Source organism: Chanos chanos, chromosome 2 (genome assembly GCF_902362185.1).
Source record: "Chanos chanos chromosome 2, fChaCha1.1, whole genome shotgun sequence".
Taxonomy (NCBI): domain Eukaryota; kingdom Metazoa; phylum Chordata; class Actinopteri; order Gonorynchiformes; family Chanidae; genus Chanos; species Chanos chanos.
In genome coordinates this window covers 35,596,091-35,718,771 of record NC_044496.1, presented here as the reverse complement: position 1 = coordinate 35,718,771, position 122,681 = coordinate 35,596,091, and the positions used below count along the sequence as shown (strand labels likewise).

The 122,681-nt window shown below is 42.0% G+C and overlaps 8 protein-coding genes across 10 annotated transcripts in view; 7 read left to right on the top strand and 1 right to left on the bottom strand.

The window, feature by feature from the left end:
* Positions 1-3,285, top strand: part of tdrd12 (tudor domain containing 12) — a 19,965-nt gene extending 16,680 nt beyond the window's left edge. The window contains exons 24-31 of the mRNA XM_030765285.1: positions 122-214; positions 326-498; positions 898-1,047; positions 1,938-2,087; positions 2,199-2,336; positions 2,709-2,862; positions 3,056-3,116; positions 3,206-3,285. Of these exons, the coding sequence (XP_030621145.1) occupies positions 122-214; positions 326-498; positions 898-1,047; positions 1,938-2,087; positions 2,199-2,336; positions 2,709-2,862; positions 3,056-3,116; positions 3,206-3,285 (999 nt within the window). The remainder of the gene's footprint in view (positions 1-121; positions 215-325; positions 499-897; positions 1,048-1,937; positions 2,088-2,198; positions 2,337-2,708; positions 2,863-3,055; positions 3,117-3,205) is intronic.
* Positions 3,286-8,560: 5,275 nt separating this feature from the next.
* ankrd27 (ankyrin repeat domain 27 (VPS9 domain)) lies at positions 8,561-27,912 on the top strand. 2 transcript variants are annotated; one of them, XM_030764662.1, is made up of 28 exons: positions 8,561-8,665; positions 10,109-10,219; positions 10,989-11,145; positions 11,822-11,976; positions 12,147-12,206; positions 12,900-12,953; positions 13,410-13,475; positions 13,614-13,690; positions 14,178-14,299; positions 16,475-16,553; positions 16,886-17,018; positions 17,342-17,422; positions 17,997-18,121; positions 18,735-18,817; positions 18,936-19,051; positions 19,228-19,320; positions 19,627-19,824; positions 20,371-20,427; positions 20,985-21,101; positions 21,476-21,520; positions 22,371-22,496; positions 22,924-23,121; positions 23,659-23,778; positions 24,301-24,474; positions 25,511-25,595; positions 25,898-25,961; positions 26,743-26,812; positions 27,160-27,912. In XM_030764662.1, the coding sequence occupies exons 1-28, from the start codon at positions 8,564-8,566 to the stop codon at positions 27,580-27,582; spliced, it is 3,291 nt and encodes a 1,096-aa protein (XP_030620522.1). In that variant the 5' UTR covers positions 8,561-8,563; the 3' UTR covers positions 27,583-27,912. The 2 variants fall into 2 exon arrangements, with proteins under 2 accessions (XP_030620522.1, XP_030620523.1); XM_030764663.1 differs by lacking the exons at positions 8,561-8,665; positions 10,109-10,219; positions 10,989-11,145; ... (1 more) ...; positions 12,147-12,206; positions 12,900-12,953 and having other exon boundaries at positions 13,393-13,475; positions 17,336-17,422.
* A 2,650-nt stretch (positions 27,913-30,562) lies between these two features.
* LOC115805715 (palmitoyltransferase ZDHHC7-like) lies at positions 30,563-34,694 on the top strand. Of its 2 annotated transcripts, XM_030766385.1 has the most exons (7): positions 30,563-30,577; positions 31,510-31,794; positions 32,287-32,411; positions 32,893-32,989; positions 33,291-33,372; positions 33,590-33,720; positions 34,515-34,694. In XM_030766385.1, exons 1-7 carry the CDS (start codon positions 30,563-30,565, stop codon positions 34,692-34,694), a joined length of 915 nt encoding a protein of 304 aa, XP_030622245.1. The 2 variants fall into 2 exon arrangements, with proteins under 2 accessions (XP_030622245.1, XP_030622246.1); XM_030766386.1 differs by lacking the exon at positions 30,563-30,577 and having other exon boundaries at positions 31,504-31,794.
* Positions 34,695-37,687: 2,993 nt separating this feature from the next.
* tmed6 (transmembrane p24 trafficking protein 6) lies at positions 37,688-40,367 on the top strand. Its single transcript, XM_030766855.1, has 4 exons — positions 37,688-37,900; positions 38,999-39,125; positions 39,648-39,823; positions 40,134-40,367. The coding sequence occupies exons 1-4, from the start codon at positions 37,688-37,690 to the stop codon at positions 40,365-40,367; spliced, it is 750 nt and encodes a 249-aa protein (XP_030622715.1).
* A 6,079-nt stretch (positions 40,368-46,446) lies between these two features.
* On the top strand, positions 46,447-54,957 carry LOC115805897 (mixed lineage kinase domain-like protein). Its single transcript, XM_030766596.1, has 11 exons — positions 46,447-46,482; positions 50,380-50,829; positions 51,163-51,270; positions 52,169-52,346; positions 52,640-52,740; positions 52,991-53,126; positions 53,246-53,330; positions 53,525-53,661; positions 53,792-53,841; positions 54,081-54,221; positions 54,823-54,957. Exons 2-11 carry the CDS (start codon positions 50,382-50,384, stop codon positions 54,870-54,872), a joined length of 1,434 nt encoding a protein of 477 aa, XP_030622456.1. The 5' UTR covers positions 46,447-46,482; positions 50,380-50,381; the 3' UTR covers positions 54,873-54,957.
* A 1,214-nt stretch (positions 54,958-56,171) lies between these two features.
* On the top strand, positions 56,172-64,649 carry rfwd3 (ring finger and WD repeat domain 3). Its single transcript, XM_030766489.1, has 13 exons — positions 56,172-56,232; positions 57,101-57,375; positions 58,246-58,502; positions 58,624-58,685; positions 58,866-59,090; positions 59,456-59,547; positions 59,932-60,046; positions 60,218-60,434; positions 60,647-60,797; positions 61,125-61,301; positions 62,975-63,189; positions 63,559-63,776; positions 64,367-64,649. The coding sequence occupies exons 2-13, from the start codon at positions 57,101-57,103 to the stop codon at positions 64,508-64,510; spliced, it is 2,148 nt and encodes a 715-aa protein (XP_030622349.1). The 5' UTR covers positions 56,172-56,232; the 3' UTR covers positions 64,511-64,649.
* Positions 64,650-65,651: 1,002 nt separating this feature from the next.
* glg1a (golgi glycoprotein 1a) lies at positions 65,652-92,238 on the top strand. Its single transcript, XM_030765284.1, has 27 exons — positions 65,652-65,957; positions 75,845-75,874; positions 76,767-76,853; positions 76,980-77,195; positions 77,563-77,766; positions 78,005-78,076; positions 78,332-78,518; positions 80,793-81,007; positions 81,879-82,000; positions 82,267-82,368; positions 83,736-83,889; positions 84,327-84,356; positions 84,917-85,054; positions 85,285-85,371; positions 85,507-85,569; positions 85,720-85,833; positions 85,988-86,076; positions 86,379-86,496; positions 86,810-86,902; positions 87,302-87,439; positions 87,824-87,947; positions 88,116-88,258; positions 88,835-88,936; positions 89,098-89,205; positions 89,470-89,590; positions 90,653-90,759; positions 91,109-92,238. The coding sequence occupies exons 1-27, from the start codon at positions 65,652-65,654 to the stop codon at positions 91,274-91,276; spliced, it is 3,438 nt and encodes a 1,145-aa protein (XP_030621144.1). The 3' UTR covers positions 91,277-92,238.
* Positions 92,239-96,740: 4,502 nt separating this feature from the next.
* On the bottom strand, positions 96,741-101,611 carry LOC115830076 (fibulin-7). The gene is made up of 7 exons (XM_030794114.1): positions 101,543-101,611; positions 100,497-100,662; positions 99,928-100,095; positions 99,083-99,280; positions 97,866-98,003; positions 97,340-97,475; positions 96,741-97,101 (listed from the first exon to the last, which is right to left on the bottom strand). The coding sequence occupies exons 1-7, from the start codon at positions 101,609-101,611 to the stop codon at positions 96,741-96,743; spliced, it is 1,236 nt and encodes a 411-aa protein (XP_030649974.1).
* Positions 101,612-122,681: the final 21,070 nt, after the last annotated feature.

Below are 122,681 nucleotides of genomic sequence, written 5' to 3'. Positions count from 1 at the left end.
GCTCCCTCCACATTCCGTTGTAATACAAAACAAAAAAAACATATGTATGTTGTTGTTAGTATGGATACCTGTTTTTACATACACCATCAACAGTACGCTAAATATGTTTTCCTTTTTTCAGGTTACCAGAGCAATCAGTCAAAAGATTCAAGGAACGTTACATCAAGCTAAGGTGGTCTTGAGTCTAGGAAACACCATTTGGGTTGATCCTATGGTAAAATTGGCTTTGTTCTCACTGAAAATTCAGTCATTCTAAATCGCATTAGCATAAATAGTGTTTTCTGATGTTGTTTTTGACTCCTCATCTATGTCTTGTGTTTAACAGGTGCGAGTGACTCGGCTACCTGGTCTGAAAACCTTCATTAATGAATATAACATCAGTGATGAGATCCTGGCCACAGGGATGGGCACAACCAATCCACAGCATGTGGACCTGCTGAAGGAACTGATCCAGCACCAGGCAGACTCCAGCACCGCAGAGACCAGCCACGCCCATCTGTTAGTGTGGAAAGGGAAAACACAGAGAGAAGCTTTACCACTGTCTTGCAAACCTAACATTAATTTTTGTGGCATTTGTTTTAGTTCAATAATTGGGCTTCACTAATAATAATTACTAGTTTCCTTTCCTGCCACCAACATTATCGCCTTCACATTCACTTTGCCTTTGACGTGCTACGTCTATGGACACTAAGTTATAAAATCATGCATAAACAGCATGATGGAGATGATGATAATAATAATAATAATAATAATAATGAAAAGTAAAAGCATGAAGGGAAACAGTATACAGCCTGTCTGTGCCTGTACAGCCTGTTGTGGTTTTTAATATTCAGACAACAACAACACAATAATATCGGCCTGTTCAGAGCCTAGGTGTGGTGTGGTATCGTTTCTCAGGTTTGAGAGTTCTCCTGTGACTCTGAAGCTGAAGGTTCAGGCTGAAGAAGAGGATCTGTCCAGTAAGGTCAACGCTTCAGAGGAAAACCTGAGTACTGGACCAGAGCTCGGGGTGGAACCTCCAAAAACCGGGCTTAATGATCCACAGAGGTAATTTTGGACATCTCCGGGACATACAGCGTCAGGATGTTACACACAGCTTGACTGATGTTGAAGATCACAATGAAGCATTCAAAACAACATGAAATCATAAAGTCCCCATGTCCATGCATGACATTTTAAAATGGATTTTTAACCCTGTCATCCACGTGAAGGACATCTGTTTAGTTTGAGATCAGTTACAAGATTTTAAAAGAGCAGTGACTTGAAAGGGACTATATTTCCCACTGTTCCTGCAAAAGTCGCGTATATCCCATAATCTTGTCTTTGGGATGATGCTGTTAAATGCAGATGTAAGTATGACTGACATGATGTTGTTAAACAGATGTGAAAACGTGTGCATCGTCAGAAATAGTTACCTCTCACAGCCGAAAAGAACCAGATGGATGAATAAACTCACTGGTGTTGACATTGGTAAAGTTAAGCAGAATGATCAACATGCCTGTAGCGTAAATGTTGTACTGAACCAACATGCACAAATGTGGAATAAACAAGCAGGAATAAAAAAATAGGACTCGTCCATAGTAAACTCAGCTCATTTTGGCTGTCTGCGACAGTAAGGCCTAAGGCCCTGCCTCTGTATCCATGCTTTCCCTGCACTGCTGTCCAGGCGAGATGGACAGTGATATTTGTGTGGAAAAACTGGTTCTTTGTCGCATCTACCGACTTAACCACACTTCACATTGGCCTTCATCTCAAAGCTTTGCCCATAACACACCACATCTACAGACACAGAGTAATAGGATCACTAATAGACAGCATGATGGAAACAGACGTTATACACCCTTTCCTTGATGTAGTTGTTGTTTATATGCAGACAACAACAACACAATAATATCGGCCTGTTCAGAGCCTAGGTGTGGTGTGGTATCGTTTGTCAGGTTTGAGAGTTCTCCTGTGACTCTGGAGCTGAAGGTCCAAGTTGAAGAAGAGCCTCTGTCCAGTACGGTCAACGCTTCAGAGGAAAACCTGAGTACTGGACCAGAGCTCTGGGTGGAACCTTCAAAAACCGGGCTTAATGATCCACAGAGGTAATTTTGAACATTTCTTACACGTACAGCGTCAGGATGTTACACACAGACATCACACAGCTTGATTAATATTAAAGGTTATTTTTAGAATTTTGGACAGTTTTGTAATAGTTTCTCTCCCTGTCCCCCGTCCAGTTTTCACCCGCAGGTAAAGTGGTATGAGAAGAAGAATACAGTCATTGTTCACATAAAGCTCACCTGCCCTGATAAGCAGAGGTGTGAGTTTTACTCCGACAGGGTGATATACAGGTCAGTTCATGGGTCAAATCTGTGTTACACACCTGTGTGTGTGTGTGTGTGTGTGTGTTATCCTCAGCATGAGCGTGGGAAGGGAGGGGCTGAGACTGGCAATGTGTTGATACTGGAAATAAAAAGCAGTATGTTTGAACTAAACTTCAGCAGTGACGTACACAGCAGTAGCAAATGTTCATGTATCAGGACAAATATGACTGACCTTACTGTGGGATGACAGGCTGCTCCTGTGGGTGATTTTGACTGAGCTAAATCACATCTGTCATTGTTTATGTCACATAGACATAGCTGTCATTTCTTACATAACAGTGTAATGTGCACTTAGTAGTTTATTATTATTATTATCGTTGGTTTGCGTTTTGTCCTCAGTGCCTATGTGAATGAACGGCATTACCTTGCCAATCTGGAGCTGCAGGGTAATGTCATTCCCGAGCACTGTTCTTGGTCAGTGAAGGGTAATGAACCAGAGATCAGACTGGTGAAACTGGAAGAGAGAAACTGGAAGACACTACTCAAACACAAGGCAGATATTTCCCCTCTCTTTCTGTTTCTCCCTATTTCTCTCTGCAGCATATTAGAAAGTATTGAGTTTGATTTCAACACAATGTTCTCCACACATAGCAGTTGCATGTATTACCTATGCAGACCGTCGAAAAAATAAGACAGTTCAGTTTTGTAACTGTTAACATGATAAATGTGTATTGTCTCCACAACAGAGTCCATTTGTCTGCTATAACTTTGACTACATTGGGGAGGAAGAAATGACAACGCTGAATGGTGAGAACTGTGCATTTAAACATCAGATACAGATGTTGATAAAGCTGTCAAAGGCTCTTTACGTGCCATGTTTTCTTTTTTGTTTCCAGGTCCCTGGTTTGTGGCGGATGCAGAAGATGAGGGATGCTACGTCATTTTGGACAGTGAGCTTGAAAGTGACAGCGACTAAATTCATGGTTATCTGACTGCAAGTCATGTGAACTTTGCTGTTTTTGTTGAAGGATGATTTTGTACAACTTATTGTTCAGTTTAATGTGTTTTCAACTAAGTACTAGTTAAACATGAAATTGTGGTACAGTTCCTTTAATAATTCATCCAAGTTAAACCGCGTGATGTTGAGTCCATCTATGCTTTCAAGAGAGTTTCCTTTTTATTTATTTTGCGCTTTTAACGAGTTGTTCAAGCATTTAAATGTTTTTGCACTTAACGCTCAACTGTTAGTTGTGTTCTGATAGAAAAGTTTCACCAGAAGTGATAACTTTAACAGTAAAGAAGGGGATAAGACTATGAAGAAAGTGGCAACCGGGGGGGGGGGGGGGCAAATATTTGTCATGTGTTGCTGGTGTGTGTGGCCAAAAACTTAAACTTTACTCTCGACTAAAATCGGATTCAGTCGAGGTTCCACTGTCACATAGAGCTTTTGTTGTTGATTGTTCAGAGTAGATGTGAATAATTATGGAGGGTCCAGTGATCAGTTTATTATTTTTTAACATGATGTCCTTCAGTTCAGAATATCTTCAAGTACACCTGCCAGGTTAAACAGTCTCAAGTTTTGACCCATTTCAGATAGATAGATAGATCTTAATGCTCTTTATAGCTTTAATGCTGAGAAAAGAAAGTGAATGTGGTTGTGTGGAAGTTTATTTTTACTGTGTTTTGCAGATAATAAAAGTACATTTGACTGAATGTAAACTGAATATAGATTTTTGAGTTTTTTTTCACGTAGGGGCTGGGTAGTAAGAAAAGGTTAGGTTGACTGTAGAGTAGAATAGGTGAAATGAAGGTGTAGTGTGTGTGTGTGATCAATAAAGTACTTCTTCTTCTAGGATTTTGTAGGGTAGGATATGTCATTTGTATTCCTTGGGATTCCCAGCTGACTATAAGACAAGAGTCCTTGTTGTGGATTGCACCTCCACATTGCTTGACAGGGCATTATATAAATTGACATTATTTTTTATTTTTTCTCAATGCACTTCTGCTGCACCACAGCAATGTTCGTAGTTATCGGTAAAGATGTTACTTCTTAGGTGGCTGTTTTGTGTTTATATTTTCGACTGACCTTGTTCCAAAGCAGCTTTACAGAATGCCAGACATTAAACCCCAAGTGTTTAATTCATAGCTGCCACAACAGATCCAGGAACTATTCTAACAAACCTTTAAGTGTAAACTCAGTGTTTCCATCCTTCTCTGGCTAGTATAGAGTAACTTTAGTCAGGTCAGACCATTCTCTCTGAACTGACTAGTTTGACAAGTGATGGATACTGGGCTTGGTGAATTTACAGCTGTGCCACACGGACTCACTGTAGTCCAGGGAATGTTCACAGTTGAATAGAACTGGCATTTTGTCATCTGTTGTTTTTTTTTCTCTTTCTTTCTTTCAAACAAAGAAACGTTTAAGTCTTCGCTGTATTTTGAGTTGTATTTACGAATAAATCTTGCTTAATATATACTGACTAACTTGAAACTAAATTTCTTGTTACGATGTCCTTGAGTGTTTTTGTTTATACATGAATAAAATACTGCATATCAAAATGAATTGACTGTGTGTGGTTCTGGGGAGAGGCTGTATAGTAGTGTTTTTCCATGTCTACAAGTTTCATTTTTCCGATTGAATCTGGCAAGGAGTTCAAGTCAAGTTGAAAAGGACCAGGCTTTATAGGGAAAATGCTGTATTATCGAAAGTGAGCGTGAGTTCTTTTCTCAGGAGCTTTCAACATCTACGATTCTGCGGAACTTGGATCGAAATCTTGGCTACATTTCAGAAGACGCGTTCGTATCAGAAGCTGCTACAGCTGACGTTTCGAAGGTGCGTCGGATTGGTCGGATTTCGCACTCTTTTGCGTCCGTGTTGAATGTGATTGGTTGGGAGTACTTCCGTCAAATCTCCCTTTCTGTTCCAGCAAGTTAGAGCGTCCCGTATTGCTGACGGTGGCTCTTGGGCGGTAGATGTTTACGGTTATTCTGCATCAAGAAGAGTTCAATTGACAATGCGCACCCACTGTATATGACGTACAGGTAAGCCTTTCGACGCATTTTGGTTTTGGGTAAAGTACGTGTGTATGTAACACAGCTGTTATTCCCTGCTAAAATTGCTAGTATGGGTCAGGTTAGCTTCAGGACGTGAAAAGCAGTTGCAGATGTAAGGTTAGCTTTAATGAACGGTTTGTCACATCATAGATTGATGCACTCAGTGTACGTGCTGGCATAGCACGATTTTTTAAATTCACTCCTGAATTATTTCAAAGCAATAAAGTTGTCGCCTGCACCATAGAAATAAGTTTGCTTTATGTTTCAGCGAACACTGCTGAAGCACATAAAGCCAGCTGTATCACGCTAGCTAGCAACAGCAACGTCTATGTCTGTATCCACTTTGTAACGCAGGTTACTTCTCAGATGGTATCTTTGCCAAGTCAGTACCATGACACATTTCAGAATTAACTGTTTATTTCCCTGTGACTCAGTGTCTGCTAATTCACAGGTCCTACTGTATGGCCACGAGTTTCCAATGGGTTGTCTGAAATGTATCGATTAAAGCAAGATAATCAATTCTATCGCTGTTCTTGCCGTTGCAACATATCATGATACACCGTGATACATTTTACGATAGCGTTTGTTAATTTCTTATGCCGCCTGTAAAGCCCCGTGCATTCGAAATGTATTCTTGCTCATGAACGTTACGAAATCAGTTGTAGTTGCAGCTATGGTAAACTTTTACGTGACAGGACCATGTTTTCAGGCCACTTTACAATGACGCAGAGACGTATTTTACCGCTCTGTGACTCCTTCCCTGGTGACCTCAATTCATATCAATCTTGCTTGTTTTCTCCCTCAGAGCAATGATTTGTCATGTGATTAGGCTGTATCAAAATGACCGTACCCAGTAGCATTAGAGTTTATGCCTTTATTCTCTCAACTCGCTGTGTAGGAGCTCTGTAGTAACAGGCCCATTTGTTGCTATTTTTTTCCTTCAGATTTTAAAACCTTATCCATTATCACTAAGAGGAGTGGATGGAGAAAGTGCAACTATTTTTAAATCAATCAGGCTGTAGCTAACCTTGGGTTGACTCTTGACATAAGGGATTAGGTCAAGTATTACCATAGCACTAACATCTCAGTTAAAACTTTCTTTTGCCTTTACTGATGAGTGCAGGGCTGCAGTGCACAGGGCACTGTCGCCTGCAGTCTTCTCTTTATTTGACGTGACGTCTCCCTCATCACGAGTGAGCAGCACCCCACCCCTGGCCCGGGCTCCTCTGGCTGAGCGGAACAGATCACATGGCGAATTTTCACATTCTTTAGGGATTCAGACGGGAATGCATCCGATTCCCACATCCCATGAAGGTTAAGGGGCCCCTCTATCTTAGGGCTTTGGTCCCACCTCTCCACATTGTAAAACCCATCACATCAAGTCACTAAGGTCATGTACCAGTATGTGAACGCTTTTCTCTGACTCCTCGCTGAAGAAACTGTAATGGCTCTCCTTCTCCTTATACGTGGTTTGAGTCTTCTGAAGAAGAGGTTAATCTCTGTGTCGCAAGCTCTCTTTTATCGATGTAGACGAGTGAGTAAAGCTTTTTCAAAGGCGCTTATGGATTTGGTAGAAAATGGGGGTTGTTTCTGGTTGGGGTTGGGGAGGCAGCGGGATGGTAATGATGCAGGGAGTGTGGGGTTTGTTTGCCAGTGGCAACCATCAGCCAGTGCGTGTAATTTAACAGCTCCCTCTCTGTCCGTACCAGTTTGTCCAGCTCACTATGTAAACTCTAATTTTACACAGTCAGACTTCTTGATTTACTTAAACATATTAAAATTTTTTTAAGGTTATAGATGCGCCTCCCAACTGCTTGTGGCTTGTTAGTTCAGCTCTTGTTTTTATATTAATGTAATTAAGCACATAGTTTTAAAAATAGCTCAGTCCAGTGACAGCAGCTGGGTCAGAACTGATTCCAGGTCCAGAGGTTTGCTCCTTGTCTAGTACAGGAACCACAAACACTTCACTGCCCAAAAAGTTTTTCAGTTTTTTTGCCTTTAAGAGTCACTTTGAAGTTTAACTCTCTATAGTACTGTCCTCTTAGCAGCAGGTTCTACTTAGTTTATCATTTTGTAGATCAACAGGGATCTCACAAAATACACTAATCAACATGAGCTGTTAGAAACATTTTATATACAGTTCACTAAACAAAAGACTGATGAAACTAAACTAAGTAGGCCTGTAAAACATGATGTTGAAGAGGAACCTGTTATGCTGTGTTTATTCACCAACACTATATTCACAGATCATTTTAAGTTGACCTTTTTGGTTTTATTGTAGCTGAAATAAGGATATAGCTGATGGTACCTGTGTAATGAAACTGCTAGATAAACAAATCACAAAGCATTTGCTTTCCAAAAGGGAAGATGTGTGTAACAGGTGTGTCTCGTGACTTTTCTTCTTCTTCTTCTTCTTCTTCTTCTTCAACTCAAGCAGATGATTTTAATGTCCCTCCCACCTCTGTCCTCTGAACATCTGTGTTAGTCAGTGCTTCACAGTCAGAGAGGGCGCTCACTAAAGACCATATTGAATCTTCTCTTTTAACACAAGACAAACACCACTGACTAGTATGTTTCCTGCTCCCTCTCTACACACTTGGGCAACTGTGGTTTGCCATGCCTGATGTGGTTGTTTTTACTACACACTGGGGCGGTACACAAAGCTAATTTCATTTCCATAGGGTGAGTATTGAGCTCAGCTGAGGAGCAGCTGGCTGAGGAGCAAGACCAGAAGAGACCGAAACAAGATCCCCGTTGTTTTTCGGCAAGAGTATTTTGCTGGGTTTTTTTTGTTGTTTTGTTTTTTTAATGGTTCAAACAAGCAGAGGAGTCTGTAATCCAGAATCTTCTGTCCTTATTTAAGGATGTTTGAATCGAAGTACATTTTACTGTCAGACATGTATTTGTGAGTAGTTTAACCTTAGAAAGGACTTTTGGGAGGAAAAATTTGGTGTTGGAAAAATATTTCTGTTCACAGTTGGAGAGAAACCAGAGAGCCCATGAACCTGTCATCTGGAACTACTGTCATGAAGTGGTTCTAAAGTGATTATGTGCAACTTTTTTCCTCTTGCTCTCTTACATTCCTCTTTTCCTTCATTTCTCCCTCTGCCTCATGACCTTCTTTCTCTCTCTCTCTCTCTCTCTCTCCCCCCCACTCTCTCTCTGTCCCTCTCTCTCAGGAGGTGGAGTGTGGTCTCCCTATGGCTGTGTATGATGAAAACGTCCTGAAAAACCCTTTTTACCTCGCTTTGGAGAAACAGAGACCAGACCTATGCAGCAAAGTGGCAGAGCTGCATGGCATTGTGGGTAATCAACACAACAGAAGTGACCATTCTGATATACATTGGCATTCACTAATGTAAACACTGCATTTGAGCTGTTAGCAAAGACACGAATCCTGCTCTGTATCTGTTTCACTGGATAAATATTTTTCCTCCTCTAAAATGTGTCAGACAGAGCCTTTTTTGCCTGTGTGGTATCATACTGAAGGGCACAGCATAGGTTTATTTGATATGGCTGGAGGATATTTTATATTGATGTCTTTAAAAAGGCAGAGTTAGGGAGGAGAGGGCTACAGTAAGCGACTGAGTGATGTGGCAGAGTGGCCTGAGGTATAGTGCACAGGGATTGTTGGCTGGGTAAACTGTTATTGGTGTGTCATGGTGTCTGACTCCTCTTGGCCCTGAGGACAACTGAGCTGAGTGATAAGAACAGGGAATGGGTTCTGACTGAGTCACCATATTCCTCATGTGATTCCAACTGCAACAGCACATTATCAATGAACGCTTCTGTGATAGGCGTTCATTGATAATGAACACCTTGAAAGGGTAGAGGATGAAAGGACGAAGGAAGGGAAAAAATGAAGTGATTTTTTTTTTCTTCCTCTCGTTCTTCCACACAGAGAAATGTATATGAAGTTGAAATATTCCAGAGTTAGTTTGTTGGTCTGTTAAGAATCTTTGCTTTGCTTGTGGTTGTGGTGTGTGGTAGACTAGCATCTGATACTGAAAGATTTGATTGTTTCTGTCAGCATTTTCCCAGCTTTGCCCAGACATTGAACAGAAACGCTTTGAGTGTGTAAGGTATGCTCGAGTCAGCTCCTTTAGTTCACTTTGGTGGTTCATTTCTTATGTAATCAGCGTGTGGTATTATGACACAGGCTGTGACTGTCTAGTCTGAGAAAAAGTAAAAGCACAGTAACAGTTATACTGTCCCACAGAACTTCTGCTGCCTGACCATCCTTACAGTAAACCTTCTTTCCCTCAACGTAAGGGCTTTTTCTCCAACCCTAATCCAGCACATCTGACTGTCCCGTTCAGACCCTCATCGGGGCTTTGATTGGCTGAAATCACATGTGTTTTTCGTGGAGTTGAAGCAGAAGCCTACGTACACTGAGGCTTCAGTGGCGGAGTGCTGATTTCTCTCGCCACAAATTGAGTTTGACATGTTGCTACAGATGTCCGTCCCCTGGATGGTTGTTAAAGTGTCTGTCCACCCAGTGTACAGCAGTTCTCAGCGGGCATTTAACACAGTTACACTACTTCACCTGCAGCTGACCTGAACCAGTGCATTAAAGGCTTGGTGAATATTGAGCTGAAAGGAATGTGGGGTAGTTCTGGAAGCCCAGGGGCTGAGATGAGGAGGAACCACTGTTTTTTTAAGATAAGAAGATACCAGGGGACATTTTGTCACTGTTTCTCTGTATCTTTGACTGTGTTTATCTTTTCTCTCTGTGTCTGTCACAGGTCCTGGTGCCATGTTACGGAAGCTTGCCTGCCGGAACATGCACTGCATCCCAGTTCGAAGGTTACGTTCTCCTGCCAGCAGAACAGGGCTACCAGACCGTGGATGGGAAGGTATGAGTACTCGGGAGTGGGCTAGCCTCGTTCTGAGGGGCCATGGTGCATGTTAGATTTCAGATTAAGGCCTCAGTCCAAATCCCGCAGTAGTGCCAGTATGTATGAAGACATTGCCTTTCCCTGGCCTAGATTAGGGCAAGGCCCACTCATTCTTGGACTTTTTAACATTTGTACTGGTTGCGTCTAAGCTGTGAACTAAGCAGTATCAGAGTTCCCTCCACTAATTTGATTAGTGGTTTCTTAACGCCACTGACGCAGAGAGAATGCATCCCTTTGATTCAGTCACTCGATCCTGTCTGTTATTAATGATCAGTTTTGAATCCAAAGCCATCATATTCTCTGATAATGGTTTCTGTCATAGAGAACAGTACAGGAGTAATGTTATGGGGCAGATTCAGTGTTTGTTTTAAGTGCTTTGAGTTTAAATTCCACTGTAGCTAGATTTCACAGTTTTGAAGATGCCTCCTCTCCCTTGGCCATGGTTCATCAGTTTAATCTGATAAGAGCAAACAGTGAGAAGCCTCAACAGACTGATCAGTAGTTAGGTTTAGAGTTATGAAATCAGCTGTCAGTCTTGCCTCCCTGAGAGCCAATGTAATGATGAGACACACACACACACGCAGAGTTTCTGGTCGAATTGTGAGGAGTTGAATTGTGCTCTGTTCGGTTCTTTTTTTTTATATTTATTTATTTATTTTTAACTTTTTCTTTATTGGTATGCTCTGTTCAGTTCTGAATCAAATGTGCGTTGTTTCCTGTCGAACAGGAAGTGTCTGTTCAGGACAACCAAGTGAAACTGGGAGCTGGGTTCCAGTGTGTGGGCTCAGTGCCCATCCTGTTTGAGGAGACATTTTATAATGAGAAGGAACAGGCTTATAGCATCCTCTGTATCTCCCGCCCCCTCGACTCCACTGCCGACCAGAGCCCAGGTACAACTCTCTCTCTATGTCACATCTGTGCTTTATAGTTTGGTTTGTTTGTTCGTCTGTTTTAATGATTAATATGTGGAGTGCTACTTTAGTGCTACTTTACTTTAGTAGAGTGATCTGTAATTTGGGCCCCCCACATATATGCTATAGTGACAGGTGAGGAGGGAAAAAAAGCCTGTACTGACAAGATTTTCCATTACACAAAGACTGGCATTGCATGAGGCTGTCAGCTGGGCTTGTCTGAGCCGACAGAGCTTCACTGTCAGCTGGGCTTGTCTGAGCCAACAGAGCTTCACTGTCAGCTGGGCTTGTCTGAGCCAACAGAGCTTCACTGTCAGCTGGGCTTGTCTGAGCCGACAGAGCTTCACTGTCAGCTGGGCTTGTCTGAGCCGACAGAGCTTCACTGTCAGCTGGGCTTGTCTGAGCTGACAGAGCTTCACTGTCAGCTGGGCTTGTCTGAGCCGACAGAGCTTCACTGTCAGCTGGGCTTGAGAGCAGTGTTTGGAGCTCTTCTACACTGCTCTCACCTGAATTAAAGAAATACCTTTTTTAAGACAACCCAGAGAATTGTATTCCTCAGTCACAGCAGTTCAGGACAGATAAGAGACCGTAAAGATTACGCCCTGTAGATGCACAGAGTTACTGACTGTCATTTGTTTGTGTTTGTCAGTGGAGTTGAGTGCAGTCACTGCTCCGTACTGTCTGAAGAACGTGGAGGATGCCAAAGAGTTCCTGGGCCGTCATACCGAAAAACTCGATCGGTCTGTCTCCACCTTCTGCCACGCCTTCAGAGAGCAGCAAAGGAAGGGGCTTCGACATCACATTGTGAGCCCCTGGCTTCGTTCTTAACCCATGACTATCTCCTCATACCTGATGAAACCAAATGTCTCATCTTACGTCATTAATTAGGCTTGTGTTGGCCTTCTAATCTACAAAACTGAGGCTTTAAACCCATGCATGGTGTTAATTTGAGTGTATGTTGCTCATGTCCGTAGGACTCTGTCAATGCCCTGTACACAAAATGCCTTCAGTGTTTGTTGAGAGATTCTCGTCTGGTGAGTGCCAGCTCCACCTTTCCATCCTCTGTGTGTCCTTGTGTATGTCCCTGTGTGTGTGTGTGTGTGTGTGTGTATGTCCTTGTGTGTGTGTGTGTGTGTGTGTGTGTGTGTGTGACACACACAACAGCATCTGGGAAGATTAGCAGCAGGCTGACAAATGTACATGGACAGCTCTTCCAGTGGAGAAACTTGAAGAAGACAAAGCTGGCTGGACGTTTGTTGATGACAGTACCTGTAGCTCATGGAGTGTGGGGAAAGGTTCAGAGAGTGCTGTGGCGAGTTCAGGGTATACATCTCTCCCCGGGCCCCCAGGCTTTGACTATTCTGCTGCAGGAAGTGACTGCCGCTAGCCGAGTGGAACAGAGGAGAGAATCTTGCCAGTAAAACAAGAGAAGTGAGTTTGGTTCCCAGACCAAACATCCGGAAGTTGGGAACATTACCCGCTCCTTCCTGAGATGGCGACCAACATGTGGCCGTGGTCTGTCACCAGTCCGACCCTGCACCGTGTAGTTCTACTTCAACACAAGACTTGTTTGTCACTCAGTTAATACAATAAAACAATACTGCAAGGGCTGAGACAGCTACTCGAGTCCTGTGTGTGTCTGTGTGTGTGTGTGTCTGTCTGTGTGTGTGTGTCTGTGTCTGTGTGTATTGTGTTGAAATAATCAAGCTTGCCGTGGTTGCTTTCAGAAAGTGCTAGCCAAGCAGGAACTCCAGATGACTCTTCTCAAACAAGCAGTGGAGGTGAGAGGAAGGACCTTGGGAGGAAACAGGACTTCTCAGCTATGTAACATTAACCCAAATGACGAGACTGTCCAGTAGCGGTGTTTCTGCCTCCTCTTTTGTTGGCCAGTCTTGATTTTTGACTTAATTTGATCCATTTAAATAAGAAACCCTGTTTGGTGATATACTGCCCAGCCTGTGCTCTCTGCCTGATCTATTGTAATGGAAACATCGATATATATATATATATATATATATATATATTTATCTTTTTTGTAACCTAATGGAATTAAACTAGCTTAGTGGCTTGACTGTTAAATGTGTGCCTTAGTAATATGGGTGACTTGCTCTTGTTTGTCTTTTGATACCAAAAGACTAGATCACAGATTTAGAGCTGAAATGGTTGAAGTGGCCTAGTGTGGAGAACATTCACTGACTTCACTTTACCTGTGTGTGTGCGTCTTTTTATCTCTGTAGATGTATGTACATCATGGTATCCATGATATCATCTTTAGTTATGTGGGGACCCTTGAAGCAAGTCAGGTACTTAAAACTTTTTAAAACAGTTTGTTTGTTGTGTTATGTGAAGAGGTACAAAGCTTGTCATGGTTGAGTAATCTTGAGGAACTCTCCCAAGTTGTGTTCATTGTAACATTAAAACCATGTTCCCTTTTTTGACAGGATGCTGCGTTTAATAAGACAGCCAGGAGTCTACAAGATCTGCAACAGAAAGACCTCGGGGTCAAGTCTGAATTCAGGTGGATTTCCCCCTCTGTGCTTTTTTTCTCCCCAGTATCTGCAGATCTGTATTCACTTCCCTTTTTTCCCCTCGTTACAGTCTGTTTTCAGCCAGCCAAATATTTTAAGAGTACCTGTCACAGATAACTTTGAATATCTACATACTAATAGTAATGTAGCTGTTCTTCCTGTACAATATGTGTGTCCTTGATAAGTGTTTTTTTTACTGCTTAACCTTAGACTGTGAGCAAACAAAGGGACCTTAACCTTAACCCTCAGCTCACATTTCACATAATAGTCGATCTGACTGAAAGTTTTTTTTCTGTGAAATGCCATTGGGAAGTGAATATTTCCTGTTTAGAGCTATGCTTACAGTGCAAGTCACTGTGTTTCAGGAATTTGTCTGGGCGCTAAGAGGTGTGTGTGTGTGTGTGTGTTTGCCTATCTCTCTGCCTTGCTCTCTCTTTATCGTCTCTTTTTTGTGTGTTTGTCTCCGTCTCTCTTTAGTATAAATATCCCTCGAGCAAAGAGAGAGCTGAGTCAGCTGAATCGCTGCAAGTCCCCGCAACACAAACTGCTCTGTTTGAGAAAGGTCGTTCTCACAATTATGCAGTCTCCCAGCCGCAGAGGTGGGTGCCCTCCGTACGTGTGCGCGCGCTCATGCACGTGCACATGTAATTGACCCTTCGCTAAGTCCCGCCCCCTTGATTACTGTTGCCACGCCTGTCAAGCTTTCACACCCAGCATGTCAGTCTATTGTGATTTCAACCATATCAGTGAGAGATATTCCAAAGGAGATAATATCAAATTTCTGGAATTATAGTTCTGAAATTTTAGAGAGAAGTAGCTAGAAAGGACTACAATATGCATTTGAGAGCTACATTCAAAATATAGTTTGTCGGCTGAGTATTGTGAATGAAGAGGACATTAAAATCGAGGGAAAAGCTGGTTTGGCCTAGGATGAGCTATTGATCGAAGCACATGCACAAATGCAAAATAAAACAAGATATATAAAACTAACCCGGTGAAGGATGTTTAGTAGTAGAATCTGTCAGAGCCAACTTTTTAAAGTAGCACTGCATACATCACTAAAACCTACAAGCCTTGTGGTCACTGTTAATACCTGAGTAGCTAACGTCAAGTACAACTACCTCTTCATTACAAACATAGTGCGTAAACAAAGCAAAAACAAAGCACCAGCATGTTATCAATAACATTGAGTCAGTTAGCAAATACATTTGACATGGCAGTATGGCCTCGTTTAGTGTATCACTCACAATAAAGGCTACACAGATTTCTTTGCCAATGTGAAGTGTTATCCTAGCCGTGGCAGTCGTTAATCACCACAGAGACAGAGTTTAGTTGCTAAATGTTGTCACTGTTGACATCTCTCCTCTAATGTTTTTGGCTTTGGAAAAGTGAAAAATACGACACCCCCTGTAAACTTTGAGGATATCTGTTGTCGGATTTGCAGGTTCCATATGCACACTGTTTTGGCATTTCCGCTCATTCTGAAAGCTTGACAGGCCTCCTGTGTCTAGCTATGGTTGCTAACGGTTGGACAGTGGCTGTTCTAGGGAGGGGCTTAGCGAAGGGTCAATTATGACACCAGTATAGTAATTATTGCACAATGATTTATTTAAAACAAAATTAATCTTACAGTAGAGGTGAGTGTAGCTTGCAGGCCAAAGGCCATGGAAAAGACACACCCCTACAGAGAAGCCCTCTCTTCACTGTGCTGTGTTGTTTGGCTGCTAACTACTCTATAAGTGAATTATCCTCACTCTGTATACAGGGAACAGTCTCTTTACTGTCTGAGTTAAAACCTCTGAAGCTTGCTGGCAGGCTAACAGCTCCTTCCAGTCTGTGGAAAGTAAAGGAATCCTCTCTTAATGTCTGTTTGCCAAACAGTCAGTTTAGCAATTTGAGTCAACAAGGCTGTACAGAGAGGCCAGGGTAGACAAGCCTTTGAGAGGCCTGGGACAGTGGTCTTGACACGTTGTGGAGGGTGTGAAATCGGTCCTTAATGCTCTGAATTTACAAGAGTGACACTGTTTAGCTCCTGCTTTTGTACATTCACACTTAAAATCTATTCCTGAAATATTCCTTTGGCGTATATTGCTTGAGACTTTGACAAAAAGGTTGGTGTTTTTTCAAAAGGTGTTCTTACTTACTGAAGACAAGCTGCAGTGAGAATGCAGCCTTCAAGGTTTAGTGAGAGGAAAGATGCCATTTAGTTCTGCAGTGACGTGTCATTGTTTTGATGCCATGGATTAACAAAAAAAGGTGTATATTTTCTGTCAGACATACAGAGAGAGAGAGAGAAAAAAAGAGAGAGAGAGACAGACAGAGAGAAAACATTGTTTCAGCCACAAACATAAATTTGGCACTCTGAGCTGATCTGAGATTTTCTATCAGGCAGCCTAAATGAGAATCATTTTTATAATCCTTCCCAGTGCAGTGTTATGATACAGGGGCAGTACAAGTGTATGTCCTTTTGCTGTTTCAGATGTCATGAACTAAACGTAGAGGCACTGGAGAGTGAACTGCCTTAGACATCCCTCTTATTCCGACCTCATTTTGCTTTTCCTCTGAAACTTGATTTTAGCATGATTCCTGGAAATAGCCCTGAAACACTTTAATGAATACAAATCCTGGACTCAGTATGGACAGAAACACACTTGTTGTGTGTTAAGTATATTTTACCAATGCTGTGATAATCACAAATAGCTCATTCTCTCTCTCTCTCTCTCTCTCTCTCTCTCTCTCTCTCTCTCTCTCTCTCTCTCTCTCTCTCTCTGTAGTTAGCATTGAGGCCATGTGTGCTGATGATCTCCTCTCTGTGATTCTTTATCTTCTGGTGAAAACCGAAATACCAAACTGGTGAGTTGTGTATCCGCTAATGAAACTCTGGTGAGTTTTAAGCTCGTGAGTTGTGTATCCGCTAATGAAACTCTGGTGAGTTTTAAACTGGTGAGTTCTGTATCCGCTAATGGAACTCTAGTGAGTTTTAAACTGGTGAGTTTTCTGTCTGCTAATGAAACTCTGCATCCTGTTTACAAGCAGCATTGGAGGCATCCGTGCTCTTTATGTTACAAGCTGTTTTTGGAGGAACAAAGCCCAAACACAAACCCAGACAGATACATGCTTACCTGTCGTTGTTGATGATGAGACCACAGATATTGATCTTGATCTTTGTGTGTTCTCTTCCTCAGGATGGCCAATCTAAGTTATATAAAGAACTTTCGTTTCTGTAACTCTGCCAAGGATGAGCTCAGTTACTGCCTGACGTCCTTCGAGGCTGCAGTGGAATACATCAGCCAGGGCAACCTCAGCCAGGGCTCTATGGTCAGTTTTATCAGTGAGACAGAGCCATGTGTGTGTGTGTGTGTGTGTGTGTGTGTGTGAGAAAGGGAGAGAGAGCTCTGAGCTGTGTGACGTGAAGTGTGTTTGCTCCAGTTAATCAGTGTATGTTAAATGTAGCTGTGAGTGATGCCAGGTCTTTGTCACATTAGGATTCGTTTTCTGGCTGTCTGGTTCCTCAGGTGTAAACAGTGAAAAACGGGTTAATTGTTGTGTGTTTGACAGGGTGGACTGACTGACTGACTGAGTGGTCCCTGTGTTACAAACAGTGAAAAACAGGTTAATTGTTGTGTGTTTGACAGGGTGAGCTGAATGACAAGCTCTTCCTCAGGCAGAGAATGAACCTGCTGTCCCAGAATGCCGCTACACCTATAGAGTCTCTGTTTGAGGTAAACCAAGCCGTCTCGACACAGGCTCTCTTCTTCTTCTCTCTGATTATCTGTGATATCACACACATAGGGGTTCAGCTTGTACCGGAAGCTTTCACATTTTAATCAGTCAGAGACCAAGGGCGAAAAAAAACAATCAAACAAATGAACGATTTCTGAAACATTGCAGCTAAAGATGGGCCAAGTTAAAACAGTGCTTTTATACATGTGGTCTGGACTCACATTCTTCCTGCTGGATTATATTTTTTCCGGATTATGAGATTATTGCTGCAGCAGTCGCAGAGCCACTCTAGTGCATTGGTATTTGGGATTGTGTTCGTGTTCACTGATGCTGCTCACTGCACATACTGCATCCTTCTGTGTCCATTAAACCGTATAGAAAATAAATTAGAACACCAGATTAACAGCTACTTGGACAGTTTAACTTTGGTTTATAGCATTAAGATGTACTGTCTCTAATATGGTAGTTAAAAAGAATAAAGTTATGCATTTTGTGTGTGCGTGTGCGTGTGCGCATGTGTGTTTGTGCACGCGTGTGTGTGTGTGTTTGCGTGTGTGTGTGTGTCAACCCCAGCACATAGTTAACGGAAATGAGGTGGAGGTGCAGCGTTTGCTCAGTGAGAGTGAGGCAGAGGAAGATGAGATGAAGATGTGTCATCCTCTCTGTTCTTGTGATAACTGTGAGCAACGCCTGTCTGGGTGAGTGAGCCACACTGAACACTCCACTGAACGTCGGAATGTTAATATCAGTTAACACATTCGTCAGAAGGTTAGTTTTTCCTCCTTCATGCACAGTCCTGATCTCAAACAAGAGGTCCTTCAAATTGATCTGATTTTCAGTAACACTCACAGCTCACGTTCATTAAAACCTGCAGTATGACCGACTCTGATAGCCTTCAGTTGGTTTTCTGTAGTCTGATGTTTCTGCTGGTTTGAGTCAGATGAACTAACAGTAGAGACTACAGTCAGATTGTGCCACTGTTGCATGGTAAACTCAATAGGTGACGAGTAGCAGAAAGGCGTGAGGATGGGTTTTATATCGTCAACATCGACTCTAGTGTGGACTGTTTTTTTTTTTTTTTTTTTCTTTTCAGACCATGTCACTCTCCCACATAGGCCAGTATATATGCTAAACTACCCAGCTGGCCTGATTAGATGAATTTGTATGTAATTTGTGTATATTGTGTCAATTTATGTATAAACAAAACACATCGCCAGAAGTAGTGATGACCTGCAGTATTTGATTTAAAGTTTATTGCTTGGTTTTCTTTTTTTTTTTTTACTTCCATGATGATGCGTGTTGTTTTTTCAGGAGGTTGAATGATCCGTCCATAGTCACGCCGTTCTCTCGTGACGACCGAGGCTATACCCCTCTTCATGTTGCTGCTCTGTGTGGTAATGTGTCACTTGACCAATGTCACACATCGGCCAACTGACTTCATGCTATGTTTACTGGTTATGTATCGTAATAGACGTGTTGCATGAAGTCATTGTATGTGGTTGTTGCTGATAGGTCGGTCTGGGTTGATTGACCTGTTGGTGTCAAAGGGAGCACTGGTCAACGCCACAGATTACCACGCCCTCACGCCCCTGCACCTCTCCTGTCAGAAAGGTTACCAAGGGGTCACGGTGAGAGAGCTGTTTCATGTGTTCCGTTCTCACGCACATAGTCATTTGCTCTGGAGTTAGACGTTATTTTTTTCATGATTATTGTCAGGTGGTATCAGCAGATTATGGAATTCCAGAATACCAATACTCTCTCTCTCGTATTCTCTCTGTGTGTTTCATTCTCTCTCTGTCTGCAGCTGCTGTTGTTGCACTATAAAGCAAACATGGATGCTCAGGACAATAATGGAAACACTCCTCTGCACTTGGCCTGCATGTACGGACATGAGGATGTGAGTCCCAACCAACAGCACCACCATTGAATCTCACAGCAGTGTTAAAGGAACAATCCAACAAACTATGCACACAGGCACACACACACAATCGCACACATATACACACACACACGCACGCATGCACACAGTGCCGTCGGTCACCCAGTATTGTTTTGCGTCCATTTTAGTGTTTGGTTACCATAGCAACCTCATTTACCTTTATGTCTACAGTTTCACAGCTGAGCCTAGAGATTTGTGATCTCTCAGATCAACATGTGTCTTCCTATGTGTGTGTGTGTATGTGTGTGTGTGTGTGTGTGACAGTGTGTGAAGGCCCTGGTGTACTACGACCTGCACAGGTGTCGACTGAACATACAGAACGACAAAGGGGACACAGCGTTACACATAGCGGCACGCTGGGGCTATGAGGGAATCATTGAGGTTCTTCTGGAAAACGGTGCTAACACTCAGATCCATAACAAAGCCAAGGACACTCCTCTGCAGTGTGCACTCAACTCCAGGGTACGTCTGCTCCTCTCAGCCCCATACACTGCTGTCTACAACATGCATCACTGCATCTGTTCTTTATTTGAATTAACTAAGCTTGTGTGCTTGTGTTTCTGTTTGTGTGTGCGTGTGTGTGCGTGTGTGTGTGTGTGTGCATGCTCATGTGTGCATGTAGAAAGTATTCTATGTAATCTAATGCATTTAAAAAAAGTATTTTTAGTTTGTGCTGTCACAGTGTTATCTTGTTCCTGCAGATTAGACAAAATATTCAAAATATTTGTATTTGTAATATGCTTTTTTGTATTTGCAAGAAGTGGATTTGCTAAACCCTGAAGAGGGTTTGACTTAATACAGCTTAGGTTTCAGTCATACTTAAAACATGCATAAGGAATGCACATACTGTATTCCCCTCTGTCCGCTAACAAACTCTTTATTCAGCCAAGACAAACTCCATAAATAAACCATTGAGGGATTTAACATGATGTAAGAGATCTTTACAGACTGGACTTAATGGGAGCAGGGTCATGTGGGGACACAGTAAAGTTATGGTTCATTGTGCAGGTTTTGTCCCTGATGGAGAGAACACACAGTGGCTCTAAGAAAGAGAACAGCACTGAGGTAGGACTGTCCGTCTGGTCTTGGAATGTTCATTTAAATCCAATAACATGCTCATTTCTCAGGACAAAAAATGACTCTTTGATTTTCTTGAGATGAAAAAAAAAAAGATCTAATCTAATCATAATGATCGTTCTTCTGAAATTATCATTTATATCTCTATATCTCTCTTTTTTAAGGAATTTAAATCCCTTATTTATCTCATTTTTTATTCTTCTGTATTTAGAATGTTATTAGTATATGCTTTGGAGAGGAAAATGATCCATAGCGTACGCTCAGCAGACAGCTGACTGGACAATTTATGTGGAAGACTTTTAGTCATTTGTTTATTTACCTTTAACTTCGCCCTCCAGTTTATTTTGCTGGTTTAATATAAGGTCATTGAAGCTGGCAGTTATTGACAAACTGATGGTATAGCCTGTCTCTTCCCTGACACATTTCTCATACTCCCCTTCCCTCTGTTCTTGTTCTTTCTCTCTGTCTCTCTCCCTCTTTCTCTCTCTCTCTCTCTCTCTCTCTCTCTCTCTCTTTCTCTCTCTGTCTGTCTGTCTCTCTCTCAGTCTCCCAGCCATTCTCCTCTGACGTCTGACTGCAGCAGTCAGCGCTCCTCTGTGTCCAGTACCTCCTCCCTCACTGTGGAGACCCACTCAGAGAGTGAACGGATTCGTCATAAAGAGGTAAGGCCATGACCCCTTGCACCATATTCTCACTCTGTCTGTAACTCTGTCTGTAACTCAACTCTGTCTGTAACTCTGTCTGTAAATCTGTCTGTAACTCTGTCTGTCACATGTATGGAAGTCTACCAGTGTTGCAGGATAAGTTAATCCGGCAGTGCGCTGGAGCATATGTGTGAAACTCACAGTACACTGTCAGACTCTCACTTTCACCCTCATGTCTCACCGTGTAATATCAATCAGATTCATAACAATCACCTGTGTCTTGTTGTCACTGATCAGCCAAATAAACAGGAAGAAAAGAAAGATGCTCAACACTCAACACTCTTTCTCTTCCTGTTGTCTTTTTTCATTCCTCCTTTCTCTGTGATTGACAGGTAGAGAAGTTACTGAGAGCAGTAGCAGATGGAGATGTGGAGATGGTGAGACGTCTCTTCTTCTTAATCAGATTTTAGATCCTCTTACAATAGCTTTATCATTTAAAGACTAAAAACTTCAATACTGTGCTTGAATTCAAACTGTTATAAAACTCTTTTAGTTCTGGGTCAGAGCAGCGAGTTTTAATTGAACAGTGTTTTATGAATCTAATCAAGTGTCACCCCATCCTGTACTGTTCCTTAGTTTGGTTTACATCTTTCTCAATCTGCATGGACATCTAGCAGCTGGTTTACTTTCCTTTACCCTGTGTATAAACCCAGTTTATGACATTAGCAATTACCGGTTTCTCTGAGGTGAATTTGCAAGTTGAGGCAGTGGGTGTATCTGCCTTGTGATTGGCCAGTGATGGGTCAGATGATAGCATTGTGATGTCATATTTAACGGGTCTCCAAGCGCCATTTAAAACAAGCTGTATTTTCTACATCAGTGGATTTTGTGTGAGGTCTTAAGGTGGAGAATTCCCAGGAATGTGCTTTGTGTGTAGACTATTTATACCAAGTGATTAGTGCATTGAAACTCAGTAAATTCTCTGGTCTGTCTTTAGTGGGAATGAGGTCATTGAAGACCCGCTGAAAAGCATTTGTATCTGTCTCTACCAGTGTGTCTTTGCCAAATCTATATTATCACCCACATGTGACCTAGTAAAGCGGCAGTGTATTATAAAGACATTTCTGACGGGATTTTAATCTGTGTCTGTGTGTGTTTGTGTGTATACGTGTGCATGTATGTGTATGTTTGTGTGTGTGTGTGTGTGTGGTGTGTGGTGTGTGGTGTGTGTTTATGTTTGCATGTCTTGGTTTGTGTGTGTGTGTGTGTGTGTGTGTACTGGGACAGGTGCGTTACCTGTTGGAGTGGGTAGATGAAGATCCTGATGAAGAAGGGGAGAGAGCTGAGATGCCCACTCAGACTGAACTGTGCCACCCTCTGTGTCAGTGCCCACGCTGTGAACCTACACAAAAGGTCTGCATCACACACACACACACACACACATGCACACACACACACATACACACACACATACACACACATACAAACACTGATCGGCTTTCATTCCTGAATTCTTCATCTTTATTTTATCGCATTGTCCACAGTCAGGGCAGGGATCATATGGGCACAGTAAAACAATATCACTGTTCATGTCAATTAACATATGAATGATAATAACATTTTCAATGAAGTATTACAGATGACCCTGAAAATACAAAAAATGTACAGGCACGTCACTAATGTTTTCATGTGAAAATATAGCCACTAAATTCTCTCTCTCTCTCTCTCTCTCCCCCCTCTCCCTCTCTCTCTCTCCTTTTCTCTCTCTCTCTCTCTTCCTCTCACCCCCCCCCCCCCCCCCCCCCCCCCCCCCCCCATCTGTTGGTCTGTCTCTGTGCAGAGGCTGGCGAGTCTGCAGACAGACGGCCTGGGTGTGAACAGCTGTAGTGTAGATGGTTTCACTCCTCTTCACGTGGCAGCGCTGCACGGCCACACTGAGCTGGTGTCTCTACTTACCCGCCACGGCGCCAACATCAATGCCCGCAACAGCCAGAGTGCAACCCCACTGCACCTGGCTTGCCAAAACTCCCATCTTCAGGTAGGTGCTCAACACCACCCAGCCAATGACAACACATCAAATTATAGCTGTCCACCAGTCACAGCTTAGCTGTCACTAACGTTCATATTGCCCTTCAAAGTCTGTTATCCACCCAGGCATGTCAGATCATTCAAAAGTACATCTGAGCTCTGAAAATGTACTTTGGTTTTTATTTTGTGTCTCCTTTACTCTGTCAGGAATGTTTGAAGAGTTACTGTAAAATAATGACTACAGCTATTCCTTCTGCCGCTCTGATGAAAGGCATGTAACTACTGCAAAGGTATTTAGTTCATCTTTGTGTGTGTGCGTTCGTGTGCGTGCGTGTGTATGCATGTGTGTGTGTGTCTTTGTGTGTGTGTGTCTGTGTCACTGTGTGTGTGTGTGTGTGTGTGTGTCTGTGTCACTGTGCGTGTGTATGTCTGGGTGTGCACGTGTGTATGTCTGTGTGTGCGCGTGTGTGTGTCTGTGCGTGTGTGTTTGTGTGTATGTCTGTATGTCTGTGTGCGCATGTGTTTGTCTCTGTGTGTGTGTGTGTAGGTGGTGAAGTCTCTGTTGGAGTATAATGCCAAGCTGAACAAGAAGGACCAGTATGGGAACACAGCTCTGATTCACACCTGTTTAAAGGGACATGTGGAGACCGCCACAGCTCTGGTACAGGTACAGACCCTCAGAAACAATACTCCAACCCTGAGCAAACTTCCACTGTTTTATTACAGCACCAATCACCTGATAAGGTTATCAGACTAAATATTGCACTCTCTATGTAAATTCACATGTTAGTGCTGGGCATATAACCCCTAGGACCGGAGATAAACAAAGTACCCCAAACAGATGCAGCAGCCATGACTGCTCTTTGTCTTGGGTTGTATGAAAATGCCATAGCGCACCACAGCGACAGGTATTTCATCAGCTGATTTGTAGGCGAGTCTTTCATTACGAGCACCTTTTGTTGAGTCTGTAATCTTGTTTGGCCGGTCATATGAACACAAGGCATAACAATCTTATCAGACAGACGAGACAGAGCATTAGACCTGACAATTGGTTTGTAGGAATAAATTCATCCGTTTGATACATCACAGGAAGGGGAATCATTTTCAAACATTAAATGCCCATAAAATGACAACATTAAAACACTGATCAGTAAATCTTTGACTGAAATGACGACTGGTTTCTGTTCAGGGCGGAGCCTTGGTAAACATGGCCAATAACCACGGTAACACGGCCCTCCATGAAGCAGTGAAGGGGGGGCATCAAGCGCTGGTGGAGCTGCTGCTGCGGGGAGGGGCACTGCTGCACCTCAGGAACAAGAGACAGAGGACCCCGCTCGACTGTGCCCAGGAGATAGGAGGAAAGGTGTGTGTGTGTGTCAAAGCCAGTTTATACTTCTGCATTGAATCTACGCTGTGGTTACACCGTACGCTCTACGTAGCTGTGTACCCTACACCGTAGCCTGACACGCACCTCCCCAGAAATGTAACTATGCGACGCGCATCGACGCAGACTGCAACAACTGTCATTGGTCCGCGTGGTAGCATCGCCCTTCTTCTGCCTCAATCGGTTCGGTGGTCGCACACACCATCTCCTCCAACGTCTTCTGTCTTTTCTGCGCTGCCGTAATTTCAGTAAAAGTAACTGTTGTTCAACATTTATTAGCTCCATCTCCAACATGATCCGCTCAGTTTCAGGCGCCACTGAAAAATTTCCAGCAAAATGGCGAAATGAGCGCACGTTATTTTGAGAGCTCTGTTGTTTGCTCCCCAATGTTTCGAAGCAAGTCCTTCTTTTTAATGCAAAGCTTGTTTTATAGATATTGCTGTGCAAAGACAGAATTCCGACTTTTTATTTACCATTGTTCTTACCACCGATTGTAATGCATGAAGAAATTCAACACAGTGGTATAGAAATCCCACTGCAAGCTAGCGTTTTGGCGATGTAATTATGGCGACGCAAGGTACACCAAAACAGGGGTAGGCTCCGCGTAGAACCTATGCAGAAGTATAAATCTGCCTTCAGTCTGTGTGTCCATGTGTGTGCTTGTGTTTGTATGTATGTATGTGACTTTGTGTGTGTGTGTCTGTTGTGTCCATGTGTGTGTTTCTGTGTGTCTATGTGTTTCCATGTGTGTGTTTCTGTGTGTCTGTGTCTTTGTGTGTGTCCGTGTGTGCTAGAGGGAACTTTGCTGTCTCAGCTTTCACTACTGCTTTCAGTACTCATGACCTTGAGCGCTTTGACTAATCAATGAACCAGTCTAAAGAAATTATATACTGTTGAAATGAAGTTGGTTCTCGCCCTCTGTGGAAAAACAGCCGTGTGGATTTGTCCTTTACCATGAGACATGGGTATTGCGAGGGATATGTTGAAATACATGTGATTTCATTTTGTCCTCTAGAACACAGAGATTGTGAAGATGCTGCAGAAAGCCTCCAGTCAAACTGACACAGGCAGAATGCTCAGTAAAGGGAGTCAGAGTGGGGGTAAGAATTCATTACAATGACCTATCCATTTACCAATGTACATAGAAGATACCAGTGCTGTTCTCAACAAGGACACACAAAAGTAGCTCTGAAAATCATTTCTCATTTAACTCATGGCTGTTACATTCCTCTGTACTGTGGGACCAGCAGAATGGTACAGTTTTCTTTACCACAAACACAGATCCTCTGGAGATAAGGCTGAAAATATGATCTGAGGTTTATTGATGGGTGTGGCTGTGTTCAGGAGAGTTCCTGCATATGAAGCGTGAAGTGATTTTTCTCTGATGTCTCTCTCTCTGTAGGGAACTCGCTTGAGCAGAGGCAGAAGCAGCAGGAGTCCAGCGTTAGAAAAGGACACACACACAGGTACACAAACCTACAGCACTCAGTACTCCAGTGTTAGAACAGGATACACACACACAGGTACATAAACCTACAACACTCAGTACTCCAGTGTTAGAAAAGGATACACACACACAGGTACACAAACCTACAACACTCAGTACTCCAGTGTTAGAACAGGACACACACACAGGTACACAAACCTACAACACTCAGTACTCCAGTGTTAGAACAGGATACACACACACAGGTACATAAACCTACAGCACTCAGTACTCCAGTGTTAGAACAGGATACACACACACAGGTACACAAACCTACAACACTCAGTACTCCAGTGTTAGAACAGGATACACACACACAGGTACATAAACCTACAGCACTCAGTACTCCAGTGTTAGAACAGGATACACACACACAGGTACACAAACCTACAACACTCAGTACTCCAGTGTTAGAACAGGATACACACACACAGGTACATAAACCTACAGCACTCAGTACTCCAGTGTTAGAACAGGATACACACACACAGGTACACAAACCTACAACACTCAGTACTCCAGTGAGCCAGAGACTGTGAGTTGTAATAACTTGATATCTCTGTATCAGTCACAGATTGGTTTGACCACATCTGATCTGTCACATCATTTTTTTCTGGGATTTTATTGGATCCATTGGTTTGGTTACTGTCACTGCAGTATCAACCGCGAGAGCAGCATGCAGTCACATGAATATTGTAAATATGAGGTGGTAATCCAGGTTACGTGCCCACAGCATCCTAATGTAATCTGACTTTTCACAGGGTAACAACAAGGGGCGCCACGATAAAAGGCAGAACTGTGGAAACCACAAACTCCACAAGTCCCCACCAGGTATTCCTCTATTCTAGCCCTCACTTGGAGAGCAGACAGACAGGATTGGTGAACAGGAGCTAGTGAACCTGTGTGATTTCTGTTTCACAGTATTTAATGGTAGTAGATACCGCATAGCCTCAGTAATATTAGCCCAGATGTGAGCCCATGTCACAGTGGCAGTAATTCATCTGAAGATGGAAGACGTTCTGTGTTTAGGACCTTGTTGTAAAAAATTGATCTGAGTCACATCCTGCTCTCAGCAGCGGTTTTTTCGATTCTGTGGTTGAGTTTAGAAAAGGAAATAGTTTGAGTAAATTCAGTGCCCACCTCTCTGCTGTTGGATTAATGGGGGTTTGGTTTTCCAGACTGTGGATGGCCGACCGGACAGACGGAGGCTGAGGAGAGGAGAGACTTTGGAGAGCTGCAACCCCTCCAGCCACGGGACTGAGTCTCAGAACCCCGCGGCAGAACCGAACAGCCCACGGGGACGCAACAGAACCTTAACCCGTTGCCACACCATCCACCAGAACCTGACACCAGAATCACATTGGACAGCTGCTGACTCAGACCCCAGCTCTGCAGGAGAGTCAGATAAGACAGGTGCAAATGGGCCGCACGACTCCACCGACCTCAGACGCTTGACTAATGCCTCAACCGTGGCGAGCCAGGTCAACGGAGACACGGAACAGAGTCCCCAACCCTCTACGGACGACGAAGCAGAAGGTGCTAGAACCGGAGCAGAGGCATCGTCCACAGAGATGGATGACGTTGTCTCCAAGACGCTCTGAGGGCAAGATTGGCTCCAGCCCAGAAAAGGAGGCCAACAACAACCCCCCACCACCACCACTCGTGCGGGGAAACACAGCCTGTTCAACTTCTGCTTCCTCTATAGGCTTGGAAACCTTGCCTCTTCCACCTCCATTTGTCACGTTTAACATGCAGAAGTGAGATTCATATGAGTTTAACGTGCAGATCTGAGACTCATAAGAGTTGAGTCATTTGAAAGGGATCAGGGGAGAGTCTGGAGTGTGTACTGAGTGTTAGCAGGTCTGCTGTGGAAAATCACCTGACCACACAAGACAGAACGGACAAGCGCTTGAATGTCTGGACAGCACTGTTACAATGGCACACAAAGGACCTTTTAATACTCTTCTCTTTTTTTTCTTTTTCTTTTTTTCTTTTAGCACTTTTAATTTCCTTTTCTTTTTCTTTTTCATCATAAAAAAAGGGATGGTTAGAGATGTTTTTCTGACAAAGTTTTATTTCGTTTTCATCATCTGCACAGTGTGAGACTGCACCTAAAGTTTCATTAATGAAGATTAGTTTTTGACTTTGGTCTGGTATATTGGTTACTTCTGCTCATATTAAACATTTGGTAGCATCTGAAAAAAAAGGTTGATATGAAACAAATACCTCATCCAGTTACAACTACCAGTCAGCTATAGTAATGAGATTTTTATAATCAATCTCTATAGATAAAAGCTTGTTATAATCGGTCTCTATCGATAAAGCTTTTTATAATCGGTCTCTATCGATAAAAGCATTTGTGATAGCAGGCCCTGAGGACTCTTACACATTTTAACAGCTATGTTTTTTTTTTTTTTAATGATTTGAAGTCTTAAAACCATCCCTACAATTTTTCCCACTTTTTTTTTATGATTTAGATTGAAATCATTTTTGCAGTGGAATGGGTAGCACTTCGGTCACAGATTTGAAGATCATCGTTCTCTAAATATTTATGGAATCTTTAGGAGCACTTTCAGCAACACAACATATGGATCTGTGTTTTGACACCATGGTATGGTTCATCTGTGCTCTGTGTCCAGGTCTTGGTTTGTAAAGACTACATCATCTACATCTATTTAGACATATATATGTAAAAGGAAATCACAATAACTTGCATACATACTGTAAAATCCCAGATCTTGTTTGAAGTGCCAGTTGTTCACAGACTAATGCAAAAAAAAGAGAGAGAGAATTGGTTAGGATAATCAGGTTTATCTTAGAATCCAGTTTAATGTAATTCTGGGGATGTACTTGTTTTCTCCCCATGCTTTGCATTGAATTTGCTCCTGAACGTACTGAATTCAGAAATGTGGCTCCATTTGAAGACTAACGTCACCCTGTTCCGATGCAACTTATGTTGTTGTTGTTCTTGTTGTGATCTGATTCCCTGTGACCTTTCTGTGTGTCTAATTTGTCTAATGTTTGTTTTGCTGGTTGGGAGAAGAATAAGATTGTGTGAAAAAGTGGACCTGCTGTGAGAAACCGTGTTAATAGCCATGCACACTGCTTTCGGGGGGTAGTATTGTCTACCACTGCTTCTTTATATTAGCAAAGCACTTTACCTACGCCAGGATTATCTTTTGTCCCAACTGACTGCAGCTTACTGCTGTTTAGAAATGTCGCTACTCCTCCCCTCTAAATCTCCTTAAATACTGATAGTGTTACAATAAACCAGACAAAAAAAGAGATGTGTTTAAGAGTTTGAATGTAATTTGATTTGAATCAGTTGGTTGTTTTTAGTAAACTAATACTACACAACCGGTCAGAAAAAAAGGTAGAAAAGCAATTATTTTTGTATAGTGGTATTTCAATTTTATTTTTGTGTGAGAATGCAGTGAACGTGCCTTATTTTATTTGTGCCAAAATAATGTTGAATAAATTCAAAGGAAGTATCGAATGGTTTGTCACTTGCATCTGTAAATTTGAAGAGGGGGTTTTCAAATGTGATGCAACTAAGAAAAATGGTCTTCTGTATTTGGTATGCACCTGCAAGAAAAAGAATCCCAAAATATTTGTATAGCTGGCCTTAAATTGGTTTGAAGTACCTAATTTAATTTGAATTCTCTGGGTTCGTTATATTGGTTGGAATTTTGAAGTCTGTTTTTTTGTTTGTTTGTTTGTTTTGGTTTTTATTTAAGTTGGACTCTTATTTTGAAAAAAAATCCGACTTGACTGCTTCATAGCTCAGCACTCGTTTTGGTCCACAGCTACCGCTGTGTGCGTGTTTATGGATGTGACGGTCCGTGTTACGTGAAAGCATCCTCTAATGAAGTGCGTAAATTAGACTCCTGGAACGTGTCGTTTTGGTAAGCAGTCATTCAGTAATAGTTAAAGAATATGTGAATAAGTCATTGTACATTAACATTTAGTGGCGATTCATATTTCTTAAGCTTGTTCGCCATGCTGAAGTCAATGAAAACTGATAATAGGACGTATAACATCACCTTAGCTTTTGGCTTGTTTAGCATCCTGCTACTACATATTTTGCAAGTATCGGCAAATTACTATTTTCTTCTCTAGATAAGTGCGCCAGAAAATGTCATGGCATGAAAGATAAAAATACTTTTATTTGGATTTTCGGGTTTAAATGTCGGGGATCTAAAAATAAACAGGCATTTCCTGGGATTGCACAATATAAGAAGAGAGAAACTATATGCACCACTGCATATGGGCACTTCCGTTAAATGACGCGTAAACCTTGACTCCGTCCTCAAATACAGATATTATCATAGCAGAACTTTTGCATGTGAATACGTTCTCCCTTGATACTGCATTTAACAATAGCGCTGGCTACTGTGTCTTGTGATACCTGCTTAAACTGTCAAAGTACGACAGCATATTCGTTTGGTGTTTTACAAAGTCAGTGGTGAACGTGAATGTCTTTACAATAATCATCAGTCCACACTGGCAGTAACTACAACAAAACGCAGATCAAGATTTATACAAACATTACGCAGACAGCCTCAGTGATTTCAGGTGTTCATGCGGTCAGCCTCTGTTACCTGAGATTGTTTTTTGGGGGGTTTTTTTTTTGGTTCATAAACATCTCCAAGATCTATCAGCTACATTAAAGGAACCTTTGTGCTTTATAGTTAAAATCCTTGTTTTTAACTAAAATCTAACCTGCGTGCACGCTTATGTTGGTGAGGGTTAAATAGTTCTTGAATTTTTCTCGTTCGGTACAGTGTGTATTTATTTTATATTTAGTGAATTGTTTTGATTCTTTCTTTTCACTATGCAGTTATTCAGAACTAAAGACCCTTAGTTTTCACTACATGATGACTTGTTCATCATCAGTTAATATGGGGGAGCCCTTGGATATTACACACCCACAGGAGCTAGTTTAATGCCACATGACAACCTGTGCTATTGTCTTGTCCTCTGCTTTTGTCTTGCACAGTTGAACTAATTGGACTTGTCTACATGTTACATGGGCATGGCATAGAATTTGAATCACATTGTCAGACATGGTCTATTTGATCTCCTCTCTTCCCAGAGTAGTTAAGAACCAAGTTTTAAGAATGATTCTCGTGGTATCACAGCTTCCAGATTACTCACTGCTGGTCTTATGAAGTCACTGAATGGCATTGTGAAGAAAGGTGCCTGAGGTGAGTTGATGAGTGTGTGTGTGTGTGTATCAATCTTGGATTCTGGATATGTTTAAACTGGAGGTTGTAATCACATGTGACTGTATTTGACTATTTTGACGAGTTACAACAATAGTGACCTTCCCTGTAGTGGACCCAGTACTAGCCCGGAGGAAAACGCAGGGCCTTTTCATGTCTATTTCTGAAAAAGTCAATAGGCTATTTTTGTCCTCAGTGAATGTTATGTGGTATTACTCAGATATCATGTATCTATCCTCCCATTTATTCCCCAGCTCTTTTTTTTTTGTCCTCCACCTCTCCTCAGAGCAGTGTGAGATGCAGGCTCACCGGTTGCGTGACATGGAACAGCAGCACCCCCTGCTGGAGGGCAGGGGTGGTGGAGGCCTGCCTGGTGAAGCCACTCGTGTGTGGTTTATTCAGGACGGCTGTGGGATGATTTGTGCCTCTGTGACCTGGTTCCTGGTGCTATACGCTGACTTTGTGGTCACTTTCGTCATGCTGCTGCCCTCTAAAAGCTCATTCTTTTCTGTTAGCAACGGAGTGATGTTTAATACCCTCGCTGTCCTGGCACTGGCCTCTCATCTGCGCACCATGCTAACTGATCCGGTAATTTAAGACCTGTCTCCCAATGTAAACACCAGTGCGACATTTCCACTAATGAATCTCAGATGTGGCCTGTTTGTATGAGCTGTTTGCTGTCTGCATCATAAAATGCATCTCATAAAATTATGCTTTGGAAAGTCATTGTTATTAAATAATCTCTTAAGTGTGTATTGGATTATAAAATTGCTCTTTAACATTTATATCATCTACATCCATCAGAGTAAGTGCCATTATGGAAGCTGTTAAAAAAGAGTGCACTTTCTGTGTAACTGTAACAGTGTGAGTTACAGTGTCACAGTGTAACACAAGTTACACTCAAATTCATTCCAGTAACATGCTATAACAGAATATGTAAAGGTTATAAAAGGATTCAAAACTATTGTGCACTGCTGTGAGTCACAATGAAAGAGACTCTAAAGCTCATACTCTTTTCTTGAAGATGTGCAGATAGTTGAAGCAGATTTGAACATTCTCTGACTCATCTGTGCTTTTCAGGGGGCGGTTCCCAAGGGCAACGCGACCAAAGAGTACATGGACAGGCTGCAGCTGAAGCCAGGGGAGGTCATTTACAAATGCTCCAAATGCTGCAGCATCAAACCAGACCGAGCACACCACTGCAGGTCAGAACAAGCCCCCACACACACCAGCACAGACGGACTGACTGACTGACTGACTGACGGAGGAACACTCTGTAACAGTTTACAGTCCAGAAAAGCCCTCTCTGCTCACAGTCAGTGTTTTAACCATTCGTTTGAAATATGTCTGTTTGGCTTTGTCACCAGAACATTACACACAGTCACAGTCTTGGTCTGGGCCACATTAGACAGTGTCTTTAACCTTCTGCTACAATCCCATGTATTAGCGTTCATCAGCGCTAATCAAAAAATCTAGATTTGTCAAGAATTGTCAGAATACAGGAACTTAAAACTCATAATGATAAGGACAGTCTTCATGCAGAGATAATATCATAATTCATAATGAATACGCACAGTCTTCATGCAGAGATAATATTTTACTGTCTTATCGCTCAGAGGAGTTTTTCATTTGGTCTATGCGTTTCTGTGAAGAGCAGAGTGAGCTGTGTCTTGTTCCCCGTATCAGTATCTGCAGGCGCTGTATCCGAAAGATGGACCATCACTGTCCCTGGGTGAACAACTGTGTGGGCGAGAACAACCAGCGCTATTTTGTCCTTTTCACAGTGAGTTTGCTCTCAGTTTTGTTCAAGGCTAGTTTGATGTCTCATCCAAACAAGAGCTTACTTAGACCTGCATTTGTGTTGTACCAGTTTTTTGTGTAGCAACTTTAATCAATCAATTCATTTCAGAAACTCAAGTCTACTCCAATACCACGCTTTATTACTTTTGGACAGATTATATTTACTTGGTGTGCAAACAGTGCATCTTATATAACTTCTCTCTCTCTCTCTCTCTCTCTCTCTCTCTCTCTCCCTTCTCTGTCTATAACTCTCTCTCTGTCTGTATCTCTCTCTTCGTATGCAGATGTATGTAGCTATGATCTCAGCCCATGCTCTGGTATTGTGTGGAATTCAGTTCTTCACATGCGTCAGGGTCCAGTGGAGTGGTAAGCAGCACACACCGTGACAGCCGCATGTGTAATCACTCTGACATGACGGAGGTGGAAACTTCACAGACCCTCCGAGTCTGAACACCATAAAACAGTTAGTCTTTAGTCCTGAGGGATGGGACACGTGATGAGGCTCTGTGCATGCAGTGTGTGTTAGTGTAAAGCTGTGTTAAGCTATTGGTGTGTTGTTGGGTTTTTTTTGCACCTTTCGCAGAGTGCAGTGACTTTTCCCCACCCGTCACCATTATACTCATGATCTTCCTCTGCATGGAAGCCATCCTCTTCCTCACCTTCACCGCAGTCATGTTTGGCACACAGATTCACTCCATCTGTGATGATGAAACTGTGAGTTTGACACTATTTAGTGTTTCAGTCTTAACTTTTAGAAAGTATGGGGGAAGGTTGAAAAGGTATCAGCTTTTCTCAATGTTGCATGTTGTCCTTACTACAAATGTCCACACACATCTCGGTAAAATAATACATATTGTTAGAATATAAAGGAATTCACTCAATATAAATGAAAAGAAAACAGTGGGATAGTGTTAACAGTCAATATTGTGTGTCCGTGCCTGTCTATATGATTCATAACTTCTCTTTTTTGTAGAATGTCGTGTAAAGCCAAATCAGAGAGGTGCTTTTTGGATCATTCTTTTAAACGGAGATCTAAACTAAAAAAAACCAAAACATTCAATAAATGTATTAAGAATAGACTGGAATTATTTAATGAATATTCACAAATATGAATATATAATGAATGAATCTGATAAATCCAGTCCATTCTTAATGTTAGCATCAACACATTAGAATCATTCAAATATTACTGGTCAAACTGTTAGCAGCGGTGTTCTTCAGAATTCTGTCTTTGTCTCTGTCCATCACAGATTATTGACGGTGGGCAGATAAACTTTGGTAAACATGCTAATAAACGCGTGGCTCTGTCATTCAGCGCTGGTCTTTGTCACTGCTGTTGATTTTGTTGCCATGCTGATTCTGTGGTGGTGTGTGTGTGTGTGTGTGTGTGTGTGTGTGTTGTGGTTAGGAGACTGAGCGTCTGTGGTTACCTGAGTGTGTGCACATGTGTGTGTTACTTAGGAGACTGAGCGTTTATGGTGATGTGTGTGTGTGTGTGTCTTGGTTAGGAGATTGAGCGTCTGAAGGCAGAGCGGCCGACATGGGAACGGCGTGTGCGGTGGGAGGGGATGAAGAGTGTGTTTGGGGGGCAGCCCTCCCTGCTGTGGATCAACCCCTTCGCTGGTCTCAGACTCAGGAGATTCCTCAGCACTCGTATTCACCGAACAGGACCTGAACTCTCCGTCTGAGCCCTTACCGGACCCTACAGCTGAATGACTGTCTGTCTTTAACTAACACTCACACACAAACACACACACACACACAGAGTCCTCAGAGGAGATTCCAGTGCTTTCTCTGATGTGATTGGAGCTGCATTCACAAATAGCAGGAGATGACTGTGTATTGATAGAACATGCACACTGTGTAACCTGCACAGTTAGGGATTTCAGAACTCACTCACTCACTCATTATCTAAGCCGCTTATCCTAATTAGGGTCATTCTGGAGCCTATTCCAGCATTCATTGGGCAAAAGGCGGGGAAACACCCTATACAGGTTGCCAGTCCATCGCAGGGATTTCAGCACGATTTCCATTATTAATCATATAACATTGCTTTGAAGGGGCTATCAGGGGTGTAACAGAACCACCAGAACCCATCCTTTGGTACAATCCATGACTTTTGATCCATTGTTCACTCTTCCTGGTAGAGAAGAAAAAGTCGGTGTTTGGATTTGAGTTTTGCCTAGTTGGCAAATGCCGGTCTGCCGCTCTGAATGAAAACTTGGGTTTTCGCTGGAAAAATGAAAAAGTGAATGTACACTTTTAGTTTCAGTGATGACAGACACAGGCTATTCTCCATTTTGCAAATCTGGGATCTTGTTCATAAACCTGCAATGGACCTTGTACTGTACAAAAATTAACCACATCACCTATTAAACTGATATCAGAAAGAAAGTTCTGAAACTGACCATTGTTCAAGGAAGAAGTAGGCTGCTAGCTGTCACAAAAAAAACCCTTCTCACCTCTAGCTGACATCCTCCTTTCAGTGTGGTTACTGTGTGTTTGTCATAGCAGTACAGATTAACAACAGCGTTCCCCAAAGAGTACACAGATGTACACTGCCTGGCCAAAAAAAAAAAAATCACACACTCTGATATTTTGTTGGACTGCCTTTAGCTTTGATTATGGCTCGCATTTTCCACGGCATTGTTTCGACAACCTTCTGCAACATCACAACATTAATGTCCATCCAGAGTTAGATTAATTTTTGGTCGAGATTTTGTTTACGACAGGAGAGTCAAACCGCTCTGTAAAGTCCTCTCCAGCACATCCCAAAGACTTTCAATGGGGTTAAGGTCAGGACTCTGTGGTGGCCAATTCCTATGTAAAAATGATTCCTCACGCTCCCTGAACCACTCTTTCACAATTTGAGCCTGATGAATCTTGGCATTATCAAGCTACAATATGCCTGTGCTATTAGGGAAGAGAAAATTGATTGATGGGATAACCTGGTCATTCAATACATTTAGGTACCCAGCTGACTTGATTTTGTTGCCACGTAACGTTGCTGAGCCTAGACCTGACCAACTGAAGCAACCCCAGATCATAACACTGCCTCCACAGGCTCCAAATCCAAACAGTGGCTTTTTTTGGGGCCAGGCAGTGTACTCTACAGAATCTCACTGTGAAGTAATGAATGACGCTACAAGACCTTATGACAGTTTGTGTTCCCTGGCAACACTGCCATCCTCAGACACTTCTACTGCGGGCATGGTGGTATGGACGTCCTTGTGTAGCATTGATCCCCTCCCCAATATGCATTACAGATACTTCTCCAGCAAGTTTGAAACCCAAAAGATCCAGAAACCTATGAATCACTGTCCTGTTGGGGTCCATTCACAGGACATTGGCATAACACAACATTTGCACTTTTGACTGAAGTGACAGTATATTAATTCAGTGACAGTATATTAGTTCATTGAGACCTACTTGAAATCAGTCTGTTCCTTTTAAGATAATTATAAACCATTGCTCTGATATTTTGTAACCAAACATAGGTGATAGCTTTATATTATACTATATTATACATAGGTCATAGCTTTATATAATATATTACATTAGAGTAGATGAGAACTATTCATGCCCTCAGCTGAATGTAACCTAGGACTGAAGGTGTATGAATGATTGTTTGTGTTTGAGGTACTTTTACTTTTTTACATTGTAACACATTTATAGGCAATTCTTTATGCATTTATATGTTTGTTGTGTTGTATTAAGGGCATCTCATATACATTGACTGGGATGTGAGGTCCATATCCAGTGAAACTTGACATTTCATTAACATATCAGTGTGTATGTATCTGGACTTGTCTTCTCCTGGCATGCTTCAGTCCAACTTTGGTCAGGGCCTGTTCTGTGTGTTAGGGGAAATCCTCGCTCCATAAAAACCTGCTGTACCACTTAAACAAGTCACTGGCTACCTAAATCCACGTGTCTTGGTTACCTACAGTGTTCTGTCACTGGAAACCTCTGATGAATAATGAATACACAGAATGGTCACTGTTCCTACCGAGACTGGAAATAGCATGTCATGCCTCAGATTGATTGCAGTACCTCTTTTGTGAGTGTTGGTTTGTTGTAGGACAACACACCGACTCATTTTTCCATGGTGGGATTGTTATGGAAGCAGTAGAATCTGACAATAGAGTGTTGAAAGTTGATTGGAATCAGTGGAAGCGTGTTCACTCAGTGATGTCCTTTAAGGATGGTTTTTTTATTCTCCTGTCCTTCAGTTATGGCCTTTGTAGAATATCATGTTCTTTTATCCATCTTCTGACCACTGACATTCTGTTCTTACCTGTCTTTCTCCATGGTTGTGTTGCAGATAATTTTGTTTGTTCATGCTGTAATTGTGTTTTTCTACCAATGTACATTTACAAAATACAAATGATTACTTCTCAACAATGAGCATGTTATTATTTTTGAAATTCCAAAAAGAATTTCAGGAAATTGAACACATAAAACCAAATAATGGTGAACTGTGACGTATTGATGGCGACATCCACCTGTGCGTTACGATAGTTTTCCCACCCACAGACCTGCTCAGAGCTACACGTCAGGGGTAGAGTTAACCACCTGTTGGCTTCCCAAACCCCAGGATCATTCTCACACTTGTCTCTAGTCTCACTCCAGTGAAGGCAGTTATTCCAGGGAAGTATGTAAGTGCAGTCTCAGCTTGGTAATGTCAGGAAAAGTGTTCAGCCTGGCTCTGCTGCTCTTCATGCTACAGCTGGAGAGAGGAGATCATCTGAGAAGCCCTCATCCCGACATCCCCGATAAAGACCTGTTCTGGGGTGCGGACCAATATGACTTTGCTGTGGTGTTGCCGGCCACTGCGCTGGAGTGTTTCTGGCACTTTGCGCACCATGGCGAGCACTTCTACCTCAACTTCATGGTAAGATGTTCGGGTTGGCCATGCGTGTTGTGTAAAAGGGAAAGGAAATGTCACAACAGCTGTTTTTGTAGATCTGTAAACTGGATTCTTTGAATGTGAAAGTAAAGAGTGATTTCATATGAAATTATGCAACATGTGAAGAAATCAAAAATGTGCTAAAATGTCAAACGGAGGGAATTTGAGGAAATATTTCCCTACTGTTTTTAACTGTGAATTTACTGTAACCATATGGTGAAATGTGTAATGAGGTCAAGTTCGCCATCGGTCACTTGAAAAAGAATTATTCTAGTTTCTGCTTCTTCTGGCATCCCAACTTTTCCATGACTGTGCATAGGGTCTGCAGCAGACAGTTAGTGAGGGAAGAAAATTGTATTTCTTGCCTTAACTCCAGGGACCTGTAAGGTCTGTGTGTTTGTTGTGTAGACTTACACAAACATACCTATTCAGAATCAGGCAACGATCAGGAAGACTTTGATGTGCTGAATCAGGAGTCTTGATTCTGAGCTTAAACAAATATGCACTGTCCTGAGGACATCCAGTCTTGGAGCTGGAAAACACTACACTCATCTCATTATGCACTGCACTATTTGTGCATCTACAATTCACTTTATTAGCATAAGAAAGTCTCCACCTAATTCCTCTGATCTATCACTTAAACTTAACTGGGTGAGCAGGTTCACAGTGTGAAAGAAATTCTATACTGAAGAATGGTGAAATGACCTCAAAGAATGCAAACAATGACTAACGTTTGCTTTCACTGCCTAAATGAACTTGTTTAGCATGATTTAACAGATTTCCTGATTGAATTTCATAACCTGTGCCTATGTTAAGACGAGGGTTGGAGATTTTGTGTTTTCCTAGACTCAGATCTGCATTTGAAAGGAATATCTCAACTTCAGTTTGACCCTAGGAGTAAGGGGGAGAAAAAATGTATAGCATCTGAACAGCCATTTGCTAACAATTTGAAAAGGTAGTGTAAACTTTACCGCAGACACGGCGGTGAGGACGTTTAGAAAATAGGCCATATGGGAAAGTAACAGCTGTGCAAATAAATGGATGAAATTGTGAGTACACACCAAGTACTGTATGTGTGTCCAGGTTCAGTGGGTGACGGGCGTGGCCAATGACAGACACCTTTCCGTCACCGTCAACTCCCCAAAAGGGCTACTGCTGAGCAAGGTCGATGATTCCACCGGTCAGATTGGATTTGATGCAGAGGAGACAGGTGAGCGGTGTCTTATTTATTTGACGTACTCTTTTTGCATTTGATAAAAAAAGTTTTGTGTGTCTGTGCACCACAGTAGTGACTCTCAGTCACTCATATGACAAAAGTTACATTGTTAAAATATGCATGACATTAACTGGATTCCTGATTGATAGACAGACAGACAGACGGATAGATAGATAGATAGATAGATAGATAGATAGATAGATAGATAGATAGATAGATAGATAGATAGATAGATAGTTTGATGTCTTTCATGCAGTCCTGTATTCGATGTTCTCTGATTCAGTCTTATACGAGCTGGTGATCTTAACCACATGCTGTGTGTGAACGCATCCTAAGTCACAAAACAGAAAGGTTAAATGAAGGGGTGATTTAACTTGCATAAATTATGAGGTTTTATAACAGGGCACGGGGATGCTTACATGCTGTTTTCACATGTACCTGTTGATAACATTTAAATACAAAAACTCTTTCTTTTTATGTATTGTGTACATATATATTTTTAAAATATTTCTCCAGGTTTCTATCAAATGTGCTTCAGCAATTTTCACAATCGCTTCGGCAGCATGCAGGTGTTTATGAGCTTTGGAGTGTACTATGATGGACAGGTAGATGCCGACAGACAGAAAGAGGAAGAGAAGAAGAAGAAAGAGGAAACCAACAAACAGCTTAATGACACACTGACGACGATTGAAGTGAGTTGGGAGAAACCGTGAAAGTCCCATGTCATAGTTCTTCTTCTGTCAGGCTGTCCAAACGAATGCCTTGACATAGATCTCATTAGATCTCATCTCATCACATGAAACTCTGGCAGCAGCTTCCCAGGAAATTCACAGGCTGACATAGAACTGAACCCTGTTTTTTCGAATCATGTATTTGTTTGGCTCGTAATTGCATATTCTCTCTTAACTATCCTTCTCTTGCATCTTCTCCCAGAAATGCTGTGTTCCCCAGAGCTGTACACATCTTTTAATACAAAACAAATGTGTGAATTCTGATTTTCAGGACAGCTCAGTCAAAGTGCAGGGTCTTGTTTTCCACATGTGGCGTCATTACAACTTTGGGCGTATGAGGAGGGGAGCGGACTACTACCTGCTCCTGTCCAATGGAAACTACGTGAGGTACTGGTCTGCAGCCCAGAGCATAGTCATCATCCTGGCTGGGTACCTGCAGCTCTTTTTCCTAAAGAGACTCTTCCACACCAAAACCACCACAGAGACGGACAAGCCACGCTGCTGATGTCCCTGACCATTTGCCTGTGATCTATGACATTTGGAGATGAAGATATGCTGATGTTCTATGACATGGATAGGCAACTCTACTTAAATGGAGCTGAAGTCTTGCTGAAATTTGACCCAGTCACCGTCCACCACACCACACCATACCATCCACCACACCATCCACACCACACCATCCACCACACCACAGCATCCACACCACACCATCCACCACACCATTCACCACACCATCCACACCACACCATCCACATCACACCATCCACACCACACCATCCACACCACACCATCCACCACACCACACCATCCACATCACACCATCCACACCACACCATCCACCACACCATCCACCACACCATCCACCACACCATCCACACCACACCATCCACACCACACCATCCACCACACCATCCACACCACACCATCCACACCACACCATCCACCACACCATTCACCACACCATCCACACCACACCATCCACCACACCATCCACCACACCATCCACACCACACCATCCACCACACCATCCACACCACACCATCCACCACACCATCCACCACAACATTCACCACACCATTCACACCATACCATCCACCACACCATCCACACCACACCATCCACACCACACCATCCACACCACACCATCCACCACACCACACCACACCACACCACACCATCCACACCACACCATTCACACCACACCATTCACACCACACCATCCACCACACCATCCACACCACACCATCCACCACACCACACCATCCACCACACCATCCACATCACACCATCCACCACACCATTCACCACACCATTCACACCACACCATCCACCACACCATCCACACCACACCATTCACACCACACCATCCACCACACCAAACCATACCATCCACCACACCATCCACACCACACCATCCACCACACCATCCACACCACACCATCCACCACAACATTCACCACACCATCCACACCACACCATACACCACACCATTCACCACAACATCCACCACAACATTCACCACACCATCCACACCACACCTTCCACACCACACCATTCACCACACCATCCACCATGCCATCCACCACAACATTCACCACACCATTCACCACACCATCCACCACACCATCCACCACAACATTCACCACACCATTCACCACACCATCCACCACACCATCCACCACACCATCCACCACAACATTCACCACACCATTCACCACACCATCCACACCATCCACCACACCATCCACACCATCCACCACACCATACCATCCACCACACCACACCATCCACAGCACACCATCTTATTCAGGAGCTCAGTGAGTGAGTTACTTTGAAACAGGTTTGTGTAATTTGAGTTAGAGCAAAAGCTTGCATATACAGACACACACTCACACCCACACTAACACACACACACACACACACACACACTACTGCCCAACAGTAGTAGAGCTGCTTGCTCCTGATCCAAGTTATCAGACTGCTGAGAAAGAGAGCTTCCACCCAGCTTGAACAAAGCTGAACACATTCTATTAGCTCCCAATGTGAAGTTCCACACCTTTCTCTCTGTCCTCTCTCTTTCATTTTGTTCTCTTTTGACCAACATCAACACATATACCTGAGTGTACTATTCACTGTCCCCTTCCAGGTATGTTTTTCTTATTTTACACTGTTAACTACAGTGAACAGCCTTGCAATTTATGCATAACATTGAATTAAGAGTAAAATTTAATAAATCTCTGAAAAGATTGTGCTGTCTGGACTGTCTGTAAAGTCTTATTGCCTTTGTGGTTAGGTATTCTTACCAGAGATGGTATAGATACTCTTGGTCAAATATTACTCCAATACAAGTGAAAGTTGTTCAGTCAAATTTTAGCTTGAGTTAAAGTACTGGAGTACCTGCTTTTATAAATACTTAAGTATTCAAAAGGACATGTCAACATAGTGTTGTATTGTTGCCACAATGCATTTACAGAGCCTATTGACTCTGAAACAACCTACTGAATGCACTGACTTGTTTGTAGAGCCTGTAGGATAAAAAGCTTGTGGAATATGCTGCAAAGCCTATAGAAATACAACTGAATCCACAAAAGGACAGCCATTGCCACTTTCATTTTTTTAAAAATTTAACACCCCACCCCAGCCCCACAAAACAGCATGGCAGTGTTCTGACACAGCTCTGGCTGTGTGTGTGTGTGCGCGCACGTGTGTGCGTGTGTGTGTGTGCGTGTGTGTGTGTGTGTGTGTGTGTGCGTGCGTGCATGTGTGTGTGCATGTGCATGTGTGTGGGTGTGGATGTGGGTGTGTTATGGCAAATTTTTGAAGACATTGATGAAGTTTGTGTGCAGTAAACAGAGCAAACATTTAAAATGACACAAATATTTCTTCATTTCAAAAATCTCAAATATGAAATTCAGATATGGCCATATGGTTCCTCTGATGAGGAACCTTTATCTTTATCTTTACCATCTTTATCTGCCATAGCAGTAGCCATCATCACAACCACCAAGTTCAACTGTTCAAAAAATGCAGCACACACTTTAAACTTGACTGATGGCGAAGGAGTAGTTTACTGTGATTGTTTTTTCTCCGCTGACGAACACAATATGGCCTATCGCATTTTAGAAAAGAAAATTCATCTGCTGACTTCAAAGCTATGCTTCAAAGTAATGAGTAACGAGAACCTTCATAGAAATGTAGTGGAGTCAAAAGTACGTTATTTGTCTTTCAGATGTCGTGGAGTAAAAGTCATAAGTTTCCAGAGAAATTGATACTGAAGTAAAGATACTCAAAAAATGTACTTAAGTACAGTACTCAAGTAAATGTACTTTGTTACTGTCCACTTGATTCTTACACTGCCGGAGACCAGTATAGCATAGAACACAGTTCTTTTGTTCAGTGGTTTTACAGGCTAAACGCAGATACACACAATCAAAGCCCAGACAAGAAGCTAGACAACAGTCATCACTCAGTGCTTAAACAACATAATCAGCACACGCCTCAATTACAGTGTCTCAGGTCATCTCATTATATGTACATTAAAAAATGTCAGCACATATTGTGTTCAACAGCATTGTTGTGTATCAGCGAGTTCCTTGAAAAAACAAAGGTTACATACCCTGGTAATCACTTGGCTACCACAGCTGTAATGTAGGTTTTATTCTGGAAAAATCTCTCAAAACACTGGACCTGTGTGGGGGTCTGAGTCGAGAGGTCTAATATGAGCATACAAAATATGTCAATCATTTCCTAATCGTGTATTGATACTGTACCCACACTGCACCCAAGGAATAGTCAATGAAAATGAACTTCAACTTATTTCCAGTGTGGTCAGCATCTGTTTGCTATCACTGTCTCAGTTACATTTCTTACTGTGATGACTATTTTCATTGAATTTTTTTTTTTTTAAATAAGTCCGTTATTTTAACAAAATCATTTTTCAGTGGATCACTCTGGACTGTCGTGTGCGTATATGTGTTTCAAAAGCTATGTTCTTTTTGTTCTTTATACTTATTTCAAACATCCTTCCTGTTGATCTGAATAGATGCTGATGTTGTTTTCAGTGTAATGAAAAGACAGTTTGTATGGGACGCATGAACTAATCCAAAAACCGATTGTTCTGGGTTGTTCTGTTTGTGCAGAAGCCTTGTAACAGTGGAAAATTGTACTCTGATTTTACCAACTTCACCAGTTTTTTATGACCCCCATTTTTGTCTTGTAGGAATAGAAATGTTCTTACAACAGAATAATTTGTGCCATCAGTTTTGGCACTGGGTAGCACTGTCAGCAAGAAGGTCCTGGGTTCGATTCCCAGCTGGGTGGCCAGGGTCCTTTCTGTGTGGAGTCTGCATGTTCTCCCCGTGTCCGTGTGGGTTTCCTCTGGGAGCTCCGGTTTCCTCCCACAGTCCAAAGACATGCAGGTTAGGTGAATTGGAGACACTAAATTGCCCCTAGGTATGAATGTGTGTGTGAGTGTGTCTACCCTGCGATGGACTTTCTCTGTCTGTTTGTCTGTCATGCGATGGACTGGCGACCTGTCCAGGTTGTTTCCCTGCCTTTCACCCAATGCATGCTGGGATAGACTCCAGACTCCACCCTTGCAACCTTAATTAGGATAAGCAGCTTTTGAAAATGAGTGAGTGAGTGAGCGAGTTTTGTCACTCAAGCGTGAGAGTGTGAGTTCACTATAGCTATGACGGACCATCTCTGTGAGACAAGTTTTTGCTAATTCACACTGCTAAAGAGTATTATCAGTCAGAGAGAAAAAAAACATGAATCATTATTAATAATCATTATGAATCATTAACAATAATCATTACAGCCCTGTGCATATAACATCTAAGTTCTTTAATTATGTAACACATATATAACCTGATTTTTGGTGACTGAAGAGGGATCATGTCGTGATTGTGAACAGACTGCTTAATCATAGTAATCATAATAAACTTTTATTAATTGGTACATGTTTAATGTTAAATGTAAGATTTGTGAAATGTTAGTTTAGTTTAAAAAAATGGACTGTATGCTGTGTTTTTGACATAAGGCTCTTCTGTCTCCTTGCTCTCATTACTGACTATGTGTAAGAGACACATGCCAGCCACAGATTTTTATCCCCTGGGCTTGGCTAACACACACAGCAGAGTTGATGCTTTGTGAGGGCTGGACAGACCCCTCCCCACAGCAGCCTGTGCGATAACAGGGTACACCAGTCTGCATGGTTACACCAGTCTACATGGTAACACCAATGTCTATGGTAATAGGGTACACCAGTCTGCATGGTTACACCAGTCTACATGGTAACACCAGTGTCTATGGTAACAGGGTACACCAGTCTGCATGGTTACACCAGTCTACATGGTAACACCAATGTCTATGGTAACAGGGTACACCAGTCTACATGGTAACACCAATGTCTATGGTAACAGGGTACACCAGTCTGCATGGTTATACCAGTCTGCATGGTTACATCACTCAGTCAGTCAGTCAGTCAGTCAGTCCGCGTGTTTCAGTTCTATAACTAAAACTATTCTGAATGTGAGAATTAACATCTCATTAATATTTTTTCACTCCACACAGTGGGCAGTAAACCTTGGCTAGCTGTTACTGTCATTCTGATTATTATTCTGATTCTGATTATTATTATTATTATTTTTATTTTTATTTGTATTTATTTTATTTTTTTAAGCAGTAGAAGTTTTATTTGTGATCTGGTTAAATGCTAAATTCTACTTATTTGTCTCTTCATTAAGGATAGTAATTCTGATTAATTCTAACTAAATATCTTAAAATAATGATATTTTAAGATATTTAATTAGAATTATTCAGAGAGTGGAAATTTTAATTACCAGACTTTCTACACAGTCACACACTTCATGCACAAGGAGTGAGAATCTGTACGTTAGCGAACATGCTGTTCTTGTCTGTCAAAAGGAGTGTTTTGAATCTTCATTTGTATAACCAGATCTCGCGTTCATGTATTGTTATGGAGAATCCCCGAGGGATTCCCTGTCTGTACTGATTAGCGTAAGATGAATACTTAACCACAGCCCTGTTCATATAACATCTAAGTTCTTTAATTATGTAACACACATATAACCTGATCTCCTGTGACCGAAGAGGGATCATGTTGTGACTGTGAACAGACTGCTAAATGATGATGATCATAATAAACTTTTGTTAAATGGTACATGTGAAATGTTAAATGTCAGATTTGTTAAATTTAGTTTAAAAAAATGGACTGTGTGCTGTGTTTACGACATAAGGCTCTCTTCTGTTTAGCTATTCTTACAGACACTACACAAAGTTCCATGTGATTTTACCTGTATGTCTACTTTTCTTTATGAAATCTAGAAATCAAATTAATCTATTTGAATAGTACATCTCTTGATTTATAGCATTTGTCAAAAAAGAAAAACAGTAGGTGTTGTACACAGGGTGATCTATTTGCACTGGGCCTCCGGCTGAAAGAACTGATGTTGGGGGAGGGCCTACTGTTGTACCTACGCCTGATTTGCTATGGTAATGCAGGCGTGGCCATATGTGGCTTTTGTGTGAAGTCAAGAATCGAAAGCAAGTTTGCAACAACCGGACTGCTCATAAACAGACACACACACACGTCTAAGGTAAGCATTGTGGGTTTAACCTTTGTTTTTTGTAAGTGTAACCTTTCTAAGTGTTCTAAAAAGTGTTCTTAGCATTCTTAGTGTTTTAAGAAACGTTCTTAGTGTTCTGTCAACATGATCTGTGTTCTGTTCATGTTTTAACTTGCCTCTGAGGTCAACTTTGGTCTGAAATTTGAAAACACAGAACTGGAGATTCTTTGGTTTATCAGCTGTTACCTAATATATGTTTCTATTACCCCAAATGAATTCAATCAAAGTCTTTACAACCTTGTTAGACATAAGAGTTTCCACTGGTCTGTATTTTCGGCTCATCTGAGAGACTTGAGCTTGCTGCCACTTGACCCCACAGTTACACTTGCTTCGGGGTTGAAACGTTGTCAACGGAGTAATAGGTGAAACTGCGTCTCAGCATTATGAGAGAGACAGTGAGTCTTTTACAGTGAATTCCTGTAGTTAGGGGCTCACCAAGACACAGTTAAAATGAAAGTGCATTGCTCCTGTGCTTTTGTCTGCTTGAGGTGCTAAGACAGGAAACCCTGCTGCACAGAGGGGAAAACAAAGACCAGGAAGAATTGAGAAAGCAAAAAAGAATGAGGGAAAAGGTGCCGTCTGCATTTCCTCTCTGTTAGAAAGTGAAAGCAATTGTTGCTGTGTCAGTTGTAGAAGAATGTAATTTGCTGATATCACAGAGATGTTCCTGATTTTGCTTTTGTTTTGGGGTTTTTTTGCCCTTATTCAGACACATTTGCCATCATGGTGTTTTTGTGTTGAGTGACATTTTGTTTATTTATTTTTTCCAATGTCAAAAGCTTGGGTTGTAAATTCCTGGGAAATATTCTCTTAGTTAGTTGCAATCAGTTTTGACCAGACAATTGAAGTTTTGCAAGACAAGAAAAATCAGTCAGATGCACCATCCCACACACAGATGCACAGGCACATGCCCAATCACTGTCATTCTGAATTTGCTGTTCTGGGGAAACTGTGACATTTGATAGTGGTGGAGAAGAAAAACAAGTCTAACATTTAGACCCTTAAGTGCTTTTTTACACTTCCCCATACTTCAGCAACAACACATCAGATTTAGTTTCATCACCAACAATGATTGAGGTGAATAAAAAAAAATCTATTTATCCCATTTCATCTCTGATAGTAAGGTACTGTTTTAATTCACTTGTGCTCATGGTGGGAAATTTGAAATTACTTTGCTACGGTTGTTTGCTCACCTCATCTCAGCACAAATCTGAAGAAAAAAATAGGAACGCATTTGTCCTCAGTGTTCTTCTTCCTTATAGTCCTTTTTTCTGTCTCTGAGCTCAAGGGGTTACTTTTTTAATGCAAATTGTACACATTTTATTTCATACGTTTTATTGATCAGATTTTTATTATTTCTGTGAACTGATAAAATGGACCAAAATCTATCAGCAACGGAACAATTCTCAACTGTCATCACTCACTCTCACACACACACACACACGGATACAAACGCCTCAGCATAGAGGATTTCAGTATATTTCAGTGTAACATACTACTTCATGAGAACAGTGGAACAATTAAGTTTAAACTTACACTACAGCAAGTCTCTCTCTCTCTCTCTCTTTCTGTCTCACTCTCACTCTCTCACTAAGCTTTCCCATAGGGGCTGTTGGCCTGGTAGTGGGAAGCCAGTGTAAAAACACTGTTGTCATGCCATTGTGTCAGCGGAGTAATGGTGGTTAAATGTACCTCTTGGTGTCTGCTGATATCCCTATGTGGTTGAGGTTGTTTGATTTGAAAGTTGTGGAAGGGACATCAGGTATATGAATGAGGTGGTAAAGCAGAAAAAATCCTGAACATTCCAAATGTCTTATTAAAAATTCCAATGTGTGTGTGTGTGTTGTGTTTCTGTGCAGAGGACAAAGGAATAAAAGACCAAGACACAAATAGAACAAGACCCTTCAAAGCTTACTGTTTGTAAATACTATAGGTTCAACTGGAGGTTGTTTGATTTCGAAGCTGACAAAGGGGCAGAGAGAGAAACACTCAAACACAAATAAATGTTTTTCATGATTTCCTCATGACACTGGTCTAATCTATTTCAAAAGTGAAAATCATTCAACTCGACTGAGTAGAAATGGATTCATTTAGATAAATGCGAGAAATCAACAAAAAGCTAATCTCATTTTGACCAGAGACTAAAAAAAAATACATTTAAAAAACTGTAGTGCATAAAACTACAATAAGCTGAATGAGATAAATGGTAAATTCCAGTTGAGAATAAGTCATTTAACAAAACTGTGAGGAGCAGGTGTACCTACTTCTGGTATGTCTGTTTCAAAATGTACTGTAGTCATTTTGTAATTTTCCGGCATTTTTCAATATTTCAACTTTGACTAACAAAAGACATATGAAAGATGTGTTATCAAAAATTTAAATTCCACATGCATATCCACACACACACACACACACACTACTCTGAAGTTTCATCAAATTTGAATGAACAGAGAAAAGTCTATAGTCCTTTTTCTCACTGCATTTTTTGTAGTCTCTGAGGTTAAATTAGTTCTTCTTCTGAATTTTTGTCTCAAGCAAGTTTCTCTTCCCTTTTCACTGCAGTGCTTTGGGCTGTTCAGTTCGTCAACAATCACAGAGGAAATCACTCTCCCTGACCCTGATCATTTTCCCGTTTTAGCACTTTCTAGAGTACCAGTAAATCACACAGAGAAAACTTTTACTGTCCAGAGATAATGCAGTTGGTTTACACACACTCACACACATACAAACAGGCACACGTCATGCATAGAAGGGTGTGGTCTACAGAGACAAAAGGCCATCTCACTGATGTTTGCTTTTGACTGACTAACGGACCAAACTGTTTTTGGTTAAAATTAAGGGGAAAAAAAGAAAGAACTGGGGATTAGTTTTGACTCTTTAAGAGTTCAAATAAGATGTGAAAGAAGAGAAAACATCTCAACTCTCTTATGCTCCAGGGTACACACATGAATTATTGATAAAGCTCAAATCCCATAGACAGCGCTATAAACAGAAAGAAACTGGGGCTAACATATTGGTGGCAGCACTTCTTCGGTCAGTCATTTTTCTGATCGATGGTCCGCTGGAAACTGACCAAATGACTGGAGCTTTAATAGTCTTTTTACTGTAATCTTGGTCTTGGTTGAAAAGTATGTTCAGCATTGTGGGAGAGACTCCCAGGTCTGGATCAGATATGACCGAGTCCCTTCTCCATATTAAATGCTGTACTTCTTATGTTGAGTTTAAAATGAATTCCAAGTTTTCAAAAAGCAGTCAAAGTCTTCAGGAGTCCGATGCAGTGTAAGTTTATTGCATTCAGCAGTGAACAAAATACAACAAACTGAGTCAGGTCCCAGGGAGTGACTGAATATAATACAGAAAATCATGCACTTATATCTAAAATTTTACCTGCATGCTAAACCTCTGTATCCAATAACACGGTTGTATGGTAACAACCCTTACATCATTTGTGTTTCGCATGGTCCAACCCATTCGCTTCCAGAAATTTCCCCAAGTTTTCCCAGAATTCATGATTCCATACACCATTATTTCCGAAGTGTCCTTTTCTGGTTAAATAAAAATAATATTCAACCATGTCCTCAATCTCACCTCCGATACTTTACCCTTAATGCAGGTGTTAACTATCAAGCGTTGGGCTAGTCCATGCAAGGCGGACGCTGAAGCAACTACATCCTGACCATTACTCATGCTTCCCTGTCACTATAACCCAGATTTTACCCTTTTCATGTTGCCTTCATGTTTTGCTGACCTTGCATTTTTCCTTTCTGGTATACCGAGGGCCTCTTCCGTTGACTTCAACATTCAGAGGCCTTCTTCCATTTCTCCAACAGCATCAACTGTCTATGTGATTTCTGCCTCTCTTTGCAGCCATGGACCTCATAGATCCTATCGTGACCATTGCAGAGAAGCTTTATTCGCTGTGTAGCGAAGTGAAGGCTAACAAACAACGGTGTCAACGCTTAGCAAGCCGCGTATCTGGTCTGGTGGAACTAGTACAGACCATGAAACAGCAGGGTTTGGGTAACCAGCCGAAGATTGTAGAGAGAGGCCTACGGGAGCTCAAACTCACCTTGGAATCGGCCCAGGAAGTGGTGAAAAAATACATTTCCACCGGTTTCCTGAAACTTATCTGTAAAGCGTTCGAGTTTGGCGAGGAGTTCTCTAGCTTGAACGAGAGGCTGAACGACGCTGAGCAGCTGCTATCGCTCGCGCTGCAGGCGCATCAGAGGAAAAGAATCGAAGACTTGTTCGAAGAGTCGAGGAGAAGGAGAGAAGATGAGGAGGACAAACAGAGGGATTGTCAAGAGCTAGAGAAATGTGAGATTCACTAAACCGAATTTGGTTTCTAAATTAAAAGCACCTTCTTAGTGATTCTCATTTGTTGAATAAATTCAGTTTATATTGGACCCCCACTCAGACCAAACTGGTGATCTTGGGTGGCGTTACTATGCCAATCCTAACCAGCAAAACAAAACTGCCAATTTAAAAGCACAGCTACAAATACAAAGTAACCCAGTCGTTAAAGTCCGAAGCAGGCAGGCAAATCTTTGTATCTAGATAAAACATATTCCACATCTTGTACATTTACATTACATTTATCTCGTACATGAGTTGTATGTCTGTTTTAACAAGCGTCATTCATGTCCACAGTGCTCCGGACGTTGACAGAGGAGACCAAGGAAGGCATTTCAGATGTGAAAGATACAGTGGACCAAACCCAGAGAGATGTGCAAGAAATTAAAGTCATGTTGGAAACACGTAAGTTCGCTACAGACCCTCATAGACAACTGTTATGTTTTCCCATAATATAATCAATTTCTTGGATACAGATGATACGAGTTTTTACTGTACAGACCAGTGAGTGCCTGACATAATTTATTAATTTTTAATTGCCTTGTCCAGTATTTTCTGATTTTGATATCAGGAAAGGCTTTATTTACTTTGGAGCTGTGTTTCAGGATCTGTCCCTTCAGCAGTTTGCATGTTTGTTCCACTGAACATTTTAACATGCTGAGTGATCAAATGGACAGTCATTTTGTTCCTATGTATAAAAAGTTACACAGAGTTTTCTATAAAGGCGTGAGTTGTGCGGTTGGTTTTTGAGTTTGCAAATGTTCTTTTATTTACTTCAATTCTATTTCCTCCTCACCCATCAGCTGACAAAGAAGATGGTGAGTTTATCACCCTCTGGCTCTGACCCAGAGTGAAGGATTGAGAATCCTTGGTGTTTTGGTGTGTAAGGATGGTGTGGGTTTAGGCTGTGTGTGCTTGTCCGCTTTGAAAAGAAAAATAAAACTCTGCACCATACTGATTGTTATTTTGGTTATATTATACATCACTTGACTGCTGCATGCCTTTGAGTCATTGTAATTAACAGTCACTGCTAATTACAGCCATTACAGAATAAGGTGCAGTAATGCTAGGCTGTACTGGAAGGGAAAGAGCAGGGAACAGTGGTCACTGAGGTCATTACCTGTTTATCTTCATGTCCTGTTTACAGTCGCCCAGTGTCTGTCTCATCTGACTGACAGCTTTGAGCTAACTCGTTAGTGCGTGCTCATGTAACTGATGCAGAATGTATGTTTTTGAGACTGAAGGGATCTGAGATTAAATGGTATGTCTGTTATGTGACTGTGCTCTTTTCTTTCATCAACAGTGAAAAGACCAAGCATTCATCAGGAGACCATCAGGGAGATCCGCCCAGAGGAACTGACCTATGACGTGCCCATAAAGCCTATCATGAAATCTAACGACTCAGAGGTTTTTGAAGGAGAGTACAATAAGTTCACTGTGGCGATCAAAAGATATACATATCCACTAAACACCAACCCAAGGTTAGTTCGTCACATACTCCAAAATAATATTGAGACAAATAATTGTGGTTATGTTGTCCACTCTACAGTTATAATCCACATGTTTTAAAAACACCCTTAAAGCATTTCTTTTCCAGGATACTTACAAAATTATGGAAACCAGTTCTACTTGATTCATGTCACTGTGAAGGCATTCTTTGACCAGATACCAAAGTTCAGTTTAGTTTCTTCAAAGCAATATTTGCTGTTATTTGAGGTATAACCAGATTTCCTTAACAAGATTTTGGTTCTGCTGCATTTCTCCATATGTACAGTGAAGTGCGAAAAATCTTCAGTAAGGAGGTGGAGACCATGAGGCGCTTTGAGTCACCCAACATTTTGAGAATGTTTGGGATCTGTGTCCAGAACGAGAATGGTATGACAGTGAAACATTGCCTTATTTTGAATAGAGCATCTTTGTTTTCTAGTGATGGAAAAGGTTCCTTCTGTGACACTTTGATGGTATAGTGACGCTATGCAAATATCTTTTTTGTGCTATTGTGACATCGTAGGAAACAAATTTACATTATTATGATGCAACACATGCATTGCAACAAGTACCCTTAGTGTGCCATTGTGACATGCTAATTTTTGTCTCCCGTGTGTCCCTCCTCTGTACCTTGCAGGGCCAAACCCAGAATACCTGATTGTTATGGAGTTCTGTGAGAAGGGCAGTTTGAGACAGGTGCTGGATAGCAACTGCAGGTTGACCTGGGCCATAAAAGCTCAAATGTGCCTGGATGCTGCACAAGGGATATACAGGTACAGTATTAATGGTTCCTGATCTTACTCTTCTGCACACTGTTCATCTCTCTGAATTTTATGTACTTCCCTGTAATACAAATTTATATCTAAGATTTAGATTAACCCTTTCACTACAGGTTACATCAGTCCGAACAGAAGTTTAAAGTGCATGGTTGCATTAACAGCTCCAAGTTCCTGGTGGCGGCTGGTTACAGAGTAAAGGTATGAAGTCATGTCCAGTCTCTTTTTTTGACACATGGCCATGATATCGTGTAAACAAACATTGCATGTTAAGAGTGTAATGACCGAATAATTGCATATTGAACGTAGCAGAAAAGAAAGAACTGGGTCCTGTGCTTTCATGTGCTTCATTATATGCTGTGTCTCTGTGTCTGCATGTATGTATGTTTTTATAGCTGGGAGGCTTTGAGCTGGCTAAAACAGAGACTTCCCTGAGGAGGACTAAAAGTGGAAGGAGTTCCATTTACTACAGCTCTCCACAGCAGCTTCAGAGTATCCACTACTCCTATGACAAGCCATGTGAGATATACAGGTCAGATAATCTATGTGCATGTCATGAATACATTATGGACGTGTCATGTCTATGCAATAACACCATGGATAACACACAAACACACTTTTAACACGCTCATTTTAACACATTTTTATTTCATCATGTGTAGTTTTGGCATTGTCTTGTGGGAGATTGCAACTAGAGAAAATCCATTTGAAGGTTCGTATGTCATCATCACCATGATCATCATCATCATCATCATCACAGCAGTACACTTATTATGTTCACATAGCAGTACATTCTTTGATAACACTCATTACTTTTATGATAATGTGTACAGTTTTGTTCGTGTGAGCTCTTAATTCTCCTTTTTCATAATTTTAACAGCTATTACATGCATTGCAGACTCACTGTGTAAGTTTCCTCATTAACATTGTGTGCTCTGGATTTGTAATTAGGTTGTTCTCGTGATGATGTCTACCGCAAGGTGTACACAGAGCAAATCATAGAGCCACTGCCTCAAGACTGTCCGCAACAATTAGCAGAGCTTATTAATGCATGCCGCTCCTTTGAGCCCTTCCACAGGCCAACAGCTGGAGGTATCACCTATCTATACCTCATTAATATTTATCAGTGCACCACAGGTTGCCATGGTTTCTATCATGTCAGCTGGAAAAGGCTTTAGAGCACTTGTAAATGATTCAGACAGTAGCTTTGCGGTTTGTTTTTATTATGGAAACCTGCAGGAACGCACAGAGTAGTAAGTTTTGGTGTGGGTGTGTATTAGTGGTGGTATGAGAGTGGCAGGAGAGATTTTTGTGTGGTGTGTTAAAAAGTAAACCAAGAGCAGCATAAACAGACCACTATTTACAGGCTGAATTGTAGGTATACCTCAGTCAGCAGAGAACAAAAATGACTTGTAATCTTTTACAGGTGCATATCCTGTGCTCATTTAAAGTGCTTTTCATAAAGTGAACACAGAGCACATACAGAAAATATAGGAATAAAGAAAAGACCCAAACAATGGCAATATGAATAATAATGGTCATATAGAGACAGTCAGTTGAAGATTAAAATCATTTTTCAATTCAAAGTGAAGGTAAAATAATGGCTGTTTGAGATGAAGATGTCTTAGTGACAAGAGAAAATTTAAATGTTATGACAATGTAGTAATCCAGCTTGTTTTCCATGTTTCTCCAGTTTTAGTCGACAAACTACGCAAAGTGGCAGAGCAGATTAAGGAGGACTAATCCATGGAAAAATGTGTTTCCTCTGAGAAGTCTTAAGGAATCAGGGATGTACAGCTGGGAAAACGCTGATCATGAAGTACACACAGATGTTCCAGATGTGCATTCAGCACTCAACATACCTTCATCAAGTCTCTCTCTTGGTCTCTTTTTCCACACCTCTGTTTATACAGACGTTGGATGCAGAATTTGTTTGTGATTATGAATTTGTTCACTGAATCATTACTGTAATACAAATGTGTATTGTTGTGTTATTTGAAGATAAATAACAATAAACATTTAAATACTGAAGGTTTGTTTTTTGGTCTGCAGAGAGACTGGATAACAGTGAAGCTGATATAGTTGATTATGTACAGTGTCCTCTCTGGATTATATTACATTGACTGTGAGTGTTGTTCAAGAATGTGGAGGACTAAAGAAACTTTAAATGACAAAATGACCCCTCCCCCTTCCCCTGATTATGTTAAAATTTTGTATACTTGCACATACATAAACAGGTGTGAGTGTGGGTGTGGGCAGTAGGGGGATGTAATCCCCCTTGTTAACCTGCCATCCCCCTTTACACTCTATAGAGTAGTGTCAGTGACCACTGGGCCATCCACCGTTAAAAAATAACAAATCGCATGCTGGGCGTGGGGGTGAAGGGATACTCTTCGTTACTAGCATGTTTCACTCCTGAGCTTGTATCCAGATATGCAGATTTATCGGAAAGTTTTCAGACACTTGCCGAGGATGAATCCATTGACGTCAATAAAAGGCCATCCTTGGACCTTATAACAGGTGTCACACATAAACAAACTGAGTTTACATGTTGTGACATCAAGTTGGTTCGTATTCGTATTTGGCACTAGCTGGCAATTAGTTGCTGAGGACATTGTAAAGCAAATGACAAAAACAAAAACAACTACTGTCACAAAACAACCTTTTCTGTAGGGTAGTTGGCTCCTGTGCGCTTTCAGTTTAACCTTAAAAATTACAATTTCAAATGGTTCCACGTTTGGGCTTAGACTGGCCATTCTTGAACTGTGTGGCGACTCAGGAGAACACTTGAGGGCACGCGCCCACGAATATTGGATGCAGCGTGCACGCGATTTTGGATGCGACCAGGAAGAAAATGTTGAACAACACACCAGGGCGTCCAATTGGAGTTTGGTAAGATAGATAAGGCGGGTCAATGGCAGGCGGCAATATTCGACACATATTGTTTAGTCAGTATACTGTTATGTCATGAGAATAGCTCTTAGTTAAAAAGTTTGCAGTGGGAGATCCTGCAGCCCACGCCAGACTACAGTTTGTGCCTCTATCCTTGGTTTCTTGATGTTGACGAGAGAAGCAATTGAGCATTTAGGTGTATGCAGTGAAGGTAACACAAAGTTTTACTGTTTTGTATGCTAATTTTGCCAACTTGCTAACTAGATGTCTTGGCTGTAAGAAACTATTCTGAAAATACCAAGCAGCCAGTCTTAGTCAGAAAACAGTAGAGTAACTGGGTTAATGTGCAGATGGGCACTTTCTTGTGCTTTGAATTCGGCGAACGATACATGTGGTTAGCTTTATCAAGCCAAGAAGCAAGCTAACTGACCAGGTGCTATCAGTCGAGGCCACAACGACCTCAATTTGAAAACTAATCGCAAAGTGTGGCTCAAAATTGTATTATTTTGTTGTATTGCTTTCCTCACATGCCCTCCTTTCATGACACGAAAGCTGTGTTTTTTTTAATCGGTTATACATGGCACTAGCTAATAGGCTAGCATGTTGTAGTTGATTTTGAGCGTTACGTTTTAGTATGACACGGCGGCACAATTACAGTGGTGCGTTTTCTGAATGAACTAGTTGGTTGTTACATGTCTGAAATACTTTAACACCATCAGAAACACATGACTGTAGTTTGTCAGCCAAATCAATTATTAAACTACTCGGCAAGTTTGCTCCACGGCTGATAGCTTTTGAATTCCATTCAAGTGCCATCCAGTTTTCGAAGCATTTCAGTTGCTTTCTTTTGCTTTTGATTTCATCGTTTTTCACTGGCATACTTTATTTAAAGTTTATCATTTTTATTCTATTTAATAATGCACAGTTTTATAGAGTACCACGATATATTATTAACTCGGTCTAAAATTCACTTTAGTCTCTGCTTACTAGCGTATTCGCTATCTAGCCTATCTAGAATGCTGTGTTTGTGTGTACAGTTCAGTCCTGCTAAACACGCTCTTTGTTGCCGTTGTGTTAAGATGGAAGACATGGAGGTGGATGTGCAGTTGGGGGTGCCTGAAACAAATGAAGCTCCCGTTGTGACGGAAGAAGCTATCGTCATTCCTGATTCAGGGAGCAGCACAGAGGTTGAAGATGAAGATGACGGAGCTCAGACAGAGAGCGACAGACATGTAGTCTCCAACCCCCCGCAGATTCCTTTTGGGTTTCTGTTCAGTAGAAGTGCTGATGTTAGGGCCAGGAGCTCTGCTGCTGCTACCTCCACCCAAATCACCAGGCGGAGACGAAATGCCAGGTAAGGACACATTGGTGTCTGTGTTCTCTTTTTGAGGCGTTTACCTTTGAGCGAGCTTTAAAGTCTGTCGCCATGCCATGCACTTTTCCATGACTTTTGTTGAGAATTTTTTTGATACCAAAGTCAAGGCAATTAACTAACACACCACTGATAACAAAAGAGCTGTAAAAAGATAGAGGTGAGTAGCCCCACAGTATGACAGTAAAAGCAGCAGGGGGCACACAGATTATTAAGGCCACTTCTCATGCAATAGGTATGTTTAAATTATGATATTTGATGTATTGAGAACAGTCATTTTTACTGATTATCCTAGTTTTGTTGCGCAGGCTACCTTTAGTTGTGCCTTTAATGTGAATGCAAATGGGATGGTGTGGATCTCTGTCAGGAGATGAGATGAAGAGAGATGCTCTGGTCTATCTGTGTGTCTTTCTGTTTGTCATAGATTAGCTGTCCTCGAGATGAGCTAAATACAAGCTAAAAAACCACAAACCTTATTAAAAGCATTGGGAGCTTATCACCTTTCAGCCTATTATGTCACAATTGTGCAGTTGAGATAAGACCAATCTCACTGTTGACAATAAAGGTTTGACAAGGATGTGTAACTAAGATGCATCTCTCCAGGGTAATCACATGCAGTCAGGTGAAGTTACTAAACATATGTGATAGTCAGGGCTGTAACAGTGAATGGTCAGTACTTTGTTTTTTCAAAGAACCGTTAGCCATTGAGTTTCCATAGTTTTACCTTTGACTCAGCTGGTTTAATGTTGCTGAGCTTTTCCAAATTCTTTATTGATGTATCACTGGGCTGTTTGAGTTTGGCATGGGGTGACATCTGTCAAGAATGGTCACAATATTCCCTCTGACCCCTAGGCCAGGCCTCCGTTATCAGTTCCTCTCTCAGGTTAGTGCTGCTCCATCCAGTCCACACCACTTACTGGTGCAAGCCTACAGCAGCAGTGACACGGAGCCACTGTCAGGAAGCACCACGGAGGTCAGCGAGACTGAGGATGAAGAGGAGGGTGAAGAGCATCCTGGCTCAGGACCAGTCGCCAATCCAGAGACAACGGCCAGTTCTTCTCAGAGTGCCCCAGTACCAGCCCCTTCTCCACCTCAGCCAGACACAGGAGGTTAAACACCTCACACTTCCTCCTTTTGTAGAACTGAGCTTTCCTCCATTCCTGACTATGACTTCTACTTCTCTTTTTTTTTTTTAATGTAAATGAGAGTATTGTTATTGTCTTGTCACAGTGGGATCGACTGTTACCGCAGATACAACGGGGCCTGCGCCATCACATCAGACTGAAGCAGAGGTAAGATAAGGAGCGTGGATGGTGATGATACGTATGCCGTATCAGAAACTCACTAAATGAATTTTCCATTCAGACTTTTTGATTTGAATGTGTTATTTCAGTATTATTATTTAAGCGTATGAAATAAAGATGTTTTTTTTTATCTGTGAAAGACAGTGTTTATTTTGTTTTTGCTTTCAGTCAGAATCTGCCCAGTTTGGACCTGAGGAGACCGAGGTGGCTCCCAATTCCTCTACTCCCAAGGAGGTGGAGGGCGAGGAAGGGGAGGGGGAGACCTGCTCAATCTGTTTTGAACCCTGGACCACCTCCGGGGACCACCGGCTGGCCGCTCTACGCTGCGGTCACCTGTTTGGCTTTGTCTGTATTGATCGCTGGCTGAAGGGACAGGGAGCCAAATGCCCCCAGGTTAGCTGTGCACTGCATGCCTATGTCCTCCTGAAGTCTCTGTCACAGTCAAGGCATTTTTGTGAAATGTGTGGATTTGGAAAAAAAGAGGCTTAGTTGAGTTTGTTCATTTATCGGCTTAGCTACTTGCAGTTGTCATATCTGACTCTGGATAAGAGCTTATGTGAAATGACTGAATGGAAATATAGTAGAAATGAAAATATGAAATGTTTGTGTTGTGATGCTGCTGTGCTGGCCTTGCATGAAAAGGGGGCTGCGACTTTACGTTAAGAGAAAATGGAATCAAAGTTGTTCTGTGATTGGAGCAGTGTTATTACCTGAACTAGATGTAAAATTTCATCCTGCATGTCTTTGTGTTTCTGTAGTGTAATAAGAAAGCCAAAAGAACGGATGTTGTACTAATTTATGCTCCAAAACTTCGGGCAGTGGACAACACAGAGCAAGAAAGCCTGAAGAGGTATTAACATTTTAAAGTACACTCATACATTTTCACACTACTTCATTAGGATTCACTAACTTGGAAAAAGTACCAGCAGTTTAGAGTCTGAGACCAAACATATAAACAAACCATACTTTCTTGAAATATCTGTAGTCAGTGTGTGTAGTGACTGGCTGGGGTTACTTATTCAATCTGACTCAGTTAGACTTTGCAAAGATTGATTTGGGGAATTTGATGAGAGCATTTTATTATGCTCTGGGTTTACTTTAGAGTCCAATGAATTGAAAGAAATGACTTCAAATAGTGAGACGGCAAAGGATGTTTCGTAATAATGTTCTGTTTATCAGTTAGGTCTCTGAAGGTGAAAATGGTGTGTGTGTGTGTGTGTGTCTGTGCACACAGGTCATTGGAGCTAGAGCAGAGTTTACGGCGGAAAGCAGAGCTGGAATCTGCCCAGTGTCGGCTGCAGTTACAGGTCGTCACTGATGAATGTGGGAAACTACGAAAAGAAGTGCAGGTTTGTATCACCTCTACTCTTTTGTTTTCTTTCGTTTTGTTTTTAGTCATTGTGTCTTCTGTTTTCTGCTGCACTGAAGTTCAGAATATCCTACTAACTTGTTTCCCCCCTCTCTTTCTCTCTCTCTTTTTTTTCCCCACTCCTCTCTTTCATTTTCTCTCTGTATTTCAGGAGCTGAGGAGGTTGATGGCCCAGACTGGTGCTAGTTCCTCCCAGTCTAAGGGACTCAGTCTGTCTCAGGCACAAAATTCTACCGGTGGGGGGCGCTATGTCTTCTTTAAGGCAGTACCTGTTTCTCAGACAGGAAACTGTAGAGTACTGTCTTACTGTGAACCACTCAGCTGCCTCCTGGCCTCCCAGCCCTCCCCACACGCCAACCTGTTGCCTGGTATGACCACTCAAGCTTGGCATCTGTCAGTTCTGTCGCTTGTTTCAAAGCATGCTCTATCCACACCTCACTTCCATAGTTTGATATCCAGCGTTTAGTGTTTTGGTTTGATTAAACAGGACTTGTATAGCTTTCAAGATGAATTTAAGACTGTACAGGAGAGGGGAACTCTTCTAAAATCACTAACACTTACCCTTCTATGTGGTTGCCAGGCTATGGGGTGAAGAAGATCAGTGCAGTGGACCTGAAGGCATGTCAGTACATCCCTATTCACGCCAAACAGATCAGAGGCCTGGCCTTTAGCAACCAGCAGGACAGCCTGATGCTCTCTGCCGCGCTTGACCACACCATCAAACTCACCAGGTCTGTGTTTCCTCCTTGTCAGCTCAGAAAACACAGGCAGCTACTGGGGTAATTTGCTTGTGCAGTGAGCAGAATCGACTTCTGATGTTTGGTTTGTCGTCCTTACTATTTTTGCCATTGTAGAATGACATGACTGCTTGACTGATTAACGACTGACCGGGGGTATTGTCTATGTCCATATCAGTTTAAGAGGTGCCTGTAGGCTAGCTTTTGAAGTTCGTAGAAAGTTACATCTGTCTGAGTTTCTCTGAGGAGTAATAATTCTTTGGAGTTTTTTTGCATGTCCAGTCTCTGTCAGTGGAGTACAATCTTTCCTTGTCCTCACAGTCTGCTCACCAACACTGTGGTCCAGACCTACAATGCCGGTCGACCCGTCTGGAGCTGCTGCTGGAATCGCGACAACAACAACTACGTTTTTGCCGGCCTTATGAACGGCTCGGTGCTGGTGTACGACACGCGTGACACCAGCACACACGTACAGGAACTCATGCCCCTACGAAACAGGTCAGATAGCAACAACACTGCACACTGCCCTCCAAGGCTCTTCACTTCTGACCTTTTGGCCTTTCAGCTCCGCCTACTAGAGCTGGGTGATGTCTAGGGTTGGGAACCAAAGCTTGGTTCCAATTTAGAACCAAATCCAAAATGCCAAGTACTGGGTACCTGTAAAAAAAATTTGAGTTTCGATTCTGTTTATTGGTTCCTAAATGCGATAACCCTTTATCGTAAACAAAGTCTACATATCTGCAAGGAGGTACATAGCTATCTGCTGCGACCTGTCTATGTGACTGCGTTGTGCATCAGCGCAACAGTGTGACCATTTGTTTAGATACGAGCTAGCATGCATAGCTAACGTCACAACAGTGTGAAACATGGACCACAGTAAACGATCAAAACTGTAGCTTCACTTTAGAAGAGGAAACAACGACAAGGCTAAGTGCAGTGCATGTGGGAAGCTAATTGGTCGCACATCAAATCTGATCAAATGTTTAAGGCAACATGGCGTCGATCAGAAAGACTGTATAGTGTTTGATGTCATGCCGTCTCTGAGTCCAAGCGTGTCATCAGCTAGCACTAGTAGCACCTTACTAGCACCTCCAGTAGAGCCAGAGACAGCTAGCAGCAACACACTGTTCTCGTTGAAAGTGGGGATAGTATGTGATGTCCTTGACTGGTAAAATATAGGACAAAAAAAAAAGATGCATGTGTTTGTCACCAGAATACTAAAATAGTCAAAACAACTAGCAGTTAACTTAATTAACTGCTCTAGATTTATCAGATTTTTGTTATTTAAGACTCTTTTTATTATTTACCTTTTTTTAATGCACATGTCTGTGGATCATATGTTTTTATTGTATGTATGTATGTAGTAAATAGTAAAAGCTATTTACTTTGTGAATGTTCAGTTAACGCTAAAAAGAATAGAATACAGATATTGTTGTTATCGAAACATCTGGCCTTTTTTTTTTTTTTAACGCCATTTTGGAATTGAAACGGGAAATCGATAAGAATTGGAGTCGATAAAATTGATACCCAATCCTAGTGATGTCACTAAAAAAAAAAATCCATATTATTTATTCAATTGTAAACCAATCCATTTCCTTTCATAACCTCTGTTTCATTTTGCTTCATGAGTTCAGCTTCTTGTAGACGTGTGTGGCACAGCTGTGGTTGGCTGCTGGAGTTTCACTTTGAATCAGAGTGGTATTGATGGAAACTGGGACTGAGGGAAATAAATAAAACCTTGCCGTATGCCTTTTTTGTGCCGAGTCTAAAGTGTGTGTAATGTCCGCAATGCCGGTTACAAGAAAGTTTCATTACGATGCCCAGCTCTAGTATGAGACACTGATTTTCAGAGCAGTGCACACCTGTTTCTTAGATAGAAATCAGTCTTTGATTAGACTGGTGGGACATAAGCCAGCAGGACTGACTGACTCAGTTCCTTGTATGTCTGAGCCAGCTGTCCAAGAAACTAATGTTGCCCTGTTGTTTTAAAAGTTATGTAGTCTAAAACTGTCATTAAAGACATGAGATGAAATAATTCAAAACGCAGAAAACATTTATATAGAAGACCAGTTTTGTGCTATAGGGTTGTTAGGCTGTTTGTTTTTTAAATATTCATGAATATCACTCTGAATTCCTGACTACAAGTGTGTGCGTGTCTGTGTTTTGTTCAGGTGTCCTGTGGCATCTTTGTCTTATCTACCGCGTGCAGCGTCCAGTCCCTTCCCATGCGGGGGTATTGTTGCAGGCACTCTGGAGGGGGGCTGTTTTTGGGAGCAGGTGGACGGGACTACATACAGGCCTCACGTTCTACCATTGGAGTCGGGAGGCTGTACTGACATACAGGTGGAGCCAGAGAGCAGACACTGCCTGGTTACCTACAGGCCAGGTAAAGGTCCTGTTTGAATCTGTGTGGGTTACTGATCCTGTATGGGTTTTATGTAGTGTAATATGGTGAATGGCATGAATAATGAAAGACGCAAAAAAAGAGCTGAGCCTTTTTTTTGTTTGTTCTGTTTTTGTTTTTTTAAATTAATGCCTCCCCAATCTCTTATTTTCTCTTGGGTGGTTGAATTCTGTTAACCAACAAAACGCTGTATCCCTGAAAAGCTCTCATGGCAACAGACCCATGATTTTCATCTGTATCTCATGTAAAAAATTTGACCACATATTTGGCTGTGAAATGCTTAATCCAGTAAGGATCTGTGTTTTTCTAAGTGATCCCTCTGACCGTGTCGTCCTGTGATGTGTGGCCTAGGTCGGTCAAACCCTTCTCTGCGCTGTGTTCTGATGGAGCTGAACCGAACTCCTCAGCAAAGCGCCAGCCAGGTTCCGGTCTGCTCCTGCTCGCCAGTCCAGACGTTTACTGCCGGGTCGTCCTGTAAGCTCCTCACTAAGAACGCTGTGTTTAAGAGCCCAGCCAGAGATGGATCCATGCTTGTGTGTGCGGGGGATGAAGCTTCTAACTCCGCCATGGTGAATAAGTCTATCGTCTTTCTCTCTGTCTGTCTTTCTCTCTGTCTGTGCCTGTATGTGCTGGCTGACATGTTTCTCACATGTTCTGCTTATGGGTTAAAGGTACTGACTATATCATAGTGTTTATTTACCACTGTGCTCAGGACTTGTGGTACTGTCAATTAAATTAAACCCTTAATTGTGGGATTAGTTTCAACACTCAAGACAAGGAAAACTACTTTTCAACAACTTATAAAGTCTTTAGATCATGACTGTTCCTTGTCTGAGTTGACAAGGAGAGGCATAATTCATATGCCCCATGTTTTGTTTTTTTTGTTTGTTTTTTTTTAACCACAATGAAATTAAATGAACAGCCCAGACAGGTTTTGTGTGTGCTTACTGGTGGGACACCCAGTTTAATTACTTCTTTATTAACCATATTAGGTTATGGTAAACATTTTTCCACCCTCAGATGGGGTAATTTGTAATGGCTGAATGCTCCACTTCTTTTTGAAGCACACTATTAATTTGGATGACTGTCTAAAGTCTGCAGTGTGTTTGATTCTCAATGGGAGAGGTCTAAAATCTTTTCTCCTGTGTTACCTGCCCAGGTGTGGAATGCTGGTAGTGGGTCGCTGCTCCAGAAACTACCTGCGGATCTGCCTGTGTTGGACATCTGTCCGTTCGAGATCAACCACGGAAGTTACTTGGCTGCTCTTACTGAGAAGATGCTCAAGATCTACAAGTGGGAGTGATGTCCAGTGTACGTGGGCTGAGTGACTGAACCTACATAAGTCAGGAAAACAATACACATGGTTATTTTCTGCTTTCCCTTGGTCTCAGGGGAAATGAACAGTAAAAGGAAAAATGTCATTCTTCTGGTATGTCTCTCTAACCACGTGTGACTATCTTTTGTTCTTCCTTCCTGGTATTCTTTCTTCTTATGAGACCAAACTGGTTTTGTTGTTAGTTAGTGCAGTCAGTGAAGAAGGCTGATATTTCAGCGGTCACAGAGCACACTGAAAGTAATGTGGACTATTTTTGTGGAGAGACACGGCTCTCTCATTTTGTTTTATTTCAGCTGTTTCAGTATCTGAGTCAACTGTATATATGTAAATGTATTTTCTTACCAAGTGTTTTTATGCTCTGTGGTAACCTTGAATAAATATTGCATATATATTTACAATGAAGCTGAAACGTTTCATTTACTACGATCATGAAACGCCTCTCATTTACTGCCAGTATAGTATTACAAACATGGATGCATGTCATTTTTGCAATTTTAAAAATTAAAATCAGAGCCAAATTTTACTGGTATCAGTGAAACACATCAAGATATCTGTCAAACCATATTATCGGTGCAAACCAATCCATGAAGCATAGAGTGTCATTCAGAGTATAATTTGTGATAAGTGCTGTCTAGCCGGCACAGAGACCTATAGTATATACATAGGTTCTGAGAATGTCCAGTGCTATCCAAGCGCAGCCTATCACGTTTTAACTGTGTTACTGATGTTGCATAGTGATATATAGGGAATCAAAGTTTAGACGTATAAAAGATAGATGTATTCCGATTTTGATATACGGGCTGACTACAGATCAGTCCTAAACCCAGTTATTTCATTAGCCTCTCTTCATGAGCGTCAAAATGGCTTATGAATTTGAATAATAACTAGTATGCACGGAAAGAAAGGAAAAATCAGAGAGAAGCCTATGTAAATATTATACGACACATTGTAACACAACGCTCAATTTGTTCGCAGTCTATGTGTGATACGTCTATGATCAAGCCACTGCTGGAACTACGTCACGCGCCAAGATAAGCTCTAACTCGTTCAAAAAAAACGGGTTCGTGTCCGGCTCCCGTAGCTAGCCAGCATAGATAGTTCACCGAAGATGGCGGCGTGTAGACGTGTGCACCTTCTCTTACTGTTTATATGCTTCTCTGTTTGCACCAGTTCCACCTGGGCACAAATCAATGGGAGCGTGAAGCTATCAGAAAATGCGGATAATGCTAAAAAACAGGGGATACAGAAACCTGTAATCCCTCCAGCCCAGCCCGGGGCCGGAGAGGCCCGTCGCTCCACCGGGTGGAAGCTGGCAGAGGAACAGGCCTGTCGGGATGACTTGACCAGGCTTTGTCCTAAACATTCCTGGAATAACAACCTTGCCGTACTTGAGTGCCTGCAGGATCGGAAGGAGGTAACCAGAAAAAAAGAACATTAACGTTACCGTGTTACTTGAAAATCTTGGGCGTACTGGTAACATGTCAGTTTTTAGCATTATAGCTCGCTAATCTACTTCGGTGGGAATGTGTTGGTGAGGGAAGAGAAAGAACCAGTTTTCAGATGTTAATTGCTCGGTGACATATCTGGAAACTTCCATTTTCTTGCATTTCTGCCAAAGTAAGATGCCGTTTCTGCCAAAGTGAGATGCTGTTGCAGCGGTTCCAAGCCACGTAACTGTGCTTTGTGAGAGCAGTGTCCGAAGGACCATGGTGCCAGCATTAGCTTGCTGTTTCCAATCGGCGATTATGAGAAAATACAGGTTAAATGGTCAATAGTTGATTTAAGGTCACCATGCTCACAATATGTCCAGATTTGTAACAGCACTCTGTTTCAGACTGCCACACTGACAAAGTTAGGCATGAGAATTTTTTGACCTTAACACTCGGTGTCTCACTCTTGGCTGTTTGTGCCAGTTTCTAAACATGCTTGCCTCTGATAAGACTGTGTTGCACGAGCCACGTATTTAATCACGCATTTTCAAAGATGAATAAAGTAAGAGATGATCATTTTCAGTGTCCTTCAAGGCTAATTACAAGAGTGAAGCTAGACGGTATTGTTTTGTTGGCTGTCTTCCTGATCCGCACGGAATAACCTGCAGAAAAATGGCTTTACGCGATGTGTTTGCCAGTCTGCTCATATGGAAGAGCTTTGTGTTCCTGTAAAATGGAGTGCACTAGAATGCAGTGAAATAGTAATGGTGAATCACTCAGTGTGCCTTCAGGACATTAATTGAAATATATTCTTCTAGAGCCATTCTGTATGGGGAGGTCATTGACGTGGCATGTCCGATGTGGTTATTTACATTTTTGTCCGGAAAAGCATATTCACCTTTCAAAATACTATGTGGATTTATTTTAAAATGTTTACCCTATGATTGCATATTGTTAAATATAGCGGAATTCTCTGAATATTCGAATAGACTTGTTCTAATCTCATCTCATGCAGCCACCATCCAAAACTGCGTTTCTGCTACAGTCTTTGGTTAAGAGGACCCGACCACGTCAAGGGGTTGCAGTTTTGGTCATAGTTGCTGTCCACATTCTCTCGCCTGCTTCTTTGCCATCGAGAGCTCTTGTATACTTTTACCCCATCGTCCAGTCGGCAGGCTGTGACAGTGAAAGCGGTGGTTGCACCTGATTAGCATGCTAACGCAAGAAAGTCAATAAACAGGTGATCACGTTTTTGTTGCCTCAACCCCATGAGAAACACTCTCAGTCCACAGACTGGTTTAAAATTAAACACACGGTTTTTCAGTTGTCCTAAATTCACGAGAGTTTCCTCTACAGGTCATATTCTCCTTGAGTTGTGCCTTTAAATTACAGGCTAGGTTTTCTGTCAGATCTCTGCCCCAATGTGGGAGGAAATCTCTAACTCTGCCGGCATCTTGACCGGTGGTGGATCAGTGCATAAAATGCCATCAGTCTTTGTCTGTGGTGTGGCAGAAATGTAGTTTTGTGTACTATTATATCTGACCAGACCTTGTGGTCTCAGTAATATTCTGGCATTTTCTATAGCACCCTCAGGGAAGTTTTTTATACTGCTGTCAGTTTTGCGTTCTGGCGTACTGTGCGTTATTACTCTGTGTCAGGTGAATGTTACTAATCCAGATGGTCACTGTCAGAAACTGGTGCTTTTTTAGTAGTGAAATAGTTACTAGCCGTGCATGTTAATCAGCATCTCCATTCCAAGAGAGTCCTGGTACTTCCTTCACTCATATCCTTGGGCTACTGAATTACTCCCTCTCGTTTAACTGCCAGAGTGTGCGGTCCTCCTCCTGTAGGGCCAGACTCTTGCAGGATTTAGCACTGCTTTAAGATCTTTAGAGGCTGAAACAGCTTTGTATCTTTAGCCCTGGACTAAAAACATTGGAAAAGTCCCATCTACCAAGATTTTATTTTTTCTACTTGTGAGGGTCAAAACCTTTTAACAAAAAAACCAAAACAGAAAACCAGCGTGTAGTGATGAGCGATGAAGGCCCTCTGGTATTCCCAGTGAAATGCTGTTATTATGTTTTATTATTTTGATTTTAGGTTTTACACCATCAAATGAGTATTTACAGTTGCTTTGTTTATGTGGTCATTTTCTTTTTCAGCCTGATGTGCATGGGTCTATAAAAAGCTGTGATTAAGGAGGTGTTGAGAAGCTCTGTGTTTGATCTGGGTGAACAGACAGACACATTCCTGCTTCCTGCTTCCTTGTCCCCTCCCCTCCTCCGAATACTGACAGAACAGAGTGAGCCATAGAGCTACAGTACCTAAATTAGGCACTTGAATGGACCATTTGGAAATGTCAGTTTGGTTCCTGTAGTTACTTTAGTTTTGGCACTGGTGGAAGCAGGAGAGAGATTACTCCATTATGATAGGAAAATGACCTGTATGTGGTCGTCCCAGATTAAATTTGCAAAGACATTTGACTACTTTAAAATGCAAGTTGCACACCATGTCTGTACACGATCTGAAGTCTTGTCTGATACCATTTAATCTTGTCAAGTTTACTCAGCCCTTCACATTACGATCAGAGACCAGGTACAGCATGTGGGAAAGGGGGAAGGTGAAATATCTGCTCAAAGATAATGTGATTCAGAAAACGACTTTTGAAATGATACTTTCCAGTTTGTATCTTACTTTACATTTTTTGTATGATTTAACGTTTATTTCCAGATCATATGCGTAATCCCAGATCGTGATTTTTGAACTGTTTTAACGAGACTGGATGTATACTGTTTGGTGTTTACAGTTTGTGCTGAAGTGTTGTGTCAGGTGTCTATCTTCACTCTGTTCATGATGGAACGTGTGAATGACAGTTTGAAATCCTGTTATGATGGCTCCACCTCCAAACTGCTACTGGGTTCGGGAGGGAATGGTCTGAAGTGCTGGCACAGAGTGAGGTCAAAACAGGTTGGGCTGTGTCTGATTGGATTTAGCTCCATTTTTAGCACTGCAGCGGGCCTTTGCCAAGGCTGCTTGTTTTGCATGTGAATGTATGTCTCTCCTAGCTTGTGTTTTTTTGTTTTGTTTTGTTTTGTTTTCTGGGTGATTGTAAGAGTAGACATAGTACTGTGAAACGAGAGATGGGATTATGCCAATAGAAGGCAGTGATGGCATGTGTTTGGGAGCTCTAGGATCCCTCAACAGGTTCATGGCCTTTTGTAACATCTGCTCTTCAGTCCAAAAGCTTGACAAGAACAGCTGTCGGCCATATGAACATAAAGGCAACCTGAAAAAGGATCTTAAAAGAAAACAAGTAAGGTTTCGGCAGTCACTTTGTTAAAAAGTGTTTTTTGTTTTCTTTTGTCTCATGTGGTGGAAACATGCCACATGTTTACCATTGTAGTGACTTGGGGATTGACTGAATGAAATACCTTGGGCCTCACTTACAGAATCATATTTGTTAACCCAAGGGTGTGTTTCATTTCCTGAGTGCTACCTTGAACTGATGTGATCTTGTTTTGCTGTGGTTAACACCCCCCCCCCCCCCTTTTTAGCAGCTGACCCACTAGGCAGGCATTTTAAATGTTTAATGTGTGGTTTGTCTGGAGGACGGAGTTGCACTGTCAGCTTACAGTTCTTTGTTGCATATTTAGGTCTGTTGGGCTGACATTGTTTTAATCTGATGGTATGATGCTGTGTGGTACATAACTTGTTATGGCAGGGTGATATTACTCAATAATCTGTGGTGTTAGTCCTGTTGTTGTCCTGTAAGGTAACATTTGAATTTGGTGTTGGGTCTGTTGCCAACTAAAGAAGTTCTGCTGAAGATGATTTCAGTTTCTTCCATTGTCCTTCTCATTCTGCACTAAAGCAGAAATGCATAATTTAACCCTCCCACGGTTTAGTTTCTGTGTGTGTGTGTGTGTGTGTGTGTGTGTGTGTGTGTATGTGTGTTGAGACTGGTTAAGTCTAGCTCTGGTAGGCTGTACTTAAATGTTCTCTCACTCACTGTGTGACAAGGCTTTAAAGGTGTATAACATCAGCAGCATTGAAGCGCAGCTAGTGTGAAATGCTTCATTTATTTTAAGACCCTAGAACGGTCCTGACCCACTAACCAGGACACATATAATTAGCACATGTTCATGACAGACCAGTACCAGCAAGGACCAGTCTGACTTTACCAATTTGCCTCAGCACTGGGTTGATTATGTAGCTATGGGAAATTTCTTTTTCTTTCTTTCTTTCTTTCTTTCTTTGGTGATGGAGCGGCTGTTCAGGCATGACTTGTCGCGGTGCCCTGTGGGAGGTCACATTTAAGCATACTGTTGAATTACATGACTTGTCCCGGTGCCCTGTGGGAGGTCACATTTAACCATACTGTTGAATTACGTGACTCAGAGAGAACATGCAGAGGTTTGACCTCACGACTCTCCAGTCCACGGCCTGATTCAGTCAAACCGCTGCTCTAAACCACTCCAGTCCCCAAAATATCTGTTTGTCATAGTGCAGAAAAACAATGCCCCCGCTCCTGTGAAATAGCGTCATCTGATGGTGACACAGTGAGATTTTGCTGTTGTTCTTGTTTTGTATGTGTATATATTAGAGCCTGACCAATATAGGATTTTTCAGACCAATACTGATTTCAATATTTGATGATTTAAAAGTCAGATAATGATATATCAGCCAATATTCTTTTTGTCTTTAGAAACACATAAAATAAACAAGGATTTTCCTAACATTTGTTATGTATAGTTATTTAAGAGTCCTCACTGAGATAACACGACATAATTAAACTTAAAAATAAACTTGTCATAAATAGTACTTTATAGAACAAAAGTACAACAAAATATATTAAAGTTTTGATAAATGGTGCAGTAAACTGATACAGTGACCTAGTGTAAATGCTGCCATGCATGTAATACAACATGACTGTCTGCAACAAGGATTCTCGACTTCAGGATTTGACACCACACGTTTGAAAGAGATAACTAAATAACTTTGTTTGGCTACCAAGCCATGTTAGATGCTTGTTCAGCTCACGTTTATTTACGTGTCCCCTCTGGTTTAATAATTTCCAATGCACCGACTGTAACTACAGACATGCGAGTCGCAGATATTACCACTGCTTCATTTAGGCAAGATAAGTTAAACGCTACAGTTCAATCACCCATTAACGTTAGCGGTCTTCCACGGATAAACATAACATTAGATAAGCTGCTGTAAGCGATGTTGCTGGAGAATTTTTAGAAGTGAAATGATAGGAGCGTTGTTTGTTTACTCGCTAGAACTGCCACATTGTTTAATAAATAAACCTACAATCGAGTTTGTCAACAGCTTAGCCTGCACCACTCAACTACCATGATGTTAAATGTAATTCTGATGATCTGATGATTGACTGACTGTACCGGCTTTTACGTTACTGCAGCAAAACCAGGCATGGCTGACATGAATGTCATAACATGGTATAAGGATCCATTTTCTGTCTCTTTTTTTTTAATTGTCATTTATCTGCTATTAGCTCATATCGGTCAATAATATCAGCACGCCGTGTTATTGGTCGGACTCTAATGTGTATGTATGTTTTTTAACACATTTCTGATTGATTAGCAGGGGGCATAGAAGTTGATGCCTTTCTGATCAGTCAGGCCATTCGCTATTGTTTCAGAGGCCAGGCGTGGAGAATAATAGACTTTTAGAAAGAATTGTCCTAGTTTTTTTTGTGTTTTTTTTCCTCTCTCTTCCTTTTTTTTAAGCAGACGGTAGATGTACTTAATTGTTGGACTTGCTGAGAAACGTTTCTCTCAGACAAGCCACACAGACATAATCTGTGAAGATCAGACCATCGCTGCTAATGAATCTAATCAGCTATACTACAAGTCACGCAAGAAGAAAAACAAGAAGTCACTTGACTGAGTAGAGCATAGTCCAATGTTCAGGCATAGTCCAAACCAAGTCCTCATCTGAACTCCACTGTAGCTGGACTGCTCTCCCTTAGCAAGGACACATAAACGCTGTTTATGTACAGTGGTTATCCAAACCCTTCCCGTCAGACGTATGGCCGACGACAGGCGCTTTCTCTGAACTCATCGTATGGTTAATGTATGATTCTCTTTTATTGGCCTTGGAGTTGCTCTGAAGAGCCTGCCCTGTGGAGGAAGTGAGAATAAGGATGTGTGGAAATTTGGTGCCATGTGTTCATGTGAAGGAGAATGAGAGATGCGTTTTGTCAGTGTTGGAGTGAAGCAGATTCAAGTGTGTGTGTGTGTGAGAATTAGACGGAAGCTGTCAGACGGAAGCTGCAGCATGAGGAGAATGCTGCTAGTCTAGAAAACCGAATATGAGTGACAGGACCCAGGACTGAATCTGTCTCTGCTAAGCCTAGGATCAGAACAATTGCGTGGTCTGAAATATCCATTTTCTCTTGAGTACTTTGTGTGTGCGTGATTCCATCCTCAAGAATAAACACTAGTCATAGTCTTTGTTAGTTTAGATGGCCTCCAGTTTGGATCAGATGTTTATTCACAGCTCAAAGGAGTCGCAGGTGCATGCTTTCTCAGGAAAGCGTGTGTGTGTGTGTGTGTGTGTGTGTGTGTGTGTGTGTGTGTGTGTGTGTGTGTGTGTGTATGTGTGTATGTGTGTTAGGCCTGCACAATATGAGGAAAATCTGCCATGTGTGATACCATGGTTCAGTACTGCGATGACAATATGACTGATGATAAATGAACAAATATTGAAGTGTGCATATTAGCTATACAGTACCTATGTCTTTCTGCTTTAATAGGTACACTGCTAACACAGACCCCAAACGTTGAATAGCCTATGCTCACTGAATACAGAAATGAAATAAATTATTTCGTACGACAGTGTGAGGGCCTCGTTGAGGAAAAAAAATCTGAGATTTTAAGAATAAAGTCGTAATATAATGAGAACGGAGTTGTGATTTTACAAGAAAAAAGTCATAGTATTACGAGAATAAAGTCTTAATTTTAGGCTACGTGTTTCACATTTCGCATGGCTGGGCTTCACAATGGCTCAGTGGTTAGCACCGTTCGAATCCCAGACGTCCCAGGTCCTTTCTGTGTGGAGTTTGCACGTTCATGTTTGCATGGGTACTCCTGTCAGTGACCTTGACTGGCAAAAAAACAACAGGAGGTGTGTGTGCTCACTGATTCTAGTGTGTGTGTGTGTGTGCGCTCACTGGTGTTAGGATGGGTTAAATGCAAAGGCTGCATCTCAGCGCTCTCACTGCTAATGTGTGTGTGACCAATAAAGCACTTCTCTTCTTATTATTTTAGAGGGGAAATATCAGAGGAGCAGCCTGCTATCTGAGTTAAAATGAGGAACGTGGAGCAACTTGTGAAGTTATACTGTAGTGTAGGTTTCACAAATAACAAAATACTTAATCTTTGGGCACACCAGCACCACATTATCATAAGTGTCAGGACTTTGAAAAGACTGTGCAAGAGACAAACAGCAGTTGCCAGAAGCAGGGTCAGGCTGCCATTGACTGTCCTCTTACCCATTTTGTTGGTTGCTGGTAATATATTTTCCTAAAAATTATTTTTTTTCCTTGAAATTTTATGATTTTGTTCTCGTAATATTATGATTTTTTCTAGTAAAATTACGACTTTTTTCTTGAAATATTATGACCTTATTCTCATTAAATTTTGACTTTATTCTTGTAATATTGCAACTTTTTTTCTCAGTTGTGACTTTGTTCTCATAATATTACCACCTTATTCTTGAAATCTGAGTTTTTTTTTTCCTCGATATGGCCCTAATTCTCTGTCATCATTTCGAACATGCTTGGCACATGTTTGGCATGTTTTACACAGTGGCCTACCTGTGTTTGTAACACGTCATCTCTCCTGAATCCAAAATAATGCCAAGTAGCTGAAGTGCTGGCTTTTTTACACCACAGGGTCTTCGACAACCACATTTCCCTTGCTCTTCTGCCTTTCCTTGCAGTCGCCATCAAATTGACACCAGTGAATCTGAGGGTACCTGAGGGCTAGCTGGGGCTTCACCTGACTGGCCAAATGGTGTGAATGCATGGCCCATGTATCCAGGGCTCCATCTGATAGATCAAATGTTCGCATGCTGAGTGTGAATGCGCGGCGCGTGTAAATGCAATGATTTTTCTTATTCATCTCGTTTCAGGCTTTTGCGATTTGTTTATTGCACATATTCATATCGCGATAGTGATGAAAATATGATTTATTGGTCAGCACTTGTGTGTGTATGTGTGTATGTGTGTGTATGTGTAGGTGTGAATGAGTCGATGAGATGAGCACTCGCTGTGCTGCTGTGTGTCTGTGTAGTTTCTCATGTAACAGTGTCTGAGAGAAGGTGTAGACAAGAAAAGAAATCAAATCATTGGATGTGATGTGTTGAGTAGAGTGTCTGACTGTCAGACCTATGGTTTTAATATCTGTGGGTGTGTTTATTTCACAATAGTGTGTTTTGTGATGACACAATAATAATCCGTTTTTTCTCTTCATTGATAGCCATATAAACACACACACACACACACGCACACACACACAGACAGACAGACCATAAGAGGGTAAGAAGGCCAGCAGTTGTAGTGTGCAGGCTGTAGCTTTCCCAGTAACTACACTAATGCTGGCTGAGATGTGGTGCAATAACACTGATAAACAGGATGCTTTTTCCCTCCTTCTCCTGTTCCCTTATCGCCATGGCAGCGAGTCACACGTCTTGTAGGACTCTGTTATTGGGAGCAGGGGGTCAGAAGGTGTATACACACAACAGCTTCCTGTTTTCTGCTGTCTGACTGCATTCAGTCTTTTGCGTGTGGTATTTAATGGCATTTTGATTGTTCAGTCAGACTCTGAAGGAACCAGTGGTCTGGCTGTTGTCTGGCCATCCACTGTTCACAGGTTTATTCTCTTTTCTTACAGAAAATTTTAAAAGTAGTTTTTAAAGTAATTTTTAAAACCGTCTTGGGCAGAGAAATACAGTCTTTTTTCAGTATGTTTTAAACCGATTGCTAACTGATTAACTTTTTTCTCGTCATTATTTTCATATTTTACACAGCTAAGGGTAAAAATGACTAAAGAACCAAGCTTCAGTGATCCAGGGGGTAAGACTTTGCCTCCCTATAGCCTTTTCATTGACACATCAATGTCAGCGAAGCGTAATGTATGAAATGGCAAACGCTGTCTCGGCAGTTTTAAGACAGATGCTGACGCTTGTGTGAGCCATGAGATAGTTAAGGCTAACTCACACAAGCATGAGTATGCCAAGCTCTCCACTCTGACTGGTCTGGCCCTGAAACAGCAGCTTTACAGCTGTCTTCATTTAAGCAAGCTGTCACCCAGAGGTCAGGACAAGAATCCACAGGCACCACTGTCACTACTGTCAACCAAAGACTGTTCTTCACTCAGCCTGTGTTTTCATTGCATGTAGTCCAGGTTTACGCGGTTATCCTGCAGAATTAAGTGTTTGAAGTGGAGTGAGAATACAGGAAAGCCAGGTTTTGATTCCTCACCTTGACAAGTGACTGCAAAGATATTCGCCAGGTGCACACAGGCAACAGCACGTTCAGTACTGTCTTTCCACACAAATCTTTAAACAGCTTTTTTGTTTTTTTTGATGTAAGCAGTTTAGTGGCAGTGTTTGAAATCTCGTCATTACTCGTCATTACTCATGCCGAGCGCACTCTGGCACAAAGAGATCTAGGCCTAAGTATTCCAGCACCTTCCGTGTGACGTCTGCCTGCGCTGGATGAGAACGTGACCCACAGAAACTCCTCTGGAATTCCTGAAAACTGTGTGTATTTGTGTGTTTTTAGATATTCAGAATTGTTTCTTAAAATGATTTTTTTTTCTTGTTTTTCTTTTTTCCCTAGGACACAGAGATAAGTGCCGACTGCAACCACGTAAGTGAAGTCTATTTTTTTTTTTTTTGTCTCTCTTTACCCAGTATGGTTGTTATGTCCAGATCTGTGGCCAGGAGTGTGGAGGTATCACAGAGCTTTTGGTAAAAGGCTGGGACAGCAGCTCTGAGACCTCTTCCATAGCCCAGACAGGATCAGGGTTAGACGGAGTTCAGTACTAGTCCACAGGGCTGTGGAGTCGGAGTTGGAGTTGTGGAGTCAGAGTCGGAAGCAAAATTGGGTTACTGGAGTCTGAGTCGGTACTACCATAAATTGAGGAGTCGGAGTCTGAGTCGAAGGTTTAGTGTAGTGACTCCACAGCCCTGCTAGTTCAAGGTCCATCCAGGATCAGGGTTAGACTGAGTTCAGTACTAGTCCAAGGCCAAGACAGGATCAGGCAGCCACCTAGTGGTATAGACTGGTGATCTAGAGGGATTTTTATTGCATGATTTTGTCAGTTTTTTTACCTGTTTTATTCAAATGGGTGTCAGTGCAAAGCTGTAAAATGAGATTTACGTTTGCATCCATTTTCTACCAAGAAGGAAAGTTTGTAAATGTTTGTAGAAGCTATTGCTGTAAAGCTGGGAATGATGGAATTACAGGTGTTAATTGTTCAAACCCTCATAATTTTTGGAGTGTGTGTTTTTTTTGTTTTGGGTTCGTTTTTTTTTATTTTTGTTTTTTTTGGATTTTCTGTGAGAGATTCAGCTGTAAGCTAACAGACTGGATGAGCTGAGGTGTGTATGAGAGCTGAAGATTATATGTTTCAGGGCTTCAACAGGTGTGACAACAGCTGTTGATTGGAATAGCTACCTGTGATCTGTGGTGAGCTCAAGGTTCTCTTTTTCCCAAACGTAAGAAGAATAAACAAGCATTTGTTTGTGAACTTTTGCAGCTGCTGTGGAATTACAAGCTGAATCTAACAACAGATGCCAAGTTTGAGAATGTGGCAGTGGAGGTGTGTAAGAGCACCATCGGAGAGGTACGCGTCCAAAGTTTCTCCCCTTTTCCTCCTCCTCCAGCAGCTTTCCCTCTGACAGAGCCACGCTGTTTAAGACAAAGGGAAAATGGGCTCACTCTTTTTTTTTTTTTTAACTTCCTGTTACAGATCAAAGAGTGTGCAGCTGAAGAGAAAGGGAAAGGCTACCTCGTGTCCTGTTTGGTAGATCACCGTAGCAACATTACAGAGTACCAGTGCAAACAGTACATCACCAAAATGACCACCATCATCTTCAGCGACTACAGGCTCATCTGCGGCTTCATGGACAAGTGTCGAGACGACATCAACACGCTGCACTGTGGGAGTGTTAACACAGGAGAGAAGGTCATTATCAGTGATTAACCCCACACCCGACGGTCTCTGGACATGACCCAGATCTAGAAAAAAAACCTCTTGACCTACAGCACTTTCCTTAATGATTAACTCTGGAGTTAGAGAACAGCTGCTGAAGGCCAGAACAGCTTCATGTAGATTTCAACCCTTGTTCCTTATTTTTTATTACTCCTTTCTTGTTAAGGAGAGTTACAGTTCCTAGCCTCTTACTGTTTATCACCTCTAACTGTAATTTTTAATCTTTTTTTTTTCTCATCGTGTCACATGTTTTCATGTCAAAACACTTTACAGTACCATGTTGTTCTAGCTCCACTGGAGTTTTCTCTCATCTATCCTCTGCTTTCTCCTCTGTTTATAGGATCTGCACTCCCAGGGGGAGGTGATAGCGTGTTTAGAGAAGGGCCTGGTATCAGAGGCTGAGGAGCAGGCAGGTCGTTACTCCATTAAAGAGGACTGTAAAAAAGCCATCATGCGCGTGGCTGAGCTCTCCTCTGACGACTTCCACCTGGACAGACACCTGTACTTCGCCTGTCGCGACGACAGAGAACGCTTCTGTGAAAATGTACGATTCAGAGTGCGACAACAGCTCGCCCGTGTTCTGTACACGCACACACACACACGCACGTGCACTTACGCTCACACATACACACAGTCTTGACACTTGCGGACAGAAGCTGTCGCACATAGAGACATAACCACATATCCTGTTTCAGAAAAGGGAACATGTTATTATTGTGTGAATGATAAAAATCTGTCTCTTGGTCTTTCACACTGTCTGTCAACCTTTCTCTGTGTTTCAGACACCAGCTGGAGAGGGAAGGGTGTATAAATGTCTCTTCAACCACAAGTTTGAAGAGAGCATGTCTGATAAGGTAATCCACATTTTTCTTCATCAGTCTGTTCTCAGGAAACTCCATGTTGCCTTAAATTCAGTGGGAACCCTCAAGCTTTGGTCATAGTTTTTTGTTTTGTTATTTTTTTCCACTCATTGCTTTTCTGCTGGACTCTTTGGATTCACTGCTGTAAAGTGGTTTGAATGTGTGTATGTATGTGTGTGACGATCACAGCTTGGAGTGAACTGAATAATAATAATTAGCTGTTTTGTGTGTGTGTGTGTGTGTTTACAGTGTAGGGAAGCTCTGTCGACCCGTCAGAAGCTGATAGCTCAGGATTATAAGGTCAGTTATTCTCTGGCCAAAGCCTGTAAACAGGACCTGCGCAAACTGCGCTGCTATGTGGACGCCACCCTGCCCAAAGTCAAAGAGGCCAAGCTCTCCTACCTGCTGCTCTGCCTGGAGTCCGCCCTGCACAGAGGTATGTGTCTGTGCTTCTGCCTGAGAGAGTGTGTGTGTGTGTGCACGTGTGTGTATGAGAGAGAATTATTTTCCTTTGCACCCTCTCCGGTCTACAGTTCTCTCTTCTGTGATGACAGACGTTTCATCTTTTAAGTCACAGGAGTCGAGCCCAATTTATACTTCTGCGTCGAATCTAAACCGTAGCTATGATGTAGGCTCTGCGTAGCCGCGTACCCTACGCCGTAGCCTATGCCGTAGCGTGACGTGCACCTCCCTAGAAATGTAACTACGCGTCGCTGCAGACCACAACAACTGTGATTGGTCCGCTTGGAAGCATCACCCTCCTTCTGCTCTATCGGTTCAATGGTCGTACACACCATCTCCTCCGACGTCCTTTCTCTTTTCTGTGTTGCAGTAATTTCAGTAAAAGTAACTGCTGTTCAATATTTATTAGCTCCAACTCCAACACGATCCAGCAAAATGGCGAACTGAGCACTCGTTATTTTGAGAACTCCGTTTGTCTGTCCCCCAAAGTTTAGAAACTAGTCCTTCTTTTGAATGCAAATCTTGTTTTACAGATATAATTGTGCAAGCACTGAATTCTGACTTTTTATTTAACATTATTCCATCATTTGTAATGCACGAGGAAATCAACACAGTGGCATAGAGATCCCAATCCAAACTAGGGTTTTGAAGGTTTCATTACAGAGCGACGCAGACACACCAACGCAGTAGTATAAATGCTCACAATGGCATAGAGCCTATGCAGAAGTATAAATCAGCCTTCAGTCTCGAGGTCTTTTAAATTGCAGGGGTCAGTCTCGAGGTCTTTTAAATCGCAGGGGTCGGACTCGAGGTCTTTTAAATCGCGGGGGTCAGACTCGAGGTCTTTTAAATCGCAGGGGTCAAACTCGAGATGTTTTAAATCGCAGGGGTCAAACTCGAGATGTTTTAAATCGCAGGGGTCAGTCTCGAGGTCTTTTAAATCGCAGGGGTCAAACTCGAGGTCTTTTAAATCGCAGGGGTCAGACTCGAGGTCTTTTAAATCGCGGGGGTCAAACTCGAGGTCTTTTAAATCGCGGGGGTCAGTCTCGAGGTCTTTTAAATTGCAGGGGTCGGACTCGAGGTCTTTTAAATCGCGGGGGTCAAACTCGAGGTCTTTTAAATCGCGGGGGTCAAACTCGATGTCTTTTAAATCGCAGGGGTCAAACTCGAGGTCTTTTAAATCGCAGGGGTCAAACTAGAGGCGTTTTAAATCGCAGGGGTCAAAATCGAGGTCTTTTAAATCGCAGGGGTCAAACTAGAGGCGTTTTAAATCGCAGGGGTCAAACTAGAGGCCTTTTAAATCGCAGGGGTCAAACTAGAGGCCTTTTAAATCGCAGGGGTCAAACTAGAGGCCTTTTAAATCGCAGGGGTCAAAATCGAGGTCTTTTAAATCGCAGGGGTCAGAATCGAGGTCTTTTAAATCGCGGGGGTCAAAATCGAGGTCTTTTAAATCGCAGGGGTCAAACTAGAGGTGTTTTAAATCGCAGGGGTCAAAATCGAGGTCTTTTAAATCGCAGGGGTCAGAATCGAGGTCTGCTAGACAAGGCCTGCTGCCTTACTTCACACGGCCCACATGAGCTTAGTGAAAATGAATATACACAGGGCCTGTAGTAGGCTGAAAAGTGAAGGTTTTTACATTAGAGCAGTGCTGCCCATATAATCATATATAATCATTAACTCCAACTCCCTAAACACATCTGCCGCTTTCCCAGCATGCACAGAGCACAGTGCTGATGCCTCACATTCCACTTTCACTTTCCCGTCACCCAGTAACTTTAGCCAGCAAAAAATGTCAAAGAGGTGATGGAGAGCAAAGAGGGGTTGAAGAGAGGGAGAATGAGTGCATGTTTGTTTGTAGTGAAGCAGGTCTGTAAAAAAGCAGTGGCTGTAATGAAAGAATGACATTTACGTTATATTTATGACGTTTATTGCAAAACACAAAACACCATGCAAAGCCACATACATAGACATGCCTTGTGAACAAAAACACCATATAGTTCAAGAATTAGGAAGAAAAACATCTTTGGACAGAACATGTGAATTATTATTTTCTTTTTTAACACACATATTTTTGCCAGCACCAAAACAGAAAGCAGCTATATTTTTGGAACTTCTGCTTTAACGTTGTATATTTTTGCTTTTTGGTGGCCACACAAAAATGCTGATGTAGCTCAGGCTACAAGTTTGACACCTCTTTTTAGATAAAAGCTGTTTTAGATGAAAGCTTTCAAATCTCTCTCTCTCTCAGGTCATGGGGTGTCAGGGGAGTGTCAGGGAGAGATGCTGGACTACAGGCGGATGCTAATGGAGGATTACTCTCTGAGTCCAGAGATCGTGTTACACTGCAGGACAGAGATAGAGACCCAGTGCTCCGGCCTCCACCACAAAGGCAGAACTCTCCACTGTCTGATGAGAGTGGCCCGTGGAGACAAAGGCCCGATGGATAGTAGCTGCCAGAAAGCAGTGAGTCTCACACACAGGCACACACAGATGCACGTGCATGCTCACGTACATGCATTAGGGGTTGCATGAGTGCATAACTTTACAAATCGAGTACTCCTTTCTTGAAAAACTAGAGGCTTAGTGTGGGACATAACCTAAGTGTTCTTACTTTGTTTAGCTATAGCAGCTGGGTTTTTTTGTAAATTCGGTGAAACCTGGTCATCATTAGTAAGCCTAACCAACTCACTAATGAAATTAGTCATATTTGCTTGCATCTGTTTTTAACAGCGTTAATTTGTTTAGCCATGTTAGCGTAGTCGCCTAGTTTATAATATGACAGACTCGATGTTAGAGCCATCCTTGAGAAACCCGTTCACAACTCACGACGCACATTTATTTCATCACAGAGACAGTTGGGAAAGAAAATTTGCACAGTGAAATACAACAGTAAAGCAAACAAACAATCGCTTCACCCCTTTCTGCTGTCACTATCCTTCCACTTGTTTACCAAGGGCTATAACTGGAAACTGAGTGCACGTGAGATCAAGCATCACGCGATTAACGAGTACTCAATGTTAATGTAGAAACTCGAGAATTGATGTAACTGCTTGAGTACACAAATGCTCGAGTACTCCGTGCAACCCCTAACATGCATGCAGTCACACGCACATACACCTGCATATGCGCATGCAGACACACACAGATGCACATGCGCGCACACGTACATGTATACAGACGCATGCAGATGCATAGACAGGCACAGAGCACATTAAGAGGCTTGGTGGCCATTGGGGTTAAAAATATTGACACATTGTTGCACAGGCATGTAAATTAGCCGAGAAAACCTGAGTGTTAGAAATGTTTGTTTGTTTGTTTGATTGGTTGATTGTAGCTCCAGTCATTGATCCAAGAGACTGATCCCGGTGCAGATTACCGGATCGACCGGGCCCTGAACGAGGCCTGTGAGTCGGTCATTCAGACCGCCTGCAAACACATTCGCAACGGAGATCCCATGTGAGTGTCTACTGTTCAGTCATCTTTCCTATCATGTATTAATAGTAGTAGTTGTATTATTGCAACTACCACTGCCGTTTATTCATTTATTTATGCAGTCTTTTTATTGCTTAAGCTCTGTGAGAGGACTTTCTTCCTTTTTTTTTCCTCAGTTCTTCAGTTTCCTTTTTGTAGGTGTGTTTACTGTCACGTTCTTCCATTCTTGTGTGTGTGTGTGTGTGTGTGTCTGTCTGCCTGTCTCTGTGTCCGTGTGTGTGTGACTGCAGGATCCTGTCGTGTCTGATGGAACATCTCTACACTGATAAGATGGTTGAGGACTGTGAGCTGAAACTGCTGGAGCTGCAGTATTTCATCTCTAGAGACTGGAAGTGAGTGTCAGAAGATTTCACAAATCCACTCTAAACCTAGAATAACTCTGGGATTACGCTTTAGTTTGTCCATGAGCTTCTCTACCCACTCAACACCAGGCACATTTGTCAGCATTATAAAAAGGTTTCAAATGTTCTTCAAAGCTCCACTTGAATGTGTTTGGTGACAAGATAACTTAAAACTGGGCATGAACTGACGCACGTCTAATTCTAAATTTAATCCGAGTGAAATGTTTAATCCGGGTTTATTCTTTCATTTGAATGTAACTGTAAGCCAGTTCCGTTCAAATGTAAAATCTAAACCAACTCTGATGCAAAGGTGAGCAAGTCCAGAGCTGAAAACAAGAAACAACAGTAAAATGTCTCCATGACCAAACCGAGGACTGAATTATTAGATGTACATCATAAAAGTCTCTTATCATAGAAAGCTCTTTACTGTGTCAGATAAACTTCTCCACACATATCTGACAGAGAGGTCAGTTACCTGGTGTCAGTCTGTTACCACTAAAGATAGGTAATATGATGTAATCTGGACTACTGTCTCTAAGGCCCTGTTTACACCTTGCATTAAGATCCGATTTTAGTGATCCGATCACAAGAGGGCAACTCTAAGTGCATCTGTTTACACCTGGCTTTAGAATCCCTGTCTCAAGTGACCACTTGAGATCGGATCTCACTTCCCTGCTCTATATGCAAATAAACACGTAAATCATTTCCAACACATTACCCCTTTCACTGAATTTCACTTTTGCTTTTTGGACTGGAGATAGTGCTTATGACATTTGAGATGTGGTGATAATTGATCGATGTTTTGGGGCATTAAGGCTCATTAAGCTGTCTCCTTATAATGGGGTCAATGGAGATGAAAACGCTTAATGTGAGGTAAGGACCATACTCCTAGGATTTCAATTTTGATTTTTTTGACAGGAGGAGGCGTTTCTGACAAGAGATGTCCGAGAGAAATTTGGTGATCATTGATCGTAGTTTTGGAACATTAAACCATGATAAGCTTTTTCACGTTAAATGTTGTTGTTTTGAATCAGCAAAACAACAACATAAGCAGAGGACGTCAGTTGAGTAGGCGGTCGTTCAATATGGTCGAGTCGCTTTCGCGTTTACACTGCTATAAGAATGTGGTCATATGCGGTCCAGACCACCTCTGAATGTGGTCTGAGTGATCGTATCTCGATGCGACCTCAATGCCCATTGGATGAGTTTACACCTGTACTTTTGAGCTGTCCACTTGTGATCGGATCACTAAAATCGGACCTTAATGCAAGGTGTAAACAGGGCCTAAGTGTGCGTAATGTGGTGTAATGTAGACTTTCTGGATCGCAGTTCTGTTGTAACGGTTCTGTATCTGGCAGACTGGACCCCATCCTGTACCGGAAGTGCCAGAATGATGCCGCTCGTTTATGCCACACGCACGGCTGGAACGAAACCAACGAGGCAATGCCCGCCGGTGCCGTCTTCTCCTGCCTGTACCGTCACGCCTACCGTACGGAGGAGCAGGGCCGCAGGGTAAGACAGCAGGGCCACAGGGTTCCAGCAGAGTGGTACCAGATCAGTGTTTGTTTTCAATGCCTATGTGTTGAATTCCCATGGTCAGCTTACAGTCAATGAGATGTGTCTGGTCAAACCCACGTCACGCTCAGTGAGATGTGTGTGTACTAGGCTAAACTACAGATGGGACCTTAGAAACCCTGAGCTGAGTCTGCACTGTGTGTGTGTGTGTGTGTGTGTGCATGTGAGGCTTTGAATGAGTGACTGAGTGATTGAGTTCTGTCTTTTGCTGTTGTGTTTGTGGAGGGCTGATGCAGAGATGACATATTTGGACATATGCAGTGTCAGAACTAAAGTATTTTAAATGAACTACACGTCACTCATAAACTTTAAAAATTCATTGGCCACATATGAAAGGAATAGCAGCTCATCTGAGACCACTCTGAATTTAACAGCAGGACTCATCGGATGTGGAAAAGTCTACAGTGAGTATCTGGTACATATTTATGCTCCAGATCGTAGAAAAAATGACAGTAAATTTCAGTAGATTTTTCTCATTGCAAATTCTGCATGACCTCTATCATGTAGTGGGTGAAAATCAGAGTAATTTGCATTGGCTGAGAGTATGACAGTGTAATCAAATGTCAAGCCTTTTTTTTTTTCCCCCTAATGTTCGTAAAAGTGACTAGAGGCAGTGGACGGTGAGTTTATCAGTAGACTCTCATTTTGCTTGGTGTGGGATTTGGGCTGATGCCACAAAATCAGAGCTGAAGAGTCTAGATATCATCCATTTCACACAATCAGAAATAAAGAGATTGTAGCTGCAGCCATCTGTTCATCTGTGGCTAGAAACGACATAATGATGCTAATTAATGACATAATGACATGCTAATTGTGTGTGTGTGTGTGTGAAAGAGCATGAGCGATGTGATATATCTGTGGTGTGTGTTTGTGTAAGAGTTTTTTCTTTTGTTTTTTTTTTTGGTGAGACGTGTGTGTTGGAGAGAGAATTCTCACCCTTGTTGTTTGTATTGTCTGTATGTAGTTGTCACGTGACTGTAAGACCGAGGTTCATCGGATTCTCCACCAGAGGGCACTAGACGTGAAGCTGGACCCAGAGCTTCAGAAGCGTTGTATGACTGACCTGGGCAAGTGGTGCAGCGATAAAACTGAAGCAGGGCAGGTAAGAGCCAACATCTCTGCAACAATGCCCTCTACTAGTTCAGCCAATCAGCAGTCCTGGTGATCCATCAACAAATTACCTCTTAATTAACAAGGTCCAAAACAAACCACAAAAGCATGCAGAACTGGAGTCATGAACATGGGTTGAAAATGACGTTTGCATCTTATTGTGGATTTATTAAATGCCGTTGTGTGCATTGGTGCTGATTTCTAATGTGTTCTCTTGTGAAGGAGCTGGAGTGCCTGCAGGACCATTTAGAGGAGCTGATTCCTCCATGCAGGGACGTGGTGGGGAACCTCACAGAGCTGGAGTCAGAGGTGAATTTTTTTATATATGTGTGTGTGTGTGTGTGTATATATAATATGTACACACACACACACATAAAATAATATATATGTGTGTGTGTGTGTGTGTGTGTGTGTGTGATTGACACTTGCTCTTTTGTCTTCCAGGACATTCAGATTGAGACGTTGCTGATCCGGGCCTGTGAACCAGCCATCCAGGCATACTGCCATGTGAGTGACAACCCGAGCAGCCAATCACATCTCACTTACTCGGAAAACTAGAAACTGGATGACCATTTACCTTTGACCGAAACCAAACTGTCCAGTTACCAATCAATTCTCTCATAAACCTAACACACTCTGTCTCCCTCTCTCTCTCAGGAGGTGGCAGATAATCAGATCGACACTGGGGATTTGATGGAGTGTCTTGTGCAGAATAAACATCAGAAAGAAGTGAATGAAAAATGCGCAGTAGGAGTCACTCACTTCCAGCTGGTGAGAGAGTTATTAGTGCTTCTTAATGTGCATGCATGTGTTTTCACTTATCAGTCAGGATGTCTCCTGTTAGTAGATGGTGGGGTTTTTTTGTTGTTGTTTTGGTGTTAATAACGACCCCCGTTTGGCCTGTCCCATTCCTCTGTTCACCCAGATCCAGATGAAGGACTTCCGCTTCTCCTACAAGTTTAAAATGGCCTGTAAGGAGGACGTGCTCAAACTCTGCCCCAACATCAAGAAGAAGTGAGTGTCAGGGCTTTATCTGCGGAGTCACTGTGCATGCTGCTCAGGCATTGTCCTGTGTAGCCTATGCAGTGTTACTGTTCAGGGTTTTCTCTGTGCTCTGTGGATGATAACAGTTTACTTTACACCCACAAAAGACTGCGTCTTGCTACTACACGTCTACTGTTAGGTCTCAGTATGTCCCCCCCCCCAACATTCTCTCTGTCTCTCTCTCTCTCTGTCTGTCTGTCTCTGTCTCTCTCTCCCTCTCTGTGTCTCTCTCTCTCCCTCTCTCTCTCTCTCTCTCTGTCTGTCTCTCTCAGGGTGGATGTGGTCATCTGTCTGAGTACCACGGTGAGGAACGACACACTGCAGGATGGGAAGGAGCAGCGTGTGTCAGTGAAGTGTCGCAAACAGCTCAGGGTGGAAGAGCTGGAGATGGTTAGTCGTCTAATCTTACACACACCCTAATCTTATCCCTTCCCCTTAATCTCTCGTGGCAGCGTTTTCTCTGCTTTCTCTGCTCAGCCAGTCAGTGCATCAGATGATTTCTTGAATTGACAAAGCTTTTTTTTTAAAAAAAGAAACTGTGTGAGCAAATAGATTTCATTATGTCTGGGACCCTGTGATTTTATGTGTGTGTGTATAATTTGGTTTGTTATGATGTGTGTTGTAGAATCTGAGTGGTATGTTAGGTTTGATTTACAGCTGTCATATCTCTGCTTTCTGTTTGTTCTGTTCTGTTGTCCGGCAGTCTGAGGACATCCGTCTGGAGCCAGACCTGTACGAGTCATGTAAGCAGGACATCAAACAGCTGTGTCAAAACGTGATCTATGGCAACGCTCAGGTGGGTCTGCCTGCCTCATGTCTTGGTGACTTTACACTGCCTGCCTCATGTCTGGGTGACTTAACACTGCCTGCCTCATGTCTGGGTGACTTTACACTGCCTTCATGAAGTGAGCTCATATCTACACCCTTCTGTTCACCTCTCCTCAGAAAGAAAAAAAAACAGTTACAGTTAAACTCTAATGATAGATTACACATGTCACATTATCACAATTAAACACACACGCACAAAAAGAGTTTTATGATAATTGGTACTGGAATTGTCTGTTTAGTTTCAAGAGTTAAGTGGAGTGATGTTGGGCTCAGAATGTTCTAGACGCAGCTGAATCTGTACTGGCAGCGTATTCACTGGAGATGGCAGTATTAGTGTGAGAGTGTGTGTGTGTGTGTGTGTCTTCAGGTGGTTGAGTGTCTGAAGGAAAAAAAGAAGCAGCTGACTCAGCGATGTCATCAGAAGATCTTTAAACTTCAGGAGAATGAGATGGTGGATCCAGAGTTGGACTTCCAGCTGATGAGAGTGTGCAAACAGATGATCCGGGTGAGTGGACAAACCACCTGAGACATACAGACATGGAAACGGTGTCAGGTTGACACACCTGCAGCCGTGTCAGCGCTAGGAGAGAAGGAGAATAGACTGTAGGCTGTATTTGTATGTAAGAGTGCACAAAGTCAAGAGCAGGGTTTTAGAAAGAGCAGGAGAACTGAAAGACAGAGCTGGGGAGGCATGTGTTCATGTGAAAGAGTCAGTGAACGTCTGAGCTGAGTAAAGTGTAACACAGTCCTCAGACAGTGACACAGGAGCTGCCTCTTCACTGTGTTTTACTGTGAGTCTTTCTCACCAGGCTCCACTGGGACTCGACTGTAATATCTCTCTCTCTCTCTCTCTCTGTGTGTGTGTGTGTGTGTGGGGGGGTTGCTGCAGCGGTTCTGCCCTGAGACAGATGCTAAGAACTTGCTCCAGTGTCTGAAACAGAATAAGAACAGTGAAGTGATGGACCCCAAATGCAAACAGATGATCACCAAGAGACAGATTACGCAGAACACAGGTGTTCATTACACACACACTCACACACACACATACGCACACACACACACATGCAAATACACCTCACATGACATTGATACCTTTACACTGTAGTCCACAAGCACAGTTGCACAGTTGTTTGGTTTTTTGAGGGCCTGTTGTCAGTCTTATCTCTCTCTCTGTGACCCAGATTACCGACTGAACCCTGTGCTCAGGAAAGCCTGCAAGGCAGACATCCCCAAATTTTGTAACGATGTTCTGAGCAATGCTCGGGATGGGAATGAACTGGAGGGACAGGTCATATCCTGTCTCAAACTCAAGTACGCCGACCAGGTGAGTCACATGGTGTCAAACTCACAGTCTGATTGGCTGGCCTGCTCACATGGACCCTAAATCTCAGACTGCACTAGGCACAGAGTACTGTTAAATACACTGGTCACTCAGCGTCCGACTGTCAAACACAAACTGCACTGAGCTACACTCTCCCACTCATAGAGCTCATCACAAACATTAAATCTCATGTCAGGTGGTTTCTCTCTTCTCAGGTGGGTTCTCTCTCCCTGAAAAATGCCCCTTTTCATGCCAAACTCTTATTCAAACCAAGTGAAATGGGCTTTCAAACTTAAATGCGTGGAAAGCTGTTTCCTTTTAAAAAGCTGGAAAGGCATCACATGTTTATGAGTACAGTGGAGCAAAGGCCACACCACATCAGGCATGCTGCTCTAATATGTCGATTAAGTTACTCACACTGCACTGTGGCCTAAAAAGCCACCGTCTATTCAGTGCTACGAATGAGAAATTTTCAGATGGACTGTTAGTGGGTTTTTCTCTTTCTCACCTCTTTCTCTCTCTCACCTCTTTCTCTCTCTCTCGCTCGCTCGCTCTCTCTCGCTTGCTCTCTGTCTCCAGCGTCTGTCTCAGGACTGTGAGGACCAGATCAGGGTGATTCTGCAGGAGTCTGCTCTAGATTACAGGCTGGACCCTCAGCTCCAGATCCACTGTGCAGAGGAGGTGAGTGTCCACATCCCAGTCCCTTCTGTCTGCCACAGAACCACAGTTCTCACTCATAACACATAACAACTTTTTTTTTTTGTCTGTGTGTGTGTGTGTGTGTCTGTCTGTTTTAATGTGTGTTTACATTATCGCTGTGTGTGTTTGTGTGTGTGGAGTAGATCCAGCATATATGCGCAGAGGAGGTGGCTGCACAGGAGCAGACAGGTCAGGTTGAGGAGTGTCTGAAATCAGGTCTGCTAAAGATAAAAAACGAAGGCTGTAAAAAGGTATGGCACTCATTCCTCTGCCTGCATGCCTATCAGTCCAGTTAGATGAAGTCCCCTGTACACAGTGTTTGTTTCCAGCCTTATGTATGTACTTTATGAGAGTATGTCATGTCCTTCTCCTTTCTGGCTGTTTTTGACTCTCTGTTGTTCTCTGCCTTTCTCACACCCCTCTCTCTCTCTCTCTCTCTCTCTCTCTGTCTCTGTCTCTGTCTCTGTCTCTGTCTCTGTGTCTGTGTGTGTGTGTGTGTGTGTGTGTGTGTACAGGAGGTGCTGAATTTATTAAAGGAGAGTAAAGCAGATATCTTTGTGGATCCTGTCCTGCACACGGCATGTGCTCTGGACATTAAGCATCAGTGTGCTGCCATTCCCCCTGGCAGAGGACGGCGTGAGTACTTAACCATGCTGTTACCGCACTGTTTCCGCACTGTTAACACACCTGTACTGCCCTGTTACCACACTGTTACCATACCATTACTGCCCTGTTACTATACCATTACCGACCTGTTACCACCCTGTTACCATACCTTTACCACCCTGTTACCATACCATTACTGCCCTGTTACCACACCATTACTGCCCTGTTACCATACCGTTACTGTCCTGTTTCCACACTGTTACCACACCATTACTGCCCTGTTTCCACACTGTTACCATACCATTACTGCCCTGTTTCCACACTGTTACCACACTATTGCCGTCCTGTTACCACACTGTTACCATACCATTACTGCCCTGTTACCATACCGTTACTGTCCTGTTTCCACACTGTTACCACACCATTACTGCCCTGTTTCCACACTGTTACCACACCATTACTGCCCTGTTTCCACACTGTTACCACACCATTACTGCCCTGTTTCCACACTGTTACCATACCATTACTGCCCTGTTACCATACCGTTACTGTCCTGTTTCCACACTGTTACCACACCATTACTGCCCTGTTTCCACACTGTTACCACATCATTACCGTCCTGTTTCCACGCTGTTACCATACCATTACTGTCCTGTTACCACACCATTACTGCCCTGTTTCCACACTGTTACCATACCATTACTGTCCTGTTACCACACCATTACTGCCCTGTTTCCACACTGTTACCACACCATTACTGTCCTGTTTCCACGCTGTTACCATACCATTACTGCCCTGTTACCACACCATTACTGCCCTGTTTCCACACTGTTACCATACCATTACTGCCCTGTTTCCACACTGTTACCATACCATTACTGCCCTGTTACCACACTGTTACCACACCATTACCAGCCTGTTTCCACACTGTTACCATACCATTACCGTCCTGTTTCCACACCATTGCCGCCCTGTTACCACCCAAGGTCCTGACTGTCATTCACTGGCCAGCCGTCTGTAGCTTCTTACACAGATAACGCAATGGGAACCCTATATGTCTTGACTGTGTGTGTGTGTTTGTGGGTTCCACAGAGATGTCCTGTTTGATGGAGGCTCTCCAGGACAAACGGGTGCGGCTACAGCCTGAGTGTAAGAAAAGACTGCAGGAGCGCATCGAGATGTGGAGCTTTGCTGCCAGGGTATACACACGCTCTCACACTCACTCTCTCACACTCACACTCACTCACTCTCACACTTACTCACTCTTACTCTCACTCTCTCACACTCACTTTCTCCTACTCACTCTCATTCACACACTCAGTCTAACACACACACACACACATTTCATTAGCAGGTGTCATAGGCATCTACAGTCCCTTAGAGAACACTAAGGGCAGACTGACTTTTTCTTCACCTGCACTCATGCTTTTTGCCACCTCTGTCTCTTTTAAACTTCATTTAGCTATCGTACCAACTGGTTAAATATTCAGCTGGTCAATTAATATGTTGATCTGAAGTTAATCATCTCCTCTTCACCTTTGCCTGTAGGTGGCGCCTGCGGAGGGCTTTGCGGACTTGAGGGATCAGGTTTGGAACTCGCCTGCTAAGAACTACATCCTGAGCACGCTGGGCGTGATGGTGGGCCTCCTCTTCCTCATGGGCCTGATGTGTGGTCGCATCACCAAAAAAGTCACCCAGGAGCTGAAGGACAGGTAGAGAGAGAGATGAGAGGAGGAATGGAGGAGAGCCTCATTTCTCTTCCTTCTCCTCCTCCTAACCCCACCCAGTGCAAAAGAACGCCCATCCGTACCCCTCTCTCTGTTCCTCTCATCCCAGACTGGACGGTCAAAAAGTGGGAGGGGTTTTTTGTAGACTTTTGCGTTGCCGTGGTACCTGAGGAGGTGTACATGTTGGGACCTGATTTTTCTCCTTGCACTTCCTTCCTGTTTTTTTTCCCCACCACACTCTGTCGCCGACTGCTTCTCTAAGACTGGACCTGCTGTGTGTGTGTGTGTGTGTGTGTGTGTGTGTGGGTGGAGCAAGAGTGCTTTGTTTCTCTCTGGCACGTGACATCTGAAACTCTGCAGAGTATCCTGCTGAATTTTCTCTGAGTTATTCAAGCCAAAATCACAGCGCTCTGGCTTAGCCAACCACTGATTTCACAGCCATGCAGTCTGCTAGACTTTACCTGCCACAAACACACACACACATACACACACAATAAAAGGGTATTACATGTGTGTAAAAATGGATAAAATGTTGTCATAGCCAGTTGGTGACTGTCATAAGAAGTGAAAAGCTGGGATTATAATCTCTCTGGGTGAGTGTTGGCACCCTCATCTCTGAAATCCCATTGGCCTTTTTCAGAATACGGCGGTGGAAAAGGGTGTTTTTGCTCAGTCGTAATGCATTGAGTTAGTGAGTGTAACTATGGAGACCAGAGTGGACAGTGTATGGGGTGAGGGCAGGGCAAAAGGATCTTCTTGTCCAGGTCATAGTCTAATGAGTCTACAGAGAGGGTTAATCATGCTCCTGTGTCTTCAGACAGCAGTGTAAACTTACCATAGTCAGAGCTGTGTAACAGGACTGTGTAACACACGCACCGCTGAAAGCACAAAATGACTGAGAACTCAGTGGCTGGCCTCAAGACTTATGCTTATCTCCAGGCAAAACCCATCTGTATGTGTACGTATGTATGTACGTATGTATGTACGTATGTATGTATGTATGTGCGTGCGTGTGTGTGTGTGTGTATATATATGCGTGGATGTTTTTTTTGTTGTTTTGCTTCATCTGTTATTGTTTGCAATGTCGGTTTTGACTTTTTTTCACGCAGCTATTTCCTCTTGGGTTTTTTGGGGGTTTTTTGGAATTGTGTACAGGGGCTGCGTGTAGACATTTTCATGTCTGCTCTGTTTTGGGTTGGTTGGGGGTTTTTTTTGTTGTTTGTTTGTATGTTTTTGTTTTGTCTTGTTTTTTTTTCTTTGGTGAGCACACCCAAAAGTACAGTTCTGTAAAGTGGCCAAAAGAATTATAATTGTGTGATGTGTGACTGAACATTTGGATGTCTGTGTGTGTGCATGTAAGCGCGCGTGCGCGTGTGTGTATGTGCGTGTTACACGTAAGCATTAATTTTAGGAACAACTGGCTGAGTTTCATGCTCATGGATAAACTAGGTTTTTTTGTAAAGAGTTTATTTTATAGTTTGTGTATGTGAGGGGGTCTCTTATTTTATATAATGTATGTTTGGTTTTGTTTGTTTTTTTTTTCCTGTGGGGATTTGTTTGATTTGGAGTTGAGGGGGAGACCCAGGTTCTCACTTACATCTGTGAGGAAACTGTGGCTGTCTCTGCCACTAAGAATCAGAGAGAGAACACTGATATTTAAATTGCTCAGTCAATAGATCATAAGGAAAGAAAGCAGGCATCTTCACAAATCAAATAAGTCTCCTCCTGACTGAGGAGAGTAGCACATCTGTTTAGTTTAGTCTGAGAGCAGAGTGATGGAATAAAACGCTCAGTACCAGAATGGTGCTCAGACTCCTGTTGTGTGTGATGGTAGTCTTTAGTACCACAATGGTGCTCAGACTCCTGTTGTGTGTGATGGTAGTCTTTAGTACCATAATGGTGCTCAGACTCCTGTTGTGTGTGATGGTAGTCTTTAGTACCATAATGGTGCTCAGACTCCTGTTGTGTGTGATGGTAGTCTTTAGTACCACAATGGTGCTTAGACTCCTGTTGTGTGTGATGGTAGTCTTTAGTACCACAATGGTGCTCAGACTCCTGTTGTGTGTGATGGTAGTCTTTAGTACCACAATGGTGCTCAGACTCCTGTTGTGTGTGATGGTAGTCTTTAGTACCATAATGGTGCTCAGACTCCTGTTGTACATACTGGTACAGTTGAGTTGTGCAGTGTAGTGCAGGACACTTCAAACTTCAGTCTGTCCCTCTGATTGACGTGAACTATCAGGTCATGCTGGAGTCAGGACAGATCATTTCCTCCTCTTCCTTTGCTCTGTTTGACCAGGTTTTCCTCCCCCACTTTCCACTGCAGTGCTTCATCGCTGAGTCCAGACATATTTCGGCCTCTCTCAGACCAGGGACTCTCATGACCTGCCCTGTTAATCTAACCAGTTGCTCTACGCAGGTTACAGAAAGGATTTTGGTTGCAAATTGTGCAAAGGCATGATGGTGACATCCAGGCTCAGTCGGGCAAGATCAGTTGGTCTCCCGGTGTATTCAGTGGTGTATTCAGTCCTCTCTCTGTGTGCTCCTAACTCTTCTTCCTCCTTCTTCCTTCTTCCTTTTTTCCCCCCTCTAAACACTTAGTAGACCCCCCCCCCCCCGCCAGCTTGTTCCTCTCCTGACCTCACGTTTATCTACGAATTCTGACTGCTACTGGGTGCATGTGGAAGGGTTCCTGGTGGAAAAATGAGTGTTAATTTTTCCTTGATTTAAAGAGATTTATTTGTTGTTGTTTCCCCAATTTAGATTGATCCCCCTCTGCTTATGATGTTCATGTGATCTAGCCTTATTTATTTGTAATTGTTGATTTTGGGGTTATTTTTGTTCTTTCTTTTTTTAATGATCTCAGAATGCCTTGCTAGATTTTCTGGTGGTGTTTCTGGTCTGGACCAGCTTAGTGGGATGAGGTTGTGAAATATTTGGCTTTAACACTCTTGCTCTTTGTATAGTAACTGCTTCCTTGCCAAGATGAGCTGTAGTCAACCGTCCAGACAAGCCTGATTTCAGATAGAGTACAATCTGGTTTTTTGTTTGTTTGTATGTCCTCCCCCACCCAGTGCTCTGACTGCTAACCCATCCCTGTCTCTCCGCCAGCTTATTTGGACTTTTTTCATCAGAATGATCAGGATCAGAATTATTCAGTTTCACAAACTACATATTCCTAGGTCTAACCATTTTTTTTTTGGTCCCATCAGGTTTTTTTTCTTTCTTTTCTTTTCTGAAAAGCGTAAATCATCCAAATGAAGAACAAATGAAGCTGAATGTAATATAAAACTAATAAAATCTGTTTTGTTTTTCTTTGAGATTTGTTTCTTTAAAAAGAAGAAAAAAACAAAACAGGTGTGCTGGGTGTACTGGCACGACCATCTCTCAAATCCAACTCTCATCATGTGCCTACTCAGTCAACTGGACTGTTTGTTACGCTCTCTCTCTCTCTCTCTCTCTCTCTCTCTCTCTCTCTCTCTCTCTCTCTCTGTCCTTCTTTTGGAGTGGGACTTAATCATTTATCTGCACATCTGGGCACATCAGCTGATCCTTTACTCTATCCTCCCTGGATTTTCCCAGCCATTTGTGTAAATGATGCTCTACAGTGTACGGACAGGACACTGGGAATACTCACTCCATTCTTGCTTAGTCATGTTTCCTGCCTCATGCACAGGAAGTAGAGGAAAATGCTGAGTCATTCTGCAGTCAGTGCTTGCTGTATATGCCTGTCAAAAACGTGATATTTCTTCAAGTCTAATATATGGCAAATAATGATTGATAAATTATAAAAAAACAATGCTCAAATTATGGTTTTTCTTTTTTCTGTGTTTAAATTTGATATGAGATTTTTTTTTTCTTGGGTCTGATCAAGCCATGTAAAGGAGCTGTAACAAAACGTTTTGTGTTTTGTTTCGTTTTGGTTTTCTTTCTTTTTCTTTTTCTTTTTTTTTTTAATAAATGGAATTGGAAACTTGTTAATAAAATTGATTTGCTGGTTTGTACTTTTGACCTCAGTTTGTGTTTACTTCACTTTCTTCCCTTTTCCCTGTTTCTCCTACATTCTTTTCCCTATTAATTCCCTTAGACTGTGTGTGCGTGTGTGTGCTGCATTGTCTACTTTCCTCTCAGTTAATCATTCCACAGGATAGAGCGTGAGCTTTATGACTTGAGGTGTTGGGGAGAAAAGAGAAAATTTTCTTCTCGGTGAAGGTACTGGCCGTCGCAGAGAAAGCCTGGTCTGAAAACCTCCGTTTCCTGTGTTAAACCAGTTTTGACCCCGGTCTGACAGTCCCATGACATGCAGAAGAGTCACTATCCCACCACAGTGCGACTCAAATACTAGTGTCATCATATTGGAAAAACCTCTGTACTGTCAGGCAGTGCTAAGCTGATCACAATGAAGCTCTATTAGTCTGCTTTGCTTAACAGTCAGAAAAAACACACACATGGAACCTGTTATATTATATTAGAGAGCATGCAGGGTACATGCAGAACCGCCAGTCAGAGGTCTAGGACTGCTCGTTTCTGAGTGTGTGTGTGTGTCTTTTGTTGTGTGAAGGTTTTGGCCTCCTGTGAACCTGTAGTAGACGTTAGTTTGGAAGTGTTGTCTGACACTCAGGTGAAACATTCCCCTGGTGAACACTCTTTTCACCCCCAAACTTTTCCATATCCTGCTCCTAACTCCAGACAGAGAAAAACAAGGCATCCAACCTTCTGCCACAGGTCTGCACTGTCATTTTGTAAAAGGTGACCAAAGTAGTATTTTGGGTTTGGCAGCACAGTTGTTTTCAGCTTTATAAACAAACACACAAACCAAACTAGTTCCATTATTGTGAAGAAATCACAGAGAAAGGTGGTACAATTAAAACATATAAAAGAGGGTATATTTGAAGATGTATACAGTTAAAAGTGACATAAATAGTAAATAGAAGATTTGAGGTGTTAAATCCAAAATTATGGCAATTTGTTAATTTAATACCATACACATCAACCAGTAAGACCATCTGGGATCCCTATTCCCTCCACACAGATGCATACAAGATATATCTCACATTTCTTAATCACTGCTATCCACGAAAGATCAACTAAAATAAAAATCTTCCTGAGTAAACCTCATATTAAGGGACATTTCTGACATAACTGTGGAGATTTTTTTTAACTGCACAATAAAGGGAGAGCAATTTTGTTTTATGGGAATAGGTAAAAATCCTTAGTATTGTTTTGTTTTTTTTGTTGTTTTTTTACTGTAATATGTCACCATAGCACCTCAAAAAGATTTATACCTTCCACACAGACAGATAATGGTGACAAAATCAAAGCTGTGCGTCCCAATGTGTGGGGGGCCTTCTCCCAAAGGAGAACAAAATGAAGAAGAGGATGGTGGAAGAGGAAGAACTGCAGCCTGACATGAGAGTCAGTGGAAACATCTGTTCTCAAGGTCCTCTCCGTTCTCAGAAACTGTATGGGGACACAAACAGCCTGACTTTGGTGATGTAGCGTCCAAGCTGTGCCTTCCGCTCCAGTTCGGTCATTTCTACTTCCGCATCCAGGGTGGCCGGGCCCTGCACCGGGTTCATCAGCACCAGCTGACCCGTCTGCCGACCGGACTTCTGCACCGCAAATTGCTGCGCCCCGCGGTTCTTCAGCAGTCCGAAGCGTATGGTGTCACCCAGAATGCGGGCGGCAGAGATCCGGAACAGCACGCGTGGCGCTGACATGTTGGAGACCACAGACATGAAGTGGTAGGTGACGGACAGAGGAGCTTGGAGACAAGTTTCATCCCCCATCACACATGGATTCCGCTCACATCGCCTGACACACAGGAGACGGGAGGACAAAACTCAGCTCTGCTTCACAAACACAGAACCTCTACTGACAGAGGCTCCATCAGACCATGGAATATCTATGTATTGGCCTAGTCCATATCCTAAATGAGATCTACTGCTCATTCACTGTCTTAGAATGCTAAAGGAGAGATAAATTAGCAGTAGTTTCCACAACATCTCTCTACCATCCTGGGGCAGTAACCATATTGAAATAGTTCACTCACAGGGGTGATGTTTTGATGTATGTGGCTTTTCGGAAGGGTGGGCACACGATGTCGATGCAGTTATGACCTCCGAACGTGTTGACACACACCTGTTCCTGAGTGCAGTTATGCATGCCGTTGGCGCACTCATCAACATCTATATTAAGGTTTTCATGGAAAACATAAACAAACATTAGACACTGCTGTCTCTGAAGTCCACATTTTAAAACTGTCCCATTAATGGTTATAACAAATCATAAAATAAAATCGTGAAATACATCAGAGACATGACTGTCCAGTAACTAACTGAGAATTCTGAATATATAAATATAAAATGCACAGAAGAAATCTGACAGAAAGAAATGAATGTAAATATTACACTGGGGACAGCTGATCCATATACACTGTGGATGTGATTATAACTGTGTTAACAGTATGATGAATTTCATTAAGAGTCTCTAGGTCTGTTTAGCCTGTGCTGTGAGTGTCAGTTCCATCCTCCTCACTGCTACAGAGCACAAGTTGAGTAACTGAGTGTGTGAGAGACCTTGGCAGTTACGACCGTCTCTGCTGAGGTTGTATCCGCTCGGACAGTCGCAGTAGAAGCCTCCTGCTGTATTCACACACAAGTGTAAACACAGACGACCGGGCTGGGTCAAAGGGAAGACCTCGCATTCATCAATGTCTGAAACACACACACACACACACACACAGTGACCTACACAACAAACTACTCTCGACAAGACAATTCTGAGTTAGAATGAATGGACCAAAACCTTTAATTCCTTGTGTGGATTAACACCTCCGCAATTGAATTTCACAAACTGTTTCAAATGAAATACACACACATTGGCTACCAAAGTGCATAAAAAAGGTCACTGTGAATATGTTAGTCTGGTCAGGATTGTGATTATATCAGTGTTAAGGACGTCCTCTTCAAAGGTGGCCTACTGGCCACTGTTTTTACACACACTATATTCATTAACAATATCTACCCAAAGAAATACTTTACAGAGTGGTTTCTGTGCAATAAAAAACCATGGAATTACGTGCTGTAACTACAGGCTATACACCTCATAATTCAAAACTGACATTTTATTTTGGAAGAGATACAGTGACCACAAAGTGTGAATGAGTAGCAGAAGATGTTCGTGTCCATATGTTTAGTTTTATGCATTATGTAGTTTTTTGATCTGCAGATATTGTATGAGAAGATCCATGTACATAGTTCCAATGACAATTATGAGGTGAGGTGGACGTATTGGTAGACCTGAGGAGAGATGAGGTGTGTGGAGTGATGGGTGATGACAGTATTGGTAGACCTGAGGAGAGATGAGGTGTGTGGAGTGATGGGTAATGATGGTTATGAGGTGAGGTGGACGTATTGGTAGACCTGAGGAGAGATGAGGTGTGTGGAGTGATGGGTGATGACAGTATTGGTAGACCTGAGGAGAGATGAGGTGTGTGGAGTGATGGGTAATGACAGTATTGGTAGACCTGAGGAGAGATGAGGTGTGTGGAGTGATGGGTGATGACAGTATTGGTAGACCTGAGGAGAGATGAGGTGTGTGGAGTGATGGGTGATGACAGTATTGGTAGACCTGAGGAGAGATGAGGTGTGTGGAGTGATGGGTGATGACAGTATTGGTAGACCTGAGGAGAGATGAGGTGTGTGGAGTGATGGGTAATGAGGGTTATGAGGTGAGGTGGACGTATTGGTAGACCTGAGGAGAGATGAGGTGTGTGGAGAGATGGGTTTGTCACCTGTACACAGACTCTTATCCTGGCTGTACACAGAGTAGCCTGGCTCACAGGTGCAGTGGGTGGAACCCATGAACTCGATGCAGCGAGACGGTCGGACGAAGGTGGAGACAGAGGCGGGTGGAGGAGGGGAGGCAGGTAAGGACACAGAGGACATGGTGACAAGCGGGGACGCGTCATTGTTTATACCAGTGTCCACTCCTGGGCGGAGACGATATTCATTTCAGATAACAGTCTCTTTGAATGAAATCTCTGAACGAACATAAACATTAGCAGCCACTGTTTAATGGCTATACTTCATGTTTCCCTACACAAACTGTATATAGCAGCATTTTTAGCTCTCTGTCAGTTCTGGGTAAAAATGCGCTTATGTTGTGGTCATCTGTTACTTTCTTGAACACCTGAAATTCATTGAAGGCTACTGTTCGACTCATATTAATTTTGTTTTTTCTTTGATATAAAAACTATACACATTTACTTTTATTGTCTATTGTCATTGTACCTTACAGGGTAACGAAAAACAAATTCACTAGCTTTTTGTTCACTTTGTTTTTGGTTATACTTTAAGGTATAATGATGATAAACAACAAACTAAACTAAACTAAATACATGTATACATATGGCAAATGGAACATCTCTGGATCTAACCAAGAATATTCCAGCAATAAAATTCCATATGTGATAATGAAGGATCACTGATCACTGTGAGATATGGACATCCTCTGTGTGAAATTTTAAGCACTTTATGTGAGTCGAAATGAGACCAGTATTTGAATGTGTTTAGATTGCTTGTTTTATTGTATTTAGGTTGGTAGATCTTGGTGAGGTGAGGAGAGGGTGTCTCTTACTCGTGCAGGCAGGCTGCTGGCCACTCCACCTCAGAGAATTCAGACACACTCTGGTCTCAGATCCCAGCAGCTCAAAGCCAGGACTGCACAGGAAATGAACCTCGTGTCCCACTCTGAACACACTGCCCAACATGCGACCATTGGCCAGAGGCTCTGGCTCAGGACAGGCTGAGGAGAAGATAACCAGTCGTATCCTCATTTAACACATTACCAATGCCTAAAAAGTGATACCAGCTACACTTTCCTCACCCACAACAGAATCTGAGGCAGTCTTGACTTCTGAGTGGTACTGAAGTCTTATTCATTATTTGGGTAAAGACTAAGCGACAGTTTTTAAATTATGAGTCCCCTTCCCCCCCACACCCCAGCTTGTTTGATTCTACATGTAAGACTTCAGTTTAAAAAAAACAAACAAACAAAACAAACATTTGACTTGGGTGTTCTTCTTCATGATTTTTAATTGAGCCTGATCTTCTGCGCTGTTAGTGTAATATACTCGCATGAACTGCGTGCCCACAATGCGCTATACCGTGTTTGATGTATCTGGTAGTGTGTTAGACGATGTTTACCTGTTATATTACGGCTGTAGTTTCTTGCGTTTAATTGGGCTTTCTGGAGAAGGGTTAGTTTCCTCTTGAGCGATCGGACACTCTTTAGGTACGCTGTCTCGTGATTAGACAGCAGCTTGTGAACCTGGCGCAGATAACCATGTAGCTGCTGACCGCTTGGACAGTCCTAAAGATGTTCACAGACGACCCAGCCAAGTTACAGGTGTATCGCATAAACATATTGATCGGGAAAGAGTCAAATAATGAACTATTTGAATAACTGGTCCCGTGTTACTCCTAGGCTAATGCACTTCAGTTATTTTTTCTTATTCTTTACTGGGACTGTTGAATTGAATCAATAGGTCAGACATGGACAAATCTGCGTACCATCCATCCTACAACAGAGCCTCCATTCTCGTTTCATAACAGAATTCTGTCTTGGGTTATTTACTTCAGATATTGTGAAGATTCCCAATTGTTTTTTCTCAGTCGTATATAAATACCTATAGGAAGCATTGACATTTTTGATATATTCTTGACTGTATACCTATTTTGAAAGATGGCTACTTTGTGTGACCGGTTTGCAGTTCCATGTTAAACTGTTTTTACTAGACATCATGTTTCAGGTGTGAAGACTATTTCTGGAGACAGGTCGTCATTAACGTACACACACTTGTGAAATCTGAGCACTAATTATCTTAATCTCTGCAATGTGTTAACTACAGACACACCGTTACTTTGCGAGTCTGCGTAATTTACGGTCATATTATTCGGTGGATGCCTGCGCTGCTTCTGAAAGGCACAGTCCATTAGTCATGCCAGTATTCTCAGCTGTATTTTCGCACTACTTATTTCAGTCGACTGAGTAGAAATTTATTCAGTATAATTCAGTGTGGAACATTTTCTCCCTCGTGTCCTGCGATATAATCAACCTGAAGTCTTTGATCAGTTCATAAGAAAAAAGTCAAACAAATACAAGTATAACATTTCAAGTTTTCAGAGGAGTTCATATACGCCAGTTTAATTTTAAAATTTCTTTTTTAATAACTAAAATAAATCGATCTTACCTGCTGACTGTTTGATACAAGAAGTTGACATAAAAACGCAGTTACAACTATTATCAGACCGCGGGTCATTCTGCCAAAAGCAAAATATAATCAAAGTTTTCAACTAGTCGTATCTAAAAACAAATATATAATTTCCCTACAGTCCGCCTTTCAATTTATAGGCTTGCAAACGATAAACTTTTTTCCCTTGTATTTTTGGCAAAGCAGCCTTACTGACACTGAGACTTCCGAACTGCAATAAGTCTCGAGACGCCCCCCCCCCCCCCCTCCCCCGGCACATGGGAACATGTGCCAAATTATGCACTCTTCGGTTTGCAACTGCGCAGTCGTAGTACTTCTACCTGCCGGCAAATCCGCCACAAAGCAGCCTTTTTTTAACTTGTTAGACAAAGGGACTAATCTGTTTTAATTGACTTATTGTAATGGTTGACTAGACAATACTAAATTACCTTTTAACTATACAAAGAGCAACAATCCATCAGATTCAGTGCTAACTGTAATGTGAATGTCAATGGAGAACAGAAAGAGAGATTTCCCATTTGGGTGTAGATGCTAGTTTTGGATTTTGCTATGCTGTCGTGGCAATCTTGTGTCCTCATAGTTTAGGCCAGCGTACTCTTAACCGCGCTGAACTCAAAGATGTGATTGCAGCTGGAGAATAAAACAGGAGATTTAAACCAAACACACCACACTCAGAAGCGACCACAGTCACTTTAGTTATTTGAGCTGGCGTAGTGTCAGTGTGTTGAAATAAATAGCCTACTGGTGTTCTAAGGCCGGATGTTGCGGTGATACTCTGCCGGAGACACAACTGAACCCTTTAACATTTAACATTAGACCTGTCATCGACTTATATTAGACAGGTTGTTGATAAATTCAGTGTGTACTAAATAGTCTATTATTTATACCCAACCTGTCTGCCCAGGTCAGAGAGAATGCACACAGGTTGTTAGTGTAGTGATTCAGTTGCACTGTAGTGTGCATTAGGTCCACACAGTGGCGCGATTGCACTCCTCACGAGGTTACACTGTCCTGTTTGACATGGTTTGAGGAAATGTGGCAAGAACGCGTGGTCTTCTCTGACTTTAAATACCATACCACTGCAATTTGCCTCCGTCTCCCGGGCACGCGCATAAACGCTCGCACCCTCGCACGCGCACATATCCATGCACGAGCCCTGCTATTTCACAGGTGAATTCAAGTGCCCAGGAGCATCTGAAATGTGCTGATTGCCTCATTTACTCATTTCTACACAATTGAACTGCAAATGGAGTATTGACTAAGCTGTATGTCATTAATGACAGTCAGATTCAATATGTGTGTGTGTGTGTCTGTGTGTGTCTGTGTGTGTGTGTGTGTGTGTGTGTGTGTGTATGTGTGTGTGTGTGTGTGTGTGTAAGTGGGTCACAGATTCAGAACAACACACGCTTTAATAAAGGTTAGTCCAGTGTGTATGTATATCTGTGTGTGTGTGAGAGAGAGAGAGAGAGGCAGACAGACAGAGAATAAACATCACTCCCGTTTAAGATCACTGTTATCCATATGGTCGCCGCATGTAATGGATCATCCATCTTCTGGTTTTCACTTTGTCGGGTCTGAAAGATCTGAGCTATCTATTCCTTTCCTGTTTTTAATGAGCATGACTCCATAGTCAGAAACTCCTCTTTAATGAGCTGAAGAACTGCTCACCAAATCATCTTACATGAATACGACCAGCCAATTATAAGCCTTACTATTCACCAGGCAAACCAGCACATGTTTTTCAGCCTGTTTTTTTCTCTGCTTCACAGCAGTCATTAGCTGTGTCCTGACACTGGGTCAAAAAGATGGAGAAAAACAGTAATTTACTATAGAACCACATGTAAAGGGGAGAGGTTGATGGATGTTTTATTTCTGATTATTTTGATTTAATTAAAGATGCAGATCAACATTGAACCAGATTAGTCCTGGCCACATTTAAAAAACAAAACAAAACAAAAACATTAATAAATTTAAGCTATTCATAGAGTCAGACTCAGAGAAGCAGGCAGACAACAGAACCTGAGGAGACTGATGACCCCCTGTCTGTGGGTATCAGTGTGTTTGTGTGGTGCAGTTCTGGGCAAATTAAGTACAGAGGATTAATGAGGTGTGCAAAACGACATAGTTACTCATGTGCACTGTGACTGAATGGGAAAGGACAGCTTTAATTACGACGTCATCACCATCTCATTGACTTTCATATTAAAGGACCTGTGACCATCTGTGTCATAAAGATATCACTGACACCGATTTTAACATGATTTGTGTGATAGGATCTATTCTTACAATATATATATATATATATATAGAGAGAGAGAGAGAGAGAGAGAGAGAGAGATAGACAGAGAAAGAGAGAGAGAGCAAACTAGCCATTGAAAAAGCCTGTCGTAGACAGACCTGGCTGCTCAGGTAGGAAAGGTTCTGTTCCCTATGCATGCACGGTAGAAACAGGAACATTTCCAGCAACACTGTGCCAACAATCATGCAACTAAATCCTCTTTTGTCCTCAAATTTTGAAATCTGGAAAAAAAAATAACACCACATTTTATGGCCCTGCCAAATAAAACAAAAATGAGTTACATATTAGGAGAGCACCCAGGAGTAAGAGCAGCTATTTCCATAGCAGCCTGACAAAGGCTAGGGCACAGCCACTGGACAGACTTAGACAGCAGTTGAGTTAATTGTTTATACATTTAATTACACTTCAAACTGATTCTTATTTAACCATAGTACTCTCTTCCCTGTCCTATTTTTCTGTGTTTGTTTACTGTTTATCATATAACCATGGTTTTGGTAATACTGTTGTAAAGCCATGCTAATAAAGTCACTTTGATTTTGAATTAGAAAGAGAATGTGTATGTGTGTGACTTGGGCTCCGAAGTCAGAAAATTAAGAGAACAGGACATGAGTGTTGATACATTTAACCAATGAATTTGTGCTCTTCATTCACAAAACACAAACAGAAAATCTTTGGCATGACTGTGATCTGTAATACAGATTTACACATAGCTTTGCCATACTGAGAAACTCCATCACACCTACATCATTCCCTCCCTACAGCTGTCCTGTCATCCTGGTGTAGAATGGGACAGCCCTAATCTCCTCTCCTCCCCCTCTGTTATTGTGTGTTGAGACGAAATGGTACAATCGGCTAAGACAGTTCCTAGAGCGATCCAATCATTGATCCAATTGTATGCGGGTTTCTCTCTCTCTCTCTCTCTCTCTCTCTCTCTCTTTCCCTCTGGTTGAGGGGAGGAGGGGTAGTTTTGTGGTAATCTTTGAGGGAACTTCACTCTGAATTGGAAGCTGAATATCACGGTACCATTGTTCCTAGAATGACTCTGTTTAAGAGTGAGCATCGCACTCTGAAATGTAAGTAAGCTTCTAAGTTTCCATTTTAATCCCACCGATCTCTGTCTACTCGTCATTACTCTCTACCCCTCACCACTCTCTCCATATTTCCTTTGAGGATGAATGTGTCATATGAAAGCAGTCAGTGTTCAGAAACAGCATTTGACAGGGAATGTGTTATGCTTTTCAGGAGCCAGGTGTCTGTATTTGTGCATGTCCGAGAGAGAGGACACACATAGGAAGAAAGAGAAAGAGAGAGGGAGAGAGAGAGGGTGAGGCACAAAAGGAGAGAAAGAAAGAAAGAAAAGAAAGAAAGAAAGAAAGAAATAACACCCTGGTGCTAGGTTTCATAATATATATTAAATAACTGCTCTGTTCCTGTGTACTTGTAATGTTTTAAAACTCTACAAAACATTTAGTGTTTCATTTATGTAAACTGAGTTGCCTGCTCTTGGCAGATCAGCAGTAGCTTTTGACAATCATGTAGCAATAATGAAGTCACAGAAATGTGTTTAATGAAAGGCTCTCTCTAACCAGTGACAATATTCTTAATGTTACTCTGACAGTTAGTGCACTCCAGGGAAACTGGCCAGATTCTGTGATCAGACAGAGAGGGACAGCATGGAGCATGGATCCCCAACCTGACAGCCTAGAGTGTCTCACTGTTGGAACATAAGATACATGTATGCTGTTGTACTGTTATCATGAAGGAAATCTTTGATCTGATGACAAATATACAAGTTCAGCTGAAGTTACTGTGGTATTTATTCTGCTCTGGAGTAATCAGTAACAGTTTGAATTTGGGATAAATACGCAAACAATAACTGGGAAAGCTATAAAGTGGGAAAAACATGTAATCGATGAGAGATGGTGATACGGTAACTGCAATGTTGTAAAACGCAACAAACGCCTAAATTTTGTTTTATTTATACATTTTCTAGATGCCAGTTGTGCTCTTGCAGCAAAATGTTGTCACAAAGTTCTTTTTAAATGTGACTGTAATAATCTGCTGACAGAGTGAACCTGAATCTGGTTCTGGATGAAGCTGTCCTTGATAAAGACATCTGAGAGCCTGCATTACACACAACAGAACATATCCAGGGTTGCTTAGCCATTTAGCCACAGGAGAAAGGGAGAACAGGAGAGGAGGTGGAAGGATGGAAAGAGGTCTAGTTAGAGGGGAGAAGGGGGAGAAGGAGAGAACGGGTGATGGAGCGGGGTCTTGTTAGACCACTCTGTCATGACTCGCTAATTTGTGGTCTTGGGAAAAGAGTGAAAGCAGAGGGTGAAAGGCAATTTATTTCACACTGACAGAGTGCAGTGAAATGGCAATGGCCATTTTCTCTTTCCCCTTTTCTCTCTCTCAGATAAACTCACAGAGAGAGAGAGAATAAAGCCTCATGTTATTTCTCATTTCCTAAGACAAATCTATGGTCAGACTCAGGATACACACACACTCCATGGGTTGGCGTTAGGAGTGTCCTTTTGTCTGTTATGGGTGTTGTTTGTTACTTTGTACCGTACTGTTTGGCAGACGTAAACATGCCAGGGGAGCTGAGGTCCAACAGAGCCAGACTGGGATCCAAGTGTTCCAGCAGTGACCCCTACAGGTGAGTCTACAGCCTCCCCTCCTCTGAACAGGCAGACAAACAACATCCTCTAAAAAGGCATTTTTATGATGCCATTCAAATTTACAAACATACCACATATAATGATAATGTGTAACGATAATGATAATGTTGTAATCGGGGTTGGGACTGAATGGAGGTGGTTTTTTCATATACATTGTGTGAATAAATGTCTTCTTTTCTGTGAAACTGATAGTTAAGCTCTGAAAATAATCTTTACCTATTCAGGAGAAATACAAACTGCTTGACTGTGATGTTAGCAATGTCACATCACTTGGAATTCAGCATTCTCACATCCAGAGAATCAGTCTATTTCAGTTTATTTTTCAAAGTACACCTGAACCACGCAACTGAGTATTTTCACATTTGTCTTCACAAACTGTTTTGTGCTGCTTTGTACTTTTTGTTTGCCCAAAATTCGAAGAATGTCAGGAAGAGTTCACTCTCTGCATGTTGATTATGATTTAGTTTCGAAGCACAACATTCCCTCTTTGAACTCTTTGCTAAAACACATATAGATTTAGTTCTGACACAGATATGGTTTCTTACACCTCATATGCCAGTACAGGCATCCCATGATAAAAGCGCACGCGCACACACACACACACACACACACATACTGGTGTGTTCTGACACAGGGCTGTTAAAGGTTGTTCAGTATGCCTCAGTCATCCGTCATCTCCACTGTCTGATTCTATTCTCCTTGTCATGTCTCGTCACTTCTCTCCCGCTCCTTAGAGTGAGACACTTTCAACCTCAATCTCAGTTTTTTTTCTTTTTTTGGCTGTTGACATGAATGGTCTTTCTTATGAGGTTAATTGCGATAGTTCCACAATCATGTTTTTGTTGACAGCTGGTATAGCTGTCACTGCAGTCTCAGATATGTCAACCACACAGAGTGAGAAAAAGAGACGGAAAGAGAGAGAGAGAGAGAGAGAGAGAGAGCTTGGCTGTATCTTTATCCCAGCTCCCATCTGATACCTGCCCCTGGAGGAAAAGAGCAGCAGACGACCTTTGGACTCTCTACATTTTAAACTGCGATCCCCCCACGCTTGTCCTCATATCTGTAGGGAGATGCATTTGAAAGTCTGTCTCAACAATATGCATAAATTTACCAGTGGAGATAACAGAGACTGTTTTATTTTACCTTCAGTGTTTAGGCTTTGTGGAAATGACTGTGCTTGTCTCTGTGTCTTCATGTTTGTTTGTGTGTGCGTGTGTGTGTGTGTGTGTGTTTCTATAAATGGGTCAGAGATTTTAGAACAACACATGCTTTAATAAAGGTTTGACCAGTGTTTGTGTGTTTGTGTATGTGTATGCATGTGTGCGGAAGAGAAAGAGTGAGTATGTGATTGTGCATATCTGTATTTGTGTGTGTGTGTGTGTTTAAAATAGAAGTTGAGGTGGCTTTTCCATATTTAAAGCATGAAGGGCTGTCTGATGTCCCCTAACCCATATAGTCTGAGAGGAAAGTCCTCTCAAACAGCCCATTACGGGGCCAGCCAAGAGCACATCAGCAACAAGCCCCTGGGCTGTGTCAAAAACAACAACAACAATCATGTAACAATGTGACACTGATGAGGTTTTAACTCCAAAGGATATTAACGGTCACAAACCACTGGAATTAGAATGTTACTCATGAAACCCCAATGCTGAGACGTTCTCAACACAGACAGGAAACGTCAGCGGCGCTTGGCAGTTTTTTCCCAAATCAAGGAGTCTTCAGTCGTGATCTATACATTAGCGGGGCTGAGAAACGCTAAAAATTACAGTCAGTATTTTAACCAGTCAAGTCTTGTATTCTCTGTCGGTTGATTGGAATCAGGACAAATAACTCATCAACATGATTCGAACTGCACTGAATCACTTGCACTGTCAGTTCCGTTCAGAATTCCCACAGAAGTCGACGTGCGGCTTGTGAACGACTTTTAAGTGTAGTAAAAGACATTTGCCGACTTAAGAGAAACCGTCTTTCTCATTCTAAAAGACTGCTAATGCTCTGCGTGAAAAGCATCTCTTCTGAGCCACACAGTCACGCTTGTGCATATATATTGTAGCGGTATTCTTGGCAAAACATGTTAACTGTTTTATGTTGTACCACATCTAAGTGTGTTCTAACATTTGGTTCAGAACCTCTATGTGAAGCAAGTGTAATATAAATACCAGTATTTTGTATATTTTGTAATAAGTAATTATTAGAAGAAACGGCTTCACTGGTAGCTCATTACAAGTTACATTTCTCTGAAGGATAGCTTTCAGCTAAGCTACGTGTTTTTTCTGGAGTAAATAGTTGGTAGCTTAGCTTGCTTCGTTTTCAAAACCGTGGCTACTAACCTGTAACGAGAGCAGGAAACTTCGTAATGTGAAGTTACGTCTACCTCGTTAGAGAATAATAATGAGTTCAGTTTCTAGCAGTGTTGGTTGATAAACAACAAAGGCTATGACCAGCTAATTGGATTATACATTAACAAACTGTTGAAAATGTTCAAATATGTGTTGAATGAACGGAAAATTAACCCTTTTCTGCATAAAACTGACACCAAGAAACAAAACCGTGCCGTCAGCTGTCGCTCACTGACGCTCGTTGGCCCTGAGAATAGAAGTGATATCCGTATAATTATTAAAATTTAAGGCTTTGAACCTATGAAATAACTGACTTTAGTCAGTGAAACCTTCAGTTGTTCTGATGTTGTGTGGATCAACAGTAAAATAGCGTCAGCAGAAGAAAACCAGAACTGTTGTGCCTTTTGGTCCAATAATAATGATAATACATTTTGATGTGAAAAGCTATGGCTTTTCCTTGGTAGCGGAAAATGACTCTGTGCTTGAAATAATACCCACACAACTCACTGGTACAACTGATGATTTGGACCCTTTTAATTTCCCTTACTGTGTTTTTTGCTTCTCTATCTGCACAGCCTTGTCTGTTCTCTCTCTCTCTCTCTCTCTCTCTCTCTCTCTCACTTTCTCTGACAGACAGACTCACTGTGGGAGGCTTGTTTTAGCTTTGTGGGTTTGTGTATCAGTTTGATAGAAAGCACACTGCAGCCCCACTCTGTGTCTCCCGCTGCTCTAATTACACGTTGTTTTTTCCCTGTTATTTCGACACAATTTGCAAAACAGTGTACTCACACTTCAGAACTTTTGATATCGTAAATCACACAGACATGACAGAAATGTAAGTGTGTCAAAACTCACAGGCATTTCCAGGCATTGTGTACAAACACACACACACACACACACACAGAGAGAGAGAGAGAGAGAGAGAGAGAGAGAGAGAAAAGAAAATCTGTCCTGAAAGCTATATTTTCATCCTCTAACATGATCTGTAGAGTTGCAAGTGGAACGCCATTGAGTAAAGGTAAAACTTTACCCAGTTTCAGGTCCTAGATCTGTAGTATCTGGTATTACAGACCATAATGTTGCTCATTACCATTCATCTGAGGAATCTACTGATGACTAACTGATCTAGACAGCACTTAAAGCCGCTCAGGAGCCGCTCAGTCCTAGATGGTAGAGAGAGCAGCTTGACAGCCAAGAGAAATGGTATCAAAATGGTGTTCATTTCTGTTAAAGCACGAGCATCACCCTATGAAAATGTCTCACTTTCCAGTGCATAAATTTTGCCTTTTTTGTGTTTAATGAAAAGGTGACAGGTATGTTTTGCTCAGTTGATTTGATGGAGGAATAAATACGCCCCCAGAGAAGCAGGCAGACTATAAATCTGGCCGTAAGTATGTGTACGGGGATCAATATCGCTGCCACTAAACGTCAGTGAGAGTAGCCTCTGTGTTGGCTCAGAGCTGATGCATTGGTGAGACACTGGAGAGTCTATAAAGCTCAGACAATGACACTGCTGCTCCACTGCAGTGCTGCAAACAACAACAGAGGTTCACAGAGACTCTCTTTCACATTCAGAAGATGTGTTTCACTGAAACTGTTAGGATCTCTCTCTTAATCTGAATTACTCTGAGTTCAGTGGGTGTGTGCGTGTGTGTGTGTTTGTGTGTGTGTTGGCATTAATGTGAATGAATGTCTGTAATTGCAGTAGATGGAAGTGACTCAGTAAAATATCTATTTTGGCCTCTTAGATCTCACTATACCAAGCACAACTCAGCATTATGTTCCAACGAAAACATAATAGCCTAATATTGTATTAAACTGTATTAAAAAAAGACAATTATTTCACCTCATGGTGCCCAGCCACTACATATGAATGAAACAGTTCTGTCATTATGCCCTACTCTACGTAAATTTATGCAGATGAAAACCAGGGACATCAATCATGTTTTGATCACTGAACTGTGAAATGCCTTCTGCATCTTGACTTAAAATATTTCCTCTTTAAAAAGAAAAAGCAAAGAGATACACAGAGCATTGATCAGAATCCTCAAGACTGATCATGCGTGTACCTAAGCATTTGTAAGACACACATGTACAATTGTTGTCATGCCAATATGAGTGTGTGTGTCTCTTAGTCCTGGTTCTGCTAGCAGATTTTGATAGTGTTCGTCACTGACTGCTGCTCTGTGTGTAACAGCGCTGATGTGGCAAGGAATCAACGCTCCAGCCCATTAAACTCAGTCATACTGCCATGATTCACAATCATTTCAGAGCAGAATTCTCTTGAGTGCAAATTCTCAATCTGAATTAACTGTTCCGCTTTCCTTGGGGAGATGCTGCGGCTGGAGGCAGACAGGGAGAACAACCTGGGCTGGTTCACTTAACAAAACGCCTGTCTTTTCATCTTGCCTAACTTTCTGTTTACTTATGATATATCTGTTTTTGCATGATTTGTTCTCAGTATTCATAGCATTGCTCTTGGTGTGCTCCTGATAGTGAAGTGAACGGGAGATGGGAACAAAGTAAGTTTGAATTATACATGAGAAAAAGTCCGGGTAGATCTCACAGCCACTGCACTAGAATGTGAAAAATGATAAACAACGATGCTTCAAACAAGGTAAATTCGCATCGTTTCCATTCATCTGTGTTCCTCTGACCTAAAATGGAATCCATTCGTACGAAAGTGAAAACAGATTGGAGATTCCACAGACTTCATTTCCATTACTTAGAATGAGTTCTCATAGTGAGCACCAATGCATTGGAAATGACAGAAACAACATTTTCTGCTGGTTAAAAGCTCTGTTAGGAAACCATCAACAGATGGTCTAATGCTGGCATATATATATATATATATATATATATATATATATATATATATATATATATATATATATATAATGCACAGAACATGTAAAAAATTCAAAAACAGGACAAAAACAAAGAGGGATGTGGAGACTAAGTGAGAGAGTTGAAGCCCCCGAGCCCCCGCCCTTTTTTCCTCTTTTGCTCTTTCTGGGTAGATAGACAGCAAGTGAACTTTGTATAATGAGGCATATCTGAGTTATTGGCCTGTCGTTGGTGAACTCAAGAGAAGAAAAATCCAATTAGCCTTCAGAGACCCTACCCTGCATCTGAATATGCCCCTTTCACTTAAGCATGGTTTTTTTGAGTGTGTGCGTGTGTATGTGTGTTTGTGCGTCCATCTTTGCATTTTACTGTGTACTTGTAACATAAAGTCCATCTAGCTCTTCAGCTTCGGTATAAGCTATTGAGAGTGTCTTGTGTCGTAAGGTGTCTTGTCACCAAGGGCCCAACTAACCAGTGGCTATTGAAAATCTGGTTCAATATTTCCCTGAGAACACAACACCCCAGTTTTCCACTTCAGTTTGGCTTAGCTGCAGAAATGGTGATGTTTCTCTTTTTGGAGGCATAACTCAGTTCTCTTGACCACCTGTGACAGACTTATTCTTCGAGCTGTTAGGTAAAAGCTGCAAGTGATGGTCCTTCTACCTTCTGTCTGCGGACTGGGTTTTCTGCTCCGAGCTCAGACCCTGTAATCTGCCTGGTGATTACAGCCATTCCTTTGTCTGAGAGTGGCTGTAATTGGAGAAAGCTGAATTTCACCAACACGGAGGCTAAACTTGACATAAAATAGAGAGCATGTGAGCACCACAGTTGTCATAGCAACTTGTCATAGCTACTCTAACTCCAGTGCCATGAGCTGACATGATATTGCATTTCTAGCCCAGCACAGGCCTTGCTGGTCTGATCAGGTGTGTTAGATGAGAATTTAAGGGGGCAGAGCTTAATGAGACTTTTACCATATTTGGAGTCACTGTTAGTGAATGGATATGATGATTAGGTCAGCATAGCATCCCAAATAGAGGAAGGTTTGTAATTCACTGTGAATTTCTCAGATGCTCAGATTAAATCAGAAGACAAGAGCCAAGGATAAGTTAATATTAGTGTTGTGCAAATACAAAATATATGCTGAAGCGTGATTCAGTAACAGGAATGTATGTCAATAAACAAACAAACTTACACATGCACACAGACACACATACACACACATACACACACAGACTTACCGAGATAAACAAAATAGATAATGCATGAGAACATTTGAAGCGAGTTGACTGAAGGCTTTATAGAAAAGAAGGTTATGGATTGTGTGCCTGTGCTATAGCTGAGAAGATAAAGCATAATTCAATGATGGTGCATTTTCCTTTAGATTCTAAGTAGTGAATTTCACATTAACTCTAGCTGAGCAGGCCTCAATGCACCAACGTGTTTTCCATTCATCAAATCTCCCCACTCAAACTCAAAATCGATCAGTACGATTATCCTCCAGCGATTTGAGTCAAATGTCAAAGAGTATCTGACACAAGAGAGATTTCTCAATAACACCTTAGTCCATTTTCTTATGATTTCATTGGTGGATCTTTATTGACCGTAACAAGCGCAGACAGTGTGGAGTCATACAAACTGCAGCACTGCTGATGTTATTTCTGTCCTCATGTTTTTCATATGGTTACCTGCCTTTGTCTCTTTTTCTTTCTTTTTTGTCTTCAGAGTTATGAGGGCACTGAGTGATGCAAAGCAATGCAAAGGCAGTTTCACATGAATGATTAATATGATCTGCATCATCATCATTCTTTCCGAAATTCTCTCAGCTTACATACAAAAGAGAAAGGACGGAAAAGAAAGAAAGCGTTCAAGCTCATTGTGATTGAAACTGATCATTACATTTCCTTAAATCTGTTTTTGAGCCCGTGAATCAGGCAGCAGGTCTATGTGAGGTTTTGGGTGATTTCACTTAAAGAGGGTGAGGAGGGGCCCGTGGGGTCTTTTGATGTGTGGATGTCAGAAAGAGATTTTCTCCAGTCGAACCACTTTCACACTGCTAGGCGCACAGCCTTATGTTTAACACACTCCTGTTAAAGAGAAAAAATTGTGCTCGTATTATTTTTACCTTGGATAACATGAATTCACTAAGAGAAATACCAATTTAACTATGTTTTTGTTTTGGTTTTTTGTTGTTGTTGTTTTACAATGGCAATTTGTGAGCACAAAGGCTGTTTCAGCTTATTGAGTTGCAGGCGTTATAATGGGTTGTTTGCATGTGTGGCAGCATTTCAGGCTCAAACTCCAGTCACATCACAGCACTGCTAGGACACAAACAATGTCATTAAGAGCACAGCTAAAAGTAATTGCCTCCTGATTGGAAACTAATGGCGCAATTGAGGTCTCTGAGATAAATGCTTTCAAACTAAACTGCACTACACCACAAGAGCTTCCCCCACACACAGACACGGACAAACACACACACACACTCTTACTCACTCTGCTGATGTAAAAATTCTGTATCACAGAGGCAACAAACTTTTGAAGGGTAGAACAGGGGAAAGTGGCCACAAATTGAATTTTTGTCTATTTTTTTTTTTTTTTTAGCTTGGAGTCAAATCAATTAAAATGTATTGCAGAGAAATATTATGCCCTAATATCATTTCATTATTACTCACAATTTTTTTGACCTCATAAGTCAATGAATAGATATGATCTTTTCCTAGTTGTCTAAGGGTTTCTCTCTCTCCCTTTCTCTCTCTCTGTCTTTCTTCCCTCCCTTAGTGAGGAGTGTGATGTGGAGTATAACGGTTACCATGACAACTACAACAGGTAATGTTACTTTGATTAAACAGTTTTCTCAGGGCGTTTGAAGAACTGCTGTCATTTCAGTCAAACACTTCTGACTGTTTTGTTTTCTCTCTGTCTGTCCTGAGAAAGAGAACGTAACATAACAGACAAACAACAGTGACAAACAAACAAACAAAAAAGTATAACCTTCACTGAGATGACACCTGTCTCTCCATTTATACATATCTCTCTCTTTTCTTTCTCCACCCCTCCCAAGCCCTGTCAGCTCCTCTCTTAAACATATATGTCTCATTCCAACCACAGCTAAAGCTTGAGGCACAAACCTTTGACAGAAAGACACTCTGTCAGTCTTCAAATAAAAGCATTCAGAGTTGTCACCGAGACTCACTTTCTTTCACTCTGACTTCGTAGAGTATGTAATGTTCTTTTCCTCAAGTACACCCTCAGATGGAACTGTGACAGAATATAGATGAGAGCTTATTCAAATTTTCCGTCTCCATTTTAGGGACCTTGCTGATTTCCCTCCATGTCTTCTAGATAAAGGCTTAATAAAAAAGTTCTGGGGTGTGCACTTTTTAAGGACTGAAGAGGAGACAGTTGGTTCCTGGAAACAGAGGCTCTGGGGAGGGTCAGGACTGAACTGAAGAGAAGCGAATAGCTTTTTTTTCTGTGCACAGCCCAAATCACTGAGTGATGTGAGAGAGTTTTGGATCACTCTGGTCAGACAGTGAACAACTGCCACACTCATAAGACAAAATGTGGTCAAATTACAGCTGATGTTTGAAAAGAAATGGTCATATACACAGATGAGATATGAATCTGTGCACAGACTGAAGCCTGTAGAGAAGCTAACAGAGATTTTGATATTTTACAAATGCTCTTGGAGACTTGACGAGTTGTTCTGCTGTACATATAACAAGCTGATCCAAAAGCTTGTTAGTCAAGTGACGATACATATTGATGAAGGTCCTGACTAATGATAGGCTTTGTCTGTGTGATGTTGTTTTTCCTGTGGAGTCCCTTCACAGTTCAGATGAATATGTTTCTCTATGTTTAGAAAGTATAATAAAAGCAGTATGGTTCTGCCCCACTATAAGGGCTACAGATTAAATTATAGCTGAATGAGGTACAGAAAGCATCGCTTCGCCATCAGCCTCAGGGCATAAAAGTTGCCCCTTGGATAATATTTTATCCTACAGATTTTGTTTTGCTAATTAGGTTTACTTCAACAGCTATCCTGAAAATGTATTTTGTTAGTAAATGACCTGTAAACTGCATTTCTGTGTGTGTGTGTGTACATGTGTGTGTCTGTGTGTGTGTGTTTGATTCATCCCACAGGACATCGGACCATCAGCGGGGTCCACACGCTGTGAAGTCATGGGACATCATGTCTTCTAAACGGAGACGCAGTTCTTCATCCTCTATGATGTGTCGCAACAGAGTCAAACAGATGAGTAATCACAGATCCAGGATCAGCTGCTCCCTCCCCAGACCAGCACTGTGTGAGACCTTCTAACTTACCTAACTCTTCACCTGTCAGCTGATACTTTAGACCTTACCCTAATGAGCTGGGATTACACTGAGCCAACCCCAGTCACTTTGCTGAAGCACATGGTATCCCTCTGTTGTTTTACAATGCAGATTCTAAGGAACTTTTAGTTGTCTCTGTATTTGCCTGTATGCTGGCACCACTGAATTAAAAAAAAAAAAAACGAATAGTCTCCAATATTGTTTTTCCTTTGGTTAAAAAAGCATTACCAGAGAAAGACTGACTACTTCAGATTGAAACTGCAAATGATGGTGATCTTCATATTGGCGCAGGGAAAATCAAAAGGGGAGAAAGTGCTGCATTTTGTTATTTATTTCCAACTCTGTGGTTTTTACTTCCTGTAGTTTATTTAGAACAGCTTTGAGATAAGATAAGATAAGATAAGATAAGATAAGATAAGATAAGATAAGATAAGATAAGTGTAACGACCTCGCCTCCTCCCTTGTCGGCCTCAGCCACTCAGCGTTCAGCGTCGCCGGTCTACTGATCACCGGTCTGATCACTCATCACTTGCACCTGTTCACTTGTTAATTTCATTAATTCTCCTTCCTATTTATACTCCTTAGTTCTGCACTTCCCCTGCAAAGTCTACTTTTGGTTACATGCCACAGACCTTTGCCTGAGATCACGTTAGAGCCTGTTTGTATTGTTTAAGAGAAAGACTTTGTTGTACCTCTTCAGTTCCTTGTTCCCTTCTGCCTGTTTTTCGGAATAAATTCCTGTGTTGCGCACTTGCATCCGATTACAGTCTTGGTTCTTGACAATAAGATAAGATAACACTTTATTAAACCCCAGGCGGGGAAATTTGGGGACCAAATTTACCATGTGAACTGAATAAATGTCAGTCAAATAAAACTGACTTAACCCAGAATGACAGAGTATGGTATAGGAAAATGTGTGTGTGTGAGACTGTGAGAAGAGCGTGTTTGTGAGAGAGAGGGAGAGAGAGAAATGAGGAGAAAGTGAAAGGAACAGTAAGAGAGAGAGAGATATTAGAATCAATGTTTTTGTGTAGTTGGTGCTTTGGGACTATGTGTGTCTATGTATCTGGATGCTTGTGTGAGCCCATATGGTTCCGTCCCATTTCCAGCCCCTGGTCCCAATACTTGGGGGGTTCTCCCTCTGTGATCAAAGCTACCCTATCAGGGTATGCAATTAGACCAAATTAATCGTGCATAGCCAATAAGAAGTGTTCATGCTGAGTTATTACAAGCTTTAATAGATTTTAGTGCCAGTGAATCGCAGTGAAATGAGTTTGCCTTTGTAGATCAGAGGTCAAAACAGCTTCTTAATGACAGGAGCTGGGCCCAAATGGCTTGTCTTTTGGCTGAGCTTAAGGTCATGAGCACACAGAGGGAGGATGAGGGGCTGAACATAATGCCTTTACAATAATTAAATCTCCCGTCTCATCAGAGAATCACTATGCGCGAGAAAACGTTTGGTGAGAGAATCCCTATAATCGGCCCAGGAAACTAACATATTACAGTAATGAGGAAACCAACAGTGGTATAATGCCATCATTTTCTCTCTGTGACTATTACACTGCTAATCTTAGTCCTGATTAGATCTCTGCTTCTCTCTGCTACTCGATTCAAATTGAAATCATTTGCCCAACCAAAAAGGCACATACTTTATCTCTTAAATTTCCAATAATCTCTGTCTCTCTCTCTCTCTCTCTGTCTCTCACTCTTCTTCTCTCTCTCTCTCTGTCTCTCTCTGTCTCTGTCTCTCTCTCCCTCTCCTTCTCTCTCTCTCTGTCTCTCTATCTCTCTCCCTCTCTGCCTGTCTCTCTCTCTCTCTCTGTCTGTCTGTCTCTCTCTCTCTCTGTCTCTCCAGTAAAGATTGCAGAGTTGAGGAGTATAAAGAGGGAGCTGATGGTGATTAAAGGACAGATAGACGAGCTGCTGGACTGTCTGGAGTTGATGGATTCAGGCAGGAGAGAGGAGCAATCGGGTATTCAGACACACACACACACACACACACACTCTCTCTCTCTCTCTTACTCTCTCTCCTTTATACACACTATACACTCCGCCAGGCTGCAGCAGCACAAAACACTGTATGAAACTACAGGGTTGGCTCAATTTGAATGGGAGCCACAGGCCAAATGATGCATCATTACATTTTCTGAGAGTGCATGGGCCTTTAATTAAGCCCAAAACAGGAGGCACTTACTTTGAGCTCAGTGGTTAATGACTGTGTTGTTTGTAGTAGCTATACAATAATGGCAATGAGGTATGAATCTGATACTGATAGTATGACTCATACGTTTATCTTCTGCCAAGCTACTGCTCCACTGTGTGTGTGTGTGTGTGTGTGTGTGTGTGTTTCAGTTGGATCATGCTCTGGTGGTTCAGTGTGCAGTGTACAGGACTTCTGTAGTTCTACTGCTTCCTACAGCCCCTCTGACACACTGAGCCCGCCACTAGTCAGGACCAGCAATGAAGAGAACAAACAGGTACACACACACAAGCGTGCACGCGCAGGCACACACACACGCACAGACACGCACACGCTCTCACACACACATACACACACATGCGAAAAGGCCACTTGTCAATGCTATTACATAGCATTCTTTACTGCATTCCATTTCCCAGTGATATAACATGCTGTATTGATGTCCTGGGCCAAATCAATGAAGATACTTTAATTTTTCTGTTTGCACAAGGAATATACATGTCTTTATTCTGTTTGTAATATACCAGAGTGCACAGCAAAAAACCAGTAAGATCAAGTCATCCACACATCCAGCCGATAGCAAAGTGACCTGATTTTACCGATAGGACAGTGCAAACAAAAAAATCTGTCTGACAACACTGACGCAATCAAATCACATTATCTCCACTCCTCTGTGTTTAAAAGCAAAACCATTACATCCTATCTGGAAAACACATATCAGTAAAGTAACTGATCTTAATTTGATGTTACTTTCTGTATTCCGTCACTAAAGGCTTACTACAAAGAAACATACGGGATCAGCGGGAGAAAGGCCGTCCCAATATTTACACTTCATGTCTCCTGCGTTTATATCCGCATTTCGAGCAGTATGTTTTCACATATCAGGAAAACGGGAAAGATTTAAAGAGGTCAGCAAAGATTGTGACAAGCCGCATTTGTCACCTTTGATCCATAAGCGTATTCCTGCTTTGTGACAGACTGTGAGAGCATGAGATGAATTGGATCTGCTGATCCCATCACTAAGACACCAACAAACAAGAAATACAGACAGATGTAAATGTTAAATGGGAGTGCTTTCAAAGTCCCAAAATAGTTTTGCATATTAAACGAGACAATGAATCAAAAACGCATTTTGAATCACGTCACACAGAAATGTGCTATAACTTCTGAATCTTGACACGTGCTGTATCAGACTGCTTTGTGCTGAATTCAGAATAAGAATTACTGCTGAATTCAGTAATAAAACATACAGAGTGAATAACATTATGTCACACAGACTCTATACTATTGAATAAACTTGCTGCCTTCCCTTTAAATGTATATTAACCTTAGAGCAGGTCTAAATATTGAAATGGAAGAATCAGTGGTGCTTAGTTAAATATAGTTGTGGTGGAAATCAACAAATTCATTCATTTATGAATTTATCATGACCACCAGTGTGGGTTACCCATAATTTCCCTTTCAAAAGAATTGTTCTTTTCTCTGTGTTTCTAACAGATGGACAGTAACTGTTCGAATTTGGATTACATGTAAATGTTGAAAGGCCAGGTGAGCATAAATTGCATTGGCTGTAAATGTAGCTTTTACATAAAGACTATATTTGTTCTACATAAAGATTATATCTATTTTATCTGTTGCTCCTCTGGAAGTCTGGAAATCTTCTCCTGTAGGCACTGGTCAACAATGATATCTGATGACATAACCCTTTTATGACATGTGGTGGTGCGTGCGAGTGTGTCTGTGTGTGTGTGTGCGTGTGTGTGTGTGTGTGCATGCGTGTTCGCGAGCATGTGGGATTTTAAAGTTATATTAACATGATACATAGTGCATTGTGTTAATTGATATATAAGAACTGAAGATTCACTGATGAACTGTCTTTGGTGCACTGCAGGTAACACAATCCCAGAGAAGGACTGAAAAGAGAGATTGCTTCTGGTGAACAGAGACATTTTTTTCCCCGTCTTCTTCTCTGACATCTTGTCTACAGCAAAAATGTCTTCACCCAGTCAGAAAAAACAAAAAGAAAAAGAAAACAACTCTCAACTGCAGATGTGAAAAGGGCAGTCTGTGATTCTAACTCCTAAGTTTTTTTTTTCATTGTTTCCTCCTTCCCCTGCACACATATGAAACCAGTGGAATAAAAAGGATAAAATGATGAAAAACTGGCGCTCTGACTCATGACTCTGTCTCTCATCCATTGTACCGAATAGGCCTGACTGCTCACATATGTCCCTGGATGACTGAACACAGTGGCCAAAGAGCAGACCGGTGGCTAGGACTGGCATTTCAGAAGGCCAGAGAATCCTAACTCATACACCCCCTACTTCACTCACAGGCAGCTGTAAATGCCTCCAGCAGCAGCGTGCCTGTCACTGGAATAACAGCTGTGAGGATGAGCTGATCCCTCAAACTCAGAATCCTACATTTACACCATGAGTCCATGATCCACTGTCGTATTTTGGTCAGCTGTCGCACAAATGACTGAATTAGCCAAAGCAAACAGCACACAGCCGGTCTTCATCAAACTTGAGCCTTTCCATGGCGGCTGTATTTAGGGTTATGACACTGTTTTTCCAGGAGATTATCTCTGCCACATGATAATTATCATCTGTACTTTGTTGCAATGAATTCAGTAGTAGTAGAAGTTATAGTTTATAGGCCAAAAGCATCAATGATGATGACAACTACTGAGCTGTATACATAGACCAGAAAGAGAAAAGTGGAGTTTGGCCCTAACCCACTATAACAATAGATGTAAAATGACAGGTGTTTTTCAATGGTCTTTTTTGTTTCACAGCCATTTTAACCTATTAGAAAATGACTTCAGATTGATAAAGAAACCAGCATGATCTACGTTATGTAGGAGAAGACAGAAAGAAAGCAGAACACCCAAAGAAAAATTGCCCTAAATTTTTAGCTATATGTAATGGATAATGTAATCCAACAGTACCAAGATTATCCTTTGCTGACCCAACAACCTTGGAAAACTACGTTCTAACTCTGTAAAAATGTATAAACTGATACTAGATCAGTCTACTGCATGTTACTGATATGCTCATGCTGTCATAATGTCTTTGCCCTTCTCTCATTGGTTTGATATGATTTTATTACATTTTATTTTGATTTGGTTATGTTATAATCTTTACATCTCTAAAAGTAAACAACAGTTGGAATAAAAGCACTTTTGTACTTATAGTGCATTCATTCTAAAACCTGCCTATCTCTGTTTTAAGGGGGTGGTGTGTGTGTGTGTGTGTGGGGGGGGGGTTGTTAGTAAATGCATGATTCTGCATATTTCTATGAGCTTAAATGTTTAAATATTCGAATTCAAGAGTCGATCTTCATAGCAGGATGTGTCGTGGCAGTTTCCAGTAGGCTACTAGGGGTCCAAGCAAAGAGACTTTTTGTGTTACTATGTTATGTTAGGACAACACGGGGTCTAAATTCTGACTTTGCACCTTACAGTTTTCACCTTAATTTCTTGCAACAGTGGCAGAGCAGCCTAAGCCGTAATTACGACTTAACATGCCGCAATTTCCTTTATAATACCATTCAATTACGAATTAGTACCTAGGCCCAGTGTCTGGGGGGGGGGGGGGGGGGGGGGGGGGGGGGCACCAGGGAAGTTGTCCAGGGCTCAGACCGGGGAGGGGGAGGAGGGTTCCCGGGAGAGAGAGTGATCCTCACTCATTGGGGTGGGGGAGGGGGCCGTTGAAATAATTTTGTCCCAGACTCAGGCATCATGCACGCCAGCCCTGTCAGTACCTCACAGTCTGACTTAGTATCTGTCATTTGTGACTTAACATCTTAACATTTGCAAGCACCAATTACAGCTTACTGTTTTAGAATTATGACGTAATATCGCACAATAAAACATAATGTAAATGCAAATCTCTGCGATCGCACACACACACTGTGAACAGTGAGCAGTGAATTCGTCCTCTGCATTTAACCCATCCAACTCACCAGTAGTGAACACACACACACCAGATGCAGGAGCAGTGAGCGGCATTCCTTGTGCCCAGGGGGCATTGGGGTAAGGTGCCTTGCCCATGGGCACACAGCTGTGGACGTCAGTCCTGGGAATTGAACTGGCAACCCTTCGGTCACAAGCCCAGTTCTCTAACCTAATAATTGCTGTCCTGACTGAACAAACGACAGTGGGGCCTACTTAGCTGTCTCACATGAACTCAGCTCGCGAGCAAGCGATTTATATTTGTTCATAGCCTAATTAGGTACAGTGCTAAGAGTGGGATTTTATCGGTTCCCCTATGCTGATTTGCGAATAGATGGCAAACAGAACCTTCAGCAACTTGTGTGGTTTCAGAAATGAAGTCTTCATTTTCATAAATTATGAATCCGGAAATATCTATTTTGAAACTTTACGACATAGAGAAAATAATGCACGCCC

What these genes read in the sequence shown, in the direction of transcription:
- ankrd27 (XM_030764662.1), top strand. Translation starts at nt 8,564, where the DNA reads ATGGCTGTGTATGATGAAAACGTCCTGAAAAACCCTTTTTACCTCGCT. An exon ending in TGGCAGAGCTGCATGGCATT is followed by an intron (nt 8,666 to 10,108) that starts GTGGGTAATCAA and finishes TGTCTGTCACAG; the next exon opens with GTCCTGGTGCCATGTTACGG. An exon ending in ACCAGACCGTGGATGGGAAG is followed by an intron (nt 10,220 to 10,988) that starts GTATGAGTACTC and finishes CCTGTCGAACAG; the next exon opens with GAAGTGTCTGTTCAGGACAA.
- LOC115805715 (XM_030766385.1), top strand. An exon ending in GCACCATGCTAACTGATCCG is followed by an intron (nt 31,795 to 32,286) that starts GTAATTTAAGAC and finishes TGTGCTTTTCAG; the next exon opens with GGGGCGGTTCCCAAGGGCAA. An exon ending in GCTATTTTGTCCTTTTCACA is followed by an intron (nt 32,990 to 33,290) that starts GTGAGTTTGCTC and finishes CTTCGTATGCAG; the next exon opens with ATGTATGTAGCTATGATCTC.
- tmed6 (XM_030766855.1), top strand. Translation starts at nt 37,688, where the DNA reads ATGTCAGGAAAAGTGTTCAGCCTGGCTCTGCTGCTCTTCATGCTACAG. An exon ending in ATTTGATGCAGAGGAGACAG is followed by an intron (nt 39,126 to 39,647) that starts GTGAGCGGTGTC and finishes ATATTTCTCCAG; the next exon opens with GTTTCTATCAAATGTGCTTC. An exon ending in ACACACTGACGACGATTGAA is followed by an intron (nt 39,824 to 40,133) that starts GTGAGTTGGGAG and finishes TCTGATTTTCAG; the next exon opens with GACAGCTCAGTCAAAGTGCA.
- LOC115805897 (XM_030766596.1), top strand. Translation starts at nt 50,382, where the DNA reads ATGGACCTCATAGATCCTATCGTGACCATTGCAGAGAAGCTTTATTCG. An exon ending in GCTGCACAAGGGATATACAG is followed by an intron (nt 53,127 to 53,245) that starts GTACAGTATTAA and finishes CTTTCACTACAG; the next exon opens with GTTACATCAGTCCGAACAGA. An exon ending in CGGCTGGTTACAGAGTAAAG is followed by an intron (nt 53,331 to 53,524) that starts GTATGAAGTCAT and finishes ATGTTTTTATAG; the next exon opens with CTGGGAGGCTTTGAGCTGGC.
- rfwd3 (XM_030766489.1), top strand. Translation starts at nt 57,101, where the DNA reads ATGGAAGACATGGAGGTGGATGTGCAGTTGGGGGTGCCTGAAACAAAT. An exon ending in CACACCATCAAACTCACCAG is followed by an intron (nt 60,798 to 61,124) that starts GTCTGTGTTTCC and finishes TTGTCCTCACAG; the next exon opens with TCTGCTCACCAACACTGTGG. An exon ending in CTCATGCCCCTACGAAACAG is followed by an intron (nt 61,302 to 62,974) that starts GTCAGATAGCAA and finishes TGTTTTGTTCAG; the next exon opens with GTGTCCTGTGGCATCTTTGT.
- glg1a (XM_030765284.1), top strand. Translation starts at nt 65,652, where the DNA reads ATGGCGGCGTGTAGACGTGTGCACCTTCTCTTACTGTTTATATGCTTC. An exon ending in ATAAAACTGAAGCAGGGCAG is followed by an intron (nt 85,055 to 85,284) that starts GTAAGAGCCAAC and finishes TCTCTTGTGAAG; the next exon opens with GAGCTGGAGTGCCTGCAGGA. An exon ending in AACTCAAGTACGCCGACCAG is followed by an intron (nt 88,259 to 88,834) that starts GTGAGTCACATG and finishes CTCTGTCTCCAG; the next exon opens with CGTCTGTCTCAGGACTGTGA.
- LOC115830076 (XM_030794114.1), bottom strand. Translation starts at nt 101,611, where the DNA reads ATGACCCGCGGTCTGATAATAGTTGTAACTGCGTTTTTATGTCAACTT. An exon ending in GGATAAGAGTCTGTGTACAG is followed by an intron (nt 98,004 to 99,082) that starts GTGACAAACCCA and finishes TGTGTGTTTCAG; the next exon opens with ACATTGATGAATGCGAGGTC. An exon ending in AGACGGTCGTAACTGCCAAG is followed by an intron (nt 97,476 to 97,865) that starts GTCTCTCACACA and finishes ACCTTAATATAG; the next exon opens with ATGTTGATGAGTGCGCCAAC.